We start from the raw sequence: 144,179 nt of genomic DNA on the forward strand, positions 1-144,179 counted from the left end.
TCTATCCGGAGGTATGATAGATGAAGGAGAAACCACATCAGTAGGACGAGGGTCTTTTCTAGAAAGAGCATCAGCTTTCATATTTTTGGAACCTGGTCTATAAGTAATGACGTAATCAAAACGAGAGAAGAACAAACTCCATCGAACCTGACGAGCAGTAAGGGTCTTGTTTGATTTTAAATATTCTAAATTACGGTGATCGGTATAGATGGTGATTGGATATGTTGCACCCTCTAGGAGGTGTCGCCAGAACTTCAAAGCTGATTTGATTGCAAGAAGTTCCTTATCACCGATTCCATAATTAATCTCTGCTGAACTCATAGTTCTAGAATAGTAGGAGACAGGATGTAAAGGTTCTTTTTCAGAACGTCTTTGAGATAAAACAGCCCCCACAGCAAACTCAGAAGCATCGACTTCTAGCGTAAATTGACATGTGGGATCTGGAAACTGTAAAATAGGGGCTGAAACAAATTTAGTTTTTAGAGTATTGAAGGAATGATCAGCATCTTGATTCCATACAAACTTAACTTGCTTACGTGTTAGCGTAGTGAGAGGTCTAACAATAAGTGAAAAGTCTTTAATGAACTTTCTATAAAAGTTCGCAAAGCCAAGGAATCTTTGAACATCTTTTTTATTACGAGGAATAGGCCAATTAGTGATAGCTTCTACTTTGCTTGACTCCATTGAAATTCCAGCTGGTGAGATGCAATAACCAAGGAATGATATGGTGTTTGTATTAAAAATACACTTTTCAAGCTTTGCATAAAGATGGTGTGCCCTTAAACGTGTCAACACTTGTTTGACATGTACAATGTGATCCTGTAGAGAATTTGAGTAAACCAAGATGTCATCCAAGTATACGACAATACAAATATCTAACAAATCATGAAAGACATCATTTATAAAACATTGAAAAGTCGCTGGGGCATTGCACAACCCAAAGGGCATTACAGTGTATTCATATAAACCGTATCTAGTACGAAATGCAGTTAACCATTCATCCCCTGCCCTCATCCTAATCAGATTGTAAGCACCTCTGAGGTCAAGTTTAGTAAAAACTGTGGCACCTTGTAAACGTTCAATAAGTTCAGGTATGAGGGGCAGGGGGTATCTGTTCTTTTTTGTGTATTTGTTCAACTGCCTATAATCAATGATGGGTCTAAGACTGCCATCCTTGTTTTTTACAAAGAACATTGCTGCAGCTGCAGAGGATGTGGAAGGTCTAATAAAGCCTTTTTTCAAGTTATCATCTAAATATTCTTTTAAATGATTTAATTCTGGCTGTGACAATGGATATATATGTCCATATGGTATGGAGCTTCCAGGTATAAGATCAATAGGACAGTCATAGTCTCTGTGTGGAGGTAAAGACTCAGCCTCCTTTTTATCAAAACCATCAGCAAATTCACTATAACATTCTGGTAACTTATGTTCAGTGATATGACAAAGTGTGTGTACCCCAAAACAGGATTGTTTACAGTGGTTTGAATCAAAAACTACTGATGCTGTGGACCACGATATAGTGGGATTATGCTTTATTAACCAATTGAGTCCAAGGATTAATGGATAGACAGAAGATGGAAGAACATCAAAACAAATAAGCTCTGTGTGTTCTGAAGGGGTAACGACTTTGAGTGGGATAGTGTGGTGAGTTATGGGACCAGAGCTAAAGAATGAACCGTCAACCAGACGAATAGCTAAAGCAACACTCTTCTTTATTAGTGGGATGTGATTATTAACAACAAAAGTGTTATCAACAAAATTCCCAGAAGCCCCAGAGTCAATTATGGCCTGAACGTTTATCTTCTGATGGGACCACTGTAGGGAGACATAAATAGATATATGAGATTTTATGCTGTCAACCAAATTAACAGTATGGTCATTGGACGAAGTCTTACCCTTCTTTTGTCGAATCAGAGAGGGACAGTCCCTAACAGCATGGTTCTTTTCAGCACAGTATAGACATAGGTTTAGTAGCTTACGCCTAGCTTTCTCCTCAGGTCTCAAGGGTCCCCTAATAACTGCAACATCCATGGGTTCTTCTATGGGTCTAGTGAAAGCTGTGGAAGGTGTTGAGTGATGATAATTGGGGTTTCTTCTGGGGGTAGTCTCTGAATTAGATCTCTCTGACTTCCTTTCCCTAAGCCGACAATCTATGCCAATAGAGAGAGTCATCAATTCATCCAAGTCCTCTGGAATCACACCCCTTGCCAATTCATCCTTAACTGCATCATTGAGTCCCAAACGGAACTGATTGCGTAGGGCAGGAATATTCCACAGGGTGTCAGGAGCCCATCTTTTAAATTCAGTAATGTAGTCTTCTACCATTCTTTTGCCCTGCCTTAGAGACCTAATGGCAATTTCAGCAGTATTTTTTCTATTGTGATCTTCATATAAAAGAGACATTGCAGAAAAAAAATCTTCTAGTGAATTTAGGATAGGATCATTTTTTTCATAGAAAGCATTGGCCCAAGACCTGGCCTCACCTCTGAGAAATGAAATTACAGTTAGAACTCTAATCCTGTCAGTTGGGTATGACTTAGGTTTCAAAGTAAAAAGCAGAGTGCAGGAATTCCTGAAATCCCTAAACATAGCTCTGTCCCCAGAGAACTTTTCCGGTGGACTAACAATGGGTTCTGGAGATGACTCAACATTAGTAGTTTTGTTTGCAAGATGATCATTAATAAAAAATTTTATACTCTGATTCTCTAGTTGTATATCCCTTAAGCCTTGAATCATGTGATCCATACTCTGAGCTAAAGAACCAACTCTCCTGGACAGTTCACTTACATCCATGATTTTAGCTGTTAGTAGTATTCCTTTTTTAAGGCTTGGTAATATGTATGGATATGTTTAGTTGTTTTTAGAGAACACTACAATTACAGCCCCTGCTTTATGCAGGACCACTCAGTCTCACACCTTACCTCGGATTCCCACAGATTTAACTTAAGGGAACCCTGATATGCTCATTGATCTGAGGGTCACTACAGCAGGGTTGCTGAGTGAAACCGGAACCTTCACGCAACAATAAATGCTTAAAGCAGAAAAGAGAATAAGTCTTATAGGATTGACTGCAGCAGTAGTGAAAGAGTTAATTAGTGCAGGTGCCTTAATTCAAACAGAGTTGCAATGGAAATAGTTTATGCAGCAGGCTTTAGCAAACACACTGAAATTAACACAGTACTTTGATAAGTGAATAAGTCAACCTATGGTCATTTTGTAAACCATACTTTGATTGCAAATTATTAATAATTTGCAGAGTTGTTCCATCAGAGTAATATAAGCTGTGGTAAACTTGAGGAAACAGATATAGTTTAAGTTAGAGCAAACAGTTCATTACAAGCACAATAGAGGTTAATTACGTAAAGTTTGAAATATGCTTATGCAGTCCGATAATGAATAATGGTACTTTGTAATAATCTTTGTCACAGTTATTTGTTTGTAATTTGGTAAATAGCAGTAAAAAGGTTTAGTGCATATTTGATATCTGAAGCGAATATGGAATTCCAGCAAATGAGCGTTCCACAATATATAGCAAGTGAAAGAGAAATGAGGTTGCAGCAATACACACAGTTCATAGAATGCAATATATATAGACTAGAAATATTGTAGATGATATTAGCACATAGCGATACAGTTACCACACAGCAACAAGTCCTAGGAGTATCGCAGAGAGCCTGGCAGAGATCCGCGGCGGGAGAATGAGGAGCGTGACGTCACACGCTGCAGGGGAACAACCTCACTACAGGAGAGAGACTGAGAAATCTCTTAGTGAACAAACGGAGCAAATCTTCAAGCACAAAAGAGAATCTGCAAGTTGATTCGAATAGGCAGATACTCAAGGAGAGCAATAAGTTGAGAATACAAAGTAGTATAATCGGCTAGGTCTCTTCTGAAGCAGCTTCACACTGAGCAACAAATTACCAAGCAATGAGTTCTGTTGGGAGGAGCCTTAAATAGGGGTAGTGAGTTGACATTCTTAAAGGCACAGTAGGAAAAGAGATAAATCCCTGACAATTCTTGAACAGTGGGAACCCGTGGACTCTTCCAATGTGCTGGGATTAGTCCTTTCGCAGCGTTCAGCATCAAGAAAAAGAGTAAGTACCTATCCATTCCCACCACTTGAGGGAGCTCATGATAAATCAGGTATGACGGTTTGGGAGGGATAATGATTTTAAGAATTTTGCTCATCTCTCCCAGCACTCCCTCCCAAAATGGTCCTATCAGTGGGCACATCCACCATATGTGCAGAAAAGATCCCTCCCCTCCACAGCCCCTCCAGCACCTCCCGTCAGTGTGGGGGTAAATTTTTTGCAGTCTTTGGGGAGTTAAATACCACCTACTGAGTGTTTTGTAATGTATTTCTTGTACTTTTGCTGATACAGAGGCTTTCCTGGATTTTTGAAAGATTTTCATCCAGTCCATCTGATATTTCTAATCCTAATTCTGATTGCCATCTAGGAGGTGTAGTCCGGGAGGGTGGTGCCCCCCCCTGCACATCACCAGCTGGTATAAGTGTGAGATAAGGTGTGTTGGGGTCTGTTGGGCGACACACAAGGCCTCAAAGGATGTTCTATGTCTGGTCAGCGCGCTTCGGTCTTTACACACACTATAGTAGTGCGTGAGTTGCGCCACGCTGTACCATGACCTAAAGAGCGTCTGGTCCAAGTCTGCCAGTTCAACCTGCGTCTTGAGTTTATCTTGGTTCATGACATTGGAAAAGGCTATTTCTGCTAGAGTTTGGGTCTCTCCCACCCCTCGCCCCGGGAGCGAAAATCCCAAATCGGGGTTTTCCCATAAGGGAATATTTGGAGAGATGCATGAGGAAACATATGAGCCCTCCTTCAGAGTCCTATCCCATACATCAAGGGTATCCTTTATCACTGGATACATTACAAGGTGCTCCGGTCGACTTTTCACCGTTATCCAGGCCAGTGCCCCAACGTTTCTACATTGCAAGATTTCGTTGTCTATTTGGATCCATAACTTATTGCTGGAGTTACGGTTCCACTCCACCACCCTCTGTAAGTATATTGCTCTTTGATATTCTCTCAAGAGCGGAATCCCCAGTCCACCCCTGTCTCTAGACATATACAAAGTGGATCTTCTAATCCGAGGCCTGATATCATTCCAGATATATACTTCAATGCCTGTTTGAAGTTGTTGAAGGTATTGAGAGGCGGAAACTGCCGGTATAGTCTGCATGATGTAAAGAATTCTCGGCAAGACATTCATCTTGACGATTCATATTCTCCCCATCCATGAGATATTTTTTTTTTTCCCAATTGGATAAATCCCTGAGTATGTCATCACAAATTTTTTTGTAGTTCAAGTCAACTATCCCCCGGGGGCTAGGGGTAATCATAATACCCAGGTATTTAATGCTATGCCGAGCTATTTTAACTGGGCAATTTGCGGTTGAGATAGCAAACTGTTCCAGGGGTTCGGTGATATTTAAGATTTCGGATTTCAGGGGATTAAGGAGGAAGTTTGATACTAGTCCGTAATTTTTAAATTCTATTATTGCCTCCTTTAGTGATGAGGCAGAGTCCGACAATGTAAGAAGGACGTCGTCGGCATACATGGAGAGTTTATGTTCGGTTTCGCCAATTAAGAAGCCTCTCACCTCCAAGTTAGATCTGATCTTACTGGCAAGTACCTCAATTGTGAGGGCAAACAGGAGGGGCGACAGGGGACACCCCTGTCTTGTGCCGTTCCTAATTAAAAATGTGTCCGAGAGAGTGCCGTTCACTCTCACTCGCGCATTTGGCACAGAGTATAAAGACATAACAGTGTTTATAAAGCCAGGCCAAAGCCAAACTTTGTAAGCGTTGATCGAATAAACATCCAGCTGACCCGATCGAATGCTTTTTCCGCGTCTGTTGTTACTAGAGTGAGGGGTAATTTATGTAATTGAGCGTAAGTGATCATTTGTTGTACTTTAAGGGTATTATCCCTGGCGTCTCGTGCTGGGATAAAACCGACTTGATCGGCAGAAATCAGCTCAGGAAGGAGCCTATTCAAGCGTGCCGCCAAGACTTTCGCAAGGATCTTTACATCGGAGTTCAAAAGGGATATCGGCCTGAAATTTTCAGGCCTATCAGGGGATTTTCCCGGCTTTGGGATAACTGCGATATGAGCCGCCAACATGGAGTCAGGAAGTCTGGGGGTCTCCGATAGTGAGGCAAACAGGCTCGTCAACTCAGGGACGAGGACGTCTGCGTATATCTTGTAATATTTCAGTCCAAAGCCGTCAGGCCCTGGACTTTTGCCTGAAGGCAGGTCTTTGATGGCTCTCTTAACTTCATCTGCCGAAATCGGGAGATCAAAATTTTCCCTGTCCTCCTCAGATATTTCGGGGAGATCTGTGGCTCGCAGGTAGTCGAGAACGGCTTCTTCATCCTGCGAGGGTGCCGGGGAAGCCCCTCCCACCCTCCCAGGATTTTTCAGGTGGTAAAGGGATTCGTAGTATCTCCTAAAAACCCCAGCAATGAAGTTAGCATCTGCCACCCCTTTCTCATCAGCGTCTACCATATGATGCACGTAGGCCTTTAGCTTTTTCCTAGCTATTGCTCTTGCTAGGAACTTACCAGGTTTATCACCTTGTTCAAAGAACAGCTGCCTCAGAGTCAGAGCCTGTTTTTGGTAGTCCTCCTGCAGAAACTGCAAGAGGGCTTTTTTCAGGCGCTCCAATTCTAGGTCATCTCTTGGGTGTCTTTTGTGACATTGCTCAGCTACCTCTACCTGCAGGAGCAGATTTTTATACCGTTCCCTCCGCATTTTCTTAAGCCTTGCCCTGCGCTCTATCAAAAGACCTCTTATCGTGCATTTATGTGCTTCCCATACAGTAGAGCTTTCTAACCCGTCGTTCGCATTTAAGCGAAAGTACTCGGTTAGTGATTTTCTGATGTCTGTCCTAAACACTGGGTCATCCAGAAGCGCATCGTCAAGTCTCCATACAAAGGGAGTGATCGGGATATTCGGCCACTGTATGGTACACCCGACCGGGGCGTGGTCAGACCAGGTGTTCGCTAAGATTCTACTGCTCTTGGTGATTATTAACCCTGTGGTGTCAGTAAATATATAATCAATTCTAGAGTATTTGCGATGTGGATGTGAGTAGAATGTGTAGTTTTTGTCGGTTGGGTGATGTGTGCGCCAGACATCATGCATTGCCAACTCAGCTAGTGTAATAGAGATTTTTTTAAGTGTTTTGTGTGGGACGCTGGAGAGGCCATTGGAGGTGTCAAGAATGGGGCTGAGAGGTGCATTGAAGAGAGAGTAAGTGGACAAGAGGGTTGAGTAGAGTGTGAGAAAAAGATTCTTCTTTTAGGAGACTGAAGTTAACAGTATATTAATTTCACTCGCTAAAAACGTAATCAACAGAACTTCATACAATAATAACAGTCAATCAAAATTCTGCAACAACCAAAGAAAATAAGAAGAATGGAAAACAGTAACAACTACTTCAAAAAATTCAGGGGTAGTTATCCCTGTGCAATTCGCATTAAACATAAATAGATACTGTATTCTTTTGAAGAACTGAATGACCCTGTGACACCGCTAAATTGTTCCAGATGTCTTATGTGTTTGCCCTGTACTCCAATGGATGAACAATTATTGTAGGGGCTACATCAGCCTCCTACGCTGCTACCCTGTCCCCCCTCCCCTCCAGGTGCGCCTACATAACCTCTGTGTAGGACAATGGCAAGTAAAATAATCTAATGCTAATGAGGTCCAGTCGTGTGATACTATGTGTATACATCTTATATCTCTTCCCTATCTTCTGGTGAGGTATCAGAATGAGTTTAGGGTCAATTGTATAAGGGTGGGGTGCTAAAGTTTTATTTGAGAACTTTATGGGATATGGTACATGCTAGTGCCGTTAATCAGTAGGGGTAAGTACATGACCTATAGTGTGCAGAGCGCTGAAGGAGAGCTAAGCGTGTTCTGTTGTGAAAGTACAACCCTTCCCCTCAACGCCACCCATCCTAAAAAGAAAAAGGGGTGTTTCGTTGCTACTCCACCAGGGGACAAAAGTTTGAACATTTAATCCAGCATCCCATCCTCCATATATCTATGGACCCTCCCTTCCCTATAAGTGAAACACTGATATAATCATTACAATAAGACATTACAATAAGGCGAAAGCAAGGGTGGACATTAACAGTTAAAATAGAGGCAAGCTTCCTTTCCCCCCCCCCCTTTTATGTTTTTTTTCCTTTACCCCTTATCATTCCTTTTTCTCTATTGCTTCTGCTCTGTTCCCCCCCTTTTTTTTTTAATAATAACTGCATGAAACCATAAATTACAAGAAAAATGACAATAACAAAAAGGCTAATCATTACATACGACCTGGATGATCTCTGACAGGGTATGGGGGTCAGTTCTGAGTATGAGTCCATTAGGTATCAGGGTCCACACAAATCAGTCACTAGGAACCCAAAAGTGAACTAAAGGTTACCGTACCCACTACCTCAGCCTTGGGGCTGTGGTGCTTCTCCGTGGTCATTGTTAGTGGGAGCACGGTGTATAGCATCATCGTGACGCGGGGGCTCAATGTCCAGACCCAGCAATTGATTGAAAGCTTGGAGGTCCTCCGGTCCCCTGAAGATGTGTGTGATGTTATTTCTTGTGGCAATTAAACAGGTAGGGAAGCCCCACCTGTACGGGATCCTTTTATCCTTTAAAACTGCGGTGATATACCGTAAGTCCCTTCTTTTTTGTAACGTTGTAGGGCATAAGTCCAAGTATACCTGAACCTCCGTGCCCCTGAAGGTGATAGGGTGATTGGTTCTGGCCATCTTCAAGATTTCCTCTTTATCTCTGAAAGATAAAAATTTTATGATTATGTCCCTAGGGGGGGGGCCTGCTTGGTGGTTTGGGGCGTAGCGCCCTGTGGGCCCGTTCTATCTGGATTTCCTGGGCCGCTTCATTATTTTTGAGATGTCTAAATAGGTCTTGGAGATAAGGTAACAGGGCTGTGGGGTCAACAGACTCAGGTACACCACGCAACCGCAGGTTGCTTCTTCTGCTCCTGTTCTCTAAGTCTTCTATACGGTCCATAAGGGATTGGACCGTGCCCTCCTGCGCCTGTAGAAGACTAGACTGCTGCTGCATATCAGAGCTAAGTGTCTCTTGCTTTTCTTCAACCTGAGTGACTCTGTGCTTAACAGCTACTATATCTTTTTTTATCTCCCCGAACATATTTTTAAAGTCCAACATCGCATTTTTAATATCCTCTTTAGAGGAGAGATGAGTGATGTAATTTTTAGTAAGATACGTAGGGGCGTGTGAACTGCACCTTTGGTCATGAAACTGAGCTGCAGTGTTTGGGCCCAGTGGGTCCTGTGCTGGTCTATTAGATAGTGCGGGGTCTGTGGGGACCAGGTAATTCTCCATGCTAGAAGGCTGTGTAGCTCTGGGGGGCTTGGGGTTTCTCTTGCTGGACATGTCAATTATAGACCCAATGCCTCTTGAATGCTAGGCCTCCCTGCCAGAGAGTATGAATGGCTCCGTGGGTTAATTATTATGCAACCTATTGGTGTGTGTTATTTCTTTATGCCTCTCAGAAACAGAGCATCTACAGGCTTTGCAATATGGCTCTTGTTTAGTTATAAGTAAAAGATTAGGGCCATATGTATTGCCCCTTTATGTTTCTTAGTTCTGACTGTTATGCCTAAAAGGCTGGGGTCCCAGGGAGCCGTCAGCCTCCACTGTCAGTATGTTAAGTCTGCTAGTTCAGGGCCGCCTCCCAAAATGGCGATGTAGGTGCAGCAAAAATTAGAGGGTTAACCTGTTACTGCTACCGGGCTTCTGACCGGTCCTGCACAGAACTCCCCCCAGTGCTTAAGTGCTGTTCTTCGTCAGGGCGATCTGAGTGGTGTCACTAATGAAGACTGTACTCCCCAAGCCCAGGAATGCGCTCCGGTTTCACCAGGCGCCACGTGGTCGCGGCCCCGGTATCGGAGCGGTAAATGGAGTTATGCGGTTACACCACAGACCCAGTAGCTCTGCTCTCTATGTCTGAGACGCTGGTGGGTTTTAACACTGGAGTGATAGTATGTTAGTGGGGCAGCTGCGCAGTTCTCAAAGGCTCAGCGGCAAAGTCCGGTGCTCACTCAGAGCTGTAGGCCTCCTCCATGTAACGCTCAGCTGGGTTGCGCTGCCCCGTTACAAAAAACTTATTTCTCAGGTCCCCAAAAGTTAGCTCCACAATGTCTAGGCTGGAGATAGATGAATTTGATATCGGATCAATCAGTTTGTTTGCGAATATGCACTAGGGACTACAGAGCTCTCTTAGAAAGCAGCCATGTCGGATCGTGGCTAGGCTCCACCCCTCGTCAATTCTGTTTTTTATGTCAATAATTTCTCCTGTGGTGTGGCATTTATAGCTTTGCTCCCATGTGTGATATGCTTACACATGTGGCACCTGGCTTTATTGCATCTATAGGTTCCTGTTCTCTCTTTATTGGCCTGATAAATTGGATTATGTATATTCTTTTTCTTTGAAATTACCACTTTACTTGGCGCAAGTTTCTGTTTAAGCGTGGGTGCTCTGTGAAATACTACTTTAGGATTTTTATTTTCTATGCTGTTTTTGAGAATAGGGTCTTTAAGAATGATAGGCCAATGTCTGTTTAAAATGTGTCTAATTTGTTTGTATTCTGAATTGTATTGTGTAATGAATATAGGGCCCTTAGGTTGTTTCTCATCTTTAGAAATATCATGCTCTTCTGACGCCGGCATAAGGATAACATTCCTATCTTCATTCCTAGCCTTCATATAGCTATCAATAACTGTCTTTCGGATAGCCCTTTTCTTTAAATCTCGCAATTAGAATTTCAGATTGGTTATCATATAAGGCCATATTGCTGCAGTTTCTTCTAATATGTCTGAACTGACTATAGGGGATGTTGGTCTTCCAGCTATTCAAATGATTACTCGAGAAATGGAGGAAATTATTGCTATCTACCTCTTTGAAATAGGTGGAAGACTCAACACCCCCCATACAAGTCCACCTTAGATTTACATCTAAAAATTAAATTGTTTCTTTTTGCATGTTATGGGTAAATGATATACCCATATTGTTTGAATTAAGACTATCCAAAAATAATATTGCATTCTCTGAGGTACCATTCCATATGAAGATCAGATCATCTATGTAATGGCCATAGAATACCAGATTCGCCACCCAGCTAGAAGCATAAATGTATCTTTCTTCAAATCTGTCCATAAATAAGTTGGCGAAGCTGGGGGCGAATCTGGTACCCATGGCCGTTCCTTTGATCTGTAAGTAATAGTCATCTAAAAACTGGAAAAAGTTATGTGATAGTATATATTCAATACACGTTAGAATAAACTCTTGTTGCCTCAATGGTAAGTATATATCGTCTTCAAGATAACTTCCCACAGCATCTAGACCCAACTGATGGTTTATATTAGAATACAACTATCCAACATCGCATGTTATCCATAGACATTGTTCACCTTTTTTCTTTATCATTGCTAATTTATTTAACAGGTCAGTGGTGTCTCTAATGTATGAAGGTAGTTTGATAACATACTTTTGTAATTGGAGATCGATATATTCTGATAGTTTATCCGTTAGGCTATTTATCCCTGCAATGATAGGTCTTCCAGGTGGTCTGGTGCGATTTTTGTGTATCTTAGGGAGGTGATAATATAAGGGGATACTGGGATGGTCAGGTAGTAAACATAATTTTCTTTTTTATTAAGAATACCTTTATCAAACCCTTCTAAAATCAAATCCCTAAGAATTCTTCCATATAGCGGTGTTGGGTCACTTCTAAGTTTAATGTAATATTCAGTGTTGCATACAATATGTTTAGCCTCCATTACATAATCCTCATAGTCCTGAAGGACTATTCCTCCGCCTTTGTCAGCTTGGCGTATCACCAAGTTTTTGTCATTCATTAAGCTGTTAAGGGCGTGTACTTCATTGGGCCAAATCCGTTTAATGTTACGTGCTCCTTTTCTATAGGTTTTACTTTGGAATGCATTAGTTAGATCATCTAATACTAATTGTTGGAAGAGGTCAATATATGAACCCTCTTCTCTGGGGGGGGGGGGGTTGAAGGTGGATAATGGAGCTAGTGTGGTGTGTGTTATGTTCAAGTAGATTATCAGCCAGATCATTTGTTTCTGTGTAAACTACTAATTCTACATTTCTAGGACTCATTTCATTAGTTAGTATGGGTGTCCCTTCCAGTCTATGTTTTCTAAGCTCCTTAGCCGCAAAATATCTTTGTAGTGATAATTTACGTGTAAATGAATTAATATCAACAAAAATATTAAACATGTTAGGTTGGGAAGGGGGGCAATAAGATAGTCCCCTACCCAAAATTCTTATTTCATCGTCAGATAGGTCATGTGAAGATAAGTTAAAAATGCCTTATTTTAGTTTCTGTAGTTTTGTTTTTTTGAGGGTGCGCCCTCTCCCTCTTCTCCCTCGTTTGGGAAAGATCTTTTTTTTGTGGTTTTGGGCTAATTTTGTTTTGTCCCATAAAGGGGCCAGGGGTCTGTCCCCTAAAAAAAATATTCCCATCTGAGGTAGAGGGTCTCTCTTCACGCATAGTTTGTGGTTCACATGTTCTATCTGATGAGTTACTACCATCATTAGGTGGTGGATGAAATCTATTTGGCAAAGGGGTTTCATGGTGACTATAATAGTCACCCTGATGTCTCCAATTGTTTCTACCATTTGGTCTCTGATGTGGAGGAGAGTTATATTCATATGATTGGTTGTAATTAGTTTGCTGTCTGTTAACCTTTTCTTGATGTACGGGTCTCCAATTATGATTCTGTCTATTATGCATTCCATTGCTATTGTATGGTTGGTATCCTTGTGTTCTCCAATCACTATTCCCAGTATGGGAAACAGCATTATTTTCATAATTAAAATGTGATCTTTGATCAATGAAATGCTGTTTGTTTTGTTGATTCCCAACTTGGTGATAGTGATTAGCATTCCCACTATTTTGAGATCTATTCTTATTTTTCTTTCTTTGTACTGTTATCCAGGTGGGGTCTTTATTCTCAATATCATCTGATTCAGATTTCTTATTATTATAGGTATATACAATCCATTTAGTGTAATCTTCATCATCCCTTGCTAATTTAGAATTTTTCCTTTCAATGAGCTCTCTCTGAAAATCATCAGATGCTTTAATTGTCTGACTATTAAGTCTAGAATATTCTGTGTGGCCCTTTTAATTATCAAGTTCTTTCTGAATTTTTTCAATTTCTTTGGCAGTTTCATCAACTAATTGTTGTCTATGATGGATTAATAGATCTATTAGTTGAAAAGAACAGTTGTCTAAAACAGAGAACCATTTTTCCAAAAGTTCATTATTATTTTTAAAGGAGCAGTTCTTATGTACTCGTAATCCTCTTGGAATTTGTTTTTTCTCTTTATATTTTTTCAGGGTGTCTAAATCCCACCAATGTCTGTTTTCAGTTTTCAGAAGGCCCTCAAGTGTAGTAAATAACCCCTCTATAGATGTATCTATGGGTGTTACATATAATCCCTGATTAGTATTACTTTCATAAGAGAGTCTCCTAGACGATCTTTCAGATATAGACATGTTAAAAAGCAGCAACCCTCAATATCACAAAAATATTGCAAACCAAACAATTTACACAACAAAAGGGTGAGCGCTAATAAATAGCTAGTAATAACCTCAATGATATATAAGCATGTAAATACAATTAGAATTGCCAGCAATTTGGCATGTTAAAGGAAAGTTCAATTTCAGATTAAGAAGTGTATCTTTCTTCCCAACGATGGCAGCCTCCTCCTCACCAACAATGGTCCAGAGATGCTATATAAAAGACAAAACAAAGGGGCGCCTCATGTGTAGTATCATCAAATAAGCATAAAGCCACAGAAAAAAGCCAAATGGGTACTCACAAGGCTCTGGAGCCCACCTATGTGCTTGTAGGGACAGGCTGCAGATTTTATCAGGTGTGACAGCTCACCCACAGAGGGTATCAGTCATTAACTGTAGTAGGAAAATAAAACACAGGAAAAGCACCAAATTGTGCAGATCACAAAGGATATGGTGTTTGACTTAGCACAAAGAAAGATTGGGTACTCACATATTAGATGAGCACACTTATGTGCTAGTAGGAGCAAGCTGGCATATTATGGTAAGGTGTGTCAGCTCACCTCTAAGGGACTTTTCCTTAGGATGCAATATCCAAAAGTGGCAGACTTCAGTGTGTTAGGTTCCACTCCAAGCAGGTGCAGGCAGGTAAAATCACTCACAATAGTATTTTTTTAAAATTAAAAAGTTCTATTTATTAAAAACAAATTAAAATACATATACAAAGGAGTGAACTAGGGGCATACAGTCAAGCCCCCTGTAAATGCAACGCGTTTCTCGGCTCATACGCCGTTTCCTCAGGCATATTTTTTACCCTGCTACTGTCCTGCTTTATATACCTACTATCTAGTGCTAACATTTTTCCTCTCTATCCTAAGGGCGTGTACCCTTAATTGGTAACCTTCAACACCTGACTGTTTCAGTGTTTATTTGCAAAGGTATCAGTCTAGTGTGTTAAAATAAAACAAAGGTATAAAGTGAAAATCTATACAGCAATTCATATCCACCTAATAATTCTAAACAATAATCTCTAAACATGTGGAAACAATGTAATCATGAATATAAAACATTCTTTCACATTCATATTATATAATGTATGATATATTCACAGCATTTTTCCTACCATATACAGTTCATCATCAACAACATATTCCAAATTATTTTATATTTCAACATTTGTAAGTCAAACACCATATCCTTTGTGATCTGCACAATTTGGTGCTTTTCCTGTGTTTTATTTTCCTACTACAGTTAATGACTGATATCCTCTATGGGTGAGCTGTCACACCTGATAAAATCTGCAGCCTGTCCCTACAAGCACATAGGTGTGCTCCAGAGCCTTGTGAGTACCCATTTGACTTTTTTCTGTGGCTTTATGCTTATTTGATGATACTACACATGAGGCGCCCCTTTGTTTTGTCTTTTATATAGCATCTCTGGACCATTGTTGGCGAGGAGGAGGCTGCCATCGTTGGGAAGAAAGATACACTTCTTAATCTGAAATTGAACTTTCCTTTAATATGCCAAATTGCTGGCAATTATAATTGTATTTACATGCTTATATATCATTGAGGTTATCACTAGCTATTTATTAGCGCTCACCCTTTTGTTGTGTAGTCTGCATCAAGTATGTAATTTTCCGTGGGAGTTTTGCCATGGATCCCCCTCCGGCATGCCACAGTCCAGGTGTTAGTCCCCTTGAAACAACTTTTCCATCACTATTGTGGCCAGAAAGAGTCCCTGTGGGTCTTAAAATTCGCCTGCCTATTGAAGTCAATGGCGGTTCTCAAACAGTTGCAGAAGTTCGAGTCCGCCGTTTGCGAACGGAAAATTTGAAGTTTGCGACATCACTATTTATCAAGCTCCGAATGGAGCTTGTGGGTCCGTGTTTCTGGCGAGTCTTCAGACTCGCCAGAAACAGCAGTTATGAAGAAGCGGTCTAAATGTCAGGGTTTTTAACCTGTTTTGTTTGCCATGTGCTGCTGGCAGCCATTTTACTCACCTCTCTTGCAAACTATGGTGCATTGTGGGGGATGCTGCTCATTTCCTGCACTTCCTGTTATGGCCAGACTGGTGTGCATCATCCATGTGAGACATGATGCAGTCTCAGAATTGTGATGTCATCACTTATTATTTAAAGGGCCTCTGTTCAGTATGCTTTGCCTTTGCGTTGTCTCAAACCTGTTTGTGAGAGCTCCTGTATATTACCTGGCTGTCTGACGTCCCTCCTAGTTCCTGATCCCTGGCTTGTTCCCGACTCTGCTGTTTTCCTTGTTCCTGATTCCGGCTCGTCTGACTACTCGCTTTGGCTCCTGACTCGGCTCGTCTGACTACCAGCTCTGGTTTTCGATTCCTGGCTTTTTATTTGACTTGTGGACTTTTTATTATTTTTTTGCTATTAATAAAGGTGTGATTATTTTTGCACTTCTCGTCTCAGTCTGATTCCTGACACCCAGACATTATGCAAAGGCCATGAATCCTGATGGTGCTGATAATCCACCTTTACCTGCCATAATTTCCAGGATGGATGAACAGGATCACCGCTTGGATCAATTTGCACTAGCCCTGCAAACCCTACTGACTCGCACTGCACATTTGGACCAAAATGTCCCGCAAGTTATGGCTGCTCCTGTTTCTGCTGCTGCACCTAGTCCTACCAGGAGCATGTCCGGTTCTGCACCTCTACCTCAGTGATATGGAGGCGATCCTAATCAGTGCAGAGGGCTTTTTAACCAGGTGGGCATTTACTTTGAGATGTTACCTCAGACGTTTCCCTCTGACAGAGCTAAGGTGGGATTTCTCATCTCGGTACTCTCTGACACAGCTCTTGCCTGGGCTAATCCCTTGTGGGAGACTAATAAACCCGTGAATTCAAATTACCCTGAATTTGTGGCCTCCTTTCGAAGGGTATTTGATGTTCCAGCTCGCTCCTCCTCTGCTGCTAAACGACTCATGTCCATTCAGCAAGGTACAAGATCTGTTGCTCAGTATGCCATTGAGTTCCGTACACTTGCCGCAGAGGTAGGTTGGAACAATGAAGCCCTTGTTGCCGCCTTCTTTCATGGGCTCTCTGATGCGATTAAAGACGAAGTTGCTGCCAGAGATTTACCAGAGGATCTTGAGGCATTGGTGTCTTTTTTGATCCTAATTGACATCAGACTCAGAGAGAGGCCCTCTTTCAAGGAGCGCTTGCGGAAGCCTCCTGTTCCGTTGTCTCCTACGTGTTCGTTCCCACCCATGCCTCCCTCTCCTCCTGGTCCCAAGTCACCGGGTACTGCTGAGTCTATGCAGTTGTGATTCACGTGTCTCTCCGCGGCGGAGAGGACCTTTAGGAGGAGGGAGGGGCTTTGCCTCTATTTTGGGTTACAGGGCCACCTTTTGAAGTCTTGTCCTACACAGCCGAGAAATGCTCACACCTAAGGTCCTGTTGGGGACAGACCTTGGGTGGTTTATCCTCGTCCCCCCCCGGAACCGCTAAAGGAGAAACCTTTGGTCACAGTTGTCCTTTCCTGGGTGGACTCCTCCATAGTCGCCCAGGCTCTTGTTGACTCCGGTGCTGCGGGCTATTTCATTGACAGTGCTTTTGTATCAAAACACTCCATTCCTGTTTTGCCTTGGTCCGTTCCGCTTGCTATTGAGGCCATTGATGGCAGGCCCCTTGAGCCCGCTCTTGTTACTCACGAAACTGCTCCATCATCAATGGCTGTTGGGGCTCTCCATTTTGAAACCCTCCAGTTCCAGGTGATAAACTCTCCACATTTTCCGGTTGTTCTGGGTTATCCCTGGCTCCAAAAGCACAATCCCAGTCTCGATTGGTGCAGGTCCAAAATTTTGTCATGGTCTCCGCAATGTATTTCCACTTGTCTTCAGAAACCAGTTAAAGTCTTGTGCACTTCTTTGGTATCTCAGTTGCCAGAGGAGTACCAAGAGTTCCTAGACGTTTTTGACAAGGTGCGTGCCGGTACATTGCCTCCTCACTGGTCTTACGATTGTGCCATAGACCTGCAACCCGGAGCCATTCCTCATCGTGCTGAGTTTACCCTCTGTTGCAGAGAATTGTGCTATGGAGGAGTATGTTGCCGATGCTCTGTCGCGGGGGATCATCTGCAAATCCTGCTCTCCTGCAGGGGCTGGCTTCTTCTTTGTGAAGAAAAAGGGTGGCGAGTTAAGACCATGCATCGATTATAGGGGTCTTAATCGTCTTACCATTAAGAATGCTTACCCTATTCCGCTCATTACGGAACTCTTTGACCGCCTCAAGGGAGCTATGGTCTTTACGAAACTTGATTTGAGAGGAGCGTACAATCTCATTAGGATCAAGGAGGGCCACGAATGGAAAACAGCATTTAACACCAGGAGCGGGAATTATGAGTATCTTGTAATGCCCTTTGGCCTATGTAATGCTCCTGCTGTTTTCCAGGAATTTATAAATGATGTCCTACGAGATATGTTGCAACAGTGTGTTGTGGTGTACTTAGACGACATCCTCATACTCACCCACACTTGAGGCTCATCGTTCTGATGTTACACGGGTTCTTCAGAGACTACGTGAGAACGGCCTGTTTTGTAAATTCGAGAAGTGTGAGTTCCATCAGACTCAAGTAACCTTCCTAGGTTATGTTATCTCTGTTGCAGGGTTCTCCATGGATCCTGACAAGTTATCTGCAGTTCTGCAGTGGCCTCGCCCAGTTGGTCATCGGTCTATTCAACGTTTTTTGGGGTTCGCCAATTATTAAAAACTTTTCTTCCTTGGTCAAACCTATCACAGACATGACCCGTAAAGAGAATGATCCACTCCGTTGGTCACCTACTGTTATTAAGGCCTTTGATAGTCTTAAGACTGCCTTTGCTACCGCTCCAGTTCTGGCTCATCCTAACCCTGTCCTGCCTTTCATTCTTGAGGTCGATGTGTCTGAGACTGGAGTAGGTGCCTTCTTGTCTCAACGTCCTACGCCTGACGGTTCATTGCATCCGTGTGGTTTCTTCTCTAAGAAATTGTCTCCAGCGGAGAGCAATTATGAAATTGGCGACAGGGAATTCCTGGCTATAATTTTGGCACTCAAGGAATGGAGGCATCTTCTTGAGGGTACTAGCGTGCCAGTGCTCATTCTTACTTACCACAAGAATTTAACTTATCTTTCTGAAGCAAAACGTTTGTCACCCCGACAGGCCAGATGGGCGCTATTTTTGTCTCGGTTTAATTTTGTGGTCTCCTACCTGCCTGGTCGTAAGAATGTTAGGGCTGATGCCCTCTCTCTACAATTTTCGCCTCTGTCCAAGGAGGAGTCTGTACCTACTCCAGTTATACCTTCTGACCATATTTTGGCTACCATACGTACTAATTTGACTTCTCCCTTGGGGGAGGAGATCCTGGCTGCACAAACCAATGCACCTCCTGAGAAACCTAGTGGTAAGTGTTTTGTTCCTGAGAATCTTCGAACTAAACTATTGCACACTTACCACTATCCTAAAGCTGCAGGTCACCCAGGCAAGAACCAAATGATTTGGTCTGTCACTCGACAATTCTGGTGGCCAGGTCTCCGTTCTGATGTTGCTGCGTATGTTGACTCCTGCTCAGTTTGTGCACAGAATAAGACTCCTCAACGTCTTCCTGTGGGTCTTCTTCAACCTGTTGCTAATGGTGAGCGTCCTTGGACACATCTTTCCATGGACTTCATTGTCGAGCTCCCTGTTTCCAATGGCAATACTGTTATCCTTATGGTGGTTGACCGTTTTTCTAAAATGTCACATTGCATTCCCTTGAAGAAGTTGCATATCGCTCAGGAACTTGCTTCAATTTTTGCCCGGGAGGTCTTCCGTTTACATGGGTTACCCAAGGAGATAGTGTCGGACCGGGGTAGCCAGTTTGTCTCCAGATTTTGGCGTTCCTTTTGTGCTCAAATGGGGATCCAGTTTTCCTTCTCCTCGGCATATCACCCTCAATCCAATGGGGCTGCGGAACGGTCTAATCAAGCTCTGGAACAGTTCCTCCGTTGCTATGTCTCAGATCACCACAATAATTGGTCTGAACGGTTACCTTGGGCTGAGTTTGCTCGTAATAGTGCTATTAATGCTTCCTCCAAGTTATCCCCGTTCATGGCAAATTATGGGTTTCAACCATCCTTGTTGCCCGATTCATTCATGTCTCAGGGTATTCCGGCTTTGGAGGAGCATCTCTGGCAACTCCATTCCACGTGGGTGCAGATTCAGGATTGCCTTCACCGTTCTATGCAGCGCCAAAAGTTCCAGGCTGATCGTAGGCGTCTGCCCGCGCCTTCCTACCAGGTTGGTGAGTTTGGCTGTCCTCCCGCAACTTGAACCTTTGTGTGCCTTCCAATAAATTGGCTCCCCGTTATGTTGGTCCTTTTCGAATACTCCAACGGGTTAATCCTGTGGTCTATGCTCTTGACCTTCCTCCTGCTAAGCGCATCTACAATGTTTTTCATGTCTCCTTCTTGAAACCATTGGTTTGTTATCGGTTTACCACTGTGTTGCCTCGTCTGTGAGTCTTTCTTTGCATATAGCAATTCGTTTCTGGGTATACGTTTTGCCCTAATCCAGGCTTTTTATTTAATCTGATTCTTAGAATACCCTCTCTGAATAATTCTTTGGGCCATTTCTGTTGCCTGCTTTTCAAAGGTTTCTACTGTGGAACATCTTTTTAACCTCAGGAATTGGCCCACTGGGATTCCATTCTTTAGGGTTTGTGGGTGATGGCTTGTGGCGTGCAATAAGCTATTTGTTGTCGTCTCTTTTCTGTATATTTCAGTGTGTAATGTTCCATGTACTGTTATTTTAAGATCTAAAAATGTGGCTCCATTATCACTTATGTTATACGTGAGATATACATTTCTGTAATTTTTATTTAAAGCTTTTACAAACTCAACCGCCGATATTGTATCCCCCTTCCATATAATGAATATGTCGTCCACATATCTCAACCAGTTCCATATGTGCCTCCACCCACTTCTCGAATTCCTGGAAAACTACCTTAGCTTCCCAGTGCCCCAGATGTAAACAGGCATAGGTGGGGGCACACTTCAAAGGTGAAGATATTGTTAGTTAGGACAAATTTCAACAGTGTCAGGTCAAAAGATGTGTTGTCACCATAATACTCAATTCCAAAAAATGTCGGGCAGCTTCCAAACCAACTTTATGGGGAATAGAGGAGTACAGTGACTCCACATGTAATGTAAATAGAAGCATGTCCTCCTCTACCGTTACCTTATCTAACCTCCTAAGTACGTCACCTGTGTCCTGGACATAGGAGGATAATTCCGTAAGGAAGGGACGCATATGAAAATCTACGTATTTACTAATGCCTTCTGTAGGTCCCCCTATGCCCGAGACAATGGGACGCCCTGGAGGTTTATTCATGCATTTATGTAATTTTGGTATGCAATAAAAAGTCGGTACAACTGGTTGGTGGTTATTTAAGAAGTCATGTTCTTTTTTCGTAATTAGTCCCTTATCCCTTGCATCATTTAATAGGAACAGAAGATCATTGCAAGATCTTTCATATGTAGATCTACTGACCTCTTCATATTGATCTTTAGTTTGCAGCTGTCTCAGTACTTCGTGCATATAACTGTCTTGTTCTAATACCATAATATTCCCACCCTTGTCAGATGGCTTGACTTGCAGGTCTTTTATACCCATTAATTCTTTGAGGGCTCTTCGCTCATGTTTCGTTAAATTATCGCTAATAATTCCTGTTAGACTAATGTCGTTGTCTTGCATAACACATCTTACAAAAGTCTGTATGCTGGAGGACAGTGATAATTGTGGCATATATTTCGAAGTTCTTCATAGGATAATTAACTTCCACTATTTCATCATCTTTTTCCTCCAGCAAAGAGACTAAATTGTCCAGTTCCCTGGCATCTGCCGCGTCAGTCAACAGTATTTTATCTGTCTTGTTACCCCAAATTTTCTTAAGAAGTAACTTCTTTAGGTCTTTCAGAAATTCAAATGTATCCAAACTACTGGTAGGGCAGAAAGTCAGACCTTTTTTAAGTATATTAATATGAGCTAAACTTAATCTTGCTTTTGATAGATTAACTACTAGCATTTCATCTATGGTCTGTCCTTGTTGATACCTTCCTAAAATTGAAGGTCCCTGGTTACCATTCTGTTCTGGCAGTTGTTCCTGTATCTCCCCCTTTGACCTCTCTGTCTGCCTGGATAGGAATGACCACCTCCCCCGGTTTTCCCCCTAAAGGGATCCTGGCCTGTAATGCATCTCTTATACAGGGAGTGCAGAATTATTAGGCAAATGAGTATTTTGACCACATCATCCTCTTTATGCATGTTGTCTTACTCCAAGCTGTATAGGCTCGAAAGCCTACTACCAATTAAGCATATTAGGTGATGTGCATCTCTGTAATGAGAAGGGGTGTGGTCTAATGACATCAACACCCTATATCAGGTGTGCATAATTATTAGGCAACTTCCTTTCCTTTGGCAAAATGGGTCAAAAGAAGAACTTGACAGGCTCAGAAAAGTAAAAAATAGTGAGATATCTTGCAGAGGGATGCAGCACTCTTAAAATTGCAAAGCTTCTGAAGCGTGATCATCGAACAATCAAGCGTTTCATTCAAAATAGTCAACAGGGTCACAAGAAGCGTGTGGAAAAACCAAGGCGCAAAATAACTGCCCATGAACTGAGAAAAGTCAAGAGTGCAGCTGCCAAGATGCCACTTGCCACCAGTTTGGCCATATTTCAGAGCTGCAACATCACTGGAGTGCCCAAAAGCACAAGGTGTGCAATACTCAGAGACATGGCCAAGGTAAGAAAGGCTGAAAGACGACCACCACTGAACAAGACACACAAGCTGAAACGTCAAGACTGGGCCAAGAAATATCTCAAGACTGATTTTTCTAAGGTTTTATGGACTGATGAAATGAGAGTGAGTCTTGATGGGCCAGATGGATGGGCCCGTGGCTGGATTGGTAAAGGGCAGAGAGCTCCAGTCCGACTCAGACGCCAGCAAGGTGGAGGTGGAGTACTGGTTTGGGCTGGTATCATCAATGTTGAGCTTGTGGGGCCTTTTCGGGTTGAGATGGAGTCAAGCTCAACTCCCAGTCCTACTGCCAGTTTCTGGAAGACACCTTCTTCAAGCAGTGGTACAGGAAGAAGTCTGCATCCTTCAATCCTTCAAGAAAAACATGATTTTCATGCAGGACAATGCTCCATCACACGCGTCCAAGTACTCCACAGCGTGGCTGGCAAGAAAGGGTATAAAAGAAGAAAATCTAATGACATGGCATCCTTGTTCACCTGATCTGAACCCCATTGAGAACCTGTGGTCCATCATCAAATGTGAGATTTACAAGGAGGGAAAATAGTACACCTCTCTGAACAGTGTCTGGGAGGCTGTGGTTGCTGCTGCACGCAATGTTGATGGTGAACAGATCAAAACACTAACAGAATCCATGGATGGCAGGCTTTTGAGTGTCCTTGCAAAGAAAGGTGGCTATATTGGTCACTGATTTGTTTTTGCATGTCAGAAATGTATATTTGTGAATGTTGAGATGTTATATTGGTTTCACTGGTAAAAATAAATAATTGAAATGGGTATATATTTGTTTTTTGTTAAGTTGCCTAATAATTATGCACAGTAATAGTCACCTGCACACACAGATATCCCCCTAAAATAGCTATAACTAAAAACAAACTAAAAACTACTTCCAAAACTATTCAGCTTTGATATTAATGAGTTTTTTGGGTTCATTGAGAACATGGTTGTTGTTCAATAATAAAATTAATCCTCAAAAATACAACTTGCCTAATAATTCTGCACTCCCTGTATTTTGGGGGCCATTCTCTGACTCATTTTCAGAGTGGTCTGTACCTGAATCATAGGAGTATTTTGTTACATTGTTATTTCTATAAACATATATTGTACCTTTTTTGAAATCATCTTGATCTCTTACTATTTTCCTTCACTCCTTGAATTTAATTTCACTTTGTAATTGTTCAAGGTTCTTTTGAACCTCTTTATTCAGTTTATCAAAGGCAGGATCTAAGGCAAACATTAACTGTTTTATTAGTTTCAATTTTACATAATACTAATCTCATTTCATCCTCCTCTATGATCAAATTCATTAGTTCAATAGTACATTTTGTCAGAATGGCATTCCATTTTTGTATAAATTCTGTATTTGATTCCTCTCCTCTTAAGTTGATTCCTGGGTCCAATCTAATCCTTAGACCTCTAGGGATCAACTCATCTTTTACATAATTTTGTAAGATAACTAATTCCCACTTAACCTTGAGTTCTTTAATGGCTTTCTTTTTATAATCTTTGAATGCTGCAAAAACATCACTGCTTTTTTCATCAATATTAGCCTCCTCTATAGTTATGGCTGGTTTGAATGCTTCGTTGATATCACTGACCCATTTCTCTTCTGTCAATTTATACGCCATAATGCTACTCAATATACAATGTAAAGATATAATTTAGAGAGGTGTAGATAGATATGTTCTCAATAATACTTATTGTCACAGACCGATGCTCACCTGAGAAAGCAAGGTAAAATTACTACCTGCTATATATTACAAACATTGAATTTCTATACATATAGGGGGGCACTCAGTCAAAATATTTTGAATTTAGCAATTAAAATACATGCTACAGCCCCAAATGGAAATTATATACATATTAAACCAGGGAGAGTAAGTATTATACTATATAAGCGTACTTACTAAAGTAGGACCCGGCAGCACTGTATAAACATTATTGCTTTATTGAGAACAACCTAAAATTCACCTCTCTCTTCATAAGGCGATAAAAAAAATAAATCAACAACCTTCCCAAACAAATCAAACATATGGATGTGCACAACCAATTAATAAACCCCACATGCTAGCATGTCCCAGAGCCGGCTATAGTAAAAGTCAATAGAATTGCAGTCCGGGCACTCAAGTGTTAACAAACACGCTCCGGTGACTATCCATAGGCAGCTCTATTTCTTTATGGAACTGCTGGTATAACATATACAAGGACCAATGTCCAGATATTATGTGTGAGTAACAAGTGATGGCGTTCCACTCCGCTCTCCAAAACTACCCTGCAAGACTTAGGAACCGCACTGCTTACCTTCACCGTAACTTGTTAGATCAGGTGCCCTATGGGCCTCCTCTTTACTCACAGTGCTTGTGTGGCGGTACCTGTGGTGCTTCACTTGCATTTGCTGTATTGAAGACTGCAAGCCGCCTGACTAATTCATTCGTCGTGATGTGATCTCTGGTGCCTGAAAAGGGTCTCCTTTTACTCACAGACTTATGTGATAGCCAATGCGGAACTTCACTTGCTTATGGGTAGATACGGGGCTTACATTCCAACTGTTTCAAATAAAGATACCAAGAGAACGAAGAAAAATGTATAATAGGAGAAAATTAATTGCTTAAAGTTGCCAGTTACTAAAGCTCTGCATCTTCATACTGGTCGTCGCCATATTAGAGCTCAAGAATTCTCACAGCCTGTTACAAAAGCAATGTGCATTTACATCAGAGAGGTTGTCAACTTTTTCACAATTGTATAAAGTGCTTCAGGTTAGGGTGCCTGATACAAAGCAGGAGCTGCACATTTTTGCTGTTGCTGCATTGCTCTATATTATAGTTAAGTGCTTTTTAAAATATATTTTGTGTAACTGTAAAACTGTGTAAAAAAATGCAAAAATGTAAAGCTCAAATGGTGTATCATGCACACTAACCTGAAGCACATTATACAACTGGCTAATATTACTGATCTGTGAGTGCCCACTGCTTTTGTCACAGGCTGTGAGAATACCTGAGCTCCAAGATGGCGGTACCAGTACAAAGAGGTGGAGCTTCAGTATCTGGCACCTTTAACCCCTTATTGACCGCAACCCCTTATTGTACGTCGCTGGTCGTTAATGGTTTCCTTACTTATAATAGCACTGGTCACGCAGCAAGCCACTGGCGGTGAGACCGTGCTCTTAGTGACGCAAACCCCATTAAAAGACCAGTGACAGTACTTAAGGGGTAAAGCTATAAAAAAACATAATTTATGTAAGAACTTACCTGATAAATTCATTTCTTTCATATTAGCAAGAGTCCATGAGCTAGTGACGTATGGGATATACATTCCTACCAGGAGGGGCAAAGTTTCCCAAACCTCAAAATGCCTATAAATACACCCCTCACCACACCCACAAATCAGTTTAACGAATAGCCAAGAACTGGGGTGATAAGAAAAAAGTGCGAAAGCATAAAAAAATAAGGAATTGGAATAATTGTGCTTTATACAAAAAAATCATAACCACCACAAAAAAGGGTGGGCCTCATGGACTCTTGCTAATATGAAAGAAATGAATTCATCAGGTAAGTTCTTACATAAATTATGTTTTCTTTCATGTAATTAGCAAGAGTCCATGAGCTAGTGACGTATGGGATAATGACTACCCAAGATGTGGATCTTTCCACGCAAGAGTCACTAGAGAGGGAGGGATAAAATAAAGACAGCCAATTCCTGCTGAAAATAATCCACACCCAAAATAAAGTTTAAATGAAAACATAAGCAGAAGATTCAAACTGAAACAGCTGCCTGAAGTACTTTTCTACCAAAAACAGCTTCAGAAGAAGAAAACACATCAAAATGGTAGAATTTAGTAAAAGTATGCAAAGAAGACCAAGTTGCTGCTTTGCAAATCTGATCAACCGAAGCTTCATTCCTAAACGCCCAGGAAGTAGAAACTGACCTAGTAGAATGAGCTGTAATCCTCTGAGGCAGAGTTTTACCCGACTCAACATAGGCATGATGAATTAAAGATTTCAACCAAGATGCCAAAGAAATGGCAGAAGCTTTCTGGCCTTTTCTAGAACCGGAAAAGATGACAAATAGACTAGAAGTCTGTCGGAAAGTCTTAGTAGCTTCAACATAATATTTCAAAGCTCTAACAACATCCAAAGAATGCAATGATTTCTCCTTAGAATTCTTAGGATTAGGGCATAATGAAGGAACTACAATTTCTCTAATAATGTTGTTGGAATTCACAACCTTAGGTAAAAATTTAAAAGAAGTTCGCAACACCGCCTTATCCTGATGAAAAATCAGAAAAGGAGACTCACAAGAAAGAGCAGACAATTCAGAGACTCTTCTGGCAGAAGAGATGGCCAAAAGGAACAAAACTTTCCAAGAAAGTAATTTAATGTCCAATGAATGCATAGGTTCAAACAGAGGAGCTTGAAGAGCCCCCAGAACCAAATTCAAACTCCAAGGAGGAGAAATTGACTTAATGACAGGTTTTATACGAACCAAGGCTTGTACAAAACAATGAATATCAGGAAGATTAGCAATCTTCCTGTGAAAAAGAACAGAAAGAGCAGAGATTTGACCTTTCAAGGAACTTGCGGACAAACCTTTATCTAAACCATCCTGAAGAAACTGTAGAATTCTCGGAATTCTAAAAGAATGCCAGGAAAAATGATGAGAAAGACACCAAGAAATATAAGTCTTCCAGACTCTATAATATATCTCTCTAGATACAGATTTACGAGCCTGTAACATAGTATTAATCACAGAGTCAGAGAAACCTCTTTGACCAAGAATCAAGCGTTAAATCTCCATACCTTTAAATTTAAGGATTTGAGATCCTGATGGAAAAAAGGACCTTGCGACAGAAGGTCTGGTCTTAACGGAAGAGTCCACGGTTGGCAAGAGGCCATCCGGACAAGATCCGCATACCAAAACCTGTGAGGCCATGCTGGAGCTACCAGCAGAACAAACGAGCATTCCTTCAGAATCTTGGAGATTACTCTTGGAAGAAGAACTAGAGGCGGAAAGATATAGGCAGGATGATACTTCCAAGGAAGTGATAATGCATCCACTGCCTCCGCCTGAGGATCCCGGGATCTGGACAGATACCTGGGAAGTTTCTTGTTTAGATGAGAAGCCATCAGATCTATTTCTGGAAGTTCCCACATTTGAACAATCTGAAGAAATACCTCTGGGTGAAGAGACCATTCGCCCGGATGCAACGTTTGGCGACTGAGATAATCCGCTTCCCAATTGTCTATTCCTGGAATATGAACCGCAGAGATTAGACAGGAGCTGGATTCCGCCCAAACCAGAATTCGAGATACTTCTTTCATAGCCAGAGGACTGTGAGTCCCTCCTTGATGATTGATGTATGCCACAGTTGTGACATTGTCTGTCTGAAAACAAATGAACGATTCTCTCTTCAGAAGAGGCCAAGACTGAAGAGCTCTGAAAATTGCACGGAGTTCCAAAATATTGATTGGTAATCTCACCTCCTGAGATTCCCAAATCCCTTGTGCTGTCAGAGACCCCCCACACAGCTCCCCAACCTGTAAGACTTGCATCTGTTGAAATTACAGTCCAGGTCGGAAGAACAAAAGAATCCCCCTGAACTAAACGATGGTGATCTGTCCACCACGTCAGAGAGTGTCGTACAATCGGTTTTAAAGATATTAATTGAGATATCTTTGTGTAATCCCTGCACCATTGGTTCAGCATACAGAGCTGAAGAGGTCGCATGTGAAAACGAGCAAAGGGGATCGCGTCCGATGCAGCAGTCATAAGACCTAGAATTTCCATGCATAAGGCTACCGAAGGGAATGATTGTGACTGAAGGTTTCGACAAGCTGAAATCAATTTTAGACGTCTCTTGTCTGTCAAAGACAGAGTCATGGACACTGAATCTATCTGGAAACCCAAAAAGGTTACCCTTGTCTGAGGAATCAATGAACTTTTAGTGAATTGATCCTCCAACCATGATTTTGAAGAAACAACAAAAGTCGATTCGTATGAAATTCTGCTAAATGTGAAGACTGAGCAAGTACCAAGATATCGTCCAAATAAGGAAATACCACAATACCCTGTTCTCTGATTACAGACAGAAGGGCACCGAGAACCTTTGTAAAAATTCTTGGAGCTGTTGCTAGGCCAAACGGCAGAGCCACAAACTGGTAATGCTTGTCTAGGAAAGAGAATCTCAGAAACTGATTAGTGAGCTGGATGAATCGGAATATGCAGATATGCATCCTGTAAATCTATTGTAGACATATAATGCCCTTGCTGAACAAAAGGCAGGATAGTCCTTACAGTTACCATTTTGAATGTTGGTATCCTTACATAACGATTCAATATTTTTAGATCCAGAAATGGTCTGAAGGAATTCTCCTTCTTTGGTACAATGAAGAGATTCAAATAAAACCCCAGCCCCTGTTCCAGAACTGGAACTGGCATAATTACTCCAGCCAACTCTAGATCTGAAACACATTTCAGAAATGCTTGAGCTTTCGCTGGGTTTACTGGGACACGGGAAAGAAAAAATCTCTTTGCAGGAGGTCTTATCTTGAAACCAATTCTGTACCCTTCTGAAATAATGTTCTGAATCCAAAGATTGTGAACAGAATTGATCCAAATTTCTTTGAAAAAACGTAATCTGCCCCCTACCAGCTGAGCTGGAATGAGGGCCGCACCTTCATGTGGACTTAGAAGCTGGCTTTGCTTTTCTAGAAGGCTTGGATTTATTCCAGACTGGAGATGGTTTCCAAACTGAAACTGCTCCTGAGGATGAAGGATCAGGCTTTTGTTCTTTGTTGAAACGAAAGGAACGAAAACGATTATTAGCCCTGTTTTTACTCTTAGATTTTTTATCCTGTGGTAAAAAAGTTCCTTTCCCACCAGTAACAGTTGAGATAATAGAATCCAACTGAGAACCAAATAATTTATTACCCTGGAAAGAAAGGGAAAGTAGAGTCGATTTAGAAGACATATCAGCATTCCAAGTTTTAAGACATAAAGCTCTTCTAGCTAAAATAGCTAGAGACATAAACCTGACATCAACTCTGATAATATCAAAAATGGCATCACAGATAAAATTATTAGCATGTTGAAGAAGAATAATAATGTTATGAGAATCATGATCTGTTACTTGTTGTGCTAAAGTTTCCAACCAAAAAGTTGAAGCTGCAGCAACATCCGCCAAAGATATAGCAGGTCTAAGAAGATTACCTGAACACAAATAAGCTTTTCTTAGAAAGGATTCAATTTTCCTATTTAAAGGATCCTTAAAGGAAGTACCATCTGCCGTAGGAATAGTAGTACGTTTAGCAAGGGTAGAGATAGCCCCATCAACTTTAGGGATTTTGTCCCAAAACTCTAATCTGTCAGACGGCACAGGATATAATTGCTTAAAACGTTTAGAAGGAGTAAATGAATTACCCAAATTATTCCATTCCCTGGAAATTACTTCAGAAATAGCACCAGGAACAGGAAAAACTTCTGGAATAACTACAGGAGATTTAAAGACCTTGTCTAAACGTTTAGATTTAGTATCAAGAGGACCAGAATCCTCAATTTCTAATGCAATTAGGACTTCTTTAAGTAAAGAACGAATAAATTCCATTTTAAATAAATATGAAGATTTATCAGCATCAACCTCTGAAACAGAATCCTCTGAACCAGAAGAATCATTAGAATCAGAATGATGATGTTCATTTAAAAATTAATCTGGATAAAGAGAAGTTTTAAAAGACTTTTTATGTTTACTAGAAGGAGGAATAACAGACATAGCCTTCTTAATAGATTCAGAAACAAAATCTCTTATGTTATCAGGAACACTCTGAACATTAGATGTTGATGGAACTGCAACAGGTAATGGTATTTTACTAAAGGAAATATTTTCTGCATTAACAAGTTTGTCATGACATTTAATACAAACAACAGCTGGAGGAACAGCTACCAAAAGTTTACAGCAGATACACTTAGCTTTGGTAGTTCCAGCACCAGGCAGCGATTTTCCTGAAGTATCTTCTGACTCAGATGCAACATGAGACATCTTGCAATATATAAGAGAAAAAACAACATATAAAGCAAAATTGATCAAATTCCTTAAATGACAGTTTCAGGAATGGGAAAAAATTCCAAAGAACAAGCTTCTAGCAACCAGAAGCAATGAAAAATGAGACTTAAATAATGTGGAGACAAAAGCGATGCCCATATATTTTTTAGCGCCAAATAAGACGCCCACATTATTTGGCGCCTAAATGCTTTTGGCGCCAAAGATGACGCCACATCCTAAACGCCAACATTTTTGGCGCAAAAGAACGTCAAAAAAGGACGCCACTTCCGGCGACACGTATGACGCCGGAAACAGAAAAGATTTTTTTCAGCCCCCGCGAGCCTAACAGCCCACAGGGAAAAAGTCAATTTTTTTTAAGGTAAGAAAAAATGATTGATTCAAATGCATTATCCCAAATATGAAACTGACTGTCTGAAAATAAGGAATGTTGAACATCCTGAGTCAAGGCAAATAAATGTTTGAATACATATATTTAGAACTTTATAAAAAAGCGCCCAACCATAGCTTAGAGTGTCACAGAAAATAAGACTTACTTACCCCAGGACACTCGTCTACATGTTGTAGAAAGCCAAACCAGTACTGAAACAAAAATCAGCAGAGGTAATGGTATATATATATATATATATATATATATAAGAGTATATCGTCGATCTGAAAAGGGAGGTAAGAGATGAATCTCTACGACCGATAACAGAGAACCTATGACATAGACCCCGTAGAAGGAGATCATTGCATTCAAATAGGCAATACTCTCCTCACATCCCTCTGACATTCACTGCACGCTGAGAGGAAAACCGGGCTCCAACCTGTTGCGGAGCGCATATCAACGTAGAATCTAGCACAAACTTACTTCACCACCTCCATAGGAGGCAAAGTTTGTAAAACTGATTTGTGGGTGTGGTGAGGGGTGTATTTATAGGCATTTTGAGGTTTGGGAAACTTTGCCCCTCCTGGTAGGAATGTATATGCCATACGTCACTAGCTCATGGACTCTTGCTAATTACATGAAAGAAAACAGGAGAACTGATTTGTAAAGAGCTGCAGGAACAAGATGAAATGCAATAACATAGTGAGTAGTTACTATTCTTTTGTAGTTATATACAGCAGTTTAATGTCCCTTAAAGGAACAAGCCCTGTAAAAATAAACTCTTACCTGTTCACTGCTGAGCTTTTGCATCTTTACACTGTCATTTTTAGCAATTTGCAGTCATTAAATTAAAACACAATTTTTGGTGTTGTTTCAGCAGACCAGATACACAAAAAAAAAAGAATTAAAAAATAAATTCCCTAATATGAATAAATCCACTATGCAAAACATGGAGCGAACATAGTAAACAACAGAATTGGAATTGTTAATTACCAAATATTTCAAACATAATTCACTTCTACATTCAGCATCAATTAACTTTTTATGAACAAACACTTAACACAAGATTGTATCCATATGTATTCCAAAATAATTAGTTGAAATTTTAAAGATACAGTTTATTATTTTTTGTCATTTTGCATCACCGGGCAATTTCTAAATAAAATAAGCAGGAATAGCTACCTGATCATACGAATCCCTCATGTGAAAAAACAGAATTTATGTTTACCTGATAAATTTCTTTCTCCAACGGTGTGTCCGGTCCACGGCGTCATCCTTACTTGTGGGATATTCTCTTCCCCAACAGGAAATGGCAAAGAGCCCAGCAAAGCTGGTCACATGATCCCTCCTAGGCTCCGCCTACCCCAGTCATTCGACCGACGTTAAGGAGGAATATTTGCATAGGAGAAACCATATGGTACCGTGGTGACTGTAGTTAAAGAAAATAAAATATCAGACCTGATTAAAAAAACCAGGGCGGGCCGTGGACCGGACACACCGTTGGAGAAAGAAATTTATCAGGTAAACATAAATTCTGTTTTCTCCAACATAGGTGTGTCCGGTCCACGGCGTCATCCTTACTTGTGGGAACCAATACCAAAGCTTTAGGACACGGATGAAGGGAGGGAGCAAATCAGGTCACCTAAATGGAAGGCACCACGGCTTGCAAAACCTTTCTCCCAAAAATAGCCTCAGAAGAAGCAAAAGTATCAAACTTGTAAAATTTGGTAAAAGTGTGCAGTGAAGACCAAGTCGCTGCCCTACATATCTGATCAACAGAAGCCTCGTTCTTGAAGGCCCATGTGGAAGCCACAGCCCTAGTGGAATGAGCTGTGATTCTTTCGGGAGGCTGCCTTCCGGCAGTCTCGTAAGCCAATCTGATGATGCTTTTAATCCAAAAAGAGAGAGAGGTAGAAGTTGCTTTTTGACCTCTCCTTTTACCTGAATAAACAACAAACAAGGAAGATGTTTGTCTAAAATCCTTTGTAGCATCTAAATAGAATTTTAGAGCGCGAACAACATCCAAATTGTGCAACAAACGTTCCTTCTTTGAAACTGGTTTTGGACACAGAGAAGGTACGATAATCTCCTGGTTAATGTTTTTGTTAGAAACAACTTTTGGAAGAAAACCAGGTTTAGTACGTAAAACCACCTTATCTGCATGGAACACCAGATAAGGAGGAGAACACTGCAGAGCAGATAATTCTGAGACTCTTCTAGCAGAAGAAATCGCAACTAAAAACAAAACTTTCCAAGATAATAACTTAATATCAACGGAATGTAAGGGTTCAAACGGAACCCCCTGAAGAACTGAAAGAACTAAATTGAGACTCCAAGGAGGAGTCAAAGGTTTGTAAACAGGCTTGATTCTAACCAGAGCCTGAACAAAGGCTTGAACATCTGGCACAGCTGCCAGCTTTTTGTGAAGTAATACCGACAAGGCAGAAATCTGTCCCTTCAGGGAACTTGCAGATAATCCTTTTTCCAATCCTTCTTGAAGGAAGGATAGAATCCTAGGAATCTTAACCTTGTCCCAAGGGAATCCTTTAGATTCACACCAACAGATATATTTTTTCCAAATTTTGTGGTAAATCTTTCTAGTCACAGGCTTTCTGGCCTGAACAAGAGTATCGATAACAGAATCTGAGAATCCTCGCTTCGATAAAATCAAGCGTTCAATCTCCAAGCAGTCAGCTGGAGTGAAACCAGATTCGGATGTTCGAACGGACCCTGAACAAGAAGGTCTCGTCTCAAAGGTAGCTTCCAAGGTGGAGCCGATGACATATTCACCAGATCTGCATACCAAGTCCTGCGTGGCCACGCAGGAGCTATCAAGATCACCGACGCCCTCTCCTGCTTGATCCTGGCTATCAGCCTGGGGATGAGAGGAAATGGCGGGAACACATAAGCTAGTTTGAAGGTCCAAGGTGCTACTAGTGCATCCACTAGAGCCGCCTTGGGATCCCTGGATCTGGCCCCGTAGCAAGGAACTTTGAAGTTCTGACGAGAGGCCATCAGATCCATGTCTGGAATGCCCCACAGGTGAGTGACTTGGGCAAAGATTTCCGGATGGAGTTCCCACTCCCCCGGATGCAATGTCTGCCGACTCAGAAAATCCGCTTCCCAATTTTCCACTCCTGGGATGTGGATAGCAGACAGGTGGCAGGAGTGAGACTCCGCCCAAAGAATTATTTTGGTTACTTCTTCCATCGCTAGGGAACTCCTTGTTCCCCCCTGATGGTTGATGTACGCAACAGTCGTCATGTTGTCTGATTGAAACCGTATGAACCTGGTCCTCGCAAGCTGGGGCCAGGCCTGGAGAGCATTGAATATCGCTCTCAGTTCCAGAATATTTATCGGTAGAAGAGATTCTTCCCGAGACCAAAGACCCTGAGCTTTCAGGGATCCCCAGACCGCGCCCCAGCCTATCAGACTGGCGTCGGTCGTGACAATGACCCACTCTGGTCTGTGGAACATCATCCCTTGAGACAGATTGTCCAGGGACAGCCACCAACGGAGTGAGTCTCTGGTCTTCTGATTTACTTGTATCTTCGGAGACAAGTCTGTATAGTCCCCATTCCACTGACTGAGCATGCACAGTTGTAATGGTCTTAGATGAATGCGCGCAAAAGGAACTATGTCCATCGCCGCCACCATCAACCCGATCACTTCCATGCACTGAGCTATGGAAGGAAGAGGAACGGAATGAAGTATCCGACAAGAGTCCAGAAGCTTTGTTTTTCTGGCCTCTGTTAGAAAGATCCTCATTTCTAAGGAGTCTATAATTGTTCCCAAGAAGGGAACCCTTGTTGACGGGGATAGAGAACTCTTTTCCACGTTCACTTTCCAGCCGTGAGATCTGAGAAAGGCCAGGACAATGTCCGTGTGAGCCTTTGCTTGAGGAAGGGACGACGCTTGAATCAGAATGTCGTCCAGGTAAGGTACTACTGCAATGCCCCTTGGTCTTAGCACCGCTAGAAGGGACCCTAGTACCTTTGTGAAAATCCTTGGAGCAGTGGCTAATCCGAAAGGAAGCGCCACGAACTGGTAATGTTTGTCCAGGAATGCAAACCTTAGGAACCGATGATGTTCCTTGTGGATAGGAATATGTAGATACGCATCCTTTAAATCCACCGTGGTCATGAATTGACCTTCCTGGATGGAAGGAAGGATAGTTCGAATGGTTTCCATCTTGAACGATGGGACCTTGAGAAATTTGTTTAAGATCTTGAGATCTAGGATTGGTCTGAACGTTCCCTCTTTTTTGGGAACTATGAACAGATTGGAGTAGAACCCCATCCCCTGTTCTCTTAATGGAACAGGATGAATCACTCCCATTTTTAACAGGTCTTCTACACAATGTAAGAACGCCTGTCTTTTTATGTGGTCTGAAGACAACTGCGACCTGTGGAACCTCCCCCTTGGGGGAAGTCCCTTGAATTCCAGAAGATAACCCTGGGAGACTATTTCTAGCGCCCAAGGATCCAGAACATCTCTTGCCCAAGCCTGAGCGAAGAGAGAGAGTCTGCCCCCCACCAGATCCGGTCCCGGAACGGGGGCCAATATTTCATGCTGTCTTGGTAGCAGTGGCAGGTTTCTTGGCCTGCTTTCCCTTGTTCCAGCCTTGCATTGGTCTCCAAGCTGGCTTGGCCTGAGAAGTATTACCCTCTTGCTTAGAGGACGTAGCACCTTGGGCTGGTCCGTTTTTACGAAAGGGACGAAAATTAGGTCTATTTTTTGCCTTGAAAGGCCGATCCTGAGGAAGGGCGTGGCCCTTACCCCCAGTGATATCAGAGATAATCTCTTTCAAGTCAGGACCAAACAACGTTTTCCCCTTGAAAGGAATGTTTAGTAGCTTGTTCTTGGAAGACGCATCAGCCGACCAAGATTTCAACCAAAGCGCTCTGCGCGCCACAATAGCAAACCCAGAGTACTTAGCCGCTAACTTAGCCAATTGCAAAGAGGCGTCTAGAGTGAAAGAATTAGCCAATTTGAGAGCATTGATTCTGTCCATAATCTCCTCATAAGGAGGAGAGTCACTATCGAGCACCTTAAGCAGTTCATCAAACCAGAAATATGCGGCAGTAGTGACAGGGACAATGCATGAAATGGGTTGTAGAAGGTAACCCTGCTGAACAAACATCTTTTTAAGCAAACCTTCTAATTTTTTATCCATAGGATCTTTGAAAGCACAACTATCCTCTATGGGAATAGTGGTGCGTTTGTTTAAAGTAGAAACCGCTCCCTCGACCTTGGGGACTGACTGCCATAAGTCCTTTCTGGGGTCGACCATAGGAAACAACTTTTTAAATATGGGGGGAGGGACGAAAGGAATACCGGGCCTTTCCCATTCTTTATTAACAATGTCCGCCACCCGCTTGGGTATAGGAAAAGCTTCTGGGAGCCCCGGCACCTCTAGGAACTTGTCCATTTTACATAGTTTCTCTGGGATGACTAAATTTTCACAATCATCCAGAGTGGATAATACCTCCTTAAGCAAAATGCGGAGATGTTCCAATTTAAATTTAAATGTAATCACATCAGATTCAGCCTGCTGAGAAATGTTCCCTAAATCAGTAATTTCTCCCTCAGACAAAACCTCCCTGGCCCCCTCAGATTGGGTTAGGGGCCCTTCAGAGATATTAATATCAGCGTCGTCATGCTCTTCAGTAACTAAAACAGAGCAGCCACGCTTACGCTGACAAGGGTTCATTTTGGCTAAAATGTTTTTGACAGAATTATCCATTACAGCCGTTAATTGTTGCATAGTAAGGAGTATTGGCGCGCTAGATGTACTAGGGGCCTCCTGAGTGGGCAAGACTCGTGTAGACGAAGGAGGGAATGATGCAGTACCATGCTTACTCCCCTCACTTGAGGAATCATCTTGGGCATCATTGTCATTATCACATAAATCACATTTATTTAAATGAATAGGAATTCTGGCTTCCCCACATTCAGAACACAGTCTATCTGGTAGTTCAGACATGTTAAACAGGCATAAACTTGAACAGAAAGTACAAAAAACGTTTTAAAATAAAACCGTTACTGTCACTTTAAATTTTAAACTGAACACACTTTATTACTGCAATTGCGAAAAAACATGAAGGAATTGTTCAAAATTCACCAAATTTTCACCACAGCGTCTTAAAGCTTTGAAAATATTGCACACCAATTTTGGAAGCTTTAACCCTTAAAATAACGGAACCGGAGCCGTTTTAAGCTTTAAACCCCTTTACAGTCCCTGGTATCTGCTTTGCTGAGACCCAACCAAACCCAAAGGGGAATACGATACCAAATGACGCCTTCAGAAGTCTTTTATAAGTATCAGAGCTCCTCTCACATGCGACTGCATGCCGTGCCTCTCAAAAACAAGTGCGCAACACCGGCGCGAAAATGAGACTCTGCCTATGCTTTGGGAAAGCCCCTAAAGAATAAGGTGTCTAAAACAGTGCCTGCCGATATTATTATATCAAAATACCCATATAAAATGATTCCTCAAGGCTAAATATGTGTTAATAATCAATCGATTTAGCCCAGAAAAAGTCTACAGTTTAAATAAGCCCTTGTGAAGCCCTTATTTACAATCGTAATAAACATGGCTTACCGGATCCCATAGGGAAAATGACAGCTTCCAGCATTACATCGTCTTGTTAGAATGTGTCATACCTCAAGCAGTAAGAGACTGCACACTGTTCCCCCAACTGAAGTTAATTGCTCTCAACAGTCCTGTGTGGAACAGCCATGGATTTTAGTTACGGTTGCTAAAATCATTTTCCTCATACAAACAGAATTCTTCATCTCTTTTCTGTTTCTGAGTAAATAGTACGTACCAGCACTATTTGAAAATAACAAACTCTTGATTGAATAATGAAAAACTACAGTTAAACACTAAAAAACTCTAAGCCATCTCCGTGGAGATGTTGCCTGTACAACGGCAAAGAGAATGACTGGGGTAGGCGGAGCCTAGGAGGGATCATGTGACCAGCTTTGCTGGGCTCTTTGCCATTTCCTGTTGGGGAAGAGAATATCCCACAAGTAAGGATGACGCCGTGGACCGGACACACCTATGTTGGAGAAAGAGAACCATCTCCTCTTTCAAAGAAAAGATTCACCTGTCCCATTTTAGTGTTTAGAGGAGTGTGCAAAAATGAAAAATTTCAAAAGATTTACTGCATGCCATTTTTACATTAGAATGTGTCTTTAAAGGTGTCACCAAAAAAATGCAGCAACACTACGTAAAGAAATTCTTACTGTAAATTCAGAATTGTCCAATTAATGATTTTTATTTTTGCATAAAACTTTAGTATGATTGAAAGGTAGTCCACTCAAAAAATGTTATTGTTTAAAAAGATAGATAATCCCTTTATTACCCATTCCCCAGTTTTGCATAACCAACACAGTTATATTAATATACTTTTTACCTCTGTGATTAACTTGTATCTAAGCCTTGACAGCCCCCTGATCACATGACTTTTTATTTATTATCTATTGACTTGCATTTTAGCTGTGTTGTGCAGAACCCACGGGCGTGAGCATAATGTTATCTATATGAACTAGTAGTCTCCTGTTGTGAAAAGCAAATAAAAAAGCATGTGATTAAGAGGCTGTCTATAGGGGCTTAGAAACAGGCAGACATTTAGAGGTTTAAAGGTTATAAAAGTATATTAATATAACAAAATCGGTTATGCAACGCTGGGGAATGGGTAGTAAAAGCGTTATCTAACTTTTTAAACAATAACAATTTTAGAGTTGACTGTCCCTTGTAGAAGATTTTAAAATGAAGCTAAGAATGATATACCAGATTACTCGAGAGATCGTATCAGATTTCTGTTATTGTAATCAGCTTAAAAACCCAGCATTGTTAAAAAAAGTGTATTTTACAGTTCTATTCCACTTCTTGGGCATTTTAATGCTTGAAAATATTGAATATACCTTAAAAATTAGCACCTTACAAAAAAAAAAATGATTTTGTTATGTATATAGGATGAAAGAAGACAGCTAGTGTTTTAATTCCACAATATAAAAAAATACTTGCGATTGAAGACAGCTAGTGTTTTAATTCCACAATATAAAAAATACTTGTGATTGTGTTGTTGGTCCAAAAGACTTCATATTATGTATAGTATCACATTTTACCAAGAAGCAGACAGGTAGCAGCATTCCTCACTACAGAAAATTCATCCAACAGCAACAAATTATTTATATAATGATCTTGTACCAATTAATTTGCTGGTATAGTCTACTCAAATCTAGTGGTCAAGGTGGCCACACACTGGGGTATCCAATGAATATTATAGATATATGTATATTAAAGAATGTGGCTAGATTTAGAGAAGAAAATACTATGTTGACATGCGACTGTATAAAAATTACAAGACCATGAGACAAATTAACAATTTCAAAATCTTCTTAACGGACAAATATATAAATAACCCTTCCAGTGTTTGCAAAACTATTGACTCCTGCAATGTTAGATGAGTACATTACTTCACCACATTGCCATAAAAGGGGATACAAAAATAGTTTAAAATGGTAAATACAAACTAGTCTTTTTTTTTTTTTAAAAAAAGTATCTCCTTCGCAGGTTGTAGATATGGTCTTATGAAAAATAAAGGGTTTCTTGCCCTCAGTTTGTCCGCTCCTCTGGAATTGTAGAACCTTCATCTTTGACCTTGAGTGGATCCTCATGATGCACATCTGCTGGTGGAGATCGTAAACCCACTGTGTGGTCCATAAACATGTCTGGAATATCTTTACCAAAATAGATCTTACTGTTGGCAGCAATGGACTGATATTTCATGAGCTGCAGGAATTCAGGTGTTAACTTAATCTGGAAACAGAGAAAATCGACAAGGAGTTGGATGAAAAAAATGTATAGCTATAAAAAAATGCAGATAGAAACAGAGTATGCAAGATTGCCAGAAAGAGATAAAGTAGTAAAACATAGTTTATGCAAGTCAAAGGGGACGATAAGACAATAGTTAGCCAATTTAAGTTCAGGTAGTTGATTTTTGGTCCTCTAAACATTTTCTTTATGGTTCTGAAATAATACTTTTTATGTATTACAAGTGATGCCGAAGATAAAGATCTAAAAGAATCAGTTTTTATAAAGCAAGGTTTAAAACTTTATTTATACATTGTTTCTATTATTCTATTGCACTGATCATTTTTAATGCCCCTGTATAATGTCAACGTCTGCAATAATCTGGAAGTGGTGTCAGATGCAAGTAAAATTAATTCTGTTTTACCCTATTTGCCTCAGCTGCTCTCTGTGCAGTGTAAAAGTCTGCATCAGCTTTTGCTTTTTCCCTTGCAAGGTAAGCAGAATCTGGGGAAAGGAAAATCAGGTTTATTAAAAACAAAACAAACAGTAAAATGCTACAAAGAGTTACTACACATTGCCAATTTAAATTTTGTAATTTTAATTTAGCACCCAGAATTAACTCTGTACACTTCAAACGATACATAAACTGAGCACCTATTTACACAATAAAGAGAGGGCGGCGAGAGAGATGACACACAGAACCAGTCTATTATAAAAAGGAACAAAAATTTAGGACCAGTAACAAAACAATCAAAATAGTTTACTTAAACGTAATGATGTTACAAATACTCACCCTCAATTTCAGAAATCTTCTTCTCAGTTTCCTTTTCCATTACCTTCTGCTCAAATTTGATTTCTGCAACCTGGGCAACTTTTTCAGCCTCTGTATATTGAAGACAAATCACCAGATGTTTAGAATACACTGGCAGAGACTTAGATCATAGTTATTGTTTATGTCATTGTCCATGGTCTTAAGAGACTGCTAGAATTTGTGTCAAGTCAATCTAAAAAAATCTTATCACTGTCTTTGTAAACCTGGCAATACACCAATAATAAAATTATCTGTTTAGAAAACCCAACATATTCCTGCCTTCAAGTAAGCCTAAAAAGTCAGTTAAAACTTTACCATAGTACTAGGTCTCCTGAAATCAGGGATACTGTTATGTCTTCAGAAGGTGAAGTTTCCTCTGGTGAAGAGGAATCCTTCTTCTGATTTTGAACCTGATACTTCCTCTTTATGTTTAAAATTGAACATATTTGTTCTCTTTAAGATGTTTTACTTACTTTAGGGGTTAAAGATTCTAAAGGTTTCTGAAGATAAGCCTTGTAATTGTTTAACCCCTTAGAGACCAGACCACTTTTCCAATTGTTGACCACCTGGGACCGGGGCTATTTTTACATTTCTGCAGTGTTTGTGTTTAGCTGCAATTTTCCTCTTACTCATTTACTGTATCCACACATATTATATACCGTTTTTCTCGCCATTAAATGGACTTTCTAAAGATACCATTATTTTCATCATATCTTATAATTTACTATATTTTTTTTAAATAAAATATGATGGAAAAAAAAACACACTTTTTCTAACTTTGACCCCCAAAATATGTTACAAATCTACAAACACCAAAAAACACCCATGCCAAATAGTTTCTAAATTTTGTTGTGAGTTTAGAAATACCCAATGTTTGCATGTTCTTTGCAAGTTATAGGGCAATAAGTACAAGTAACACTTTGCTATTTCCAAACCATTTAAAAAAAAAAATTAGCGATAGTTACATTGGAACACTGATATCTATCAGGAATCCCTGAATAACCCTTCACATGTATATATATGTTTTTAGTAGACAACCTAAAGTATTGATCTAGGCCCATTTTAGTGTATTTAATGCCGCCATTTCACAACCAAATGCGATAAAATAAAAATAAAAACGTTCACTTTTTCACAAACTTTAGGTTTCACACTGAAATTATTTACAAACAGCTTGTGCAATTATGGTACAAATGGTTGTAAATGCTTCTCTGGGATCTCCTTTGTTCAGAAATAGCAGACATATATGGCTTTGGCGTTGCTTTTTGGTAATTAGAAGGCCGCTAAATGCTGCTGCCCACCACACTTATTATGCCCAGCAGTGAAGGGGTTAATTAGGGAGCTTTTAGGGTTAATTTTAGCTTTAGTGTAGTAGACAACCCAAAGTATTGATCTAGGCCCACTTTGGTATATTTCATGCCACCATTTCCCCGCCAAATGCGATCAAATAAAAAAAATCGTTAGCTTTTTTACTAACTTTAGCTTTTCTTTTGTTAGTTAGAAGGCCACTAAATGCCGCTGCGCACCACACTTGTATTATGCCCAGCAGTGAAGGGGTTAATTAGGGAGCTAGGGTTAAATTTTAGCTTTAGTGTAGAGATCAGCCTCCCACCTGACATCTCACTCCCTGACCCCCCTCAAACAGCTCTCTTCCCTCCCCCATCCCACAATTGTCACCGCCATCTTAAGTACTGGCAGAAACTCTGCCAGTACTAAAATAAGCCTTTTTTTTAGCATTATTTTTATATAAACCGTTTCTGCAGTGTAGGTTCCCCCCTAACCTCCACAATCACCCCTCCAAACAGCTCTCTTAACCTCCCCCCTCTTCCTATTTGTGGCCATCTTAAGTACTGGCAGCTGTCTGCCAGTACCCAGTTTCTAATAAAAGTGCTAGTTTTTTTATTTTATTATTGTTTCACCCTATTTTTCCGTAGTGTAGCTGCACACCCTCAATATCCTCCCCCCCTCCCCCTACCAGATCCCTTTATCAAGAATTATTCCCCCCTCCCTCTCCCTTATTCCCTTCCGCATTAGTGCATTCAGGCACTGTAATGCAATCTCAGTGTGCGCTCCCCGCCCCCTCACGCGCATGCTCCTTGCCCCCTCATTTGCGCAATCCCCTCCCCCCCTCGGCGCACTCCCAGACAGAACACCGGAATTACACCAGCAATGGGCCGCCCACCCACCTCCCTGCTATGGCTCCCACCCACCAACGATCGGCACCATTGCTGGCCGATGCAGAGTGGGCCAGAGAGTGGCCCTCTCTGCATCGGTGGGTGTAAAAAAGTATTGCAGTGATGCCTCAATATCGAGGCATCACAGCAATACCTTGAAAGCAGCTGGAAGCGATTACGATCGCTTCCACCACTTAAAACCCCAGAGGACGTCCTCAGTCGTTAAGGGGTTAAATACAGTTTTTAAAACTACTGTTAAACTCCCTGAGATATTTACTATCCCTAATGCATGATTTTTAGGAAATCGTCTAAGCCAGGTAATTCATTTAATCCTTCTGCAAGGTTTAAAAAGTTATATTCTTAACCTGCTGCTAATGTTGAATTGTGGGAAACTGTTCCTAAAGTTAACGGGGCTATTTCCACTCTGGCTAAGCTTACTACTATCCCTTTGGAAGACAGTACTTCTTTAAAGACCCTTTGGATAGAAAATTAGGGTCTTGGCAGGGTATTTGCTTAGGCCAGCTATTTCCATTGCTGATGTGGCTGCTGCTTCAACTTACTGGTTATCTAGTCTTTCAGAACAGTGTTAGTGAAAATCTTTTGGGTTTACTCAAAAGTGGCAATTCTTATATTTGTGATGATGTTTAATATTATGAAGATCAATATCAAAAGCATGTCTTAAGCTATAAGGCTCTCATAGCAAAGACTGTCAAAGTCCTGATCTGCTGACATGGTCAAAATCCAAACTATTGTCTCTTTCTTTTTAGGGAAAGAAATTGGTTCCGATTTAGATTCTACAATATTTACGGTTACTGGAGGTAAAGAGGCTTTTCTTCCTCAAGACAAGAAGTCGGGAAATTTAAAGCTTCTAATCATTTTCGTTCCTTTCATCAGTATCAGGAACAAAAGGTTGACTCCTCTGCTCAGAAGAAAGGCACTTCTGGCCCAGTATGGAGGCCTAGTTCTAACTGGAACAAGTAAAAGCAGTAATCTATTTTTACTACCAAATCTACATAAAGGTGCGGCCCCCGATCCAGAGGTTCTGCTTAGGGGCAGGTTATGCTTTTTTACAGGAGGCTTGGTTTCAGTCTGTTCCAGAACCCTGGAGTCTGAATATAGTTTCCCAGGGTTATCGGATAGGTTTCAGAAGGCCTCCCAAAGGAAGGTTTTGTAATGTAAGCTTAGGAGCTGGCCTATTTTTGGTTCAGAACCCTGGGTATCAATTTCTGATTGGTTAACACAACTCTCTTCTGCTTAGGTCTCTTTTTGGGGACTCTTTCGTTGAATTAGGCAGGTTCCAAAATGACCAATTAGATAATAAATAGTCTCAAGCTGTGATTTTCATGGTCAAGATTATTTCTTTTTACATTGATTTGCTATCCGAGTTTGTCAATGAAGATAACTGATGTTGCAGCTTTCAAGTTTTGTCCTGCTACTAATGACATATTCTGTTTTATGTTACTCAACTCTGAAGAGCCATTTTTTATCCTAGATTTATTGTTACTGCCAGGAACAATCATTAAAGAAGTTAAACAAAATGTTCACCTTCTGTCTTTAAAGCGAGGTGGTAATCCAACTTGTGAATTTCAACAAACCTTTCTCGTACACACTATGCATTTGATTAAAAATAAAATTAACCAACTTCCTTGTGTACAGATATCTCATGACACTGGCAAAAACGCTTTTCACTAGACAATACATACCGATGACAGCTTTCTTTCTCTCAGTCTCAGCTTCCTTTTCTACAACTTTCTGCTTCTGGGCAGCAATTAAAAGTTTGGTTTTTTCACTTTCCCTGAAAATGAAAGACAGAAAGTCATTTTATTAACTAGGGTATAACACTTTCCTCATCAGCCTGGCTGATCGGTTAAGCCAGCTCTCAATTTTTTTCTTTTTAAATGATAAAATTAGCTCTATTGATCAACAACTAAGAGAAAAATTACATATGAACAATATTACAGAATGCAAACATGCATATATGAATTACAATTGCTTCTTAATTAATGGTTTGCACAAGTTGAATACAGTCTATAGAGCTAGCCATTTTAAATTTTTAAAAAATAATGGGCCAAATTACAAGTGGAGCACTAATTAACGCTTGAGCGTTAATTGTGCTAGAAGCTTTTTGTTTATCGGGTTGCGCTCGTATTATGAGCTGATAGTAAACGGTTTTCACTTGTGCACTAACCCAACGAGCACAAAAAGTCTAAGTTAGAATATTGTGTGCGCATTTACGTATTCCCCCATAGAAGTCAATAGGAAGAAAAAAAACAAAATATCCCACTCTTGTGCAAACCCAATCGCATATTCTCATGTGCGCTAACCCAACATGACAATATGAATTTTTCAGATCCCAATGTTCTTAACATAGCAGAATATGTTCTATTTATTCATAAATAAATATTTCTACATATAATCGGATGGTATTTTGGTACAATATATATCTATACATGATTATATATAGGTATAGATATATACATATATAGGAATATCTATTTAAAAAGTTTAAACCTTTATTTAAAATGAAAATTGCATAAATATGCTTTTACGTGTTTTCATCTACTTAACTTCAAAGGGCTCCAATGCACTTGTATATATGTCAATATATGTGTACATATGTATTTATGTGTTTACGTGTGCATATATGTATTTACAGACATATATACACATATAAATACATATATGTGGACATATAAATAACATAAATTATGCTTACCTGATAATTTCATTTCCATCGAGGGGAGGAGAGTCTATGGCTTCATTCATTACTATTGGGAATTAAGAACCTGGCCACCAGGAGGAGGCAAAAACAACCCAGCCAAAGGCTTAAATACCTCCCCCACTTCCATCATCCCCCAGTCATTCTGCCGAGGGAACCAGGAACAGTAGGAGAAATATCAGGGTATAAATGGTGCCAGAAGATGAAAAAATTTAGGTCCGCCCATCGGAGATACGGGCGGGAGCCGTGGACTCTACTCCCCTCGATGGAAATTAAATTATCAGGTAAGCATAATTTATGTTTTCCATCTAAAGGGGAGGAGAGTCCAAGGCTTCATTCATTACTATTGGGAACATATACCCAAGCTCTAAAGGACACTGAATGAAACCAGGAGGGTAAAAGGCGGGCCCTAATCTGAGGGCACCACAGCCTGCAAAACCTCTCTCCCAAAAACAGCTTCAGTAGAAGCAAAAACGTCAAATTTGTTAAACTTTGTAAAAAAGTGTGTAAGGAGGACCAGGTAGCCCCCTTACAAATCTGCTCCATAGAGGCCTCATTCTAGAAGGCCAAGACGAAGTCACAGCTCTAGTTGAATGAGCCGTGATCCTCTGAGGAGGCTTATGTCCCGCTGTCTCATAAGCCAAGCGAATCAAGCTCCTCAACCAAAAAGACAAAGAAGTAGCAGAGGCCCTTTGCTCCTTGCGCTTCCCAGAATACACCACAAAAAGAGAGATGTAGACTGTCTGAAATCCTTTGTAGCCTGAAGATAAAACTTCAAGGCACGAACCACATCCAGGTTATGAAGTAACCTCTCCTTTGAAGAAGAAGGATTAGGACACAAAGAAGGAACAACTATTTCCTGATTGATGTTACGGTTAGACACCACTTTGGGGAGAAACCCCAACCCAGTGCAAAGTACAGCCTTATCCGCATGAAACACCAGATAAGGAGGATCACTTCGCAAGGCAGCTAGTTCAGATACTCTGCGTGCCGATGCAATAGCCAACAGGAAGAGAACCTTCCAGGACAGAATCTTGATGTCAATGGAATGCATAGGTTTAAACGGAACCCTCTGCAAAACCTTAAGGACTAAGTTTAAGCTCCAAGGCGGAGCCGACTGTCTAAAGGACAGGCCTGATTCTAGACAGAGCCTGAACAAAAAATTGGCTGTCAAGGAGCTAAGCAGGTCTCCTATGCAACAAGGCTGATAAAGCCGAAATCTGTCCCTTTAAGGAACTAGCGGCAAGACCTTTCTCCAAACCATCATGGAGAAAGGACAAAATCCTGGCTACCTTCACCTTATGCCAAGGATATCCATGCTTCTCACACCAGGACAAGTAAGTCCTCCACACCTTATGGTAGATGCGACGAGTGACTGGCTTCCATGCCTGAATTAGAGTATCAATCACACTTTCAGAAAAGCCTCTCTTGGCTAAGATTAGGCGTTCAATCTCCACGCAGTCAGCCTCAGAGAGTCGAGATTTCGATGATGAAAGGGGCCCTGTGACAGCAGATCCCTGCAACAGGGTAACCTCCATAGCGGAGAGGATGATATCCCCACCAGATCCGCAAACCACGTCCTCCGTGGCCACGAAGGAGCAATCAGAATGGCCGAGGCCCGCTCCTGTTTGATGCGTGCCACTACACGAGGTAGAAGTGGTAACGGTGGAAAAATATAAGCTAGGCTGAATCCCAAAGGAACCACTAAGGCATCTATCAGCTCTGCCTGGGGATCCCTGGACCTCGACCCGTATTGAGGTAGCTTGCAATTGAGTCTGGACGCCATGAGATCTATCTCCGGCATTCCCCATCTGAGAAAAATCTGCGCAAACACCTTGGGGTGAAGAGACCATTCCCCTGGATGGAAGGATTGTCTGCTGAGAAAGTCTGCTTCCCAGTTGTCCACACCTGGAATGTGAATTGCTGAAAGCGAGCAGTTGTGGGACTCTGCCCACTCCAGAATCCGAGACACCTCCCTCATCGCAAGGAAGCTCCTCGTACCCCCCTGGTGGTTGATGCAGGCCACCAAGGTAAGGTTGTCGGTCTGGAATCTGATGAAACTGACCGACCCCAGAGAAGGCCATGCCTTCAGAGCATTGTAAATTGCTCGTAGTTCCAGGATGTTGATCGGAAAGGCGAGACTCCTCCCTGGACCACTTTCCTTGTGCCATTCTGGCACCCCAAAAAGCTCCCCATCCATCAGACTGGCGTCCGTGGTCACAATCTCCCAGGACGGTCTCAGGAAGGATGTCCCAATGGACAGCTGCTCCGGACAAATACACCAAGAGAGGGAGTTCCGAGCATCCATGGATATCAGCTGTGTTAGATCTGAATGATCGCCGTTCCACTGTCTCAACATGCACAATTGAAGAGGTCTGAGATGGAACCTGGCGAATGGGATGACATCTATGCTTGAAACCATGAGACCTATCACCTCCATACAGTGAGCCACCGACGGGCTTGTGGAGGACTGAAGGGCAAGACAGGTGGACGCAAGCTTCCTGCGTCACTGATCTGGACATAGAGTCTATTATCGTGCCGAGGAACTCCACCCTGTTGCTGGGAACCAGGGAACTCTTTCCCGAGTTGATCTTCCAACCGTGAGATTGGAGCAAAAGAAGAAGAGCCCTCGAATGATCCTCTGCGAGGCTGAGCGACGGCACCTGAACCAGGATGTCGTCCAGGTACGGAGCCACTGCAATGCACCTGGATCTGGCCACTGCAAGCAGCGCCTCCAGAACCTTTGTGAAGACTTTCGGGGCCATCGCCAGACCAAAACGGAAGAGCCACAAGTGTTTGTCCAGAAACGCAAATCTTAGGAACCTGAAGTGGTCGCTGTGAATTGGCACATGAAGGTAATCGTTCTGCAAGTCTACAGTTGTCATGAACTGTCTCTCTTGAACTAGGAGCAGAATAGATCTGATCGTTTCCATTTTGAACGATGGAACACTCAGAAACCTGTTAGGTCCAGAATCGGGCAGAACGTGCCCTCCTTCTTAGAACCACAAAAAGGTTGGAATAGTACCCTAAACCCCTTTCTGCTAGGGGTACTGGTACAATAACCCCCGAGAGAGGCAAGATCCCTCAAACACTCTAGAAAGGCCTCTCTGGTCTTGAAGACAGGTTTGACAGGAGGAATCTGCCCTCGGGCGGATGGGATCTGAACCCTATCCTGTAACCCTGGGAGACAACTTCTAGAACCCAAGGGTCCTGAACATCCTGCAACCATGCATCTGAGAATAGAGATAATATGCCCCCTACGTGAAACCGGTCGGGGGCTTCCCCTTCACGCTGATTTCGTCTCGGCGGGCTTCTTGCTCTGCTTAGACTTGATCCAAGATTGAGCCGGCTTCCAAGATTCCTTGGACTGGTCAGTTGCTGGCGCTGGGCCTTGTCCGCACGAAAGGGACAAAAAGTAGATCCTTTAGGCTTAGCCTTCTTTTCTTGTGGTAGGAAAGCACCCTTGCCTCCCGTGACCGTAGATATGATTGAATCCAATCCTGGACTGAACAGGATCTTTCCTTGTAACGGCAGGGACAACAGCCTCGATTTAGAGGTCATGTCCGCAGACCAAGATTTTAGCCACAGAGCTCTGCACGCTAAAACAAAAAAACCTGACACCTTAGCATTCAGGCGAATAATTTGCATATTGGCATAACAGATGAAAGAATTGGCAACACTCAGCGCCTTAATCTTCTCCTGTATCTCGTCGATGGGGGGTCTCCCCCTCGACCATTTCACACAGGGATTCACACCAATATGTTGTAGCTCCAGCGACCACTGCAACAGCCGCTGCTGGCTGAAAAACAAACCCTGTGTGCTGAAACATCTTTCTCAACAGGTTTTCTAGCTTTTATCCATGGGCTCTTTAAATGACAAACTATCCTCGAGGGGAATAGTCAACCATTTTGCGAGTGTAGAGATAGCCCCATCCACCTTAGGGATGGTCCACCACAGCTCAAGCTGAGAGTCCGGAACGAGGAACAGTTTTTTTAAAAGAAGAAGGGGAAAAGGATGAACCTAATAGCTCCCATTCATTCTTAATAATATTTGCCATCTTAACGGGAACCGGGAAAGTCTAAGGTACTACCCTGTCCTTGCATACCTTATCAAGCTTAGGAATTGCAGGTTCCTCCGGGATCTTAGCTTCCAGAACCTCCAGAGTAGCAAGCGCCTACCACAGCAGAAAGCGCAAATTCTCCATCCTAAACCTATAACCAGGCTCCTCCGCAGCCGGAGGTTTAGATGACACAGACTCCGACCCAGAAGAAGAGTCGGAGTGGGCCTCATCATCGTATAGAGCCTCTGGATCTTCCATCGGCGTAGACAAACCCTGGGCCGGGCCGCCATGATACACCCTACGCTTGTGCTTAGTAGAACGTGGTAAGGCATGGATCACCTTCGAAACCGCCGATTCCAGTTGGACCGCAAAGTCCGACGGCCAACAAATCTCTTCCGAACGAGTAATGGTTGGACCCCGGGGCGCTGCATGTGCAATCGGAGATGAATGTAGGGAACGCACCTCACAGGACGAAGAACCCTCAGAGGTGGACGGCTCAGTAGTACTAGACATCCGTTTACATTTAGATGTTGTAACTTTATCAAGGCATGTGGAACATAGTTGAGCAGGCTGATCTACCAGAACCTCCTCACAATAAACACAGGAATGAGACTTTGATGCATTAGAGGGCTCTCCCTCTTTAACAGAGTCCTCCATAGCTTGCGCTTTTGATCAGACTAATTTACAAAAAAAGGCACCTTTATACTGCCAATGGCCAGGGCACTCACCACCTCCTAGGACCTGGACTGCAGAAACCACTTTACGTCTCCTGCGTCACAGATCAACAGAGGAGGAGGGATAGGCACACCCAGTCACATGGAGTGCCTGGCAGGACTGCCCCTGCACTAGGGAAAAACACGCCAAAAATGGCCGTGCAAGATTCCCGCAAATAACCTGAAAGTTCCACACATTGCCAGAGCCTCATCTCACACAACGCAGCAATGACACAATAAACAATATCATGTATTAACCCCCCCTTTTCAATAATCCCCCTTCCAGGAATATTAACCCTTGATTCTGTAAAGATACTGTGACCCTGTCTGAATGTAGAAAGCAGGCAGCGAAACTTGTCAACGCCGATTGCTTGTGGAGCTGTTAATATGAGTCGGGATGGTTTCGCAGAAAGACTCTCCCTGCATTTCCGGACTCTAACTTTCGCCCAGGCTCTAACTGAGAGGCTGACAGGACTACTTAAAACTCCAGTCCCAATGCGAAGAATACCCTCCATAAGAGACTACTCCGAAACTCAGGCACTTCTGCCATCTTCCTGTGACGAAAGGCAAAGAATGACTGGGGGATGAGGGAAGTGGGGGAGGTATTTAAGTCTTTGGCTGGGTGTCTTTGCCTCCTCCTGGTGGCCAGGTTCTTAATTCCCAATAGTAATGAATGAAGCCGTGGACTCTCCTCGCCTTTAGATGGAAATACATACATATACATCTTTAGACAAAGTAAATGTAAACTTTCATGAATTAGTGCCGTTTTTTTAAAAATACTATTAAAAACAGGGGCACTTTTATTCATGAAAGTTTACATAGCAGCGTATTTTTACAAATACTTACCTTTTTCTTCAGCAACACAGGATCGTCAATCGCCCACCCGCTTCTCCTGCAATGATGAAACTGGCTTCCTCCAATCACAGCGTGGCCTTACGAGATGGATGCTCTGGGGGGAGAGCCATGATTGGAGGAAGCCGGTTTTGTCATTGGTGACGTAAGTACAGAGGAGCTGCGGGCGGGGGATTGCCCATCCTGCGTCGCTGAAGAGAAAAAAGGTATGTATTTGTAAACTTTCATGAACGAAAGTGCCCGTTTTTAATAGTATTTTTAAAAACCGGGCACTAATTAATGAAAGTATCCATTCAAGTCAAGTCCAAAAAAAAGGGAATGTAATTTTAAACAACTTCCCAATTTACTTTTATCACCAATTTTGCTTTGTTCTCTTCATATTCTTAGTTGAAAGTTAATTCTAGGAGGTTCATATGCTAATTTCTTAGACTTTGAAGACTGCCTCTAATTTGAATGCATTTTGACCACTAGAGGGCATTAGTTCATCTTTGATACCATTGGCTCACATGATATGACGAATCCGACGTCCTTGATCACACCCCCTATATACTATTGATGGTTTTTATTATATTATAAATGTTTTTGGATTTACATTATGGAGACTATTTGGACACTGAATCTATTGTTTTTTTTTCCCCTCCAAATAAATAGTATTGAGTTATATACGTTATATGATTTATATGACATTTCCTGCATTTAGTGGGTGTGTAGTAATTCAGACTGCCGATTGGATGCCATTAGGTATAAGTGTAGCAGCTGTGAGTTTGTTTGTATAGCCTGAGGAAACGGTGCTGTGCCACTGAGAAACGCGTTACTGTTTTAATATTTTTATTAAACTTTTTAACCAACTGATATTCTGCTGCTGCTGCACTTTATTCATCTGGACTTCATTACACTGCTATTGTGCACTTTATTGTGCAAGTAGGTCTTGAATGTAAAATTCACAGTGGAAGTGGAGAAAAAAGGAAATATACTCACAAGAGTATTGGCACCCTTGTTGAAAGTGGTGCGAATAGGCGGGCTGACGTTTTTACAGCAGTCAGTACACTGTGCCGAATGGCATCCGAGATCTTTAGTGGACGGCTGTGGGCTCTCCTCAGTAATTCGAATCCAAATCCTGTGTAGCTGTGCTGTCAGGAAAGTCAGCGTGCAGCCGCTCCCTGCATGCAATCAAAGCTGCAAACTGGAAATGAGCAGATGATCCTATACAGAGCTGATTTCGATAAAAAACTCTGCTAGTAATAAAATTGGCTCGGCAGGCAACCATAAAAAAGCCACAGAATACAAGGCTTAATATAAAAGAATAAGAAACACTTTATTGTGATGAGCTTTAACGCGTTTCTCGGCCACAAGCTCCTGGCCGTTTCATCAGAAAAGGTATATGGCACAATTAGTACAACACATTTAAAAAGCCAGCCAAGCAGAATGATTGGTCGGCGTCAGACCAATAACAATCGATGATCGAATACACCAACACAATTGTTAAACTGTAATGGTACAAGCAGTGTATAAAATGCAGTCTGTATCTAAGAACTATATAATAGTTACAAATCATGTCCGGCCCTAAGTAATTGCCACAAGTTGTATCCAGCACTAAATAACAAAATCTCGATCCTAAAAAGGTATATTATAGAAAACTTCCAAGAGCATGTACGATATTTAATAAAAGTAAAATATAGAATATATCATATCTTTTTTTTTTAAAAAAAATGTTAGTGAAATCAGATTAAGCAAGTGTTTGATAAGCACCTGCAAGGTAGTTAAAAACCAAGCTATACAAATGTTTTGGTCAGAGTGGACTATAAAATATATCTAGTCTTCTCTTTATACTAGTAGGATCCAGTTATATCTTTATGTACTTTCTGTTACGTATATGTTAGAGGCAACTATATAAGCCTTCAAATAATCAACTATATATGCGCGTATACGTTTCAAAAAAATGTTGTTCTAATCTATCTTTCATAACATGGGTTAGTATGAGAGGGGACATTCTTTCTTTTCAAAGATATTTTTTACTCTTTTCAAAGATGCATCAGGGGAACAGGTGGGCATTGATTCATAAGTGCCGTGTTAGACATCCCAGTATATCAGGGATTGTATAGTGTGTTACAGGTGCAATCTGTTCTAGCTCTATTGCTATATGTATGTATGAAAAGGAAATTGTATATATTAACTTTAGGTGAAAGTAATGAATTTAGATTTTATTAATGTAAATATTTCATGTTTCTAATATAACGTGATATGAAATTTACTCTCATAATTATAAGTCCCGAATAATAATGTGCATGGTTGTAAGTGTGAAAAAATGGTGAAAATGGGGAAGATAGCCTAGGTGGAGACAGCTAATATGAAATTCACTCTCATAATTGTAAATCCCGAATGGTAATGTACATGGTTGTAAGTGTGAAGAACTGATGATGATGGGGAAGACAGCCTAAATGAAGACAACTAAATTTGGGTTTGTGACAATCTAACTGAAAGCAGCTAAATCTAGGTTTGAGTTCAGACCTAATGGGTGTAGAGTTTTCAGTTTATGGATCCAAAACGTTTCCCGGATCCTTAGCTGGATAATTCTATTATAGTCTGTCGAGGGTAAGATATGATCAATAGGATAGAATTTAAAAATATCAGGGTTTCCCTTGTGTTTATTTAGACAATGTTCCGGAATACTATGTTTGATCTTTTTTTTGGGGCAGTTTTTACAGTTGCGCCAATGCTCCCCCCAGCGCACCTTGGCCCTCCTAGAGGTACGGCCAACATACTGTATCCCACAGCAACACTCCAAAACATATACTACATAGGTAGAGTTGCAGTTCATAAATCTATTGATGTTAAAAACTTCCCCACTTGTATGGGACTGAAAGGTCTTTCGCCCTGAAGTTATAAATTTACATGTATTGCACTTTTTTTGTCCACACTTATAAATTCCTACTCTTTTGGAAAGAGGAGAAAAAAAAGATGTAGGGGGAGAAATTTTTTGTTGTTTGTTCGTGGATTGTGAGTTGGATAAAATGTGTTTGACCTTTTTACTAGGTGCCAACTTACTCCTAAGTGTTGGTGCTCTAGTGTATACAATTTTTGGGTATTCGCCCAAAAGGGTCCTCAAGACAGGGTCTCTCCTAATAATATGCCAGTGTTTATTAATAGTCTTCTGAATCTGCATGTGGTTCGAATTATATTGTGTTATAAACAGTGGTTCTGAGGAATAGTTATCTTCTTTGTTTTTATTTGGTTTATCCTTATTCAACAATTTCTCCCTATCTAAATTTCTAACTTTGCTTAAACAATTATCTAAAAGATCTGGAGGATATCCTTTTTCAATAAATCTCTCATATATTATATTGCTTTGTTCTTCAAAAGAATTGGAATCTGAACAGTTACGTTTAATCCTTTCAAATTGACTATATGGTATATTAGATAACCATTTTTTATGGTGGTTGCTCGTATAATCTAAATAACTATTACTATCAACTTTCTTGAAAAATGTTTTGGAGCAGAGATTGCCGTCAATGTCCCAACTTAAAGTCAGGTCTAAAAAATCTATCGTTTCTGTATTGATGTTTGCTGTAAAAGTTAGGCCCATATTATTGTTGTTCATGGATTCTGTGAATATATGTGCTGATGTCTGGTCGCCCTTCCAAATAAAAATCAAATCATCTATGTAACGGCCATAGTGCACCAGATTCGCCCCCGCTGAGGAATTGTAGATGTAAAGTTCCTCATAAATGCCCATGAAAAGATTGGCAAAGCTAGGGGCGAATCTGGTGCCCATGGCCGTCCCTTTTATCTGTAAATAATATATGTCTTGATAAATAAAATAGTTATGTTTAAGGATAAACTCAATACACTCCAAAACAAACTCTTTCTGTATTTTTGGCATATATAGATCACGATTCAAAAAGGTAGCTGATGCTTGAAGACCTAGTTGGTGTGTTATGTTTGAATATAATGCACTGACGTCACAAGTGATCCATATGAGGTCACCTGTGTTTTTGATGTTCTTAATTTTATTTAGTAGGTCTGTGCCATCCTTAATGTATGAAGGAAGGCCTAAGACATACTTCTGCAAAATGATATCAACATAATAGGATAAATTATAAGTAAGATTGTCAATACCAGCAATGATAGGGCGACCGGCACTGGTGGGATCTCACGACCTTAGAAAAATATCTCGAAATGAAACAGATCCCTAGAGGCCTACGGGTCCTAAAACACTGCTCTTTTAAGGAAGACACTGAACTCCTAGAGAAATGGTATAAGATCCTACATGATTGTGCTTTTGATCTGATGAAAATGTTGATCGAGCATAGACGCTTCCTATCAGATAAATGTAGTGAAAATATTGAAAAAATTCAAGCAGATTTAACAAAATATTTAGAGAACCCTGATTACGAACGACTCCTAAAGAGAATGTATGAACGCACTGATAAATTTCAAGAGGATCTAGTCCAATCTAAAAAGAAGAAGCTGGATAGGGATAACAATGATTACTTAAAAAATCAAGTTTACACTTATAACAGACAAATACAGGTAATTCCAGAAGTTAACTCAGAGACATTAGAAAATGCATCAGGGGACAGAGAAGTACAATTATCTCACAATAAAGTTACACAACAAAATAATAACAATCTTTCAAACAACAAATACAGATTGACATATTATTCCAATTCTAGACAATCTAGACGACAGGAATACACCCATCCACACTCACAAAATAGATTACACCACCAACCATATTATCATCAGCAACATTTTCACACCAGACAAGGATCAGGGAACAGACAATTCCATTACAATGGTTATAGATCTAACCGAAATGATTCCTGGAACAGACAACATAGATCAGATAATTTTAATCAACATGAACAGCAGTACAGGGGAGATAACTTCAGACAACACAGATCTGATCATTTCAATCAATATGACCAACATCACAGACGAAACAATCCTACTCAGTATGACCAACATTACAGACGAGACAACTTTACTCAGTATGACCAATATTCCAGACGAGACAGCTATAATAGGAATCATGAAACACCAAGATTCCCTAGATACAACAAGGGGGATAGAGACTCGAATAATCATAGGGGATGGGAACACAGACCACACCATCCTGATTTTAGAACAAATAGCCCATCCAGAAATAGAATTGGGGAACAGGAACACCAAAAGGCCTCCTATAACAATTGTCAATATAGTAATAGGTTCGCCCCATTAGCCTCCACATCTGATGACAATGTGTTTACAGAGAGACATACCAGAAACGATTCTAATCTGGCAGTCACATCTCCTTTTTTAGGGGATGCCCCAAAATTTGGAAAAAATCCCCCAGACGAACAAAATTACAACAACAGAAAAAGACCATTTCACACAGACCAAGAGGGTCAAGAGGCCGAGGCCTTACCACCAAGAAAAAAGAATCACAACTAGAAAAGGGTATATTCAACCTGTCATCCCATAATCTCACAAGTCATGAAAAAAGGGTCCTAAAACAGGGTCTCTCCTTTTGTCCACCCAACCCACATAATAATTTTAACTTATTTGTTGATCTTAATCGCTTCACTAGAAAACTAGCACTTCAAAAATACTTTGCACAAAAAAACATAAAAAAACATAATCCAGGAGAAGAAAACACAGTGTGTATTCTCACTGACACTATGGATTATGGAAACAAAACTCCCACCATATATAGCACTGTTGATAATTTTACAACACATTTATATGAGGGCATAATACATACTAATGTAAAGACAAAATCTTCTTTCTCCCCTCCCGGGCACAATCATTATATAGAAGTGTTCCAGAACTTAGTTCTGGAGGACTTTGAAAAAATCAAAAAGAAGAACTCCAAAAAGAGCTTCTATAAAAGACAGAGTGACAACTTAGCAATACAGTCCCTCGCAAACAATCCCAACATTATAATCCGTGACGCCGACAAGGGGGGAGGGATTATTATTCAGGATCTGACAGAATATTTGAAAGAAGCAGACAGAATTTTAAAAGACACTGAATATTACAAAATCCTATCATATAACCCTACTGCACAATTTCTTATACTCTATCAATCTCTAATTAACAAAGGATCTGCAAATAACATTCTCAACAAAAATGAATTCAGTTTTTTGAAAGTTAGTAACCCAAGTGTAGCCCACTACTATCACTTACCAAAAATTCATAAAAGTTTAATTAACCCACCCGGTCGCCCTATCATTGCTGGTATTGACAATCTTACTTATAATTTATCCTATTATGTTGATATCATTTTGCAGAAGTATGTCTTAGGCCTTCCTTCATACATTAAGGATGGCACAGACCTACTAAATAAAATTAAGAACATCAAAAACACAGGTGACCTCATATGGATCACTTGTGACGTCAGTGCATTATATTCAAACATAACACACCAACTAGGTCTTCAAGCATCAGCTACCTTTTTGAATCGTGATCTATATATGCCAAAAATACAGAAAGAGTTTGTTTTGGAGTGTATTGAGTTTATCCTTAAACATAACTATTTTATTTATCAAGACGTATATTATTTACAGATAAAAGGGACGGCCATGGGCACCAGATTCGCCCCTAGCTTTGCCAATCTTTTCATGGGCATTTATGAGGAACTTTACATCTACAATTCCTCAGCGGGGGCGAATCTGGTGCACTATGGCCGTTACATAGATGATTTGATTTTTATTTGGAAGGGCGACCAGACATCAGCACATATATTCACAGAATCCATGAACAACAATAATATGGGCCTAACTTTTACAGCAAACATCAATACAGAAACGATAGATTTTTTAGACCTGACTTTAAGTTGGGACATTGACGGCAATCTCTGCTCCAAAACATTTTTCAAGAAAGTTGATAGTAATAGTTATTTAGATTATACGAGCAACCACCATAAAAAATGGTTATCTAATATACCATATAGTCAATTTGAAAGGATTAAACGTAACTGTTCAGATTCCAATTCTTTTGAAGAACAAAGCAATATAATATATGAGAGATTTATTGAAAAAGGATATCCTCCAGATCTTTTAGATAATTGTTTAAGCAAAGTTAGAAATTTAGATAGGGAGAAATTGTTGAATAAGGATAAACCAAATAAAAACAAAGAAGATAACTATTCCTCAGAACCACTGTTTATAACACAATATAATTCGAACCACATGCAGATTCAGAAGACTATTAATAAACACTGGCATATTATTAGGAGAGACCCTGTCTTGAGGACCCTTTTGGGCGAATACCCAAAAATTGTATACACTAGAGCACCAACACTTAGGAGTAAGTTGGCACCTAGTAAAAAGGTCAAACACATTTTATCCAACTCACAATCCACGAACAAACAACAAAAAATTTCTCCCCCTACATCTTTTTTTTCTCCTCTTTCCAAAAGAGTAGGAATTTATAAGTGTGGACAAAAAAAGTGCAATACATGTAAATTTATAACTTCAGGGCGAAAGACCTTTCAGTCCCATACAAGTGGGGAAGTTTTTAACATCAATAGATTTATGAACTGCAACTCTACCTATGTAGTATATGTTTTGGAGTGTTGCTGTGGGATACAGTATGTTGGCCGTACCTCTAGGAGGGCCAAGGTGCGCTGGGGGGAGCATTGGCGCAACTGTAAAAACTGCCCCAAAAAAAAGATCAAACATAGTATTCCGGAACATTGTCTAAATAAACACAAGGGAAACCCTGATATTTTTAAATTCTATCCTATTGATCATATCTTACCCTCGACAGACTATAATAGAATTATCCAGCTAAGGATCCGGGAAACGTTTTGGATCCATAAACTGAAAACTCTACACCCATTAGGTCTGAACTCAAACCTAGATTTAGCTGCTTTCAGTTAGATTGTCACAAACCCAAATTTAGTTGTCTTCATTTAGGCTGTCTTCCCCATCATCATCAGTTCTTCACACTTACAACCATGTACATTACCATTCGGGATTTACAATTATGAGAGTGAATTTCATATTAGCTGTCTCCACCTAGGCTATCTTCCCCATTTTCACCATTTTTTCACACTTACAACCACGCACATTATTATTCGGGACTTACAATTATGAGAGTAAATTTCATATCACGTTATATTAGAAACATGAAATATTTACATTAATAAAATCTAAATTCATTACTTTCACCTAAAGTTAATATATACAATTTCCTTTTCATACATACATATAGCAATAGAGTTAGAACAGATTGCACCTGTAACACACTATACAATCCCTGATATACTGGGATGTCTAACACGGCACTTATGAATCAATGCCCACCTGTTCCCCTGATGCATCTTTGAAAAGAGTAAAAAATATCTTTGAAAAGAAAGAATGTCCCCTCTCATACTAACCCATGTTATGAAAGATAGATTAGAACAACATTTTTTTGAAACGTATACGCGCATATATAGTTGATTATTTGAAGGCTTATATAGTTGCCTCTAACATATACGTAACAGAAAGTACATAAAGATATAGCTGGATCCTACTAGTATAAAGAGAAGAAGACTAGATATATTTTATAGTCCACTCTGACCAAAACATTTGTATAGCTTGGTTTTTAACTACCTTGCAGGTGCTTATCAAACACTTGCTTAATCTGATTTCACTAACATTTTTAAAAAAAAAAAAAGATATGATATATTCTATATTTTACTTTTATTAAATATCGTACATGCTCTTGGAAGTTTTCTATAATATACCTTTTAGGATCGAGATTTTGTTATTTAGTGCTGGATACAACTTGTGGCAATTACTTAGGGCCGGACATGATTTGTAACTATTATATAGTTCTTAGATACAGACTGCATTTTATACACTGCTTGTACCATTACAGTTTAACAATTGTGTTGGTGTATTCGATCATCGATTGTTATTGGTCTGACGCCGACCAATCATTCTGCTTGGCTGGCTTTTTAAATGTGTTGTACTAATTGTGCCATATACCTTTTCTGATGAAACGGCCAGGAGCTTGTGGCCGAGAAACGCGTTAAAGCTCATCACAATAAAGTGTTTCTTATTCTTTTATATTAAGCCTTGTATTCTGTGGCTTTTTTATGGTTGCCTGCCGAGCCAATTTTATTACTAGCAGAGTTTTTTTATCGAAATCAGCTCTGTATAGGATCATCTGCTCATTTCCAGTTTGCAGCTTTGATTGCATGCAGGGAGCGGCTGCACGCTGACTTTCCTGACAGCACAGCTACACAGGATTTGGATTCGAATTACTGAGGAGAGCCCACAGCCGTCCACTAAAGATCTCGGATGCCATTCGGCACAGCGTACTGACTGCTGTAAAAACGTCAGCCCGCCTATTCGCACCACTTTCAACAAGGGTGCCAATACTCCTGTGAGTATATTTCCTTTTTTCTCCACTTCCACTGTGAATTTTACATTCAAGACCTACTTGCACAATGAGGCGCTGTCTTCTTTCTTACTACTTCTAGATTTTGGGTCCTGATCAGATACCGCCAAGACCAGCTGCCGTTTGCTCTTCAAATATTCCTTTCCTCTGAATACTTCTACTGAGACGAAAAAGACCTTCAGTATTTGACTTTAGGAACACCTCTGTTTCCAGTCTCCAGTGTGCAACTTATATCACCACTTCTGGGACTTATTCACGATAAGCCTTTCTCTCTCTCTTTTTTTACATTTTTTAGAGTTTAATCTATAGAGATTATATATGCCAAATTTGTTTTACTCACAGTTGTTTATTCACTATTGTTGTTTTTCAATTGTTTTATTTGGTCACTTTGCACAAAGGTACATACATATACATAAATTGTTATAGAAACAGGGTTGTTTTACATACAAACAATCCACACTGTTTTATTTCAGTTATTTCACCTAGTGACACTGTTTAATCATTTTAGAAACAGCACTGCACTACATTATTTGAAGACCATTTTATTTGAGTTTGAGTTAGCAATTTGAGTTTGCCTTTTGCCTTCACGCCATTTTTTGGTGTTTTGTGTTTTTCCACACATACCTCAGGCGCACGCTATTACCATTTTCTACATTTGGTATTTTTCTCTATTGTGCACTTTATCTACCATTGACAGTGGTTTGTCACTCCCTGCGATACTCAAGAATATCTCTGGACTCCCTCTGGTGGGACGAGGATATCCGCTGTTCCAGGTGTGCCTAAGAAAGTCTGCCAGACGACTGATTGGTTCGGCCTGCCCATACTGTACAATTGTGCTTTCCATCACGTCAGTAGGATTGACATTGTCTGTACTCTTACCATTTGGTTTATCAGCCTGATTTGCACTATGTGGCGACCTCTATCTTTTGTATTCTAGACCTTCTAATCCTGTGTCGTGACACACTAGTGGAGCTGCCTGAAGCCAGTGGATTTGCCTATTATTGGACAAAGTTCCTCACTAGGACTCTATTAATATTTTTTATTTTTTTTCGTTTTATTTACTATTAACTGATTAATTATTTTGATATTCTGGACTTTTTGTTTCTTATATTTGTCAATTACCAGATTTTTTTTCTTTTTTTCTATACCCAGTAGTTTCATACATATGCATTTTATATGTCATCCACAGTGGATATGCAATAGATTGTTGTAATATTTGCTCCACTGATACTTTAAGGATTGCCCCTTTTTGATATAAAGCCCAATACACATTCTGGCCTATCAGACTCACTATACATTAAAGTAAGGTATATCATATTATTAGCTATACCATAGTATGCTACACACTACTATCCTACCTTTGGCGCCTCTTCTAGATACTAGCTTTTGCACTTTTGTGGCATATAGCGTATCTTTTGCATTAGTTCATGTGTTTCATATAGATAACATTGAGCTCATACATGTGAAGTTACGCTGGAGTGAACACTGATTGGCTAAAATGAAAGTGTCAAAAGAACTGAAATAAGGGGGCAGTTTGCAGAGGCTTAGATACAAGGTAATCATAGAGGTAAAAAGTGTATTTCTATAACAGTGTTGGTTATGCATAACTGGGGAATGGGTAATAAAGGGATTATCTTTCTTTTTAAACAACAAAAATTCTGGTGTTGACTGTCGCTTTAAGTCATTTCTCTGCCTTTTTTTCTTTTTTAACACTTGAGACCTTATATGTCATAACTTATGTGTGCAATATTTTTTTAAAAATAATTTTTATTAGATAGTGTTATTAGGAGTGTAACTATACTTTGTAATGTATTTTTGAGGTGTTTCGCAAAACGGTTAACCAGAGCTCTAAAGTCGCGGTAATCATTCTAGCGTAAATCGCGATTGCTCTAGTGATCGCATTTACTTTCAACTCGTAATAACAGGGGTAACACGACGCGCACAAACACCTGTGATAAACCCCTTATCGTTTTCATGTTTGCGCTCCACTTGTAATCTGGCCCTTTATGTTACTAAAATGAGGGTACTAGTCTAGGTCAACAATATGAAAGCATAATCTAAGTTATTTCACCTCATGCCACTGGTCTAATGCTTGAATTGAATTTGTTGTTTGTGTAATATGTTTAGGGTTTATTATATATATATATATATATATATATAAAAATAAATGATATAGAGATATATATATATTTTTTTCTGGAAAGGTTTAGCATCTTGCACTGACATTTACTTGTAACATGTGTAAGATCTTCATGTAATGGAAGACTGCTCTTAAAATAATTAATAGCTTACATTTTTAACATTTGTTTGCAATTTGTAACTATCGGTTTCTTTTAGTTGTTTTCTACATAATAAATAGTGCCAACCATTCTTTGGCTAAACCCTTCCCCCCAAAAAACATTGCACGTACATAGCACATTGTTTAATATATTATTATTTTTGGTACTTACATAAGCTCATAGTTTCTGCGTATAGTCTCAGGAATGTTGGGTTTTGTAACTCTAACAGCCTGCAAGAAAAAGAAAGTTTTGAGAGACTTGACTTAGCAAAATTTACTAAAAACCTCATACACATAAATGTCTCACAAATGTAGAAAACTAGTCATCTGGTAGTCAATAATGGTGTCAGCTATGCAACACAATACAGATAAGATCACCTACCAACACACTTTACTTTTTCTTTTAGATTTTATTCTATATAGAAAGAAGCATCTGCATCATAGAGGTACATAACAAGGTATAAATGCTTTATTTTACAGGTCTGTAAACATCACAAAGCATCAAAAAGTGCGCAATGACATAAAATAACATCCGCTGATTCTCCCATTTAGATATGATTTCATTTGTATTGATTTTTGAACCTATATCCGTGCTAAATGTCTATATTAATCACTCAAATTAAAGCAGAAATCTTTAATATAATATGCGGCTTATTGACTGAAATACATATTCTTCTACCAACCTTTTTTTGTAGAAAAATAATCTATTGTCAAAGACTTCTGTAAGTGGATGGGGGAAAAATAAACTGATCTTACCAAACCCTTAGACATAGATTAGTTGTAAATATCCTTTCATAAATGGTTTTAATAAAAGTGGCCAAATATATCAGGTTAAATGCACAACGTATGTTCATTTTATTTATTCAACATACTCTTTTTGGGGTTATGTTAATCTATTCTTCAAAAGCAAGGAACTACGTTAAGTTTAAACATGGTACATTTAATTTGACCCTGAATGAAAGTATATACTTTATTATGCTTTTAAGTAGTATTTGATCGGTTCTTCCCAATTTATTGTAGGATATATTGGAATACAACGCATTACATAAAGCAAACAATACAAAAGCAATCATACCTGAATAATGAGTCCAGGGGCCATAGAATTAAGGTCTTGCTGCAGGGCCAGCTTGAGATTCTCATCAATCTGATCTGGAAAGAGGAATTAATAACATCAGAAATATTGGTCATGGAAAGTTTGTTGGAACCTGCTATTACCTTTTATAAATACAAACAGGTGCACACATGCACGCGCGCGCATACACACCAGTAAATCCACCCATAAAAATGGCTAAATGTGAAGGAAGGATTTCTGACCAGAATTTTTCATCACGTGAAACAAAATGTATGAATTCATTTCTTAATGTTTCACTCAGTTCCCTTTTTTCAGAACAAAATAAAACTGCAAAAAATGTGGTTTAAACTAAATGCCATAATCAAATGCCGCACTCCGTTGATAACAAAATATTGTAGCTGCAATAGTGTGATTGGCACTAAAACATTTCACTATCCCATAAGACTAAGCACCATTCCTCATCTGGTTACACGCACTACTATGGATATAGTGTATGTGATAATTTGCCCATGTATTAGGTGTACAAAACAAGTGGCACCTTGCAGAAATATATGGCTACCCGCAGGACTGCCATATCTAATGGCCCTAAATTTTTTATAAAATGGACACATGCCAGTTTACCTTAGGACTATAATATAGCATCCAGTAGTGAGTTAAAAATAGCTATATATAAAAATTCATAAACTGGAAAATATACTATGCAAGCTATAAATATATACAAGTAGCTGCAGTACCATATTGGGAAGAATAATTCTGTTTTCCAAATTATGCTTTTAGAGAATAGCAAACACTTACCAAAGAGTTCTATATACACCTCCTGTAGAGTATGGACACTGCAGAACTGGTTCAGTTCATGGTGAATCTTATTAAAGATCAAGGCTTTATCATAGTCAGCCGTATAGTTCTTCACTATATCGTACACTGGTTGGGAGAAGAAAAACAAAGTTTGTGATCAGTCTAATGATGGGGTATACCGTGCAAAAAAGAAATACAGAAATGTATATTTTGACAGCAGAACAGGAAATAGCCTATACAATTTCCAATTTAAATAAATTTCAAATTACAAGTCCAAAATAAATTGGCCACAGACAACATTTTAGAGGTGTATTTGGATACATGGTCTAGATATATTAAAGCACTATTCATTATTATTGTACAGTCTGTCTGCAGTGGAAAGAACTTTTTGCTCTGGTCTGAGGAAGGGGTCTAAGGACTCCGAAACGTTACCACAATTAAAGTTTTTTTTTTTAATCTAAAATCCAGTGAGTGCAGTCCTTTGTTGGAATTGACTGTGAATACTACTGACTGAAGGATATTGTGAGTGCAGATACACATGGAGGATATATATATATATATATATATATATATATATATATATATATATATATATATATATATATATATATATATATATATATATATAGAGTACTGCATACAGCTAATAGGACCTGCTGGTAAAGCAAGAAAACCAAAATAACGACCATGTAGAAATAGCATGTACCTATTACATTCTGTAAATGGTTGTAATTCACACTCGCATTGTTGTGATTGTCAGTTTCAGTACCGTTATCTTCATAAACAGGATTTCAATAGGAATCACCTCTCCAAAACTAGGATGTCACCATTTGCAGTTCTGTATTGTTTGTTAGTGACTGAGATGAAATTAGAAGGTGCAACACTAGTATTTTTAAAAACCATGATTTACAATATACAGAACCTCATGTTCGCCATCTTCTTACAGCAATAGAAAGTGCGCAAAAAAACCACCTGTTCTTGACAGTGCAGTTTTCCAGTTTGTGACATTATTGCAATGGAGGAAACCTCATCACTTAGCGGTTTTATGATTACAGTATAACAACTGTCCCATTCTAGACCATGCGATCAGTTGCGGCTTCTTTCTTCTAATAGAAACAAATTTCCAGCACTTTCCTTGATTCGTGATGTAAATCCTGCAAAAAAATGTTGCTCTCTCACTCAATTGGTCAAGTAGAATGTAGTAGCCCCATTAGTCCAGTAGATGAATATCAAAATAACAGAGTATTGCAGTAATACCTTTTTTTACTGGACTAACATCTCATTCACGGCTTTGGGCTTTTAGCAGCTGAATCTATTTTGAAACGTGATCACTTGAAAAACAGGCTTCCAATATCACACAAAACATATCTGCTTATTGGGAGTCGATAACGGAAAGATTGGAATTGATCCCTATTATTGGCGTTTGCCCCAACCCCATACATATCCCATTACTATGATTATTAAAAAGGGACATGAAAGTCAAAATTAAACTTGCATGATTCAGACAGACCATGTGATTTTAAGACACTTTTAAATTCACTTGTTATCAAATGTACCTTTATAATGGTATCCTTTATTGGAAAGCATATATACATATGCTCATCAGCAGCACACTAGTGGGAGTTAGCTGCTGATTGGCGGCTATACACATCTGTCTCTTGTCATTGGCTCTTCAGATGTGTACAGCTAGCTCCCAGCAGTGCATTGCTGCTCTGCTCGGAAGATGACTTTAACTAGGAGTTTAATCCCTTTGCAATGGTTAAACACAGTTAGATGCAATAGTGCAACAATAAAATGCTTTAACACAGGGTTCTTCAAACCGACACTGTGTGCGCGTGCGTGTAAGAGTGTGTGCATTGTATGAGAGTTTATGTGTGTTTTAAAGAGACACTGAACCCAATTTTTTTCTTTTGTGATTCAGATAGAGCATGCAATTTTAAGCAACTTTCTAATTTACTCCTATTATCAATTTTTCTTCGTTCTCTTGCTATCTTTATTTGAAATAAAAGCCATCTAAGCTTTTTTGGGTTAAAAACTCTGGACAGCACTTTTTGATTGGTGGATGGATTTTTTCCACCAATCAGCAAGGACAACCCAGGTTGTTCACCAAAATGGGCCGGCATCTAAACGTAGAGTCTTGCATTTCAAATAAATATACCAAGAGAATAAAGAAAATTTGATAATAGGAGTAAATTAGAAAGTTGCTTAAAAATTCATGCTCTATCTGAATCACAAAAGAAAAAATTTGGGTTCAGTGTCCCTTTAATTCATCATGCCATTCCTTCTTTAAAGCGCCTGATTGGGAATCGTTTTATTTTTCATCATAACGATCCCAAGCAACTTCTAATGCAGTGAAATCATATTTGAATAGAAAAACAGCTGATAAAACACTGACAGTCATGGACTGGCCTCCACAGAGTCTAGACCTGAATAGTATACAGGCAGTATGGGATCACCTGGACAGAGAACTAAATAAAAGACAACCTAAATCTAAAGAAAAACTCTAGGAAGTGTGGAAAGAAGCCTGGTATAATATACCAGAAGATTACTTCAGAAAACTTCAGGGCAGTCTCCCCAAAAGACTTCAATATGTGATTAGTGCCAAGGGAGGTCACACTAAATACTGACTTTTGCCTGAAGAAGCCATTTTGTTCTGAAAACTGTGTTTTTTATAATTTGTGCACATATTTCCTGTATTTTCTATTTGTATCTAAAAATATGGATGGCCATTAAAACAAAGCTGGTGGTGGCCTAAGACATTTTCACAGTACTGTATCCACCCCAAGTGAACCTTGGGGAATGAGGTTTACAATGGGGGTGTTGCCCCTGCCCCTTGAACCCCCCCAGACAGAGGCAAAAAAGATAGTGAAGATGTGGGAATTACAGTGCATTGTATAGATGTTTGATGCAGTGACTCAATGTACTCTGAGAAGATTTATCATGTTACATCAGGCTTTACCCACAGTCGCTTAGGTAATGTGAGGTTTACCCAGGTTATTCTAGGATTACTCAATTTCTTACTTTACCCGCAACATATACATACACATTATTTATATATATATATATATATATATATATATATATATATATATATATATATATATATATATATATATATATATATATATATATATATATATATATATACACATATATACATACATACATACATACATATATATATATACATACACACACACATTATATATATACACATACACACACACTATATATATATATATATATATATATATATATATATATATATATATATATATATACACACACACTATATATATATATATATATATATATATATATATATATATATATATATATATATATATATATATATATATATATATATATATACACACACACACACACACACACATACATACACACACAGGCACTCACAGGACTTAGTTAACACAAAATGTTATTAATTGTTCATTAATTCAGTCAGTCAACGTTTCGGTCCTCACAGGGACCTTTGTCAAGACTGTTTCTCAATATGAGAGTGTATGCTATGTTCAGCCCTGAATAATCAATATCTAGAACTTTAATTAGTTTATTCCATGCCACTATCACATTATATATTGTTTTTAGTTGTTTTATTTTTGTAGGGGATTTATCAGGGGGGATATGAAGCAAATCTATAGGAGAATAAGGATAGCCTAAGGTTTCCTCTAGTTCTATTACAGTATAATAGTTTGCTCTCACTATCCAATCCATAGCAATTTTACCAATGCATACTAGGTTGTATAGTTCAATGTCTGGCATTGCAAGACCACCATTTGTTCTAGCAAGACACAATTTTTTAAAAGAAATAGCTTTTCTTTTTTCTCCCCATAAAAATTGAGTGACCATTTGTTTATATGCCATTACATCCTTTTTCTTGATAAAGATTGGGAGGTTCTGCATAAGATATAAAAGTTTCGGGAATAATAACATTTTTATTAAGCTTACTTTGCCCGTTAAAGATAGTTTAAATTTCGCCCATTTTTCCATATCATGCTTAATTTTGAGAAAAACAGGCGGGTAATTAAGATCATACCATTCTTCCATATTTTTAGAAAATTTAATTCCCAGGTAGGCAAGTGTATCTTTTGCCTCTTTAAATGGGATAGTCTGTAAAGAGTTTTTATTTTTATGTAACCAATAAATTTCGTTTTTTTGTATATTTATTTTGTAACCTGCAAACCCATCAAAAGCCTGAAGAATCTGAAATAACAATGGTATATTTCTCTTGGTGTTGGTTACTAAGACAAGCAAGTCATCCGCATAGAGAAGTGTAGTTATTTTCTTTTTACCTATCTTGATCCCATCTAGTTCTTTCCTTAGCAGGATCGCCAATGGCTCAAGTGCTAAGTTAAATAGATATGGCGAAAATGGACAACCTTGTCTAGATCCCCTGTGGAGGGGAAAAGATTCTGAAAGGATGTCATTTACAATAATGGAAGCTGTGGAGGTGTTATAAATTTGAGAACCAGAATTTAGAAAAAGGTCCTTCGACTCCAAACTTTCTTAATGCAGTGAACAAGTGATCCCAAGTTATGGAGTCGAAGGCCTTCTCCGCATCTATTGAAATTATCTGAATCAAGATTAAGTCGGTTCTTAATAATACGCGAAAACAAATTTGCAATAGAAAGAATAAGTACTAGCTGTAATTTACGGAGGTTGCGCGTAGAATTTCTGCCTGGCATAAAGCCTACTTGGTCTTTGTGTATAAGTGGTGCAAGAAGGGCTTTTAGTCTTGTTGCTATAATATACATTAACAATTTATAATCACTATTTAATAGTGAGATCGGTCTGTAAGAGCCGATATCTTCTGGATTTTTATTCTTTTTTAGTATTAGTGTTATTAAAGATGCTGCAAAGTATCGAGAGCACGTTACTTCATTTAGAAAATATTGGTTAAATAAGTCTACCAACACGTATATTATGTAATCTGATAAATTTTGTATAATTCAATGGGTATCTGGTCAGGGCCAGCCGCTTTGTTCAAGGCAGCTTTCTTAATCGCATGGGGCATTCAGCTCATCAAGTTTTTCTTTATCTAATATAGGGACCTGTATCTTTTCCCAAAATATATTTTTTGTTTCAACATCTATTTCTGTTTCTGTATCTAACTCTTGAAAGTATTTATAGATATAGTTACTTATTTCTTTATTATTTGAAGATCTGCCTGTTGATATTTTCAAAGATCCGATCACAAGTTTCTTTTTATTTTTAGATTTTGTTAGATTAGCTAAATGTTTTCCTGCTTTGCCACCATGACGAAAAATAAATAAATCTTGATTTAAGGTCTTCTTGTACCACTCTCTGGGCTAGAAAGATTTCTCTTGTTTTTTTAGCTTTCTGATATACTTCCCATAGTTTTTTTGATGGGTCACTTATATAAGAATTACGGAGATAGTTGGCTAGTTCAATACCTCTAGTATTATATTTACGTTTTTGCCATACCAAGTAGGCTTTGATTTCCCCCCTTATGACCGCTTTAAAGCTTTCCCATAGTGTTTCTGTACTAATCCCGGGTGTTGCGTTAATATGAACAAATTCTGTCCATTTTATTTTAAGCCATGTTTTGAATTGTACATTTGTAGCAAGGTATCTTGGGAAAAAAAATCTGTTAAAATTATTTTCTTGTAAGGATTTCAATTTAATATTTAAGGTGATGATTGCATGGTCTGAAATGACAATAGCTTGTATATCGGTATGAATGTCAAAAGTCATTAATTTTTCACTTATTAAGAAAAACTCTATACAGGACATCGTCTGGTGCGTATGGGGTTCACAGGTAAATTTCTTTAAATCAGGATTTTGTACCCGCCAAATATCTTTTACATGTAACAGATTTTTAAAATTCTTTAACAATTTAGTCTGTTGTTTATTGTCTTTGTTCAAGGAAAGTTTGAGTCTGTCAAGAGTGGGAAAGTCTGGCAAGTTAAAATCTCCTGCAATAATTAAATTACAATTAAAGAAAGGCAGCAGTTTAGCTTGTAGAGTTTCCCAAAAATTCTTATTTTTTTATTGGGTCCATATAAATTACATAATATTAATAAAGTTCCTTCTATTGTCAGCTGTATGATTAAATACCTTTCTTCTTTGTCCATTTCAATATTTGTGATTTCATAACAAAGATTTTTACTAAATAGGAAGGCTACTCCCTTTTTCCTACCAATACAGGGGGTGCCAACCACTTCACCAACCCAGCCAGTTTTAAGTTGAACCAGTTCTGATTCTTTTAGATGTGTCTCCTGTAAACAGGCTATATCTATTTTTTTTTTTTTTTTTTTATTGAGAGTAACACAAGCGAGAACACAACAATACTTACATCAGATTCTCAAAAAGTCAAACCCCAACATAGCAATTAGTCCAATGTGTGTCACTTACAAATGTTAGGAGTATATCTCACACGCGATTAACTCTCATATTTAAATTTTATAACTCTCCCCCGTTCCCACCCCCACAGCTTTAACAGAACTCTAACTACCCTACCAATACCCCCTCCCCCACCCTGCCATCCCCAAACAAACAAACAGGGGAATATGCACAGTGTCTCATTTTGCATTTTTAAAAGGGTTTCATCAGATATAGTATGGTGGAATGCGGTGCCAGACCATTTTCCAAATACCACTGACCCACATAATATAGTAATAAGAACCCTGTTGTCAATATTGCCAACCCAATATTACTTAAATAATCTTGTAATAAGCGTATGTTGGGGATCAACCATGTCTGAACTTTATGATAAGTTATATATTTCAAATAGACTCTTACTCACTGGTCTGAAGCAAAAAAATAAATAAATAAAAAATAAATAAAATTGTGTTATATTAATTACAAACATGTTCAGGGTTGGTTGGTTTCTTGGCTAAGGGGCAATAATAACCAAGGGGTCTCGGTTTTATAACATTATGCAAACGAATATATACCAAATTAAACAACACCAGCCAGTCAAAAATAGTAGAGTTAGAATGTGAGTCAATCCTCTCCTTCCCTTTGTAAGAGTATTGCAGGGTGTGGTATAAGTGAAGCTGGGCTATCAAAATTGAAACACTCAATTATCAAGGTTTATGGTGCTTGAATCTAAATCTGAGCATTGATATGCTTTTAAGAGATTGACATATAGTGATACAATAAGTAGTGACATTTATCCTTTAGTATGAAACCAACAGATAATATATTAGATATAATCCCTGAACTTGAGGCATTGCACAGGGTTTTCATTGTGGATGGCTCGTAATGTATATAAAAGGTAATTAAAAAATGTGGGTATTAAAAATGGAAGGAGGGTTGATTCAAAACTATGGGCAAATTCCCAGCGCTAGCTGTAATATTTGTGTGGCATTGATGGATGCAATGCAAAAGAATAAAAACAAACAAAGACTAACAAACCAGTATTGCTGTCAGATCTGGCAAAAATCCAGATTGAAACAAGCTAACATCACAGTACTACATGTAAGGGCTGTTCACTGAATAACTGAGCTGAAAACATTAGGTACCATTAAAATTGCGCAGCGACATAAGTAAGATCTCAGAATAAAAGGAGGCCAAAAACTGGTAAACCATGGTATCAGTGATGGCAAAATAAGATAAGATAAAACGTTCTCTAGACAGAAAAGAGGGAGGAAAAAGAAAACAAAATAATACAGGCATTACAACTCTCCTGTCAAACTAAAATACAAGGCTCCTATTTAACTCAACAATTGTCCTCCATATTTATCGTGTGGTGGGCAGACTGATATAAGAATAAAATCAAAATCTAGCCGACTCCCCTACGGATCATCAGGTAACCACCAAGCTTCTCACAGACCGGGCCCGAACCTTGAAAACTCTGTGCCCGTAACAAGTAGAAAGGTATTCCTGAACCTCTCAATTGCCGGCCATAATGTTTTTCCCCATATACATGCCGTGTGTTGAGCCAGAGCCCTGGCTGTATGAAGAGCGGGGGACACTGAGCAGATATACTCTGCCGCACCACCATGGTGTATGACTTCGAAGGTTTTAGTGCGCGGGAGGTTCCCCCATCTGGCATGAGAGATGCAGCAGGGTCGCGAGGTGGAGTAGCATCACAGCACAAGTCAGAGTGCACGACATCCAACGGCATGATGTCCCAGGAGAGAACCCGCTGTGACAACAGTTGATCACTAGAATCAGAGTTAGAGGCAAGCTCCAGCGTCCTAGGAGGCCTCTGGTTGGACCGGAGCACTTCATGCAGAGACAAACAGGATGTTATAAGGTAATCCAAGCGAGGCATGAACACAGCCTTCAGTTCATCAATTATTTAGGCCATCCCGCTCCGGCCACAGCCCGGCTTCATGGCAGGTTCCAAAGATATTTGCATAGGTTAATGTAGATGGTCTTATTAGCTCCGCTTTTCAAAGTTTGTTCTACGGAGTAGAGGTTAGAGGCAGTTGTTTCACTACACCAATATGGCGGTCCACATGGAATCCCAAGTTGCGGGTACGACGACCGGGGGCTAGGGCAGATGGATCCCCCTTCACAATCAAAGAGTCGGCTGGCGATGACCGGAGCAGGGTCCCCCAGCAAGACAAAAAACGTGGGTAGCTGGATGGTTGCTGTAAGGCAAGTAAAAAGTCACTTTTGAGGCTTGCAGGTGCGGAGCTCCTGTTACTTGCTTCCATTCAGTAGTACCGCCCACCGGAAGTCGGCTATATCTATTTTATGTCTTTTTAATTGTGCTAATACTTTTTTCCTTTTCTGTGGGGAGGTATAACCCCCCACATTCCAAGATGCCAAGTTAAGTAACGTTTTCATTTAAGATTATAGTATCTTCTTTTCCTCTATTCATTTTCTCAAAATCCAAAGAGGAGGAAGGAGGTGAGAGGAAAAAAAATCAAAAAATGTTTAAAAAAAAAAAAAAAAAATCAAAAAAAAAAATCAAAAAAATCTTAGATCTAGGCCTTATCTTATCTCATTTTTACCTGTCCATTTAAGAAGAAGATTAAAACCATGATCAAGCAGAATAAACATATTTATAATTTTAGAGATCTATATCATTTTAGGTTTTATTACCATTTTTATAGAGTAATGCCCTTTTTTGTGCAAAATCCTTGACTTCCCCAGGATTGTTAAATACAATAAACTAAATTACAAAAACAATCAAACACTAAATTACACAAAATAAAGAAAATCATCAAATATTTAAACTAAATTACACCTAATCTAATAGCCCTATAAAAATAGCCCCCCCTCAAATAAAAAAACCCTAGTCTAAACTAAACTGCCAATAGCCCTTAAAAGGGCCTTTTGCTGGGCATTGCCCCAAAGAAATCAGCTCTTTTACCTGTAAAAAATAAATAAATACAAACAACCCCCCCAACAGTAAAACCCACCACCACACAACCAAACCCCCCAAATAACCAATATTGAAAGAAAGGCATTGATGGATTTATCTAATAACAAATCAATTGTGATCAAAAGTGCAGACAAGGGCGGGGCTATAGTTGTCCGGGATAGGGAATACTATGTACAGGAAATTTTAGCCCAGCTATCTGATGGGGGTATATATTAAGCTTTGGATAGTAATCCACTTAATGAGATCCTGAAAGAGATACAAGGAACTGTAGATAAAGCATTGTTAAATAAGTTCATTACCAAAAATTTGAGTTTGTTCCTTATAAAAAAAAAGATCCTATTACACCAGTATTTTATACCCTCCCGAAAGTACATAAAAACAATAAAGAGCCCCCAGATAGGCCCATTGTCAAAATTTTAAATCCATTAGCCTTTAAACAAAAAAAAAATTCTGAAGGATACTGGGGATTTCCTTGACAAAATAGAAAGTTTACATTATGAAGATAAGGATATTCTATTTGCTCTTGATATTGTCAGTTTATACATCTCTATCCCGCATGAAGTAGGTATACAGTCAGTACTTGAACTATTGAAACAGGACACATCCTACACCCAAATAGTGTGAATGTATTGAGGAGATGTTATGTCTCAACTACTACTTATTTCAAGACACATCTGCAAACGAAAGGTACAGCCATGGGCTCCAATGTAGCCCCTTCATACACCAACATTTTCTTAATCAGGTTTGAAGAAAGGGTAGTTTATATGAACACTAAATTTGAGGAACATTGTATAATTTGGCTTTGCTATATTAACAATGGATTTGGCATATAGGGGGGCTCATTGGAGCCCTTACAGGAATTTGTAGAGAACCTGAATAAACAAACTGATAGCTTAGAATTCACAATCAATACTTCAGTGGTGAGTGTTGATTATTTGTATACCACAGTATATAAAAATTATTCTAAACTAGTAACTGACTTATACAGAAAACCCACAGACCGCAATACATTATTACATTATGACAGTTTTCATCCGAGAAGGGTATTCAAATCGATACCAAGAAGCCAAATGATTAGAACCGTCAGAAATGTAAAAGAAAAGGAGAGACAACACATACGATAGGAACAAATGGCAGACAAATGTATGTCACGTGGTTATCCTTCCACAATGATTGCTGGTTGCAAGGATGAAATTGACAGCAAATGACAATAAGAAAATAGAATATAGGAAAGAAAAAATAAAAACTTATTTTCACATTTGAATATAACATGTATAGTGAGGAAATTTTTAAGGTTAAAAACAAACAAACACTCTACTCAGAAAATCCAATCCAGACAAAAGTGAATTTACAACCCCCCCCACCACCACCAATAGCTCATTTAGAAGAGTTAAAAATATTAAAGACATGGTGGTTAGAGCAGATGTGGGGAGCAACAGGATTCTAAATATTAAAGGACCAGTCAACACATTAGATTTGCATAATCAACAAATGCAAGATAACAAGACAATGCAATAGCACTTAGTCTGAATTTCAAATGAGTAGTAGATTTTTTTATAACAAATTTCAAAGTTATGTATATTTTCACTCCCCTTGTACCATGTGATAGCAATCAGCCAATCACAAATGCATATACGTATAGTCTGTGAATTCTTGCACATGCTCAGTAGGATCTGGTGACTCAAAAACTGTAAATATAAAAGACTGTGCACATTTTTTTTTAATGGAAGTAAATTGGAAAGTTGTTTAAAATTACATGCTATATCTGAATCATGAAAATTTAATTTAACCTGAGTGTCCCTTTAACTACCTTTCAACCCCAAAAAAGGCTCATACTCATGCCTACACTGCGCCCAATGCAATTCTATGATAAAAGGACAAAATGTGGCACAAATTCATGGCAGGAAGTTGAGAGAAATTAATGGTTTTTATACCGGTGAAACAGAGTATGTTATTTACCTTTTGAAATGTTCCTGTGGGCAGGGCTATATTGGAGAGACCATCCGCCCCATTAGGGATAGAATTAGTGCCCATAAATCAGCAATCAGGAGTAAAGATATGACACACCCTGTCTCTGCACATTTTGCTATAGTTGGCCATTCAGTGAGCCAATTTAGGTTCCAGGTTATAGATCACATACCTAAACTAAGAAGGGGTGGAAATATTGAATCTATTTTGAAAAAAAGTCTGGCGGAACCAACTTCTAGGCACTCTACATCCTATGGGATTAAACAGGGATTATGATCTCCACTTGTTTTTATAATATGATTATTAAAATATATTGATTTAACTCATAGGTCAAGTATCATGTCTTTTTATTTAAACAGAGTATGAAAATATTATCCCACTTATCACAAAGGTAAATAGAACTATTTTTTTCCAGAGAGGTATTAATATTTTATGACCACTAGATGGTGATACTAACTGGATAATAGGTCATGTGTTAATGCAAGAGTTAAAAAGGGACAGTAAAGTCCAAAAAAACCTCATTCAATTCAAATAGGACATGTAATTTTAACCAACTTTCATATTTACTTTTATCACCAATTTTGCTTTGTTCTCTTGGTATTATTAGTTGAAAGCTAAACCTAGGAGGTTCATATACTAATTTCTTAGACCTTGAAGGCCGCATCTTATGTGAATGCATCTTGACAGTTTTCACCACTAGAGGGTGTTAGTTTATGTGTGTCATATAGATAACATTGACCTCACGCACTTGAAGTTACCTAGGAGAAAGCACCGATTGGCTAACATGCAAGTCTGTCAAAACAACTAAAATAAAAGGGTAGTTTGCAGAGGCTTAGACACAATGTAATCACTGAGGTAAAAAGTGTATTATTATAACTGTGTTGGTTATGCAAAACTGGGGAATGGGTAATTAAGGGATTATTTATCTTTTTAAACAACACAAATTCTGGTGTTGACTGTCCCTTTAATGATTGCGCACCCAGGTGCTATATATTGTGGTGCATACCTGTATTTTACAGCATGAGTAAGGGCCGCCTAGGCCCGAAATGTCGCTGTTTTTCCTCTTATGCCACCTGAATAAAAGACTCGCTTTTATCTGAAGAAACAGTGCTGTTGCCTCTTTCATTGTTGTGACTATACTTTGAAGGTTTGCAGGACCTTTTGGAGCAAGTGAGCACTTTGAGAAAAGTTTATGAGACTGTACACACACGTGTGTGTGTGTGTGTGTGTATATACACATACACGTATTTAGACATGTATATGTATGTATCTCTATGTTAAAGCCCTTTGGCTGATTAGCAATCTTTAAGCCCATATAACTTTTTTGTGAATTTTTTTTAAATATTTTTTTTATCAGATAGTCTTATCAGTGTAGCTGTACTTTTCAATGTATTTTTTTATGTGTTTTGTGACACTGTTTTGCGAAACAGTTAACCAGAGCTCTGAGGTTGCGAGTTAAATTCAATTGTGCTCAATCGATTGCGTTTACTTTCAACTTGTAATACAATCTCCTAATCCGATACGCGCTAACAGCCGCAATAAACCAGATATCACTCGCTCGTAACCGATAGCGCACCACTTGTAATCTGGCCCTTAATGTTATATGTCACAGGTATGTGTTGCCTTAAACTGTTAATTAATTCTAAAAAGTAAACAAATTAAATTAGATTTCAGGTTTCATAGAGGTTTGTTATAAACAGACAATACAAACTATATGCTTGTGTTGTGCTGTCACAGTTAACAACATAGAGATACTCACCAGCATGAGGAATCAGAAAATTAACAACTTCAATTCGGTCAAAGTATATCATGACACCACCACTGTGAGAGAAACAATAACAATTGCTAGAAATATTTGCAGATTTTTAAGCAGATTAGGTTTAAAGTAGACTGTAAACAAAACAGACTACATCATGTATACAATTATTTTGCATTTCTGTGTTAGCTATACAAATCTATGGTTGCATAAGGTTTTGAGGAATAAATAGGACATTGCTACAAATGTATTATCTAGAGCACTGGTTTTCAAACCTGCCCTCAGACCTCCCTAACAGGACACATTTTGAGGAGATCTGAACTGGAGCACAGGTGAAACAATCAGCTGATTAGTAACCATGGTTATTTTACCTGCTCTCATCCAAGGTTATCCAGAAAACCTGGCCTGTTGGGGAGGCCTGAGGACAGGTTTGAAAACCAGTGATCTAGAGTGAAGCAAAAATATTTTGCAAGAAAAAAAGAAAATGTACAAAATAAAGCACAGCTAACACTCTAATTGAAAAATTTCAACTTGTTTTTTTTTTTTTTTCCATCATAGTTTACGTTACCAATTCTTACCTTGTCCCACATGGTACATTTTTCACCTCGTCTGTTTGTAGTGTGCTCTGTCATAAGGAAAGGGGACAAAATATCAGCTTCACACACACAAAAACTCACACAAACATATACACAATCACCCAAACAATGCCCTGATTTATCTGAAATCTGATTTCCTATAAATAAATAAAATAAAAGATTAACATGCATTTTTGAGACAGGGCAAACATTATGTTTGAGAGCATCTCCCTACCTAATTGGTTCTCAGGACATCTACAAAAAAGGTAAAGTAGGTTCAGTGGTCATAAGAGCACCACTTTGACAGACCAGGCCCATAGAAAAAAAAATATCCTAATTTAACAGTATCCAGCTACTTCTTCACACAATTTCACAAAACATTGTGGGCTAGATTACAAGTGTTAGCACTACACTTCGTAATACCAGCTCACGATAATGTGCACTGGTATTGCAAATAAATCACAATTGTTCGCATTGCTAGGAATCATTGCGCTCACGAGACTGCTCTTCCATATGCTCCCATGGGAGCCTTGTTCTGATGCTGTCAGAGGCAGCACCAGAAAATCATGCAGCAAAGGGGCAATTAGCACAGAGATAGGCAGCATTTTTACCTTTTTTTCCTAACACCCCACTCCCACCAACTTTAACCCCTTAATGACCACAGCACTTTTCCATTTTTTGTCGGTTTGGGACCAAGGCTATTTTTACATTTCTGCGGTGTTTGTGTTTAGCTGTAATTTTCCTCTTACTCATTTACTGTACCCACACATATTATATACCGTTTTTCTCGCCATTAAATGGACTTTCTAAAAATACCATTATTTTCATCATATCTTATAATTTACTATAAAAAAATTTATAAAATATGAGGAAAAAAAACCCACACTTTTTCTAACTTTGACCCCCAAAATCTGTTACACATCTACAACCACCAAAAAACACCCATGCTAAATAGTTTCTAAATTTTGTCCTGAGTTTAGAAATACCCAATGTTTACATGTTCTTTGCTTTTTTTGTAAGTTATAGGGCCATAAATACAAATAGCACTTTGCTATTTCCAAACCATTATTTTTCAAAATTAGCGCTAGTTACATTAGAACACTAATATCTTTCAGGAATCTCTGAATATCCATTGACATGTATATATTTTTTTTTTAGAAGACATCCCAAAGTATTGATCTAGGCCCATTTTGATATATTTCATGCCACTATTTCACCGCCAAATGCGATTAAATACAAAAAATTGTTCACTTTTTCACTATTTTTTTCACAATCTTTTGGTTTCTCACTGAAATTATTTACAAACAGCTTGTGCAATTATGGCTTAAATTATTGTAAATTATTCTCTGGGATCCCCTTTGTTCAGAAATAGCAGACATATATGGCTTTGGCATTGCTTTTTGGTAATTAGAAGGCTGCTAAATGCCACTGCGCACTACACGTGTATTATGCCCAGCAGTGAAGGGGTTAATTAGAGAGCATGTAGGGAGCTTTTAGGGGTAATTTTAGCTGTAGTGTAGTAGACAACCCAAAGTATTGATCTAGGCCAATTTTGGTATATTTCATGCCACCATTTCACCGCCAAATGCGATCAAATTAAAAAAAAAAAATTAAATTTTTCACAATTTTAGGTTTCTCCCTGAAATCATTTACAAACAGCTTGTGCAATTATGGCACAAATGGTTGTAAATGCTTCTCTGGGATCCCCTTTATTCAGAAATAGCAGACATATATGGCTTTGGCGTTGCTTTGTGGTAATAAGAAGGCCGCCAAATGCCGCTGCGCATCACACTTGTATTATGGCTAGCAGTGATGGGGTTAATTATGTAGCTTGTAGGGAGCTTGCAGGGTTAATTTTAGCTTTAGTGTAGAGCTCAGCCTCCCACCTAAAACATCAGACCCCCTGATCCCTCCCAAACAGCTCTCTTCCCTCCCCCACCCCACAATTATCCCCGCCATCTTAAGTACTGGCAGAAACTCTGCCAGTACTAAAATAAAAGCTATATTTGGGCTTTTATTTTTTATCTTTTTGGCATATTTACATATGCTGCTGTGTAGGATCCCCCCTTAGCCCCTAACCTCACTGATCCCCCACCAAGCAGCTTTCTAACCCTCCCCCTCTGCCTTAATGGGCGCCATCTTGGGTACTGGCAGCTGTCTGCCAGTACCCAGTTTAGTAAAAAAAAAGTATGATTTTTGGTTTTTTTTTTGCCCTTTTCTGTAGTGTAGCTTTCCCCCCCCCCCCAAGACCAACCCCCCACCCCTTCAGGAACCCTTAGATTATTACTATCATTTTTTTATTAGTTTTTTTTTTTACTTTTCTTAACCTTTTTTTTCTGCAGTGTAGCGGTTCCCTCCCGCTCCCACCCCGTGCACGCGCCCGCCCGCCGCCCCCCGTGCACGCGCTCCCCCGTATGTCCCGTACCCGATCCCGCCCCCCTCCACTCCACCCGGCACATCGATGGCCGCCCACCAGCCTCCCAGACTTGCTCCCACCCACCAACGATACCGGCCACCGATGTCCGGTGCAGAGAGGGCCACAGAGTGGCTCTCTCTGCATCGGATGGCCAAGGGGGGTTATTGCAGGATGCCTCGATATCGAGGCATCACTGCAATAACCGGAAAGCAGCTGGAAGCGAGCAGGATCGCTTCCAGCTGCTTTCCAGACCAAGGACGTACGCCACACGTCCTCGGTCATTAAGTGTATTTTTTTTGAGGACGTGTGGCGTACGTCCGTGGTCATTAAGGGGTTAAAGTACCAAAACTGCCTAGTACAGTCATTTTTTATTTTGGGAAAAAATGCTACATTTTTTTTTTTTTATAAAAAAAATAAAATGCCCTCTTATTTTGAGGGCATTTGGGGCACTTTTAGAAAATTAACCAGAGATCTAATCTTGGGTTAATTTTTGGAGCGCTAATTGCTACTGCAAGCAAACGGGCACACAATAATTTAGAGCTCGACTTGTAATCTAACTCTTAATTTTAACACAACTAATAGGACTTTTACAGTTATATTTTGTTAATTGCTTGGTGAAACAAAGCCACATTAAAAAGGATAGGAAAGTCTAATTTTGACTTTCCTATCCCTTTTAATGTAGCTCTGTTTCACCAAGCAATTCACAAAATATAGCTGTAAAAGTCCTATTAGTTGTGTTAAAATTAACTTGCATGATTCAGATAGAGCATGTCATTTTAAGACACTTAAATTCACTTTTTTTAAAATGTATTTTGTTCTCTTGGTATTCGTTTTTTGTTTTTTTGTTGTTGTTAAATATGTACATATCCATAAATACCCTAACGCTTGCAACTATCCATACCTAGTTTGTGGATGGCCATACCACGAACCGCTCACTCTATCCAGGGAGGGAGTGGGCTAACGCCTGTGGATTCTAATCTAACTGTTTCCTATGGCTACCGAGTTAGAATGTTACTACTAATTTGATCGGCTAATCTGCACTTTGAATAATAACCACAGCCTGATTTATTTCCATGATGCACACTGTCAGCAAAAATTTAATAAGGCTTCTTACAGTACTCATCTTATTTCGTAGCAACCGATTGGGAGCCAGCCTACTACAGTGTACTGTTACTGTTCCATGCCACCCGTTTCTGTTTTGGCCCGGTTGGCCTCTTCTTCTGTTGTTTCACTTTGTTTTTATTTATTTTTTTCTATAAAATGGTAGCAAATTTTATATCACACCTTAACCCCACTAATTTTCAGTATTTGGTCTACTTCATACAGGAACTCCTAAACTCCCTCCCTAAAATAAAACTCTTAATAACCAATGCATGGGCGGACAGCGTATGTCTATGCTCCTATACTCATAAGTCTCTAGAATAACCTACTTGTACTATACTGTTTACTGTAAGGATGTATCTAGTGGGGATATTCCCAGGGTCACACCTACAGGTATTAGAAGGGGTAATTATAAATTATACACAGACCTCCCCCCACCCGGGGATAGACACTGCACACTTATTTTGGGAAGTCCAAGAACCTGAACTGATAAGATTGATGCTCTAGACAGGGCTTACTGTTACATCAATGGTGTTTGTTATGATTGGAGTCACACTGCTTGCTATTGTTAATGTGTTGACATTGAGGTGGTCTATATGAAATGTTAATCAGCTGAACAGAGGTGTGTCCCTATTAAGTACTATTCTGACTCCTACTAGCTTAGCATAAGTGCCCATACACCAATGTATAGTAGTACAATATACACCGCAAAGCTCGCAGCCCTACATATCTAGTTTATGGATAGGATTGATTACTATCTGTATGTCTGATTTTTTTTTGTGTTTTTTTGTTTTAGTATTTTAGGTAAAGTTAATATAAAAAACCCAATATGGTGGTACAAACATATATTTCTCAGAACACTCTTGATCCCATTGAAAATGTCCCAATTTTACCTGTGTTCTATACTTTTACAAATATGCCAATGTATGATACCTTGATTCAATGTATTGTCATCCCTCACTTTCACTCACCCTGCGAGGTGGGTTGATATAACTTGCTTTGTTGTACCCTTTACTGGTTATAAATAAAAATGAAAAAAAAAAAAAATATGTACATATCCTTCACTGCTGTGAGCTAGCTGGTGGTTGGTGCCTACACACATTAATCTCTTGTGATTGGCTCACTATTTGTGTTCAGCTAGCAGCCAGCAGTGCATTTCTGTTCCTTCGGGAAAAGATAAAAAGAGAATGAAGCAAATTTGATAAATATAAATTGGAAAGTTGTTTAAAATTGCATTCTCTATCTGAATCATGAAGAAAATGTGGGGTTTCATGTCTCTTTAAGACAGAGAAAGAGTGCAGCAGTGTTTATGGAGACATGATATTTGTGTTGCAGCATAAGTGGGATTCAGTCTGTCATCTGATTTATTGCCAGGAGCAGGAACAGTTATACTTATTTGCATAATTACCTGTACAGATTTGAAAGATGTTATAAAAGGAAGCATAAGATGGAAACCAGGGCCGCTAGTGGTAGTGAGCAGTGCGCCACCCCTGCAGGGAAAAGTAGAAAATCGTATTTAGAGCAGACATATTCCTATAATATTTGGCAGAGAACTGATGATTTCTGTCCGATGCAACATGAGTTTGTGCTAACAGAATCTCAACAGTTTTACCCACATAATTATACTATTGAATAAAAGTCAAGATAAATTTTAATTACGATATCCAGTATATTCTATTTATTACAGCTTCAGCAAAGGATGCCTCTCCCAAGACAGCACAGATATAGGAGTAGGGCAGCTTTATGCACATGTCACTTTAGGTTTCATATTATTTCATTTTATAACATGCAAAAGAGAGCAAGTAAAAAGCAAGCTTGCAAAATGTAAGCAAAATATGTTTAAATTCTCCTGGATATGTTTAAAAATAACACCATTAATCAGTTCTATAACCAATGACAAACCAGGGTTCTTCAAACCATGGGTTGGGACCCATTACTGCGACTTGTGTGCGTGTTGTATGAGAAGGTGTTAAATTGAAGCTGCCTTGTTGTATATTACTTAAGAAATGTTCATGGTGAAGGTGTGTGGTATAATGGCACTGGGTCTTGGGGAAAAAAAAGTTTGGTCCCTTAAGTGTTTAGGAGATTTCCTTGGCAATTGACGTCTCATGTAGGAGATAGTAGACCTAGGTTGCAAGTAGCGCTGGGTCATGCGTTAGAGCAGGGGTTAGTGCATTTAGCATTTACTGAGGTGGTAAACTCCTAGGATTTGCTGTGTTGGTGGGGTTGTGCTTTTGGATGTCATACAGAGGGAGCTTCATGTAGGACAGTGAGCCTGGGTTGTTAAAGGGGCTAGAAGTGAAACAAATTGTCAGATCCATCTCCGAGTGTCCCCTTATATATAGCTTAGGTAATGCATCCTTATATACAAACCATTTCTTCTCACCTGTAATATACACCGATATGCCCTTCTTCTAACTTGTGTATGGCAGAGAATAAAGCAGCAGCAGTTATAGCAACTCCTAGAGCAGCCAAAGCTCCGACATGTGACATCTTTACTGTCCTATAAAAACAGAGGGGACATGGCTATTAAAAGGAACATAAAACCCCCAAAATTTTTTAAATTGCTTCATTCTTTTGATATAATTTATTAAAGAAACAGCAATGCACATAGGTGAGCCAATAACATGAGGCATATATATGCAACCACCAATCAGAAGCTCTTGAGCCTACCGAACATACCAAGCGGGGAAAAAAAAATAATATTTTTTTTATAATTATATATATATATATATAAAATATCTTAGAAGTAAAAGGGAAAGTGGTTTAAAATTGCATACTCCCTCGGAGGGCCTGATATTCAAACCCTTGCCACTGAGACAAGATGTTCTAAGAAGTCTTGTTGGTACGGTGAGGCCCTAAATAAAATAATTAAAAGGCGAGAAAGCCTAATGGCAAAATGCGCATCAGACGTGTTCTTCGAATCTTAAGCAGCATGCTAATATGATTGATTTGAGCTTTTTTGGTATCAGAGATTATTTTTGTAATATATGGCTGCACAGACCCAACAAGTTTTAATTAATATGTGAGCACTGCTGTACTATAGTTAATTGTTTGGGGGACCGTGTCCTCTTTAGGTAGAACGCATTTTTGGCTCTGCTTACACAATGGGAAAACCGATGCAAATTGCTCCATGATTGCATCTCTGGCGCAACTCTAATAGTGCATTATTTAAAGGGACAGTCAAGTCCAAAAAAACACTTTCATGAATTAAATATGGAATGTAATTTTAAACAACTTTCCAATTTACTTTTATCACCAATTTTGCTTTGTTCTCTTCATATTCTTAGTTGAAAGCTAATTCTAGGAGGTTCATATGCTAATTTCTTAGACTTTGAAAACTGCCTCTAATCTGAATGCATTTTGACCACTAGAGGGCATTAGTTTGTGTGTTTCATATAGATAACATTGAGCTCATGCACGTGAAGTTACCCTGGAGTGAGCACTGACAGGCTAAAATGCAAGTCTGTCAAAAGAACTGAAATAAGGGGGCAGTTTGCAGAAGCTTAGATACAAGGTAATCACAGAGGTAAAAAGTGTATTTATAAAATTTTGTTGGTTATGCAAAACTGGGGAGTGGGTAATAAAGGGATTATCTTTCTTTTTAAACAACAAAAATGTTGGTGTTGACTGTCCCTTTATCCACTTATGCTGTTTAGATTCTTTTTCCATTTTGGATTTTTAGTATTTTATTATTTATATATTTTCTCTAATAATTTTTATGGCTGTTACAATAAACATTAAGTTTTAATATACCCGCTCTGTGATATATTTTAAAGTGAGTGCTCTCTACGTGCCTCTGCTTTTTCTCTTCTCTCTTTTTTACTTATACATTTGGCATTGATCACCCCTACATTGGATAAGTAGAGATTAACCTCTCATTAATATTTATGGACACGTGGGTTGATAGTATGTACATATCTAAATATTTTTCCTAACAATACTATACCTGCCAAGCCATATTATAAGTAAATAATTCAAACTAGACTCAGAGCACATACCTTACCAAACTGAACCTAGGTAATTTAGCTGAAAACAAATACATTATACTAACAGTTTTAATTATCCATTAATATGCTGCCATTGAGAAAGCACTATATGTGCCAAACCTTTCTTTGCAGTTTGTGTATCTTTAAAATGTTTTATTAGATATATACATTTTGGTAAAGTGTGGTTTATATTAATGTTATCATAGGAATGTTATAGAAGTACACAAAAGGTTAGGAACCAAAACTAGAAATTTAGGCTCTGTTGCTACCAAGATTTGTCCAGCCTGGCAGAAAGGTAAAATAAAAGTAAAATAAATCAATGATAAATTCACAAGAATAACATTTAAAATGTACTTAGTTTGTGTATTTATTAGTATTTCATAAAAAAAATATAATCAAATTTAAATAAAAAACAAAATAAGGTTTTAAATTAAAAAAAATAATGTTTAATTTTATTTTTTAAATCATTGATTTGTATTCACTCTGCATCAAAGCCTTCTGTATTCATTTGCATACGTTTTGTTTATTTGTAGCAGTCTTTCAATATACTCCCCCCTTCATGCCATTAAGACGTTCCATGCCATCCTAACAGCACTAGGCGTTAAATCTGTTGGCATGGAACGTCCTACCTTATATGGCGTACAGCAGCCGCCTCCTTTTAGGTAATCAAAAAATTGGACTCGGCATGCCTTACAGCTTAATAAGTGCACTTGCACCCCCCCCCCCAACATGAAGGGGTTAAAGGGACACTGAACACAATTTTTTTTCTTTTATGATTCAGATAGAGCATGCAATTTTAAAGGGACACTGAACCCAAAAAAAATTTCTCTCATGATTCAGATAGATCCTGCAATTTTAAGCAACTTTCTAATTTACTCCCATTTTCTTGCTATCTTTATTTGAAAAGCAAGAATGTAAGTTTAGAAGCCGGCCCATTTTTGGTTCACAGCCTGGGTTGTCCTTGCTGGTTGGACAGCACCAATAAACAAGTGCTGTCCAGGGTTTCTGAACCAAAAATTGGCTGGCTCCTTAGCTTAATGCCTTCTTTTTCAAATAAAAATAGCAAGAGAACAAAAAATTTTTTTAATAGGAGTAAATTAGAAAGTTGCTTAAAATTGCTTGCTCTATCTGAATCATGAAAGAAATATTTTGGGTTTAGTGTCCCTTTAAGCAACGTTCTAATTTACTCCTATTATCAATTTTTCCCCCCATTCTCTTGGTATCTTTATTTGAAAAAGCAGGAATGTAAAGCTTACTAACTGACTCATTTTTGGTTCAGCACCCTTAAAAGCACATGCTGATTGGTGGCTGCATTTAGTAAAGTCAAAATAAAATGGTTTATGATTCAGAGTGAGCATGCATTTTTATACAAATTTCCAATTTATTTCTATTATCAAATGTGCTTTGTTTTCTTGGTATCCTTTGTTGAAAAGTAAACCTAGACAGGCTGATAGGACCTTAGGAGCATGCACCGGTCTTTAGCATTCTATGGCAGCAGTGTTTGCAACTATGTATATCATTGATATAAATATTGTTGCAAACACTGATGCAGATGGCTTAAAGCACGTGTGCACTCCTGAGCGCACCTAGAATTACGCGTTAACAAAAGGATACACAGATTTTTACAGTGCTTGACAAATCTGTTTCAAAATTAGGAGCCAGTAAGAATATTTAGGAGCCAGTCCTATTTTTAGGAGCCAGACAGTTGGATTTGTATATAGATATGTGTAGAATAACCCAAAAAGTTAGGAGCCAGGAATAAAATTCTAGGAGCCAGTGACTCCCAGTCTCTTGGGTTTGTCAAGCCCTGCCCAGAGAATTAAACAAAATTGATAAACAGAAGTAAATTGAGAAGTTGCTTAAAATGGCATGCTCTAGCCAATCTAAGTTTAATTTTGACTTTAAATATTAGAATAACATTTTAATGGTTGATAACTCTGCACTACTTCTAGCACTGGTCCTTCTGGTGTAATTAGAGCCAAAAGGGCATGATATCCCAAGGTTAAAGGGATATTGAACCCAAATTTTTTCTTTCATGATTCGGATAGAGCATGCAATTTTAAGCAACATTCTAATTTACTTCTGTTATCAATTTTTCTTTGTTCTCTTGATATCGTTATTTGAAAAAGAAGGCATCTAAGCTAAGGAGCCAGCAAATTTGTGGTTCAGAACCATGGACAGCATTTGTTTATTGGTGCTGTCCAATCAGCAAGGACAACCCAGGTTGTTCACCAAAAATGGGCCGGCATCTAAACTTAAAGGGACATTCAACACTGCCCACAACATTAATCTATGTTTCAAAACTAAATAAAAGGATAAAGCTGCAAGGTGCCCCCTTTCTCTTACTTACCACCTTCACTGTTGAATCGTCTTTCGCATCTTCCAAATTGTTGTCCTAATATGTCTTCCTAACTCCCCCCACCGTGACGTCTTCGCCTTCTTTCTCAAACTAGCAGCCAATGAGACCCCATTCCCCGGACTGAAATCCAAGCGCGTTCACGGCCGTTAGCGCATGCGCAATATACTAGGAACTCTAAAAGCGGAACCAAAATAATAGAAGTTGTTTCCGTTACGCTGATATTACTTACAGTACTCTATTACGTTATTGGGATATTATGGTTCCGCTTTTAAGGTTCCTATTGTATCGCGCATGCGCTAACGCCCGTGAACGCGCTGGGATTGAAGTAGGAGAAATGGGACAGAACTGCCGGCTAGTTTGAAGAAGACGAGCTGTACGTCACAGTGGGGGGAGTTAAGCAGCCATATTAGGAGACAAATTTTGACGATATCGATGAGGATTGAACAGTGAAGGCAGTAAGTAAAAGAAAGGGGGAATGTTGAAGCTTGCTCTTTAGACTTAGTTTAGAAACATAGATTAATGCTGCGGGCAGTGTTGAATGTCCCTTTAAATTCTTGCTTTTCAAATAAACATACCAAGAGAATTAAGAAAATTTGATAATAGGAGTACGTTAGAAAGTTGCTTAAAATTGCATGTTCTATCTGAATCACAAAAGAAAAAATTTGGGTACAGTGTCCCTTTAAGGTACTATCTGCCTTTTGGCAGGCTTTGTCCATGTTGCATTTAACCCACCTCAAGTTAGACACTTTTTCATTATTCAAAACCTAATGGGGATTTCAATGTTAAATAACAGCAAAGAAAAATTATAAAAAAGTAAGCTTTGTGTCACTTAGTGACTACTACCCAACCATACCTATGACTCAGCATAACACAATGATATCAAAGTTAGGAATCTAACTTGGGGATAAGACCCCTCAGGAACCCTCTGAATGCACTGCCCCTATTCACTCTCATAGGTGATAATGGCAAACACATACATTGTATAAATATCTGCCCTATAAAAACCAGGCTGTGTGTCACTTAGTGACTGCTACCCAGGTATACCCAAGAATAAGCAAAATCCATTGACATCACAGTATGGACCCTAACTTGGGGATAGGAACCCTCAAGGAGTCTAGTTTTTATGTGGCAGATATTTATATTATGTAGGTTTTTGCCATTATCACATGAATGAATAGGTGCATTCATGGGAATCCTTAGAAGTCTTATCCCAACGGTAAGGACATGTCAGTGAATTCTGCTCAGTCTGCGGTATACCGGGTTGTAGTCTCTAAGGGGCCCATTTATTAAGCTCCGGATGGAGCTTGAGGGTTGGTGTTTCTGGCGAGCCTGCAGGCTCGCCAGAAACACCAGTTATGAAGCAGCGGACTAAAGACCACTGCTCCGTAACCTTTCCGCCTGCTCTGAGCAGTCGGAGAGACATCGTCGCAATTCAACCCGATCGAATACGATCAGGTTGATTGACACCCCCGATTGGCCGTGAATCTGCAGGGGGCTCACAAGAGCTGCTGATGCAATGCTGAATACGGAGATCGTTTTACTCTCCGCACGAGGTCAGAGAGGTCTGTCGGACCTGATCCGCAGATGTTTATATTCATTATCACCTATGAGAGTGAATAGGTGCAGTGCATTCAGGGGGCTCGAGGGGTCCGATCACCAATTTAGGGTACTAACTTTGGTGTCATTGGATTTTGCTCAGTCTGGGGTATACCTGGGTTGTAGTCTCTAAATGACACAAAGCCTAGTTTTTATAGGGCAGAAGTTTATATGATGTATGCATTTGCCTTATCACCTATGAGAGTGGATGGGGCACTGCATTCTGGGGGCTCTTGAGGGGTCCTATCCCCAAGTTAGGATCTTAACTTTGATGTCATTGGATTCTGTTCAGTCTGGGGTTTACTGGAGTAGAATTCTCTAAGTGACACAAAACTAAGTTTTTTTTAAGACAGGTGTTTTTATAATGTATGTATATGCATTATGACGTATGTAACTTTCAGGTCATTAAGTTCTGCTCAGTCTGGGGTATATTTGGGTAGTAGTGACTTACTGACACAACAACTAGTTTTTATAAGGCAGATAATTATATTTATGTATGTATTTGCTATTATCACCTATGAGAGTAAATAGGGTCAGTGCATTCTGGGGGCTCCTGAAGGTTCTAATCTGTAAATTATGGTCTTAACTTTGGAATTACTGGATTTTGCTCAGTCTGGGGTATACATGGGTAGTAGTCACTATGTGACACCAAGCCTTGTTTTATAGGGCAGATATTTATATTATGTAGGTATTTGCCATTATCACATGACAATGAATAGAAGAAGTGCATTCATTGTGATCCTAAGAGGTGTTATGTCCAAATTAGTTTCCTAATTTTTGTGTCATTGAATTCTGCTCAGACTGGCGTTTACTTGGGTAGTGGTCACAAAGCCTAGTTTTTATATGTCAGATGTTTATATGAGGTATGCATTATCACCTATGAGAATGGATATGCGCAGTGTATTCAGGGGTCTCTTGAAGGGTCCTATACCCAGGTTAGGATCTTAACTTTGGTGTCAACTGATTAAGCGCAGTCTGGGGTATACCTGGGTAGTAGTTACTAAGTGACACAAAGTCTAATTTTTATAGGACGGATTTTTATGATTTATGTATTTGCTATTCTCCCCTTTGAGAGATAGGGACATTGCATTTAGGGGGCTCTTGTGAGGTGTTATCCCCTAGTTAGAGTCCTAACTTTGATGTCATTGGATTCTGCTCTCTTTGGGGTTTACTTGGGTAGTGGTCACTAAGGCCCTGATATTCAAAGATTCTCCAGCTTGGAGAGAAATTGCAGTTCAGACTTCACAAAGGCTGAACTCTATGAATTTCTAAAAGAAAAAAGGGCGGAACTCTCCAGCACGGTGAGATCTCTCTCATTTATGTATGTGAGGCAGAGACAAGCCCAGAGCAATATAGCACTGCATGATATGAGAGTTTTGTTACAATTACATTTTATATTACTATACATTTCAGCTTGGGTCCTTTCAGTATTATTGCATTTAAGCTTTGCACTCTCATTTCTAATTTAATACATTTAAATTTTGATCTAGCAGTGATTTTACACATTCTGATTATGCTTTGAAAATTCTGTGTTACTTTAATAACTTAGGATAATACTTTGTATTTTATCCATTGTAAACAGACACCTTCAGAAAGTGGGAGGAACAGGGCAGTTCCCTGGGCTGAACACAGGGTATATTTGAAGCTCTGTCACAAGTCTTGTAAAATTTTCTAAGGGTATAACTGAAGCTCTGTCACACTTATTTTAAACTAATAGAAGAGTAATATATACTAAAATATAGACAAAAGCAAGTTAAATTGTAGTGAAAACATTTCAGTTTAATTTGGAATTGATGCAAAAAGAGCCTATACATCAGCTTCAAGGGTTCTCAATTTACCTTCTCTATCCCATGTGAAATTTTGTATCCCAGAGAGCTTCATTGTTTTCTATGGAAGGCATCTCTTACCTTTCTGGGTTTTCCAGGTTCCTCCCCTTTTCTTAGAAAATTCAGTAAGTTCTGCCCTTGTGAAGTCAGCACTATGGGGTCGATTTATCAAGCTGCGGCGGACAGGGGCGCAAATACGCACCCCTGTCTGCCGCAGCTTGCCTCTTGGGGCTGAATTCCCCTGGCGGAATTCAGCATTGCACACGAGTGCTATTTTGCAAGTGTGCAATCTCGCCTCTAAGGTGGCAAATTTTAATCTCCCCAGTCTCGTCTGACCGGGGAGATTGACAGCTCCTGCCCGCGCATGATTGGCTGTGCACGGGCAGGAGCTGTCAATCTCCCCGGTCAGATGAGATTGGGAAGATTGAAATTTGCCACCTTAGAGGTGGCGAAAGGTTAGGAAAGCAGCGGTCTAATGACCCCTGCATGTTAAATACAGACTGCAGGTACTTTTGTGAGAACATGCAGTCATAGGGGGTCGAAAGGCTTGCGAAGCCTTTGATAAATAAACCCCTATATTCTCTCTCCAAACTAGAGACTGTTTGATAATCTGGCACAATATGCAATATAAAATACAAAATAGAAAGTGCAAAGTTTAAAACGTAATAAAATTGTATCTAAAGTACTGTAAATTGATATAAAATAGAATGCACACAGTGTAACTGTAGCAGAACGGTCATGCCATGCAGTGCAAAATTGTACTGGGCTTGAATCTCCTTCACCTACAGAAATGCAGGCCATGTCCCTTGCAAAGCAAAATCTGCCTTTAGAATATGTCACTAGGGATCTCGCAGTGCTGGAGGATCATTTTAGAATATCTCACCTGAGCGGAGAGGTTTTGAATATCAGGGCCTAAGTGACACAAAGTCTAGTTTTTTTTTTTTATATGATGTATTTGCATTCAGATGGGCTTTTGATGGGTCCTATCACCAAGTTAGGGTCTTAACTTTAGTGTCATTGGATTCTGCTCAGTCTGGGGAATACTTGGGTAGCATTAATTAAGTGACACAAAGCCTAGTTTTTAAAGGGCAGGTGTTTATATGATGTGTCTATTTGCATTATCACCTATGAGAGTGGATAGGTGCAGTGCATTCAGGGGGCTTTTGAGGGGTCCTATCCCCAAGTTAGATTCCTAACTTTGATATTTTGTTATGCCAGGTGTATGGTTGGGTAGCGGCCACTAAGTGACACAAAGCTTATTTTTTTTATTTTTTATTTAACATGGAAATCCCCATTAGATTTTGAATAATGAATAACGACAAAGTGTAACTTCAGGTGGGTTTGCATTGTTCTGACGATGAACACAATGAGGCAAAACCTAAATACAGCAGGTGCCACACAAGTGATCTGTGCTATTCCTGCAGAAACCACAATATGTGCTTTTGCAATCTGAGACATCTCATTATTTCAGCATTTATTAGCCTCCCTAGATAGTACGAAAATCAATCTAAAAGAAACACAGGAGAAGGAAAAGGGATTTTGTTAAATTTTTTTGAAGGCATTCATTTTTCATGTGTTTTAAAACATTTGTACACCCATTCCATTTGTCATTCACCCTTGTCATTCCTTTTAGTACACCCCCACTTTTGTTACCCTTAGCCTTTACTAAATGAATGGTTACAATAAGCAGGAGATTAGAAACATTTTTAATAAACCGTTATAACTAATAAAGTGTGCATTTACACAGTATAAATGTCTAACTGCATTAAAGATGAAAAATCTTTTAGTTTAGTTGCAATCTCCCGGTTTAATAGCGCAAATATGATAATCTTTTAGGGTCTTCCGGGGTCATAGTCTCCATATGGATAAAGATCTGCAACAAAGCTACCAACATGATTCACAACTAATTATATTACCGATACAGTCATCCATAAATATACACCCCGAAGCATACAACATAAATATCCCGGTCTGACCTTCTTGAAATTACCTTGAAAACACTCCTGATCAGATTGATGATAATCTTTCTTCTCACCACCTGCAGCACTAGCTGCTTCCTGGTGTCGCTCAAATTGACGTCATGACCCGGGACGAGGTAGGAAGGGGACATCTTTAATATGGGCAAAACGATTTATTCTATAGTCGAGTGTAATAATTATTTTTTACCTTAGGGTGGAGCCAGAGGCCGTATGGAGTTGGTTAGTTTTTCGGCTATAATGAGTGAACATTGAAATAAATGTTATGTGTACGGTATAGATAACAGATCCGTACACTTTATTGACTCAATGAATTAAAACATGTAACATATTTATTTTACAAGGTATGTTGTGCCATATTACCCATGTATAAATATATGGATGCATATGCAGTAGTATATACTACAAATGTATGCATAATGTGTGTAATTTTGGAGACCGTAAAAGAAATGTATAATATTGGAGCTTGGTGCAGAAGCCACAGTAAATTAGCATCATTAGTTTATATAGAACTGCCAACATAAAAAAAATAATGATAGTGTGTATGAATTTGCATATCTGTTGATGTACCAAAAAGAAATCTGCTGTAGCAAACAAATTGGTTCCTTTGTAGGGATAGAAAAGTCAAAATTGAAATGTGCATGTGTGAATTTTAGTTTTTAATAGAATCATTTATGCAATATACTTCCATTAGCAAAATTGCTTCTAGTAATTACAATTTTTCAGCAGCATACACACATATGCTGTGCTTCTAAGAGAGTATGCAATGTCTTGCATGATACAAATTAAAGGGACAGTAAATGCCGCTTTAAAGTGTGTCTCAGGATCACTGTCTAATCACAGCACTCCTTATGGCACCATTGAACTAAATGTAGAGGAGTAGAAGAAGCTGGGGAGGAAGGTAAGGTAAGTAAAGTTTTAGGGGGTTAAATCTCTAAAATGCCTTATTTTTTACAGGTGTCGATAGGTCGATGTTACTTAATTCTGCACAAAGTGCAGAATATGTGACATTCATTTCTATGTTTACTGTCCCTTTAAGTCTTCACAGACACAATACACACCACCGCCATCTCTCTGAGCTTGAATACTGGTGCACGTGCGTCGTGCTCTCACAGCAAAAGTACATATGCCACTTAAAAACATTAATAACTTTACTAGAAGCATTTTTGCAAATGGAGGTATGTTGTAAAAATGCTTGTTGTCAAAATTTAAATGCACCCATGCAAATTTTAATTTTGACCTTTCTATCCCTTTAATAAAAGATTTTTACAAAAAAAATTCTTCTAACCTATTACCCTCTTTTTTGAGAATGAGATGATCCAACAGCTTCTTAAAATATAGATATTTTTAATGGTAAATAAAACATTGTGTTAACCTTTTTGTTTTAAAACTGGTTACATTTTTAATCGTAAAGTGATAGTTAACTTTAGCTAATCATATGCCATATATGTATTTGCCATAAAAAAAAAAAGTATGTGTACTTTTTTTTAATCTATTTGTGAAAAGGGGTTAAATGATTAAAGGGACACTGAACCCAATTTTTTTCTTTTGTGATTCATATAGAGCAAGTAATTTTAAGCAACATTCTAATTTACTCCTATTATCAATTTTTCTTCGTTCTCTTGCTTTCATTATTTGAAAAAGAAGACATCTAAGCTAAGGAGCCAGCCAATTTGTGGTTCAGCCCATGGACAGCACTTGTTTATTGGTGCTGTCCAATCAGCAAGGACAACCCAGGTTGTTCACCAAAAATGGGCTGGCATTTAAACTTAAATTCTTGCTTTTCAAATAAAAATACCAAGTGAATAAAGAAAATTTGAAAACAGGAGTAAATTAGAAAGATGCTTAAAATTGCATGCTCTATCTGAATCATGAAAGAAAACATTTGGGTACAGTGTCCCTTTAATTATTGTTATGCCAGCCCACGGGATGAACTCTTTTTAATGACAATTCCAATGAACATCCAATCAGTGCGTATGTCATATGACACTCTTGAAGTACAGCCCTTAGGAAGCCTATGTAGAGAATGGGACTGCTCTCTATGTCACAGCCCAGTCAAAAGAGGAAATTAATGGTGGTGAAGGAACAGAAGTTACCAAGTAGGGCTATAAATCTATTAGTTTAATATATATATATATATATATATATATATATATATATACATACACACTTTTTAAAGAAAATAATTATGCTGTTTTACATGTACACTAGTATATTTTTTATTGCAACATTCTTAAAGTCTTAAAATTTACCATCACCTTAATACTTTAAAAATCTAATGCTTAGTTTCAGAGTCTCATTGTGGAAGCTGAAGTACATTGTAATTGCAATGCCCTTAGATGCTAAATGATAACATTGATGCATTGTACTTTTTATAAATATAATTTATTACTTTTTACATTACTATAGTAATTTTGTGATTTTTCATTTTATAGTGTGATTTTGCTGCTTCATGATGTGATCTTGAGAACAGACATCAAAGTGTCACACTAACTCAACGTGTGAGTTGTCACCGTCTATAACGATCATCTGCTAGTGCAGGCAAGAGGTGTGGGAGGGAATCTGGGAGGCTAGTAGGCAGTCCAGCAGCGTAGGGAGGAGGGAGTGGGATGGCCCTACCGCAGAAATAAAATAAAATAAATGGAGAGGGAGTGATAGGGAGCTTCGCTACAGAAAAAAGGTGGGGATCCCTAACTAATGATCGTGGGAGGTGGGGGGCACACTACATTACAGAAATTAAAAATAAATAAATAAATGAAAATTTATATATATATATATATATATATATAAAAATATATATATATATATTTATTTATACTAGTCCTAAAGCCTGTTCACACGGGCCATTTTTTGCAGTACAGCGGTCCCACCCCTTGCTCTCTCTCCCCCTCTCTTTTGTGCTCTCTCCCCCTCTCTTTTGCGCTCTCTTCTGATCCACTTCTCTTTTGCTCTCTCTCTCCCCCCTCTCTTTTGCTCTCTTTCTCCCCCTCTCTTTTGTTCTCTCTCCCCCTCTCTTTTGTGCTCTCTCCCTCTCTCTTTTGTGCTCTCTCCCCCTCTCTTTTGTGCTCTCTCCCCCTCTCTTTTGTGCTCTCTCTCGCTCCCCCTCTCTTTTGCTCCCTCTCTCCCCCTCTCTTTTGCTCCCTCTCACCCCTCTCTTTTGCTTTCTCTCCCCCCTCTCTTTTGCTTTCTCTCCCCCTCTCTTTTGCTTTCTCTCCCCCCCTCTCTTTTGCTTTCTCTCCAACCTCTCTTTTGCGTTCTCTCTTTTTTTTGCGCGCTCTCCCCTTCTCTTTTGCACTCTCTCTCTCCCCCTCTCTTTTGTGCTATCTCTCTCCCCCTCTCTTTTGTGCTATCTCTGTCCCCCTCTCTTTTGCGCTCTCTCCCCCCGCTCTTTTGCTCTCTCCCCCCTCTCTTTTGCGCTTTCCCCCCTCTCTTTTGCGCTCTCTCTCCCCCCTCTCTTTTGCTCTGTCTCTCTCTCCTTTTTTTTTGCTTTCTCTCTCTCTTCATCCCTCTCTTTTGCTCTTTCTCTCCATCCCTCTCTTTTGCTCTTTCTCTCCATCCCTCTCTTTTGCGCTCTCTCTCTCTCCCGCCTCTCTTTTGCTCTCTCTCTCCCCCCTCTATTTTGTGCTCTCTCCCCCTCTCTTTTGCACTCTCTCCACCTGTCTTTTGTGCTCTCTCTCTCGCTCCACCTCTCTTTTGCTCTCTCCCCCTCTCTTTTGCTCCCTCTCTCCCCCTCTCTTTTGCTCCCTCCCCCCCCTTTCTTTTGCTTTCTCTCCCCCCTCTCTTTTGCTTTCTCTCCCCCCTCTCTTTTGCTTTCTCTCCCCCTCTCTTTTGCGGTCTCTCCCCCCTCTCTTTTATGATCTCTCTCTCCCCCCTCTTTTGCGTTCTCTCTCTCTCTCTTTTGTGCTCTCCCCCCTCTTTTGCGCGCTCTCTCTCCCCCTTTTTTGCGCTCTCTCTCTCCCCCTCTCTTTTGCGCTCTCCCCCCTCTCTTTTGTGCTCTCTCTCTTCCCCCCTCTCTTTTGCACTCTCTCTCCCCCCTCTCTTTTGCTCTGTCTCTCTCTCCTTTTTTTTCTCTCTCTCTCTCTCTCCATCCCTCTCTTTTGCTCTCTCTCTCCATCCCTCTCATTTGCTCTCTCTCTCCCGCCTCTCATTTGCTCTCTCTCTCCCCCCTCTCTTTTGATCTGTTTCTCTCCCCTCTCTTTTGCTCTCTCCCTCCATCACTCTCTTTTGCTCTCTCTATCCCCCTCTCTATTGCTCTCTTTCCCCCCTCTCTTTTTCTCTCTCTCCCCCCTCTTTTTCTCTCTCTCCCCCTCTCTATTGCTCTCTCTCCCCCTCTCTTTTGCTCTCTCTCCCCCCTCTCTTTTTCTCTCTCTTCCCTCTCTTTTTCTCTCTCTTCCCTCTCTTTTGCTCTTTCCCCTCTCTTTTGCTCTTTCCCCTCTATTTTGCTCTCTCCCCCCCTCTCTTTTGCACTTTCCCCTCTCTTTTGCTCTTCTCCCTCTCTTTAGCTCTTTCCTATCTCTTTTTGTCTCTCCCCCTCTCTTTCTATTTCTCTCCCCTCTCTCTCTCTCGCGCCGACCGCTCCCGGCCACGCCCACTTTCTCCACAAACAGCAGCATGTCAGGTAAGGCCAGGTAAGGCCTTTTATATTATAGGATATATATATATATATATATATATAAAGCATTTTATAGGTACGGCTACCAGTACCTACCATGGTGGGCACTAGTTCAGAGAGTTGTTTGGGAGGGATCAGGAAAGCTGGAGGTTAAGGATCGATCCTACACTGCAGAAAATATTAATTAAAAAAAATTAATTAAAAAAAGAAATCGCCTTAAATTTTCTTATTGGCAGATTGTCAATGGGGGGGGGGGTGAGGGAGGGAAGAGATTTGTTTGGGAGGGTTTAGGTAGAAATCGGTGGTGTGAAGTGTCAGGTTGGAGGGTAATCTCTACACTAAAGCTAAAATTAACCATACGAGTTACCGGATTAGCCCCTTCACTGCCAGGAATTTCAGACATGTGGTGCGCAGCTGCAATTAGAGGCCTTTTAATTACCAAAAGGCAATGGCAAGGCCATGTATGTCTGTTATTTCTAAACAAAGGGGATCCCAAAGAAGCTTTTATAACCATTTGTGTCATGATTGCATAAGCGGTATGTAAATAATTTCAGTGAGAAACCCAACAGTTATGAAAAAGTCAACATTTTTTTTTTTATGTGATCCATTTGGGGGTGAAATGGTGGTATGAAATATACCAACATGGGCCTAGATCAATATCTTGGGTTGTCTGCTTAAAGAATATATATAATTTTGACAAGTAAATAAAAAAACAAGGCTCTATTTCTGTGTAAATGGAAATATAGCAAAATTGCAAACAATTATCTGGTATTTCGGGGAAGTTCTTCTCTGAAAAGTCCCTGTTATGAAGGGGTCAAATGTATTACTATTATTAAGTTAGCTTTTTTATCTTGATATCAGGAGCAGCAATGCACAACTGGGAGCTAGCTGAACACATTGAATAAGACATTGACATCAGCTATATATATGCAGCCAGCAATCAGCAGCTAGTTCCCAGTAGTTCATTGCTGCTCTTGAGCCTACCTAGCTATACTTTTCAACACAGGACACCAAGAGAACAAAGCAAATTAAATAGAATTGAATTGGAAAGTTGTTTAAAATTTGTTTTCTCTGAATCATGAAAGGTGGGTTTCACGTTCCTTTAATGTTATTAACATGGCCCAGGTAGAAATTAAAACTGTTTCTTTTGCTTTAAAATAATCAAGTTTTTAAAAATGGATTCAACTAAACTTGGGAGAAGTACCAGTTATTACAAAACATTTATGTCTACATTTAGTTCAATGGCCCCTTATTGGAGAGCAAGCTTGTGACACACGTTTGGAAAAAAAACCCAGCGGAGCAGAAGAGGACACACGGTAAAGGTAGGGTAAGTAAACTTTTTTTTGGGGGGGGGGTTAAATCTTTAATTTAATTTTTTTCATTTTTTTACAGGTAACGCCAGTTTAATGCTACATAATTCTGCACATAGTGCATGTGAGTGATATTGTTTGCTAACGGTGCGCAGGTCACAGTTGTTCTGCTGCATATTAATCATTCAATACGTTTTTTTTCTGGAAAAAGAAATTGGGGCTATGGTTAGAAGGTCCTGTGTACTGTAATTTAATTGTACTAGTCTGTGTACCAGGATGGGGGATGGCAATGGGAGGTCTTGTGAAGGTGTTTATGCTGTGGGGTGTCAGAATTAAGGGGTTTGTGATAGAAGATGCAGTTAGGAATAATTGGGGGGGATTGGGGTTAATCATTATAATTAAAAGCCGGGAGTATTTAATGTTTGGGTTATTTGGGGTTTGGTTCAGGACCACAGCAGGACAGAACAGTTGAAGTAGTTGAGGTTGACAATCTAGAATGAGAAATTGGCAAAGTGTAGTTAGGGATAATTGTGGTGGGATCAGGACAGATCAGTTGGGGATAATTGTGGTGAAAAAACAAGTGGTTTGGGTATATTGTTGTGGTAAAGATTGTTGTTAGGAATATCTGCAATGGGAGGCAGATGAGCAACACTTAGGGTTACATTTCATCAGGGGTCTACCTTAATGCAGACCCCAGCCTCATCCACACGCTACCATCTTGGTACTTTTAAAAAGCTCAGCTTCTAGGATTCTGTATCTAAATATATTAAGTCAATGGAAAAATAACATGTAACACCATTTATAGCATTGGTATATGTTTTATTATTGTGCCCTGAATGTTTTTTTGCATATTTTTCAAATTCCATCCCAATATATTTGAATATATTTTCTTTAACAGGCCATACAGCAAATCAATAGGTGTGAGTTGGGTTAAAGGGACACTCAATCAAAATGAAACTTTCATTATTCAGATAGAACATGCCATTTTAAACAACTTTCCAATTTACTTCCATTAACTAAATGTGCACAGTCTTTAAATATTTAAACTTTTTGAGTCACCAGCTCCTACTGAGCATGTGCAAGAATAAGTGTGTATGCGTTTGTGAATGGCTGATGGCTGTCACATGGTACGTGTATGCATTTGTGATTGGCTGATGGCTGTTACATGGTACAGGGGGAGTGGAAAAAGACATAACTTAAAATTGTCAGAAAAAAAAAATCTACTACTCATTTGAAGTTCAGACTTAGTGCTGTTGCATTGTCTTGTTATCTTGCATTTGTTGATTATGCAAATCTACTGTGTTGACTGGTCCTTTAAGGTACCATCAAGAGCACTACAACTACAGTTCTGCAAACTGTATAACCAACTTTCATTTGGGTGTAATTGTGCTGAATACATTTTATTTAACTTGAGGCCGTGCTATGAAGTATCCCTGTCCTTACAATGTGTAGCTTCTCTATGGTCTAGCCCAAAGGAGCAATTGCTTCTTAGACATTGTGCTAGTTGTATAGTTACCATGCCTACCTATTTCCCACTGCTCTTCATAAGGGTTGTTAAAGGGCTGACAGTGAAGGAACAAGCAACCAAGGAAATATATAAATAAGACTCAGCTTCTATTTGATTTATTACCACTTTATAGATCATTGTTTTTCTGCAGTATAGTACTTTTGCAGCCCATGCAAAAATGTCCTGTTAAAAAATTATTCATGTACGGAATTGCATCAGGGAGTAAATAGTCATGACAGGAACTTTCTGCAAATATCCCCACTACTTTTCTCTTTGGGTTGCACATTCACCAGGACTCAAATCAGCACAAAAGATATTAGCTCTGTCACAAACAAATATCTCAGAAATGTTAACAGCAAACGTTTGTGGGCTTTTTATATATATATTAATTTTCCTTTATTATATTATCAAGTGTCAGTGATACTGTGCATTTATTTCTGTAGTCGTATAACCTTACAGTTAGCAAAAGCATTGCGTAGCCTAAACAGTTATACTTGACTTATTGCATATTACACAATGATGCATAGCTGTTATCACTTTGGATAATTTGGCAACTATAAATCATTTTCCTGATAACGGGTGTCACTCATCCTTCACTTTTCACTGCTATTTTGTTCAGTATTGTTCAGCTTTTAATAGCATTGTTGCTCCTTCTTTTGGTGTGTTACTGTGACATCAGTGGCAACTGTTGGCCCTTGTCACAGATTCCACTTAACAGAGCAGAATTCCTGACTAATGAGGCCTTTTTCCCCTCTGTGACATGAGTAGTACCATCAGTAATGCTCATGTATAAACAGACACACATGTAACCTAAACTGAGCAGAGGCACCGTACTCCCGTCAAGCCTGTCATGGAAATGATTAATGGCCAACAGACTTCAAATTACCTTCATTGTCAACTCTGTATTGTTAGTTCTGACAACTAATGAGGTCCGACAGCCCTTCCTTTCTCACACAGCACTTAAAGAGCTTGTGATTCCTTTCCCGGACCCTTAACTCTTTCTTTGCTACTATATGAGTCCTGGAAACTCGGGTATCTGAAAATATTGGAAGGAATAGATTTAATTAATACTATTCTATTCAAATCTTTAGACTATATCTTTAGAAATACATAAATTATACATTTTTAAAAAGAGTCTTTTAAGAATAGTGCTTAATATAAAGAAACAAATCGTATACGCAATGACAATTTATCCTTAAAGGAACATAAGTGCAAAAAGAAAATACCCCTTTGCGGGGGTTAAATACATGATTATATGCAAGCAATAGTGCAATAATAAAATGCAGATAGAAATCTCTTGTGTTGAGTCCAGTGATATAAAACAAAAAGGGGTGGATTCTGTGAGGGGGCATATAATATGTGCCATAGGTAAGTTTCTAAAATGCTTATTAGTTTGTCTTAAAACATTATATTAGGGTTTATAAAAAAATTAACATTCAAACATTTAGTCTATCTTTAGGTTGCATTTCCATATTGGGCAATTGGCTATACAATGCATGGAAAGCAATGGCTCCAGCGATCACAAATCTCTCAACCACTTGTGTTGCACTTTATTTCCACAAACAAAATGGACACATCAAATTCAACACACAAAGGGTGTTGCTAACATGCAGAACTGTCTTTTTCTATATCTTTGTCAGTATTGTAAGACAATTTGAACTATTGCTATTATGTAGGGCATGCGCAATACACTCCTCAACAGCTACAGACACCATTTTATATGAAAAGATCAATAAATAGTTTACGTTCATTAACCCCTTAATGACCAGCACTATTTCAGGAGGCCTGCAGAGAGAGAGGTCATAATAGTGCGGTCTTGCCGCTGCCGGCGAGACCTGCGTTATTGTGAGCCGAAAAACTCTTAACAATCAGCGTACAGTGTACATTGTGAATGTTAAGGGGCTATACCTATATTCAGCAATATTGTATAGTCCCTTGGTAGCGGGCGGGACAGACTTTTAATTGTGTATATGTATTTAATAGACAGATATGTGATATGTCGTACGGTTAACAAGATATACAGGAAATGTGAGAAAACAGAAATAATGACCACAACATCTAGAAATGGCATTTTTATTTCATACTCAGATTTTTGTGATTCTAAGTTAAAGTAATTTAATTTTCATAAATTGGATTTCTATCAGCAGTGATGTATTTATGATCAGGATTTAATAGTCTGTTTATTGGTAAACAAGATCTTTTGAAAGGGTTTTTACATTAAACAGAAGTCACAAAAATAATATTTTTAAAATTGTGATTCACAGTATCTAGAGCCTTGCATCACCATCTTCTTACAGTAATAGATACTGGACAAAGAATAACCTTGTTCTGTATTATATTCTAAACCTTGTCACTTAGCAGTTTCACAGTTTACATACAAAATACAGAAGTGGACTGCACTCTCAGACTGGACCGGGTACACATCTTGCAAGTGAGTGCCAGACTTCCTCTGTGTGTTGTGTTAATTTGTTTTGTAATTTTCCCTATGGACTTTCACCCAGACTTGTATGGGTTAACTGCCTGGGGCTCTGAGGACTGTACAGCTACCTGAGAGTACTATTGAGCACCCAGGGCTGTCTGAGAGTGCAGTCCACTTTGGTGTTTTGTATGTATCATGGGAGATTACATAAACCTGTGCACCGTTGGAAAGTTCCCAGTTTGTTTGAGAGCTTGCATTGTTTGGTTGTATTAGGGACCCAGGATGGGGAGAGACCTTGATGTGGTTCATGGGCTTTGTAACTAACTCTTCCAGTTTTGCTTTTAATCTAGCTGAGTACTTGCAAAGTGAGCGCCAGACTTCCTCTGTGTGTTGTGTTAATTTGTTTTGTAATTTTCCCAATGGGCTTTGCACCCAGACTTGTCTGGGGTTAACTGACTGGGGCTCTGGGGACTGTACAGCTACCTGAGAGTGCTATTGAGCACCAAGAGCTGTGCATTTTGGCGGGTCATAGGATGTGTACCCGGTCTAGTCTGAGAGTGCAGTCCATTTCCGTGTTTTGTATGTATCATGGGAGATTACATAAGCCTGTGCACCCTTGGGAGGTTCCCAGTTTGTTTGAGAGTTTGCATTGTTTGGCTGTATTAGGGACCCAGGATAGGGAGAGACCTTGACGTGGTTCCTGGGCGTGACCTATTTGGCCAGATGCAGTAACTAACGCTTCCAGTTTTGCTTTTAATCTTAGCTGAGTGCTTGCAAAGTGAGTGCCAGACTTCCTCTATGTGTTGTTTTAATTTGTTTTGTAATTTTCCCAGACTTGTCTGGGGTTAGCTGCCTGGGTCTCTGGGGACTGTACAGCTACCTGAGAGTTCTATTGAGCATCCAGGAGTTTGCATTTTGCAGGGTCATAGGATGTGTACCCTGTCCAGTCGGAGATTGCAGTCCACTTCCGTGTTTTATAGATGTCTAGGGTGATTACATAAGTCTGTAAACCCTCGACTTGCTCCACGTTTGTTTGATTGAGAGCTTGCATGTGTATGACTGTATTAGGGACCCAGGTTTTGGAAGAGACCTTGGTGTGGTACCTGGGCTTTAGCCAGATGCAGTAACTAACTCTTCCAGTTTTGCTTTTAATCTTAGCTGAGAGCTTGCAAGTGAGTGCTAGACTTTCTCTCTGTGTTGTATTAATTTATTTTGTAATTTTCCCTATGGATCTTGAACCCAGACTTGCCTGAGGTTGACTGCCTGGGACTCTGGGGACAGCACAGCTTACTGATAGTGTTATTGAGCACCCAGGGCTGAGCATGTTGCAGGGTCTTGGATGTGTACCCTGTCCAGTCTGAGAGTGATGTGTACCCTGTCCAGTCTGAGAGTGCAGTGCCCTTCTGTGTTTTGTATATATCTAGGGTAATTACATAAGTCTGTGAACCCTTGACTTGTTCCCAGTTTGTTTGATTGAGAGCTTGCATTGTATGGCTGTATTAGGACCCAGGATTTGGGAGAAGCCTTGACATGGTACCTGGGCTTGTCCCATTTGGCCAGATGCGGTAACTAACTCTTCCAGTTTTGCTTTTAATCTTAGCTGAGTGCTTGCAAGTGAGTGCTGGACTTCTCTGTGTGTTTTATATAAATATATATATATAATGAGCTCTGGAAAAAAATTAAGAGACTACTCCAATTCTTTTCTTAAATCAGCATATCTACATGTATGGCAGCCATTCCATTCCAGTGTCTGTGTCTGTTGTATTCCAACACAGGCACACCTCACTTTACTTAATGCTGATTAAGTGATAATTTAAACCAAATCTTATTTAATAAGAAAAAGTATAAAAACACACTGGTGTCGTCACAACAATCCTCCTAGCTGGATGACAAAAACAGTGATAGTAGTAGTACCTCAAAAGTAATTGGAATAAAAAAATAACAATTGACCATGCCAAAAGAGTTGAAAAGAAAACCTTTGGGTGAGGAAAAGAAGGGTTCAATTATGGCTTTATTGGCAGAGGGATACAGTGAGCATCAGGTTCATAAGAACAAGGCCAAGCAGCAGACACCAAGGACAATAAAGCTAAAGACCATCAGAGGGCAAAAACAGCACTTCCTGGGATGACCGCCAACTCATTCAAATGTCAATCAACAACCATAGGACGACTTCAAGTGATCTACAAAAAGAATGGCAAATGACAGCTGGCGTGAAGGGCACGGCAGAGACGGTTCAAAACAGGCTCCTAGGGACAGAGTTAAAATTGTGCAAAGCTATAAAATAGCCCTTCATCAATTAGAAGCAAAAAAGAGCCAGGCTGAGGTTTGCAAAAAAGCAAAACAAAACATAAGGATTTGACCATTGATGGAGTAAGGTCATCTTGTATGATGAGTCCAATTTTCAGCTTTACCCAACACCTGGTCATCTAATTGTTAGATGGAGACCTGGAGAGGCCTACAAGCCACAGTGTCTCTCACTCACTGTAAAATTTGGTGGAAGATCGACTATTATCAGGGAGGTGCTTCAGCAAGGCTGGAATCGGGCAGATTTATATTTGTGAAGGGTGCATGAATCAAGCTATGTATAAGGTTATCCTGGAAGAAAACTTTCTTCCATCTGCTTTGACAATGTTCCCCAACTCTGAAGATTAGTTTTTTTTATGCCACATAGCCAAACCTCTGGAATGGGATCAAGAGGAATATGGGCGGTCACAAGCCATCAAACAAAGCCAGGCTGATTGAATTTTTGCACCAGGAGTGGCAAAAGTCCCCCAAAAGCAATGTGAAAGACTGGTGGAGAGCATGCCAAGGCGCATGAAAGCTCTGATTGAAAATTAGGGTTATTCCACCAAATATTGATTTCTGAACTCTTGTTAAGTTAAAACATTAGTATTGTGTTGTTAAAAATAAATATGAACTTGTTTTCTTTGCATTATTTGAGGTCTGAAAACACTGCATCTTTGTTATTCTGACCAGTTGTCATTTTCTGCAAATGAGTCTGTGGAAAGCACTCACCAATCAATAATTAGTGCATTTATGGTGACATTCCAGGATATTTAGTCCCGTCCTCAGACAATACAAAAATGACTTAAGCTTATGTAATGTCTGAACACAGGAATAAATATCATGAAACATCACAATAAATATACTAATTATTGAGTGGCGAGTGTTCTCTGCGGACACTCTTTTTTTCTATATTGTATTTGAGATGCACCCAAAGACTGTGCTTGGAGGAGCTAGTGCTAAGCCATTGGTATATATATATATATATATATATATATATATAAAAATTGATTTTAATAAATGTTACTTTGTATGCATTTATACCTGCTACTTAATTGATTATTCTATGGGAATGACTGTGAATTGAATAGAGGACTGAAGACTCACTGTTGGAGATTTGCATGAGGTTCCGTCTGCTGGATAACTGAGAGGGTCCAGCCTGGTAATCGAGCACCTTTATTTTAATATGTTTTACATGTTTCTTGTTATACTTTTATCCTAGCACTAACACTTTATTTCAGGTCTCAAGTCACACTAACTTTTTTAGCGCTGCAACACATAACTTTATACTATTGTTTGGTGTGGCTACGCTTTTCTTTGAAAGTATAGTGCACGCTAAAGGGAGCACTAAACATTTTCTGGTAATTCTGTTTTACCATGGAATATCAGATTGCAAGCTGATCTTAGCGCTATCAGTAGTGCTCCACTTCTCCAATCTAGGCCAATATCACTGTTTTGTCTGGAAAATAATTAAATCACTGTCACCTAGATTACGAGTTTTGCGTTATGGTGCGGTACGGCTATACCTCTGAAAAATTGGCCATTGCATGTGGAATGGCTGGTAACACATATATTACGAGTTGCGGCAGTATACATATACCGCAAGCATTTTAGCCTGTAACGCAACGTCCATTCCGCACTCAAAAAATGACGTTTGTATTACAGGTTGTTCGTTCCGGCTAAAATGCTTGCATTACAGCCTATACTGGCACGAGCCATTCCGCCTTCTGAGACCAGTAGTTATGGATTTTGCGAAACAAAAATGTTTAAAAAAACCCATAACTAAAATGTTACAAAGTACACTAACACCCATAAACTCCCTATTAACCCCTAAACTGCCACCCTCCCGCATCTCAAATAATTTATTAAACTTATTAACCCCTAATTCGCTGTCCACCCACATCACGACTATTAAATAAACAAATTAACCCCATATCTGCTGCCCACCCACATAGCTAACACTAAATAAATCTAGTAACCCCTAATCCTCCGCTCCCCGACATCGCCGACACTAAATAAAATGATTAACCCCTAATCTGCCGCCCTTGACATTGCCGACACTAAATAAACCTATTAACCCCTAAACGCCGGCCTCCCACAGCGCAAAACACTAAATTAAACTAGTAACCCCTAAACCTAACATGCCCCTAACTTTAAATTCAAGTTACAATATAACTATCTTAAAATAAATAAAAACTTACTTGTGAAATAAAAACTAAGATTAAACTATAAATTAACCTAACATAACTATTCTAATAAAATAAAACAAACTACAAATCAAAATTCCTAAATAACATGTTCAAATCAGCCTATTGGCTGATTTGAATTTGAAGAATCAAATCAGCCAATAGGAATTCAAGGTATGCCATTTTCAGTGTACGGCTGTGATTGTATGAAGAGAGGACGCTCCGCGCAGGATGTCATCGCCGGTCCTGGATAGCTCTGCTCTGCGCCGCCGGGATGAAGATAGAAGATGCCCCGCGATGGATGAAGTAGTCGCCGTCTGGATAAAGACTTCTCGCCGCCTGGATGAAGACTTCTCGTTGCCTGGATGGCGATGGATGTCCGGACTTCAGGAACCGTGAGTAGATATTCTGGGGTTAGTGTTAGTTTTTTGTTTGTTTTTTCAGTGTTTTTCTTTTTTAAGATTAGGGCTTTGGGCACTGTAAAAGAGCTGAATGCCTTTTTAAGGGCAATACCCATAGAAATGCCCCTTTAGGGGCTACTATTTTGGGGGGATGGTTGGGTGGGGGGTTTTACTATTGGGGGGACTTTGGATTTTTTTTCTAGGTAAAAGAGCTGTTTAACTTAGGACAATGTCCTACAAAAAGCCCTTTTAAGGGCTATTGGTAGTTTATTGTAGGTTAGGTGGTGTTTTTATTTTGGGGGGGCTGTTTTATTTTTATAGGGCTATTAGATTAGGTGTAATTGTTTTTATTTTTGACAATTTCGTTTATTATTTTTTGTAATCTTTAGAGTTTTTTATTTTTTGTAATTTAGTGTTTATTTTTTTGTAATATTAGATTTTTTTCGTAGTATTCGTTTTTTTTTTAATTTGTAATTTACGTTTTTAATGTTAATTTTTTTATTTCACAGGTAATTATTTATTTATTTTAAGATAGTTATATTGTAACTTTTAATTTAAAGTTAGGGGGTGTTAGGGGTTAATACCGGTAGTTCAATTTAGTGTTATACAATGTGGGGGTCCAGCGGTTTAGGGTTTAATAGGTTTATTTATTAGTTGCGATATTGGGGGTCCAGCGGTTTATGAGTTAGTAGGTTTATTTAACGTCTGCGATGTTGGAGAGCGGCAGATTAGGGGTTAATCCCTTTATTTAGGTGTCGGGCGGCGGATTAGGTGTTAATAATTTTAATTAGCGTCAGCGATGTTGGGGGGCGGTGGATTAGGGGTGTTTAGACTAGGAGTTTATGTTAGGGTGTTAGGTTTAAATGTAACTTTCTTTTCCCCTAGACATCAATGGGGTTGCATTATGGCGATTTGCCATTCCGCGATTGCAGGTGTTAGTTTTTTTCTAACATTCTCTCCCCATTGTTGTCTATGGGGGAAAGCGTGGACGAGCATGTAAACTCAGCCCTTGACTTTTGTGCGGTATGGAGCTTATTGCACTATAACGCACTGCACAAGGAGGTTTTTTAGTAACTCATAATGGCAGCGCTATGGAAAGTGTGGTATCACTCATTTTATTGTGTTTTTTATGCACCCGATATAGCGCAAAACTTGTAATCTAGCCGTTTGTTAATGAAAATACCCTAAAGTCAGATTAACAACTATTAAACAAAGATTCCCTATATAAACAGAGAAGAGAAGCTAAATCAGTAAAATACCAGTGGGAATTATCTAGTTAAACACAGACAGTCTCCTTTATTTTATTGTCTCTACCCAAAAAATGATTGTGTAAATGCTACAAATATGTAATAGAATCCCTCTCTCTTCTCTTCTCATCTCCTCTTATTCTTATTAATACATAATCACCTTTTTGTAGCCATTGGTTTTGAATGATTGAATTACACTCACCACTTTCCTCATTTTAAAGAGTCAATCAGGACTTGTTACTGGAGTAGATTTAGATAGCTACTGTCATTTTGTTAGTAAATTCTCTCTTTTTTTGCAGCTCCTTGTCAGATCAATCCTGCTGGGACCAAATAGGGACACGTGTAAAAGGGTTAGGCTTGTAAAGCCTGCAGTGTCCATTTTCAGTTCTCAGAACTGGAAAACTCACAATTTTCATACTTAAATTACAGAAAATGGGACAACATAAATAATGAAAGTATATTGCAGAGTTTTGTTTTTTTTGCTACAGATAATGAAACATTTTATATTACAATTTTAAAGTGTTTTCTGTCACGCTGGCTGCTACAGTCCTTTTACACAACAAACTCATTTGGATTGGAATGGGGCCCTTTGTTCCTAGTTTATTTTCTGGCCAGAAGGATTTGCCAGTACAGCATGATCTATGCCTTAGTAAGAAATGGCATTCAAGGTCTGTCCAACTCAGCCCTAAAGAGCCAGTAGCAAGCAGGTGCCTCTGTGTGACCTTCACTTTACTAAACAAGGATATCCTTAAATGTGGCAATTTACAGGCACTTATGAACTTTTACTCCCTAAACTATATATACACAGATACTTATTTGTTTGCTGTTATAAGTGTTCAACTCCATGTTTTAAACTGTAGTCAGGAGCTCTTTTTAAAAGTCACGGAAGTGAGCAATGATAGTATATCACCACCAGTACACTAATATTAACCCCTTGTTTGTAGTAACACACACATCAGTTATAGTGCTCTCTGCTATCAATAACACATAAAGCAGTAATATTAAGTAACACACAGAGCGGTGATATTTAACCCTGTTGCTGAGATGTAACACAAAACAATGATATTGTATTGGTCTCTCTGTGGGTAAGCACAATTTAGGGCTAGATTACAAGTGGCGTGCTATTTAGTGATCCCGCCCAAACGTTAACTTAGCTAGTACTCATATTAAGAATTAAAAGTAAAAAGCTTGAGAATGAGCAAAACCCGATGAGCGCAGAGTTGTACTTCAGATGTTAAAGTTAACATATTCTCCCCATAGATATTAATGGAGCGCGAAATCTAAAAAAAACAAAACAACACCTATACTCACGCCAACCCAAACTGAGCTATTAATATTACACATTCCAATGTTCTTCACATTGATATATGTAATATTTATATTTAAATATATATTTTTATATACATCTGTATATGCATAACTATACCTATACATATTTATATATAGATGTATATTAAAAACAATTATTCAGATATATACAGAAATATATATCACTAACAAGAAAGGTATTGCAGTTGTAATTGGGAAGCTGAGCTGAATATACATAGAATTGTGCTCAATATAGAATTGTGCTCAAGTGAACACGTTTACTTTCAACTTGTAATACGAGCGCAATTTCTGATGCGCACAAAAAGCCAAAATAAAAACAGAATCGTTTGCGCACAAAAGTTAGCAAACAACTTGTAACTTAGCCCTTAATGGGACAATAGACTAAACATTTAGGGGTAGATTTATCAAATTTCGGACGGACATGATCCGCTGTAGCATACGCTGTCAGCATTTATCATTGCACAAGCATTTCTGGTGAAATGCTTGTGCAATGCCGCCCCCGGCACACTTGCGGCCAATCGGCCACTAGCAGGGGGTGTCAATCATCCAGATCGTATCCGCAGTCTGCCACCTCAGAGGTGGCGGACGAGTTACGACCGCTGCTTTTTAACTTATGCTTCCTGCGAGCCTAAAGTCTTGCGCAGAAACAGCAGCATATTCTGCCTGATAAATCTATCCCCTATCTCCTCTGAAAATGTTTAATTAAGGAAAATAATTTAGCATTGCAATATACAATAATTACTTATTTGTAATGCTTTTACTGTAAAATACTTCTGAAAAAGTGTACTTGTTTAATTTGCTCCATATTCTCCATCATATTTAAACGAACAGTAAATGTTATTTGTAATGTTATACAGTTGCATAATACACTTACCCCAGTACTTGTGTTTCAGAGGTGCCCAACCGCAAAAAATGGTTTGTTTGTTATTAATTCTTTAATGAAAAGTAGCTCTGTGACCGTTGAGCACAGCTTCCCAATTACAACTGCAATATCTTTCTTGTTAGTGATGCATCTACGCGCAGCTGAGAGTCAGACAAGACGGTTACTTGATTTTGAGCAGCTTTTTTGTGCACACATGTTTTTAACATCAGTGCCAGCAACACCGATTTTGACTGGTCATAGCACCTTATCACTCAAGAGACAAATTGCAGCAACGGTTACAGAGCTACTTGTGATTAAAAATGTTAATATTAAAACAAATTAGTTTTGTTGTAGGGTACCTCAGAAATGGCAGAGCTGGGGTAAGTAAATATTGTGTAGCGATCTTGGTGAAATATTCTTGAGCTTGCAACATTCTACATAGTAATTAATTATTATATAGTACAAGCTCATTTTTGTCTGTCTATAAGCGACCACTGCAAAAGAGGGCAGGATCACCCAGTTTCTTAAGAGGTATATTCCTGAATTACAAAGCCATGTGAATTGAAGAAATAGTGTTAAATGAGTTGTCATGGGTAAAGGGCTGCAAGGGTTAAACCCCCTTCTACCCCACCCCTGTTGTTTCTCAGCGGTTTTGGGCTCCTCCGAGCAACCGCAGTCTCTAGGAGCCTCCTGTTGCTTGTTTTGTCCCACTGGAACTTGTCCTGAAAGAGCTGGTCTCTGACTGGAAAAACCCTCCTAGGCTGGCTGGCCTCCTGGAACTCGTGGTCGGCTGCCTCACAACGGACACCCGGCTAACCCCTCTCAGGCTTGCTGGGCTGCTGGAGCTCCCGGACGGCCACAGAACAGCAGGACCCCCGCTAACTTTACCTCTGGTCGCTCCAGCGGCCCTTTGCACCAGATCTCCACTCTTTTGGGGATTGGTAGCCCCTAGGGAGGACAAGAGGTGGGGGAATTACTGGAGGGGAACTCCTTTGGGAACCTGGGGTTTTGGACACCCTGGAAGTGCCGCTGCTCCCCTGGGATCACCCGGAAACCACCACCCCTGTGTCCTGGGACTCTGTGGGACTGTGGCTGCTATGGAGGCGTCGGTCTGTCTGGAGGGGCGGGAATGGCAGGAAAATTGTGTATAAAAGGAGTGTGTGTTTTCCAATAAAATCAGTTCCTGTTTCACCTGAATGCTAGTATGTCTAGTTATTTGGGTGGGCTCCTGCTAAAATCACTTTCCTGGGCTACATAGCAGCCTGTTCCAGGCAGAGGAAGGACCCTTTGGCGGAGCTACCCAGTCGGGGTAGCCGGGGTATCTGTCACATTGGCTGGCATCGGTAGGATGCTTCCAAGTTCCTGAAACATTCAAACCACCACCTGAAGACAAGTTCGGATGGAGACCGAGGACAGACTGCGGGCCTCAAGAGCAGACCAGTCCTCACCCGAGAAATGCTGGAAGGTGACCAGGCAGCCGGTAGGTCGGATGATGACCAGGGCCATGAGCAACCTCCTACAGCGCCCAGCACGGCACCTAGTACCGCATCTACCCTGGGGACAACTGCATCCGACATACAAATGGAAGTGGAGTGGCAACTGGCGCTGGATGATAACAGGCCACCTCAGGCGTTCATCACAAAGATAATCTCGGAGGTTACCCAGCTCAGGTTAGAGGAGTTTGACCAGTCTACAGGAGATGTTTCTTCCGCCTCCGAGGTGCAGGCTCCCCGAGCACCCAATTTACCCCATGGGGCCTTCCGGGCCCACAAAGAAGAGGAGGAATACATTTATTGCTATCTTCACATTTTTGAGACCCAATGTGAACTGCAGGGGGTCGCCCACGCCGACCGACTATCGGTCCTGATTGGCAAGCTGTCTGGATAGGCTTTGGCCGCTTTCCATTCCACCCCTCCCGACGACCAGAAAGACAATGGCAGGGTGAAAGACCTATTCTTGCTCGTTATGGACTCACGTCGGAAGCTCGTCAGCAGAAATTCCGGGCACTACGGAAACAAGAAGGGCAGCCTTTCACAGAGTGGACCCACCAGTTCACTAATTAGCGCTGCGGAATCTGTTGGCGCTCTACAAATAACCGATAATAATAATAATAATAACAGCCGCTAAATGCCGCTGCGCACCACACATGTATTATGCCCTGCAGTGAAGGAGTTAATTAGGGAGCTTGTAGGGTTAATTTCACCGCCAAATGCGATCAAATAAAAAAATCGTTAAATTTTTTACAATTTTAGGTTTCTCACTGAAATAATTTACAAACAGCTTGAGCAGTTATGGCACAAATGGTGGTAAATGCTTCCCTGGGATCCCCTTTGTTCAGAAATAGCAGACATATGGCTTTGGCATTGCTTTTTGGTAATTAGAAGGCCACTAAATGCCACTGCGCACCACACTTGTATGATGCCCAGCAGTGAAGGGGTTAAATTAGGTAGCTTGTAGGGTTAATTTTAGCTTTAGTGTAGAGATCAGCTTCCCACCTGACACATCCCACCCCCGGAACCCTCCCTGACCCCGCTCAAACAGCTCTCTTCCCTCCCCCACCTCACAATTGTCACCACCATCTTAAGTACTGATAGAAAGTTTGCCAGTACTTACCCCATACAGCTCTCTAACCCTCCCTCCTCTACCTATTTGCCCCCCAAAAATGTGTGTATTTTTATTTTATTAACATAAGATATTTTCTGTAGTGTAGCTGCCCCCCCTCAATATCTTACCTCCCTCCCCCTCCCAGATCCCTTGTCCAACATTCGCTTGGTGAAGGCAATGGCAAAGACAAAGTGACTGGAACATTTTCAAATTTCAGCATAGGTAAATTGAATGAAGGGGTCTTTGATGGACCCTAAATCTGAGATATCCTAAAAGATGGAGCGTTAATAGATCTCTTACTGGTAAAGAATGAGAAGCTTGGTTGAGTTTTCAGTGGTTTAGTGAACACTTTCTATGTAAAAATAAATCTCCCGATTTCTGTGATGTGTCAAAAAATTTCTGTGTGTATATAGGAAAATGGGATGTTGTATACCACATAAAGGGACATGATACCCACCTATTGAAGCACTTGAAAGTGAAACAGCAAAGCTGTAAAAAGCTGACTAGAAAATATCACCTGAAAATCGCTAGCTAAAAAAGGAAGATATTTTACTTCATAATGTCCTAAGTATTCACACCCCACTGTAATGAGACTTTAAGCAGCCAATCAGGATGCTAGTCCCAGGACTTGCAAGGGAGCATGCATCTGGCATGTGCAGGCACAGTTATGTTATTTTCCTATCTAGTTAAAAGAAGTTTACAATTAAATTTCACAAGATTTCAGTGAAATCTCATGAGATCACAGCAAATCAATGCACAATTGGCTATTTTTTTTTTCAACTTACAGCTGGACAGCAGCTGAAGTATAACTTCACAAAGCAGAAGAAATTTTGAGGTAAAATATCTTCCCTTTTTACGTAGAGATGTTCAGGTGATATTTTCATGTCAACTTTTTACAGCTATGCTGCATCACTTTCAAGTGATTAAGCATAATAGTATTATGTCCCTTTAAGCTATACTTTCTACACCCCCATTAACAGTTCTTCCCTACCAACCTTGGTGATGTAAGTGACGAACAAGGTGAAAGTTTCCACCAAGATATCAGATTAATGGAACAGCGCTACCAAGGTTTCTGGAATGACTATATGATGACAGACCACTGTTGGATGATGTATCCTCATGCTCCTGGTGCAGTGTACCACAGAGATGGGCAGTCATCACATATTCAAGTAATATTTACTTACATTGCCTAATCCAATATTGTTGTATGTGACATACTAAGAACACTTTTTGTTGTACTAAAAAGGTTTGTTTTTAAATAATGGTGGGTGCCAGCACAAATCTGATTGTAAATTCATGATTAGCATTAAAAACTGGTGTAGAAAATTATGTTTGTATTTCTGATGAGTAAAACAAAGTTTTTTTTGTAGACAGAATAGCTGCAGTTGAAGGCAGAGTGAACTGGAGAAAAAGGCAAAGTGCTAATCTGAGGTCTGAAAGTATTTTAAATGAAGTGCAGCAGTTAAGGAGAGCTGCAGGTGAAAGGCAGTGTGAGCGGTAGACCAAGGGCAACAGATAGGCCCAGAAGTGGATGGGCGCAGCGGGCTCGCTGCACGAGGTGTAACCGTGCCCATGATCAGAATGTCATATGCCCCGCTAAAGATAAAAGATGTAGAAAGTGTAACCGAAAGGGCCATTTTGAAGTGGCATTTAAAACTGAATACATTAAGAAGATACAGGTGGATAGTGACCAGGAGGGTCAAGAAGTGTCTTTTGTAGGGTCTGTTGAACGGTCTGGTTCAGACGAAAATTGGCGGGATACCCTTACTGTAATGGGAGCTAAGGTTGCCTTTAAGATTGACACGGGAGCAGACATCACTGTTATGTTCCTTGCAGCATTCATAAAACTGCCTAAACAGCCAGCTGCGAGTACAAGCAGAGGAAATTCACCATGTGGGTACATGTAATTAGAGGTCAGTGTGTTAACAACCTATTGAGCAGGAAAGCAGCCTGTAGTTTGGGCCTGTGAGCGCTTCTAGTGTTACCTAGTGGGTTTAGAGAAATTTAGTCTGGAGACTGACCATAAACAGCTAGTCCCTCTAATCAACTCCTATGATATTGACAAAACACCACTAAGATGTCCGAGACTTCTGATGAGGTTGCTCAGGTTCAACGTTCAGGCAGTGCATGTGCTGGGGAAACAACTGGTAGTGGCAGATACACTTCTCAGGCTCCCGCTGGCTGCTGCTGAAGAATCTTCAACGGAATCAGATGTGAAAGTGTATGTGGATTCAGTTCTGGCATCCAAATCCGTTTAGTCAGGAAAGCTAGAGCAAATAAGAAAGGAGACACGTTTAGATACAGAACTTCAAGAAGTTATTAAGTACATAAAAGAAGGTTGGCCGAGAGCCGGGCAACCTGGATGTCTTTAAGTTCTTACCAGTCAGAGAGGTCGCAGCTCATGGAGCTGGATGGTTTAGTGCCGTTCCAAGACCGAATTGTCATTCTTGTTAACATGCGGCAGGAGATGTTAAGAAGGATTCATGATGGTCACTTGGGCATTACAGTTACAGCGGTATGGTGGCCTGGAATCAGTTCTGACATTGCAAGCCACGTGTCAAAATGTGCCTTTTGCCGGGAATGCCGGCCTACTCAGAGAAGAGAACCCTTGATTTCTACCCCGCTACCTGCAGGCCCATGGCAGAAAATAGCTGTAGATTTGTGTGACCTGCATTAAAAGAAGTACCTAGTCGAGATTGAGTATTATTCCAGGTATTTGGAGATTGCACCCTTGATTGAGATCACCAGTCAAGCAGTTATCACTCGTCTTAAGAGCTTGTTCGCCCAGTGGGGCATACCAATGGAATTAGTGAGTGATAACGGAATGCAGTTTGCTTCCATAGAGTTCAGTTCTTTCAGCAGTGAATATGATTTTGTCCATTCTACGTCAAGTCCACATTACCCGCAGGCCAATGGAATGGCTGAAAGTGCAGTTCAAACAACAAAGTTAATTTTGATGCAATTTGAGCCGTACCTAGCTCTCTTGGCCTATAGGACGACTCCCATCCAAGCCACAGGCTTTAGCCCGGCACAATTGATGCTAGAACGACAGATCCGCACTACACTACCCTCTGTGGGTGTTTTCCAGCCAGCCCACTCTGTTCCTCGGGACGAGGTCCTTAGGAGGGATGAAGAGGCGAAAAGGGGCTAACGATTCTTCTACGACAGAAAACACTCTGTGAGGCTGGATGATGAGAAGAAATGGAAGACGCCTGCTATGGTAATAGGATGCTCTCCAAAACCAAGGTCTTATGTAGTCCTTACTCAGGGAGGGACAGTCGCACGTCAAAAGAGAAGACATCTTCAGCCAGTACCTGAGAGTTTGGGACTGGATGCTTCAGAGCTACAGCCGGTGGGATCCCCTGTTTTAAAAGGGGTACCTTCCCCTCAGCAAGACCACAGGGGGGATACTTCTTTGCTTTCAGCAGACTCTCAATCACCTTCTTCTGTATCAGATGACAGTTCATGTAAAATTACGTCAAGTGGAAGAGTTGTGAAACTTCCAACCCGCTACCGGGATTAGCACTGTAGTTAGAGCAGTGACCAGAAGAATGGGCAGAATAATCCCATGGTCACTGTAGACTAGGGTAGTCAGGATTGTATTTCTTGTTGTTCATATATATTCTCTTTAACTTCTTATTTGTTGTACTCTAAAAAAAATGTATGCTTTGTCCTTTGAAAAGGGGAAGATGTGATTAGAGTGGGAGGTGACGTCAGATGGGGCGTGGCTTATAGCCGTTATAGTCTATGTCGCAGTTACTAAGTTAAAGTTAAAATAGCGTTGTACCTTCTATGCTGTGTCCTGCATCTCATGACAATTCATATTGTTTTGCACTCAATAAATGTTACCAGGAGATTTAAAGGGGCAATCTAGTCAAAATGAATCTTTCATGATTCAGATAGGGCATGTAATTTTAAACAACTTTCCAATTTACTTTTATCGTCATATTGTTCTCTTGGTATTCTTTGTTGAAAGTTAAACCTAGGCAGGCTCATATTTCTAAGCCATTGAAACCCGCCTTTTATCTCAGTGCATTTTGACAGATTTTTTTTATAGCTAGCCAGTCCTAGTTCATGTGTGACATATAGGTAACATTGTGTCTACTCCTGTGGAGTTACCTCAGAGTCAGCAATGATTGGCTAAAATGCGTGTCTGTCAAAAGAACTGAAATAAGGGGCAGAATGCATAGACAGATACAAGGTAATCGACAGCGGTAAAAGGCATATTAATATAACCGTGTTGGTTATGCAAAACTGTGGAATGGGTAATAAAGGGATTATCTATCTTTATAAACCAAAAACATTCTGGATTAAACTGTCCCTTTAATTGGCCTATTACACATAACCCCCATCACACCCACCAACAGCAACACCATTATTAATCATCTCACATCTATTTATTATTATCAGTTATTTGTAGAGCGCCAACAGATTCCGCAGCGCTTCCTCAACAGATGCCAACAGATTCCGCAGTGCTACCTCAACAGATGCCAGCAGATTCCGCAGTGCTACCTCAACTAACTGTTACCATTGAAATGTTCTACCCAATATCTTCACATCACATTAACCTCCAAAATGCATAAACACAAACCACATTAACCACTGCTTTATCTGCCCCTACAATACTCTGGATCATAAATATGGCAGCATTGGGTGCTGTTTTCTCTCACACTTTCTAAACAAATCTCCCCCCCCCCCACTAAGTTACTCAACTCTGCTCAACATTTAAATGTATTTAATAAAAGTAATTTTGGTTCAGCACTGGAGAGGTTAATACTGCCTAAGAAGCACATTACCCCTAAAGACAGCATATAAACACAAACACACACACACAATACACCTTACAAAAAAGAGGGGATTGTCCATTTTCAAATGAATGGCCTCATTCTTCGTTAGGTAGCAGACGAATGCCATGGAAGTTGCTATTACCTATTAGGAACCTTTTGTTTGTGTTTTTTAATTTAAAAATGGACCCTGGCACCCCAAAGTAAACGTTACAACAGGTTACGTGAACCCTCTTTTGATGGAGGAGAGACCCCTCTTTGGGTGACTGGGTGCTTGGAGAGAGCAAACATAGATTATACATTTAAAAATATATCTTATCTTTCATTGTTAAATAGGGTTAAGCGAAACCATTTTGTATAATTTTAAACGGCATCTATTATTTGTATAGTTATCTACTCAGTTTTGCACAAATTAAAAGATGGAGCAAATGAAAAAGCAAACAAGCAATTCTTAACCATATATGTCAAAAATGCTAAATCTGGTGTTTTGTGAAGGTGAACTGATGCTAAATGTGGAACAATAAAAAACCTTGGCACTACAGATGTTTCAGAACAACATAACCTTTGATGCTTAACTGGACTTCAGAGTGACTAAGCATCATGGGAAATGTAGTTCTGAAACATCTGGAGTGCCAAGGTTCACCATCACTGGTGTAGGGGGTTCTAAACTTTCTCTGGCTAAACATTGCTCATATTACAAGATGAAAGTCTATGGGGAAAAGAAGCTAGCGAGATTGCAATATCGCTGTTGGCTGTCATTAAGGGGTTAAAATTGCATGCTCAGTTATGGAATTTTTTTTTTTTAATTTCATGTCACTTTAATTAATGTCATGCCCTAAATGTAAGCAGGCCTAGACTGTAGGACTAAACCTGTAAGGGAGAAAAAACTACCGGTATATGAAAAGAAACTGAGTAGAGAGACAAGGAAGATACACTGTTAGTGGTGGTTATCCTCCCCAAACTTTATCCTTTAATACTTTAACTCCCGTAGCATTCTGTGTAGCCTACACGTGTTACATTTGGAATTAAACCATGAATTTGCTGCATTCTTAGTTAGGCGCTGTGATACCCTTTCACTTTCTGGTTACTGAAACAAATATGCATTGTACGTGAGAAATATCTATAGTAGAGTTATAACAGAAAAATGCACAAAAAGCACTGACAACCTTTATAGTATATTATATGTGTGCTATGGAGGCCTTTTTATCAAAGCGTCAACTATGTTGCATTCGCGGGCGTCAATATGCTCGCCAAACATCACCAAACATTGCGGTAGCGGATCTGAATACGATCTCCTTATTTATAAAAAAAGGCGTCAAAAACACGCACGTCAAGTACAATGCGAAGAGCATCAGACTGGTGTTAACTATCAGACATCGACGATGTTGTGACTATTCTGGCTTTTCCTAACTTTATTTATACCATTTCAATACTGACCACGAACAAGCACATTCTCTTTAGCACATTACAGGGAGTGCAGAATTATTAGGCAAGTTTTATTTTTGAGGATTAATTTTATTATTGAACAACAACCATGTTCTCAATGAACCCAAAAAACTCATTAATATCAAAGCTGAATAGTTTTGGAAGTAGTTTCTAGTTTGTTTTTAGTTATAGCTATTTTAGGGGGATATCTGTGTGTGCAGGTGACTATTACTGTGCATAATTATTAGGCAACTTAATAAAAAACAAATATATACCCATTTCAATTATTTATTTTTTACCAGTGAAACCAATATAACATCTCAGCATTCACAAATATACATTTCTGACATTCAAAAACAAAACAAAAACAAATCAGTGACCAATATAGCCACCTTTCTTTGCAAGGACACTCAAAAGCCTGCCATCCATGGATTCTGTCAGTGTTTTGATCTGTTCACCATCAACATTGCGTGCAGCAGCAACCACAGCCTCCCAGACACTGTTCAGAGAGGTGTACTGTTTTCCCTCCTTGTAAATCTCACATTTGATGATGGACCACAGGTTCTCAATGGGGTTCCGATCAGGTGAACAAGGAGGCCATGTCATTAGATTTTCTTCTTTTATACCCTTTCTTGCCAGCCACGCTGTGGAGTACTTGGACGCGTGTGATGGAGCATTGTCCTGCATGAAAATCATGTTTTTCTTGAAGGATGCAGACTTCTTCCTGTACCACTGCTTGAAGAAGGTGTCTTCCAGAAACTGGCAGTAGAACTGGGAGTTGAGCTTGACTCAACCCGAAAAGGCCCCACAAGCTCATCTTTGATGATACCAGCCCAAACCAGCTTGTGTGTCTTGTTCAGTGGTGATCGTCTTTCAGCCTTTCTTACCTTGGCCATGTCTCTGAGTATTGCACACCTTGTGCTTTTGGGCACTCCAGTGATGTTGCAGCTCTGAAATATGGCCAAACTGGTGGCAAGTGGCATCTTGGCAGCTGCACGCTTGACTTTTCTCAGTTCATGGGCAGTTATTTTGCGCCTTGGTTTTTCCACACGCTTCTTGCGACCCTGTTGACTATTTTGAATGAAACGCTTGATTGTTCGATGATCACGCTTCAGAAGCTTTGCAATTTTAAGAGTGCTGCATCCCTCTGCAAGATATCTCACTATTTTTTACTTTTCTGAGCCTGTCAAGTCCTTCTTTTGACCCATTTTGCCAAAGGAAAGGAAGTTGCCTAATAATTATGCACACCTGATATAGGGTGTTGATGTCATTAGACCACACCCCTTCTCATTGCAGAGACTAATGCAAATATAGCTAGTAGCGACATATTTGGTGCAAAGTGGAGAGTGAATTATTAGAATTCTTTTTTTTTGGACATACATATTTTAGTATGTATACTGTATATACACACACACATATATATATATATATATATATATATATATATATATATATATATATATATATATATATGTGTGTGTGTGTGTGTTATGTCAGAAATCTTTTGCAAACATATTTACATGTCCCGAAGTTCCTTTCTTTGTTCTAAACAGTGTTGTCTGTCATATCTCTGTGTTTATTTATACCACTATATGTATATATTGTAAATGTATTATTATTCTGAGCAGGAATAATTTCAAATATAACGTAATCAGAGTATCATATGTATTTATTTGAAATCTATGGCTATTTTAAAGGGATAGGAACGTGAAAATTTAAGTTGCACTAGTGGGAGCTAGCTGCTAATTGTCTACTGCTGGGCTAAAATTTTTGAAAACAATTATAAAATAAATTGATTTAGCTGTGTTTTTGGGATGTTGGGGTTGAGAGCGAAATTGCATGGGGTGGGGGCCCAAGAAAAATTTTGCCCAGGGTCCAGTCAATATTAAAGACGGCCCTGATTAGCTGCCGCGTGTGACATAAGGGGCAAATAAACAGGGATCCTTTATATTTTTAAAAATATATTTTGCAAATCTGTTATTAAAACATATGCTTACGAAAAGTGTAACTGTGACTATAATGTCTCTTTAATAAATCTATCCAGAAATCATAACTAAAGAATGTAATCTAGTTTTTCTTTGTGACCTGCTAAATGCCTGTTCATAGAACTTGACTTAGTTCAATAAAATCCAATGGTCAAACTAATATAGCATGTAAAAAAATCACTACTGCATCTCAACTCAACAATTGCACAATTTAAAGAGATATTTACCCTCCCCTAGCCACATCCACGAGTTGCAATTGACTCTCCATTATATTCAATGAAGGAGCATCTATCTTGTAACCGTTCACCTCTCGGTGCATCGAGCAAGGATGCTGGCATTACAAAAATGCCTTTAAATGTCACATACATTTTTTTTAAATGGAAAATAAAAATAGATTCTTGTTTCATGTGCAAGGTTTTTTTTTGTATAGAGCACTTAATGCAGCTATAGATGTTAATGACAGGAACATCCACTACTGAGTTGGTGGAAAGTATAGCTGAAGCAAGATTTAATGAATTTGGAACTTGATCTCACCTTCACAAGGTTGTTGGCAACCTCACAATTATATATAAATCTAGTCCATAGGTTTTCTTTCATTTTCTTTATACTAATCGAACCCTGATTCTATTTATCATTATTTTTTTCTTATCACTTGTATATTTCCATCCCAAATAAAAACTCACTTTCTCTTGAAAACTTATTTGTTTTGACTTAATCTTCTCTCTCTTACACAATCGTGGTTATCCTCTTGCTTCACAAATACTGCAATGGTGGCTCTTCAATGGCCTTATATATACGTTCTCTCAATCAACTCAGAACATTTCTTATTACTTAAAGGACATTCAATTATTGTTTGTATATGTGTAGTATATATCAGCAATTAAGCACTGCATTGAAAAATATCTGAATATAAAATACATATTTTTAAAGCATTTAAACCCCTGCAAATGTTCATATTGTTTCTCTTTTGTTATTGTATTAAAATGTGAAGTAAAAGTAGTTTAACTTTAAAAAAAACCCAATTTAATACATCTGTATCAGTTGTTTATGACCAACTAATGCTCATTTGCTGAGAGGTATTTCCTACTAATGCCCATTTTCCCTACAATGCATCATTCAATGCTTCCCGCTCAGCCCTGCCCTTTGGGGACCCGCTCTTTCAGGGATGAGGGTATGAAAAGGCGCAATCTATATCCTGTAATTAGTTTAGGAAGAAGTATTTATGGTATCAGGAGATGTATACACTATTATTGATATAGCTAACACTGAATGTTGGGATAGGGGCGGGCCATACATGGGGCCAGGCATACGGGGGGAGGGGAATAAGAGCACTAGGCTGCGGTGCCCCGCTACCTATTAGCCAATAACCATTATTAAAACTTGCACAATAGTTTAGATTTAAACAGCTTTTCATGTAACTTATATTTATCCAGGCAATACAAATGGGAAATACTACTCTTATGGAGGACACTCACTGCCCAGCCGTTCTGAGGGAGTAGAAGAAGCACAATTTGCTTGAGCTAAATTACTATAATAACAAGTATAAAAAAATATTGAATTTATATTTTAGTTCTCTCAATTCTATAGTAAACATTTTACATGGAACTTCAATTTGAATGCAATTTAGTTTTAACATTCTAAACCATTCTGATAGTTTTGACATATTTTTTTTTTTTTTGCATCTTTATATTTAATCTTTATTTCCAATTTTTTTTTTTTTTTTTAATTATTTTTTATTGAAGTCAAAAACCAATACAGAGTATACAGAGTATAGGGTATGTCTCAAAACATTCACGAGACAATATGTACAGAGCATAATTAGGAGACAATGTATTCTATTATCTCAAACATTTCCATATAATGTGGACTATCACATAAAGAGACTTCAGTTTTGTTTTAGAGTGTAACAAATGTAATATAAGCAAAAATGGTCCTCTCCTAGCTATGTACAAAGAGAAGTAAAGTGACTATTCAGATAAGTGAGAGACTATGGAGGAGGTGACTCTATAGTTGTATGGGGAAGAGGGATGCAGCGGACAAGAGCCGCTCAAAATATAATAGGGGGGGTGGGGGGGCGGAGCAAATTAGTATGACCTCCCCATAAACAAATTTAGGTGGGATTAGAGTATTAATACTTAAAATAAACAAAATCACACTCATCCCAGCCTTTGTAATCCTATATAAGGAGCCTGAGAACATATAATATATTATCAAGTGGAGGGGGGCGTTAAAATAGTTGGGGACTGGGGGGCCTGGGGGACCTCTGGGTGAGCCCCTCTCCTAGGGGAGTGCCACCTATAGGCGATGTGGGAAAAAGGAGAGGGGATATGACCCGCAGGCATAAGTACCAGCGGGAAAGGGAGGAGAGAGGCGCCATCAAGACAACTATTATGTACCAGTAATATGGGCAAGAGCATCGATACATTAGGAATGACGGTCGAACAGTCACAGAAAATGATAGCCAGTAACCAATAATATAGATATAACACAACATTTAGGCAAAAGGAAGGTCACGTACACCTATATAAACAACAATATCTATGGGACACAATATAGAAAACTAGGGTATTGTAAAATATACAACCATATATAAGTTAAATTGGGAAATATTTTACCCATACATATCCATGGACCCCTCATGTCCAGCCAGAGTGAAATATATAAATGAACTTATAAGACTTATATAATAACCGTAAACAGGCTGACCTAGAAGATTAATTAGAATGGAGTAATGAACCTTGTCCAGGGAACAAGAGTTAGGACACGGGTGCCGCTAGTAAGGAACCAAGCGTCCTGTAGAATAGAATTTTCTGCAAGAATTAAGCTAACCTACACCTAGAGACACATCAACTGTATGATGGAGTTATGAGGGTCTACAGGTCCATCTGCGAAACTATCCTGCTGAGTATAGAGAAGGGGGTGCAAAACATATTAGATGTAAGAGTAACCCTAAAACCTGCTGTACTAGAATCTGTAAGCTACACTTACTGTGGAGGGTGGCTGGAGTATGCTAATTGCAGTGTGGGAAAGGTGTGGTGAGGATAGTGTCTATTAGTCCATCTATATCTTACCTTGCTAATAGGCTATATGTGGGGGTCAAAAGAGCTTTAAATATTGTAGGATATGTATTTAAGTAGAGCTAGTATACCTGAAGAGGACAAATTATTCTAATATCCTGGTGTAGAATAGAGGAGTAGTATGTAATTTAACATTATGGTCATAAGAAACTATCTCTAGACAGATATGGAGATATGCTTCTGTTTATAGCTTATAAGATGATTATACAGCATTTGCAAGATTCTAGTGTTGGGAATATCTCATAATGTGCCAAGCCATGAAGATAGTCAAAATTATATCATATTTGCGGAATGGTATGCCATCTCTATTAGTACCGGACAGGAGGAATTAAATATCTGGAAATACAAAATATCAAGCTTAAGGACATTGCACTATATAGTACCATGGAGCGCCCACAAATCAAGTGGGGTAAACATATATAAATATACATACATTTCCCTGTATATACATATATGTCAATAGACACAGAAAAAATTATGCTAATGGCAGTACTAAGTATTTTAAATAGAATAAGGCAGCACATTGGAGATCACATTATATACAATGAACTAAGTAAGAACCCTACAACCCTATATGGTACAACCTATACTATAGTTAAACAGATAGCTAGCATAAATTTCTAAATAAGAGCTGTCCAATTCGTATCCTATAATGCAAAAATATTCCCAACTAAATTTTAGTAGCCAACCTGAATTATTTAGATTCAAGCTTGATATAACACCTCTCCAAGTAGAAGAAGTTAATAAGACAATATTTTTGTAAGTAGGAAGTCTCTTTACTTCAGGTCCTTTGACCGTCATTTATGAGTCCACAACAACTTGGAGCCATATCCAGCATGAGAGAAGTCCAGTGGATCGCTTAGGGATCGACTTTAACCTACTCCAGACTTGTAAACAGAATGTATGCAGCGATGTGGTTCTGAGCTAACATATGTGGGTGAGACCGAGCTCAAGGACCATATGTCTTGTTGGTCACTCAGGTCGCCGAGAAGTGACCGTCTCATCTTCCAAACTCTACTATCCGATTCCATAAGACTCTTATGTGGTATGGAGGAAATTCTCTGGGCTTTCCCGTAGGAGCCGGCCGCATCTCCCCGGGACATGCCCAGCGCTAGGTGAGCAAGCTGCACATCCTCTCGGGGACCTCGACTGGAAGGGCAAAAACATTGGGGTAGCTTCCTTCTGATATTCTGCTTAGATCCTTGTATCTGCAGGTCCTCAGGAAAGTGCGGTAAGCTGTTTGCGTGGGGCGGTAATATTCCGGAGTTTGCCTTATTAGGTGTGTAATGAACCGCCGTCTTTCTGAGGCTCACTGCTTGCGACAAAAAAGGCTGCTGTGTAGGGAGCTGTTCCACAATCGGTTCCGTAGCTTCCGTTTTGTGGGATGTAGGCTGGCTGTCGCCATCTTGGGAATGTGAGATTTCAATGGAAGTTAGGGGATCATTAAGCCGTCTTTCTGCTTTGCGGCTCATTTCCTCCAGTAAAGTGGATACCTGGGCAAGAAACCCCTCCATTATGGGTCAGCTGTACCTGGCTAGGTGCAAACCGGGGTGGGTTGTAGTGCAATCACGATCTTGCTCTTTGAGTCAGATGAAGCGCCTGAGAGCGTCCATGAGGCCACAAAGATGGCCGCTCTTGAGACTGTAAGTTAGTCGGCCCACAAAGCAGTGGTTATTTCTTGCCCTCAAGTATCATTTAGTATCCCAAGTGGCATAGTTTTGATCTACGGGTTTAGAGGAACCTGTGATGTTATTTTAAGCTGGACTGAACAGTCTAAAAAATAAAGTTGTAAACCATTGCGACGGAGCTGAAGTAACATGCGACTGTTCAGTTTCCAGGCTTGCTCCGCCCCCCAGTTTTGACATATTAATTATGTATTTCTACTCAATGTTCTCTGCTCCCTAGGCCTATATGAGACTGCACTCAAGATTTGAATCCAGTATTTTTAACAGCTCGTTCAGCATCTAATTTTCTGACACATTTTGTCAACTTCACCATTATCTATTGAAATACCTGAAAGTTCAGTTTTGGACACCTGTATTTTCACATCCAAATCTACCTTTCTTCTCCTAACGTTATAAATGTATCACTTATTTTTACAAGATCTATTTTTGTTTTGTTCCCCAAGTTTTAGTTAAAAAGAAAATCTGATATTTAAATGTTACTTTGCTATAGCAAAACAAGGGGAAGATTTATCAAATGCCGGGCGGACATCGCTAAATGCCGACAGCATACGCTGTCTGCATTTAACATTGCACAAGCATTTCTTGTGAAATGCTTGTGCAATGCCCCCCCCCTGCACATTCGCCGCTAGCAGGGGCTGTCAATCATCCCAATTGTATCGGGACGATTGCAGTTCGCCACCTAAGAGGTGGCAAACAAGTTAAGGCGCAACGGTCTTACGACCGCTGCTTCTTAACATACGTTTTCGGCTAGCCGGAAACTTCGGGGGTCGAAAGCAGCGTCCGCTGCTTGATAAATCTACCCACAAATCTCATTTTGTTTTCCATATCTAATAAACTTGTAAAAGAAGAATGAACATATAAACAACATGAGATTTTGCTTTTTTTGTTTAAAGGAATAATATAGTCAAAATTAAACTTTCATGATTCAGATAGAGCATGCAATTTCACGCAACTTTCTAATTTACTCCTATTATCATTTTTTCTTTGTTCACTTGGTATCTTTATTTTAAAAAGCTGGAATGTAACCTTAGAAGCCGGCCCATTTTTGGTTCAGCACCTGGGTAGCGCTTGCTGATTGGTATCTAAATGTAGCCATCCAATCAGCAAGCGCTACCCAGGTTCTGAACCAAAAATGGGCCGGCTCCTAAGCTTACTTTCCATCTTTTTTTAAATAAAGATACCAAGAGAACGAAGAAAAAATGATAATAGGTGTACATTAGAAAGTTGCTTAAAATTACATGCTCTGGGGCCTATCTATCAAGCTCCTGATGGAGTATGAGGCGCCTCGTGTTTCTGGCGAGCCTGCAGGTTCGCCAGAAACACCAGTTATGAAGCAGCGGTCTAAAGACAGCTGCTCCATAACGTGTCCGCCTGCTCTGAGCAGGCGGACAGACATCGCCGAAATTCAACCCGATCAAGTATGATCGGGTTGATTGACACCCCCTGCTGGCGGCCTGCTGGTGCAATGCTGAATACGGAGAGCGTATTGCTCTCTGCATTCAGCGATGTCTGTCGGACCTGATCCGCATTGTCGAATCAGGTCCGACAGACATTTGTTAAATATGCCTCTTTATCTGAATTATGAAAGTTTATTTTTGACTATTCTATCCCTTTAAGTAACATTATTCATACTCTTGTAATCAGTCTTGAACACATAATTCTTTTTTTTTTAAAGTTCTTTGGTTTGGCTGTTCCCAAACCATGCATGGATTATTTAACAACACGGTTTGTTTATGTACCTTAACTGAGGAAATATCATGTCATTAGGCCAAAACATTGCCCTTTTTTCTTTTCTTCTTTTTTTTGCATATTCAAATAAACAACCTTACAACAGAAAGTATTTGCCTGGTGTTTTGATTTTTGGCTAATGCTTTGAATGGTATATCTATTTATTTTTAAAATGTATGGTTGTGGAATTTAAGAATAAACACACTATGAGCTTATTTGCACGCTATTTTCTTAAAGTGTGGTAAAAATGCTGCACTTTTTGGGGGTATTTGCATTGGAAAGTTTTCCTGTTTTCAGTTTTTTAAACATGCACATACCTATTGGTGGTTATGTGTATATATAGCAAGCTGCATGCTTCTTTTATAAGAGTCAATCTGTACTAAGCGCCTCAAGTAGACATATAAACATGCACATACCTATTGGTGGTTATGTGTATATATAGCAAGCTGCATGCTTCTTTTATAAGAGTCAATCTGTACTAAGCGCCTCAAGTAGACATATAAACATGAAAAAGGACAGATTGTATAGGCAAATTACTCCACAACATTCTTAAATTACTGCCGAACACTGTGCAATACTTAGGATTTTCATGTTATTCTATATAAAATAACAATCATTGAATGTAAAATTATAAGGGGACATTTAAATTGGTTTTTTTTCGCAGGTAAAATGAAATCATCCACTGCTTTAACACAACAAAATTCTACATAGATTAACAAAAGTAACCGTTTCAGGAATTTTCAAACTTTCAACGATACCTACATGTCTATGACTTATGTGGTGCTGTGTTTGCCTCCCAATACAGGAACTGGGGCTAAGCGCACTATTTGTTCTCTGTGCGTGCACTGTGAGTGTCAGTTAACTGAGAGTATGAATAATAGGAAAGCTCAATATAACAGGGGCTTGGAATGGGAAAAGCAATGAAAGATTGAAAACTGTAGAAGAAAAAGCAATGAAAGATTGAAAACTGTAGAAGAAAAAGATTTTTAGGGGCCTATGTATCGAAGGTCTTGCGGACCTGATCCGACAGTGCGGATCAGGTCCGCAAGACCTCGCTGAATGCGGAGAGCAATACGCTGTCCGTATTCAGCATTGGTGAGCTGCTGGTGCACGCGGCCCCCTGCAGACTCGCAGCTAATGGGCCGCCAGCAGGGGGTGTCAATCAACCCGATCGTACTCGATCGGGTTGAATTGTGCCGATTCCTGTCCGCCTAATCAGAGCAAGCGGACAGGGTTATGGAGCAGCAGTCTTTAGACCGCTGCTTCATAACTGGTGTTTCTGGTGAGTCCGAAGACTCGCCAGAAACACGGGCCAACAAGCTCTATACGGAGCTTGATAAATGGACCTCTTAGACTTTGTGATTATTTAAACCTGAAAAGTAGCATTAATTGTCCCTTTAAACCCATTGATTAAAATGAACCTTTATTATATATGGCCCATAGGGCATGATTGAAGCATTAGCACATGCCTTGGCTATCATACTATAACAAAATATTTGCAGCAGCATAGTTTTAATGAAGTTTTAAATGAAGAAGCACAACATTTCAGAGGTATTTGCTCTTTCTTCAAAAGTGCCATGTTAAATTGTATGGGGCCGAATTCTCAATGTGCGGGCGATTTATTAATGCACAAGCATTTCACTAGAAACGTTTGTGCAATTCTGCCTGCACATTTGTGGACAATCGCCGCTAGCAGGGGGTGTCAAGCAACCTGATCGTATGTGATCAGGGGGATTGCCATCCGCCGCCTCAGAGGTGATGGAGCAGCCTGAAGGCTTGCGCGTAAACAGCTGCATACAGCTCCATACGGAGCTTGATAAATCGATCTATTATGTTAAAGAAGATTATTATAATCTGTCTATCTCTCCATCCACCATCTATTAATCTACCTATCTATTTAAAGCTGAAAAATACACTAAGGGGTCAATTTAACATGGTGCGGACAGACATGATCCGCTATAGCGAATCATGTCCGCCACACATCGATAAATGCAGACAGCATACGCTGTCAGCATTTATCATTGCACCAGCAGTACTTGTGAACTTCTGGTGCAATGCCACCCCCTGCAGATTCGCGGCCAATCGGCCACTAGCAGGAGGTGTCAATCAACCCGATCGTATTGGATAGGGTTGATTTTCGTCAATGTCTGTCCACCGCCTCAGAGCAGGCAGACAGGTTATGGAGCAGCAGTCTTTAGACCACTAAAGGCTCGCCAGAAACACGGAGCATCAAGCTCCATACAGCGCTTGATAAATAGGCCCCTAAGGCACATCTTTGCATGCATGAAGTAAGTTCCTTTTTTGCTAATGTATTTTTTCCCACACAATAAAAACTTATGCAATACTGAACAAAAAGTAAAATTGTTAGGCAGTCTGAAAAATGATAGTTTATGTTATTAGGTGCACATGTAAAGGATCTCCTGCACTGATCTATGCAGTCCCTGTGTATTGTATTGCAAGGTCATTTTTTAAGCGGCGTTCTTAAGCAGAGCATATTCCTTCCTCTTTTGGGGAATGTAAAAAGCACAATTGATAGAACCAATTTACAGGAAAAGCATGTAAAATAAATAGTAAATGTACTGTGATTTTTTTTTTTTAATAATTATGTTTAATTAAAGTGAAAGACAACCATAGCGTTTTTGAAACGCTAGGGTTGACTGTTGAAACAAATAAAGGGCACTTTCATTTATGAAGTATGAGATACTTCATGCAGAAAATTCCTTTATTTGTTTCAACCGATCGCCGTTCTTAGCTGCTACAGCAGAGCACGGCTAAAAAATATTTTGCTAAGAGGTGACGTGCTCCCATGGGCACCAACCGGATTTACTGCACGGCTATTGGCTAAGAGGTGAAAACGTCACCTCTTAGCAAAAAACATTTTGGGCCGTGGGCTGCTGTAGCAGCTAACAACGGCGATCAGTTGAAACGAGTAAAGGCACTTTCTGCTTGAAGTATCTTATACTTCATGAATGAATGTCCCCTTTATTTGTTTCAACAGTCAACCCTAGCGTTTCAAAAACGCTATGGTTGTCTTTCACTTTAAGCATTTTTTATGTAGTGTGTTTGTGTTTATTGTCCCTTTAAGAAATACATTAATCTGCATCACACATGTATACATAGGCCTAGATTTAGAGTTCGGCGGTAGCCGTCAAAACCAGCGTTAGAGGCTCCTAACGCTGGTTTTGGCCGCCCGCTGGTATTTGGAGTCAGTGATTAAAGGGTCTAACGCTCACTTTACAGCCGCGACTTTTCCATACCGCAGATCCCCCTACGCCATTTGCGTAGCCTATCTTTTCAATGGGATCTTTCTAACGCCGGTATTTAGAGTCGTTTCTGCAGTGAGCGTTAGAGCTCTAACGACAAGATTCCAGCCGCCTGAAAATAGCAGGAGTTAAGAGCTTTCTGGCTAACGCCGGTTCATAAAGCTCTTAACTACTGTACCCTAAACTACACTAACACCCATAAACTACCTATGTACCCCTAAACCGAGGTCCCCCCACATCGCCGACACTCGATTAAAATTTTTAACCCCTAATCTGCCGACCGCCACCTACGTTATACTTATGTACCCCTAATCTGCTGCCCCTAACCCCGCCGACCCCTATATTATATTTATTAACCCCTAACTTGCCCCACACAACGTCGCTGCAAGCTACTTAAAATAATTAACCCCTAATCTTCCGACCGCAAATCGCCGCCACCTACGTTATCCCTATGTACCCCTAATCTTCTGCCCCTAACATCGCCGACCCCTATGTTATATTTATTAACCCCTAATCTGCCCCCCACAACGTCGCCGACACCTACCTACACTTATTAACCCCTAATCTGCCGAGCGGACCTGAGCGCTACTATAATAAAGTTATTAACCCCTAATCCGCCTCACTAACCCTATCATAAATAGTATTAACCCCTAATCTGCCCTCCCTAACATCGCCGACACCTACCTTCAATTATTAACCCCTAATCTGCCGACCGGAGCTCACCGCTATTCTAATAAATGTATTAACCCCTAAAGCTAAGTCTAACCCTAACACTAACACCCCCCTAAGTTAAATATAATTTTTATCTAACGAAATAAATTAACTCTTATTAAATAAATGATTCCTATTTAAAGCTAAATACTTACCTGTAAAATAAATCCTAATATAGCTACAATATAAATTACATTTATATTATAGCTATTTTAGGATTAATATTTATTTTACAGGTAACTTTGTATTTATTTTAACCAGGTACAATAGCTATTAAATAGTTAAGAACTATTTAATAGTTACCTAGTTAAAATAATTACAAATTTACCTGTAAAATAAATCCTAACCTAAGATATAATTAAACCTAACACTACCCTATCAATAAAATAATTAAATAAACTACCTAAAATTACCTACAATTAACCTAACACTACACTATAAATAAATTAATTAAACACAATTGCTACAAATAAATACAATTAAATAAACTATCTAAAGTACAAAAAATAAAAAAGAACTAAGTTACAGAAAATAAAAAAATATTTACAAACATAAGAAAAATATTACAACAATTTTAAACTAATTACACCTACTCTAAGCCCCCTAATAAAATAACAAAGACCCCCAAAATAAAAAATTCCCTACCCTATTCTAAATTTAAAAAGTTACAAGCTCTTTTACCTTACCAGCCCTGAACAGGGCCCTTTGCGGGGCATGCCCCAAGAATTTCAGCTCTTTTGCCTGTAAAAAAAAACATACAATACCCCCCCCCCAACATTACAACCCACCACCCACATACCCCTAATCTAACCCAAACCCCCCTTAAATAAACCTAACACTAAGCCCCTGATGATCTTCCTACCTTGTCTTCACCATGCCAGGTTCACCGATCCGTCCTGGCTCCAAGATCTTCATCCAACCCAAGCGGGGGTTGGCGATCCATAATCCGGTGCTCCAAAGTCTTCCTCCTATCCGGCAAGAAGAGGACATCCGGACCGGCAAACATCTTCTCCAAGCGGCATCTTCTATGTTCTTCCATCCGATGACGACCGGCTCCATCTTGAAGACCTCCAGCGCGGATCCATCCTCTTCTTCCGACGACTAGACGACGAATGACGGTTCCTTTAAGGGACGTCATCCAAGATGGCGTCCCTCGAATTCCGATTGGCTGATAGGATTCTATCAGCCAATCGGAATTAAGGTAGGAATTTTCTGATTGGCTGATGGAATCAGCCAATCAGAATCAAGTTCAATCCGATTGGCTGATCCAATCAGCCAATCAGATTGAGCTCGCATTCTATTGGCTGTTCCGATCAGCCAATACAATGCGAGCTCAATCTGATTGGCTGATTGGATCAGCCAATCGGATTGAACTTGATTCTGATTGGCTGATTCCATCAGCCAATCAGAAAATTCCTACCTTAATTCCGATTGGCTGATAGAATCCTATCAGCCAATCGGAATTCGAGGGACGCCATCTTGGATGACGTCCCTTAAAGGAACCGTCATTCGTCGTCTAGTCGTCGGAAGAAGAGGATGGATCCGCGCTGGAGGTCTTCAAGATGGAGCCGGTCGTCATCGGATGGAAGAACATAGAAGATGCCGCTTGGAGAAGATGTTTGCCGGTCCGGATGTCCTCTTCTTGCCGGATAGGAGGAAGACTTTGGAGCACCGGATTATGGATCGCCAACCCCCGCTTGGGTTGGATGAAGATCTTGGAGCCAGGACGGATCGGTGAACCTGGCATGGTGAAGACAAGGTAGGAAGATCATCAGGGGCTTAGTGTTAGGTTTATTTAAGGGGGGTTTGGGTTAGATTAGGGGTATGTGGGTGGTGGGTTGTAATGTTGGGGGGGGGTATTGTATGTTTTTTTTTACAGGCAAAAGAGCTGAAATTCTTGGGGCATGCCCCGCAAAGGGCCCTGTTCAGGGCTGGTAAGGTAAAAGAGCTTGTAATTTTTGTATTTTAGAATAGGGTAGGGAATTTTTTATTTTGGGGGTCTTTGTTATTTTATTAGGGGGCTTAGAGTAGGTGTAATTAGTTTAAAATTGTTGTAATATTTTTCTTATGTTTGTAAATATTTTTTTATTTTCTGTAACTTAGTTCTTTTTTATTTTTTGTACTTTAGATAGTTTATTTAATTGTATTTATTTGTAGCAATTGTGTTTAATTAATTTATTGATAGTGTAGTGTTAGGTTAATTGTAGGTAATTGTAGGTAGTTTATTTAATTATTTTATTGATAGGGTAGTGTTAGGTTTAATTATAACTTAGGTTAGGATTTATTTTACAGGTAAATTTGTAATTATTTTAACTAGGTAACTATTAAATAGTTCTTAACTATTTAATAGCTATTGTACCTGGTTAAAATAAATACAAAGTTACCTGTAAAATAAATATTAATCCTAAAATAGCTACAATGTAATTTATATTGTAGCTATATTAGGATTTATTTTACAGGTAAGTATTTAGCTTTAAATAGGAATCATTTATTTAATAAGAGTTAATTTATTTCGTTAGATAAAAATTATATTTAACTTAGGGGGGTGTTAGTGTTAGGGTTAGACTTAGCTTTAGGGGTTAATACATTTATTAGAATAGCGGTGAGCTCCGGTCGTCAGATTAGGGGTTAATAATTGAAGGTAGGTGTCGGCGATGTTAGGGAGGGCAGATTAGGGGTTAATACTATTTATGATAGGGTTAGTGAGGCGGATTAGGGGTTAATAACTTTATTATAGTAGCGCTCAGGTCCGCTCGGCAGATTAGGGGTTAATAAGTGTAGGTAGGTGTCGGCGACGTTGTGGGGGGCAGATTAGGGGTTAATAAATATAACATAGGGGTCGGCGATGTTAGGGCAGCAGATTAGGGGTACATAGGGATAACGTAGGTGGCGGCGGTTTACGGAGCGGCAGATTAGGGGTTAAAAGTGTAATGCAGGGGTCAGCGATAGCGGGGGCGGCAGATTAGGGGTTAATAAGTGTAAGGTTAGGGGTGTTTAGACTCGGGGTACATGTTAGAGTGTTAGGTGCAGACGTAGGAAGTGTTTCCCCATAGGAAACAATGGGGCTGCGTTAGGAGCTGAACGCTGCTTTTTTGCAGGTGTTAGGTTTTTTTTCAGCTCAAACTGCCCCATTGTTTCCTATGGGAGAATCGTGCACGAGCACGTTTTTGAGGCCGGCCGCGTCCGTAAGCAACTCTGGTATCGAGAGTTGCATTTGCGGTAAAAATGCTCTACGCTCCTTTTTTGGAGCCTAACGCAGCATTTGTTTGAACTCTCGATACCAGAGTTAAATTTATGGTGCGGCCAGAAAAAAACCCGCGGAGCGTTAACAGCCCTTTTACCGCCGAACTCTAAATCTAGCCGTTAGTGATTTACCAGCATCTTTTTTTTTGTTTTTTGATCAGCCAACAAAAAATAAATATAGGTATGTTGCCCTGTTATTAGGAGGAGATATAAAATGAAATGCGGGCCTTGACCTCATGCAAGCCATACACATTTAGAGATCAGCTGTATTACAGCAGTCTCATACAAAAATAAACTATAAACACAGCTCTAACAGTTCCCCAGTTTTTCATAACCAACAAAGTTATAATAATACACGTTTTACCTCTGTAATTACCTTGTATCTAAGCTTTTGCAGACTACCCCCTTATTTCAGTTCTATTAACAGACTTGCATTTAAGCCAATCAGTGCTCACTCCTCGGTAAATTTATGCACATGAGCTCAATGTTATCTATATGAAACACATGAACTAACGCCCTCTAGTGGTGAAAAACTGTCAAAATGCATTTAGATTAGAGGCGGCCTTCAAGGTCTAAGAAATTAGCATATGAACCTCCTAGGTTTAGAATACCAAGAGATAAAAGTAAATTGGAAAGTTGTTTAAAATTACGTGCCCTATTTGAATCATGAAAGTTTTTTTTTGGATTTGACTGTGCCTTTAACTCGGACCCCATCACTTTTAACTCTAACAACAGGTTTTGTGAACGTTCAAGATATGCAATTTTAGTGCTCAAGACTGTGGAATTAGATACATCGAATAATCATACAAAAACTCACATAAAAAGTGTTTTCTGGTGAATTGACAATGAGTAGCCACAATGAAAAGAGGGGGGGGGGGGGGATTGGAAAACTATGTGAAAAAAATGTATTGCATTTGAAAACTTGGCTCTTCTAACAGAATTACTATTTTTGTTTTTTTGTTGTGAATGTTTAACAGTTTAATTTTTAGACAATTTCATTACATTTAGACATACTAATTTGTATGTCTAAAATCCCCTGCTGCCACTATTAGCCACAAAATCTAACAAAATGATAAAAAAAAGCACAAAATACATCTTGCTTCATGCAAAACCATTGTCTTTTAATGTTCAGGCAAACAAGTCTTTAAGGAAAAAAATAAAAACCTTATACAAAAGTCCTTGTACGTATATCTATACTCTGTTTTAGGATTGATCTGCCTGGGATATTAGGAAGTGACTAGCTGTTATCTGGCACTTACACAATGTTTGAAGTCTGCCTTTGGCAACCAATAGACCAACTTTCTTCCCAGGTTAAATAACACCAAAAGGACATAGATCAGTCTGAAGGGGACAGAAGGGTCATTAGCTGCCAGGTGTATGTGGCACTCACAGCAGGATCTTTGTACATGACCCAAACATATTTTATTTGCTGAGTTAACGAGCAGTAATCATTCTTGTTGCTGTGTCAAACTGAGGAAGTGCTGGTATTGGGACCCTGTAGTCTCTGCCTTATCTGCCATGGGAAAGGAACTCAAGGATATTGTTATCATTGTATCTATGAAATGTTATGTGTGTAGCTCTATATGGGGTAAAGCAGTCAGCAAATGACCTGCAAAGTAAAAAAATGTTAATGGGATTGTGCCACTGAAATATATGTAAATAAGCTATCTCTTGTGTATAATTTAAACAATAAGGCTCTGTTTAAATTGCGCTCATATTACAAGTTAAGCTAAATCAATTTACGCTAGAATCCTTATCGCAATCTCTTAGCTGTGTGAAAAAATAAATCAAAAATACATTACAAAGTATACTTACACTCATAATAACAATGACTAATAAAAAATATTTGAAAAATATATTGTACACCAAAGTTTTAAGGGCCCAAAGATATGAGGTCTCGGGTGTTAGAAAAAAAAATGCTGCAAAGGACTTTAACTTTGATATACATATATATACATGTCTGTAAAATGTTGTATTTTATTGTATTGTTTCTCCTTTGTACTTTTATCCTTGTACCCATTGGCAGCGCTGCAGAATCTGTTGGTGCTTTATAAATATAGAATAATAATAAAAAATATGTATATGTATGATTATATATATATATATATATGTACATGTTTAAATATGTATTAATTTACATATATGAATATATATGTATTTACAGACATATATACACATATAAAAACATTAATATATATGTATACATTTATAAACACACATATATATATGTTAAGAAGAATGGTTTACAGGCACAAAATAGTGCTTAAAACTGAAAGTTATTCAGTTGACATTCATGAGGTTCATTAATCAATAAATAAATTGGTACAAATTAATGCATAAAATTGCACAAAGAGTTGATGCATTAAAAATTACATATAAACTTAAATAAAAAACTTTAAAACATGTACATCTCTAAAATATATATATGTGTATAAATCCTCTTCTTTCAAAAACCCCAGAAAGAGATTATAACCTTCGGGGATTTTGTTCTTCCCGCCCGCGACCATTGGGCGGGAAGAACAAAATCCCCGAAGGATATAATCTCTTTCTGGGGTTTTTGAAAGAAGTGGATTTATACACATATATAAAGAGCCCATGACCAGAGACACCCAACTACTTAACAACCTGTGCGGCACTTACCTCATTTTGATTGAGGTAATTTCTTGTAAGTAGGAAGTCTATTTACTAATATTGGTTTCTGTGGGCACACCAACTTACCTGAAGTTTGTTTCATCTGATCCATCTCACGTGGGAACTTTCTTATCTATTTATTCTCTGGACTAAAGCTATTTGGACTTATAATATGTATATATATATATATATATATATATATATATATATTTAGAGATGTACATGTTTTAAAGTTTTTTATTTACTAACAATAGTATTGAGCCAGTTGTTCGTTCCTGTGAGTGTGCTTCTCTCTGTGTGTATTTAGTCTCCCTATGGGAAAAAGGGGAAACCAGACGTGGACTCCTTGCTCAGTGTGCTTAGAGGAATATGCCTACACCTGACTGACGAGGCCCAATGAAGGCCGAAACGATCGTCTGGGGTTGCTGTGTTCCTTGTTCAGAGAGGAATTGCCTGGTATTTCGGTGCTGGACTGACCGTAATAGGCGGGATCAGACTGATATACTACAGGAAGGTTCTTCTCTGTGAAAAGCATTGCTGGGCTAAAAGAAGCTGCACCCAGGTGGTAAATCGCCATAGAACAGGCTAACAATAGTATTGAGCCAGTTGTTCGTTCCTGTGAGTGTGCTTCTCTCTGTGCATATATATATATATATATATATATATATATAAATCAATATAATTTTCTGCATAGAAAATTAGCACATCTAGGCAAGTACCCCGCTTACGATTCCCCAGTAAAACCCCAAATACATTGTTACCAATGCACCAGAGGATTCTGGGTAAGATATGCAAATTAGATATGCAAAATCTCAGGTTTTTTGCTTCAAATACTGTTTTAACACAGCGATCCCTTAACAGGATTATTGCAACAACACAAAAATCACTCACTAGACAAGCTTGTTTTTTTTTTTTTAGAACTCATCAGTAGGAGATAGATTTCTGGTTGTTGCATTGGTAACGCTAATTTCAGGGTTAAATCAAAATTCATTAAAATTATGGGGGAGATAAAAATCTGAGATTAAAATCCTCCATGTCTCAAAAGTAAATCAATATAAATTTTTGCATAGAAAATTAGCACATCTAGGCAAGTACCCCCGCTTACGATTCCCCAATAAAACTTATATATATATATATATATATATATATATATATATATATATATATATATATATATATAAAATATCCAGCATAAAAAAGGCACTCACTGGTTAGGTAAAACCTGCTTTTGTATTTTTTCAAGCTGTATCGTGCATTTGATAAAGGGGGCGAAATGCTTCCGAAACGTCATGTTTTTTAAATGTAACTGATTAAATGTTATGTTTTACCTAACCAGTGAGTGCCTTTTTTATGCTGGATATTTTTGATATTTCCTGAAGTGCACCCTGGGAGCTGCTATTATTTATGGAGTGCCTTTTCTTCTGATCTCTGTATATATATATATATATATATATATATATATATATATATATATATATATATATATATATATATATTGTCTATATATGTGTGCATTGGAGATTTTTCCCGTTAAGTAGATGAAAACATCTAACAGCATATTTATGTAATATTCATATTTAAAAAACTTTTTACCTATGTATTTACTGTACCTATTTCACATTCCAATTCTCTGTACATAGCAGAATAAGTTCTACATATTTCTAAATAGATATTCCTATATATATATCTGTATATATCTATACCTATATATAATCATCTATATATAAAGGTATAAATATATATTTGTTTTAAAAAAATAAAATAAGATATATGTAGAAATATTTATGTATGAATAAATAGAACATATTCTGTTACGAAAATAACATTGGAAAATTAAATATTCATAATTTCATGTTGGAATAGTGCTATTGTAAATATGTTATGGTGTTTGCGCGAGAGTGGGGTTTTAGGGTTTTTTTTTTCAACTTTTTTTCTCCAATGACTTATATGGGCGAATGCGTAAACGTGATTTTGATTTTTTACTTTTCTGCAAGTTGGATTACAGCTAGAGAAAAAACGGTTTATTTTCAACTTGTAATACCTGCACATCCCGACTAGCGCATAAATGAAAATCCTAGTGGAGTTTTTGCTATAGCGAAAACGCTAAATACCGCTCCACTTGTAATCTAGCCCTAAAGGTTTTATGATCACATTTTCTGAATGAAATCGAACCACTCATACTTTAGGTTTGTACAACTGATCTGCTACAAATTGTCCTGCACTATATATTTTTTATAAAAAACACACCCACAGCAGATACTGTCAGCCTAAAATAGGGTATAATCATTTACTTCTCAATTTAATGAACAACACCTAAGTGCTAAATACCTTTCCTTAAAGGGACAATAAACACCTTGTAATTTTTTTTCTGCATTCTTCTAGAACTGAGAGTAATATATCCATCATAGTATGAATGCTATTAGAATAGATTAACACATTGTTTTCTGCAGTTGTTGTTGTTTTTTTTCCTTTTCTTAAAGCTTTATTGAATGATATTCAAAACAATACAAATTTTTGATCATAATCATCAAGATCGGTATCACAATTTTACAGCATCATACAAACAAGATGAAGCCAACAAAACAAACAAACAAAAAGAAACCAAAAAAGAAAAAGCAATTCAAACATACAGAAATCAAAAATAGAGTTGGTCAGCAACAGAAATGGGCAGCAATCATATAAAATGTATAGAAAAAGATATAAGTGGCATGGTCATTTTGCCACAAGCTCCATATGATGAATTTAGTTGTCAGTAAATTACTAATTAACTAGCAGACAGGCTATGTGTGGTCCCTAGGCATGTAATTTGCGTTATTTAGCAAGGAGTACTCTTCCCATAAAAAGGAAATAGATAAATAATCATCTAGTCGTTTGGAGATAAAAGTGGTGTTTTTCCAATAGTATTGTAGAGGATACCACCTCTCTCCATTTCTCTATAGTGGGAGGGTTGGATTTCTTCCAATTTTGAGGGATCAACCTTTTGGCACTATTTACCATGAGGTATAATAATTGTAATCTAAGTTTACAGCGTACCTTCGGGAATTTGTTAAATAGGAGCACAACTGGGTCCAATGGCAAAGTAGTTCCTATGGCCTTTTTAATTTCTCTTACAACAGTAACCCAAAATGAGGCTATTAAAGGACAACTCCACCATATATGAATAAAGGCACCTATACCTCCACAATTTCTCCAGCTTTCCGCTGTTGTATTTTTAAAAATCGAAGATAGTCTAGACCAGGGGTCAGCAACCTTCGGCTCCCAGATGTTTTGGAACTACATTTCCCACGATGCTGAGACACTCTTTAGGCTATCTGAGCATCATGGGAAATGTAGTTACAAAACATCTGGGAGCCGAAGGTTGCTGACCCCTGGTCTAGACGGTGTAAGGTACCACCGGCACAGGAGTTTGATATTAATCTCCTGTGTTTGTACTGAAGAGGAGAATCTGTTTATATTCTGGAAAATACATTTCCAGTCTTCTTGTGTAAGGTGTCTCTGTAGCTCTATATCCCACTTATTTGTGTAAGACGGTAGTTTCACAGAGTGGTATTGCATTAGTAATTTATATGTTAAGGATAAAGTGCCTTTTTTAAAAAGGTTTGTGTGACAGAGTGTTTCAAACGGTGTAAGGGGCCGATGTATATTTCTTTTTTCTACATGGCTAGTAATGTAATATGTAATCTGATGGTATCTAAACAAGTGACAAAATATCCCACCAAAGCAGTCCGACAGTTTTGCCTTAGATCTAATTTTCTTGTTTTGTAATACATCATAGCATTTGGGTATATCAAATATTGTAGTCTAAGGGTTGGAAGTCGGGACCCATGGTATTGGCAAACTGGGATTATTGACCAACGGCGTCAGTGGTGAGGTGCTTGAGGAGATGTTCGGAATCTTTGTAAAATGTTTATCCCAAAGTTTATAGGTCTCCAAGGTCAGTTTTGAGGTATTCTGTCCTAATTGTCGACTTTGGGGGGGAATCCAGCAGTTCCCTTCTAGCTGTGATACGTTAGCCAAAGTGTGTTCCAATCCCACCCACTCCTTTTGTGAAGAGTTCTTACACCAGTCTACTATTCGTGTGAGAAACACAGCCCATCGATAATATTTTATCTGTGGCACGCCTATACCACCATTATCCCGTGTGCGATACATAGTTGAGTTAGCTATCCTTTGTCTTTTATTTTGCCAAATAAAAGTGTTAATAATTTTTTTGTAATGCCCTGAGCTGGGAATCTGGGATATTTATAGGGATGGTTTGGAAGATGTATAATATCTTTGGGAGTATGGACATCTTGACCGCATTTATCCTTCCCACCCAAGACAGAGTTTTATTTTGCCAGGACTGTAATTCCTGTTGAATATTTTTAGTTAATAGTGAATAGTTAAGCGTAAAGGTGTTGTGTGTGTGGAGTTGGAAATATAAACCCCTAAATATTTTATGGATATTGGCTGATATTTAAATTCATAAGTTGTTTCTATTGTGTCGACCTCTGCTTGAGAAAGCCCTAGTCCTAGGAATTCAGATTTACTCGCATTCACTTTAAAATTGGAATGTGTTCCGTATAAGGATAGCTCCTCCATAAGAAATCTGATAGAGCTGAGTGGGGATGACAACGTCAAGAATACATCATCCGCATATAGGGTGATCTTATATTCCTTAAGGCCTATCAGGATGCCTTTTATATTGGCGTTATGTCTGATTCTAGAAGCTAGAACTTCCATAGCCAACACAAACAATAGGGGAGAAAGCGGGTATCCCTGTCTAGTCCCATTTAATATCGGGAATGAGGGTGATAAGTCATTGTTCACTGCAATTTTAGCACTAGGACAACTGTAAAGGGCAAGGACTTTTTCTATAAATTTAGTGGGGAAGCCAAATTGTATGAGAGTCTGTCTAAGGAATGACCAATATAGCCGGTCGAATGCTTTCTCTGCGTCCATTGACGCGAAGACAGACTGGATCTTATATGAGGACGCATATTCTAGCAACGTGATTATTTTTGTGGTGTTATCCCTAGCTTCTCATCCTGGTGTAAAACCAGCTTGATTTATATTAATTAGGGATGGGAGAATTTTGTTCAGACGGTGCGCCAGAATGTTTGCATATATCTTGATATCGACATTTAATAAGGAAATTGGCCTAAAGTTAGGTGGGCTATCTGGTGGCTTACACGGTTTGGGTATAACCGTTATGTTTGCTTCCAACTTAGATGATGGGAAGGTAGGTTGTCTAGACATAGAGTTAAATAAATGTAATAAGTGAGGGAGGAGAATTTGTTGGAAGACTTGGTAGTATCTGGTCGTTAGGCCACCTGGGCCCGGGCATTTACCTGCATTCAGTGATTTAATCGCTGTGACTATCTCTGTAGGGATTATCGGGGAATTTAGGTCCTTGACTTGTTCATCTGTGAGTTTAGGGAGTTTACAACTATGGAGGTATTCTAATAACGTGTTGTCAACTTTGTTCTTACTTTTCTG

General features: G+C 39.2%; 1 protein-coding gene across 1 annotated transcript; it reads right to left on the reverse strand.

The window, feature by feature from the left end:
• Nucleotides 1-38,889: 38,889 nt before the first annotated feature.
• On the reverse strand, nt 38,890-93,526 carry ERLIN2 (ER lipid raft associated 2). Its single transcript, XM_053717751.1, has 12 exons — nt 93,424-93,526; nt 84,050-84,166; nt 83,072-83,153; nt 78,150-78,196; nt 77,575-77,636; nt 64,523-64,648; nt 63,731-63,804; nt 62,828-62,886; nt 44,362-44,453; nt 40,470-40,559; nt 40,101-40,180; nt 38,890-39,682 (listed from the first exon to the last, which is right to left on the reverse strand). The coding sequence occupies exons 2-12, from the start codon at nt 84,154-84,156 to the stop codon at nt 39,479-39,481; spliced, it is 1,023 nt and encodes a 340-aa protein (XP_053573726.1). The 5' UTR covers nt 84,157-84,166; nt 93,424-93,526; the 3' UTR covers nt 38,890-39,478.
• Nucleotides 93,527-144,179: the final 50,653 nt, after the last annotated feature.

The sequence above is a fragment of the Bombina bombina genome, chromosome 6 (assembly GCF_027579735.1).
Source record: "Bombina bombina isolate aBomBom1 chromosome 6, aBomBom1.pri, whole genome shotgun sequence".
Lineage (NCBI taxonomy): Eukaryota > Metazoa > Chordata > Amphibia > Anura > Bombinatoridae > Bombina > Bombina bombina.

Excerpts from the sequence above, each read along its gene's own strand:
- ERLIN2 (XM_053717751.1), bottom strand. The coding sequence starts at position 84,156 with ATGTCACATGTCGGAGCTTTGGCTGCTCTAGGAGTTGCTATAACTGCT. Across the intron at positions 44,454-62,827 it reads CGCAGAAACTATGAGCTTAT|GGAAAGTGAAAAAACCAAAC; the intron begins GTAAGTACCAAA and ends TTTCATTTTCAG. Across the intron at positions 39,683-40,100 it reads GAGCAGCTGAGGCAAATAGG|ATTAAGTTAACACCTGAATT; the intron begins GTAAAACAGAAT and ends CTCTGTTTCCAG.